Source organism: Sturnus vulgaris, unplaced genomic scaffold (genome assembly GCF_052056855.1).
Source record: "Sturnus vulgaris isolate bStuVul1 unplaced genomic scaffold, bStuVul1.hap1 Scaffold_155, whole genome shotgun sequence".
In the NCBI taxonomy this organism is placed as follows: domain Eukaryota; kingdom Metazoa; phylum Chordata; class Aves; order Passeriformes; family Sturnidae; genus Sturnus; species Sturnus vulgaris.
Window position 1 is genome coordinate 1762851 of NW_028276072.1, and position 143005 is coordinate 1905855.

At 49.3% G+C, this 143005-nt stretch overlaps 4 protein-coding genes and 1 pseudogene across 4 annotated transcripts; 2 read left to right on the top strand and 3 right to left on the bottom strand.

The window, feature by feature from the left end:
- The first annotated feature begins 62409 nt into the window (after positions 1-62409).
- Positions 62410-64114, top strand: LOC148219324 (olfactory receptor 14I1-like). The gene is made up of 2 exons (XM_088157704.1): positions 62410-62703; positions 63812-64114. Exons 1-2 carry the CDS (start codon positions 62410-62412, stop codon positions 63917-63919), a joined length of 402 nt encoding a protein of 133 aa, XP_088013830.1. The 3' UTR covers positions 63920-64114.
- LOC148219325 (olfactory receptor 14J1-like) lies at positions 62755-63472 on the top strand. The gene has a single exon (XM_088157703.1). It carries the CDS (start codon positions 62755-62757, stop codon positions 63394-63396), a length of 642 nt encoding a protein of 213 aa, XP_088013829.1. The 3' UTR covers positions 63397-63472.
- An 8095-nt stretch (positions 64115-72209) lies between the features above and the next one.
- On the bottom strand, positions 72210-96730 carry LOC148219326 (uncharacterized; annotated as a pseudogene).
- Positions 96731-97166: 436 nt separating this feature from the next.
- Positions 97167-103833, bottom strand: LOC148219327 (Fc receptor-like protein 4). The gene is made up of 6 exons (XM_088157727.1): positions 103797-103833; positions 100369-100599; positions 99782-100036; positions 99404-99682; positions 98692-98961; positions 97167-97183 (listed from the first exon to the last, which is right to left on the bottom strand). The coding sequence occupies exons 1-6, from the start codon at positions 103831-103833 to the stop codon at positions 97167-97169; spliced, it is 1089 nt and encodes a 362-aa protein (XP_088013853.1).
- Positions 103834-129757: 25924 nt separating this feature from the next.
- On the bottom strand, positions 129758-130764 carry LOC148219328 (olfactory receptor 14J1-like). The gene has a single exon (XM_088157738.1). It carries the CDS (start codon positions 130762-130764, stop codon positions 129778-129780), a length of 987 nt encoding a protein of 328 aa, XP_088013864.1. The 3' UTR covers positions 129758-129777.
- Between the last annotated feature and the right edge of the window lie 12241 nt (positions 130765-143005).

Sequence of the window (143005 nt, forward strand, 5' to 3'; positions counted from 1 at the left end):
ATTATGAAATCCAACAACTGGATGTGAAAGATTATTTCCCACTCCAAAATCCACAGTGGGACCCAAACAGATCAGCAGAATTGAGAAAGCTATTGGGAGTGGATCAAAAAGGGAATGGAAAAAGCCATTCCCAAAACTATAAATTGATCAGCATTGTATGAAATTAAGCAGGGGCCCTCTGAGCCACCATCTGAATTCCTCGATCCATGAAGGGATGCAATGTGCTGCCACACACCCCTGGAGCCTGGGTCTGACATGGGGACACAGCAGCCAGTCAGTTTATTCCTGGGGCAGTCTATGGATGGCATAACACGAAAACTTCAAAAGCTTTGGGAGCTGGATGGGAGGGACTTAGAGACTCTGTTGGACGAGGTGTGGGGAGTCTTCAGGAATAGGGAAGAAGGATATAAACAAGGAATGAGGAAGTTTGTGGCTGTCCGAAGAGAGAGGGAGAGAGGAAGAAGAGAACAAAGACCACCCAGACAAGGCCCATCCTGGCTGGGCAGAGACCAGTGTGTGATCTGTAAGAAATACGGTCACTGGAAAAATCAATGTCCAAAAAAACAACAAAGTAACCATCAAAAAAAGGGAGAACAAGAAAAAGGAAATGTGATTGCACATGTGAAAAAAACACTAAGGAGGACCAGTAAATCTTACCCCAGGAAAATCACTGATTATAAAATTAAAGCTATGGGAAAAAGCGGGGGGGGAAGTGGAATTTCTAGTGGACACGGGAGCAACATATTCAGCTCTGAAAAAACTTTGGCACCTGTGGGGAAGGATTATGTTACATTAATAGGAGCAACTGACCAACCTGGAAAAGCAAATTTTTACAAACCATTAAAGTATAGGCTTAGAAAATAATGGGGTGTTCATAAATTTCTATATCTGCCCAGATCCCCAAGGCACCTTTTGGGGAGAAACTTGTTAGAACAATTACAAATAACCATTGAACTTAAAACTGGGGAAGTTATTCTGGAGGTAAATGATGAACAGTACATAGAGGCATTAAGTTTAATGTTAACAGCAGTTCAAATTGAGGGAGAAGTTAGTGAAGAAATAATAAATCAAGTATTTCTTGGAGTGTGGACTTCTAATGTAGCAGGGAGGGCGAAAAATGCATCTCCTATAGTAATTAAACTGAAGGAAGGAAAGCAACCAGTTAGAATTAAACACTATCCCTTGAAAAGAGAGAACAGGGAAGGAATTAGCCCAATAGTTGAAAACTTTTTGTAATTAGGTTTGTTAAAAGAATGTCAATCTGAATTCAATACTCCCATCTTACTGGTCCGAACACCTGATGGGTCATATCAGATAGTACAGGGTCTAGGAGCTGTTAACAAAATAACTGAAGATCTGTATCCCATGGTAGCAAATCCATACACTTTGCTAATGTGCCTAACACCAGAGCTAACTTGGTTTACCATTTTAGACTTGAAAGATGCCTTCTTTTGCTTCCCTCTCCATGAAGGTAGACAGAAAATTTTTGCATTTGAATGGGAAAACCCTAAAAGAGGGCTCAGATCCCAGCTCACATGGATGGTGTTTAAAAACTCTCCTACCCTGTTTGGAGAACAACATGCAAAGATCTGGAATGCTGGGAGGCTCCCCCAGAAGAAGGAAAGCTACTGCAGTACATGGAATGATCTCCTCATAGCCACCCGGATGAATGAGGCATGTGCAGCCTGGACAGTAAGCCTCCTAAACTTCCTAGGACTTGAGGGATACAGGGTGTCAAAGAAAAAGGCCCAGGTAATGAAGCAAAAGGTAATTTATCTGGGTTATGAAATTAGTGTGGGACAACGGACTGTAGGGCAAGATTGCAAGGAAGAGATCTGCAAAACCCCAAAACCTCAAACAGTGAAGGAACTGCAAACATCCTTAGGAATGACAGGGTGGTGTAGGCTGTGGATACTCAGCTATGGGCTGCTTGTAAAATCTCTGTATGCCCTCATTGCAAATGGGAACAGAGAACTCCAGGGGACAGAAGAGGCCACTCTGGCCTTTCACCAGCTGAAGATTGCTCGAATGTCAGCTCTGGCTCTCAGACTGCCAGATGTGAGTAAACCATTCTTTCTGTTTTCCCATGAGAAGCAGGGAATTGCCCTGGGGATACTGGCCCAGGACCTGGGTCCGTACCAGAGAGCAGTTGCTTGCTTCTCCAAACAACTAGACACAACAGCCAAGGGATTGCTGGGATGCCTCAGAGCCATTGCAGCAGTGGTGCTGAATATTCAAGAGGCACACAAATTCACCCTGGGCCAGACAATGACTGTATTGGTGTCTTACACAGTGTCTGCAGTCCTGGAAGTAAAAGGCAGGCACTGGGTCTCCTCACAAAGGTTCCTGAAATATCAAGCCATCATGGTAGAACAAGACAATGTAGAGATAATTGTGACTAACATTATCAACCCAGCTTCTTTTCTTAGTGGAAATCAAGAAAAGTGATTTTTTTACACCATGACTGCCTGGAGACTATCGAAGCCTCCTACTCCAGCTGCCCAGATCTGAAGGACACCCCTTTGGATGGCACAGAAACCTGGTTCACTGATGGAAGCAGCTACGTCGTCAGTGGAAAGCGACGTGCTGGGTATGCAGTTACCACCTGCAAAGAGGGAACAGAATCTGGACCCTTGCCAATAGATACCTCTACACAAAAAGCTGAGATAATTGCTCTTACCCACACCTTAGAGATCATGAAAGGAAAGAAAATAAATATTTATAGAGACTCAAGATATGCATTTGGGGTTGTACACACACGCATGGAGCCATCTGGAAAGAAAGGGGACTGTTGAAGTCACAAGGGAAAAACACCAAACATGCGCAGGAAATATTGCGGCTACTGGAAGCAGTTCAGCAAGCTGATTATGCACATTAAGACACACCAGAAGGTGAGCTCAGAACTGGAGGAAGGAAACGAGCTGGCAGACAGAGAGGCAAGAGAAGCAGCAAGAGATGAAATGACGATTGAGGGAGCTTTAATTCCAGATGGACAGGCCTCCCTTGAAGGTAAGCCAGTATATACCAGAAGGGATAGAAAACTAATTAAGGCTCAAGGAGGAACGTATAACCAAGAGGGATGGGCTGTTACTGCAGAAGGGAGAATGGTTATCCCTTCTCATCTCTTATGGTCATTAGTAAGGGAAGAGCACCAGAAAACACACCGGGGAACAGATGCCCTGTATAACTATCTAACTGAAAAGATTACTGCCAGAAATTTATACTCTATTATCGTTCAGGTAAGCCAGCAGTCTGACATTTGGCTCCAGACCAAACCCAAGAATATCCCCAAACCAAAGCTTGGTCAAATTGGAAAAGGCCATGGTCTTGGGCAACAGTGGCAAATAGACTTTTCAGAACTCCCAAGAAAAGGGGGGTATCGATATTTGCTGGTGTTAACAGACACTTCTTAAGGGTGGACAGAGGCTTTTCCCACCAGAACTGACAAAGCCTGAGAGGTAACCAGGGTATTGTTACAAGAGATAATATCACTCTTCAGAGTTCCAGCCACAATATCTTCAGATAGAGGGCCACATTTTACTTAAAAAATAGTACAACAAATCAGTCGTCATTTGGGCATAGACTGGGAGCTCCATACTCCATATCATCCCCAGTCAAGTGGCCAAGTTGAAAAAATGAATCATTTAATTAAGCAGCAAATTGTGAGGCTAGGACAAGAAGCTAATTTACCCTGGCCTCAGTCTCTCCCACTGGCATTGCTGCGGATCCAAACCAAGCCTAGAGCCATAAAAAAACTAAGTTCCTTTGAAATGCCTTATGGGAGACCATATGGAGTGCAAAAGAGATTGTCTACCCAAGTGGGGAAGAGAGGCTGCCTGCCTATACGATAGCCTTAAGTAAGCAACTCAGAGAAATTGAGAAACATGTGGCTGGAACTTGGGGCAGAGGGCTGGATGGACGAGTGCATGACACACAGCCTGGAGATTATGTGTATGTTAAGTCTCTTACACAAAACACTTTGTAGCCACTATGGGAAGGACCGTTCAGGTGCTTCTCACCACCTTCACTGAATTTATGATCAAGGAACAGAGTGCCTGGATTCACCATTCTTGAGTGACAAAGGCTCCAGAAGCCCCTTGGAAAGTAACACTGGGTAACAATGAAATGAAAATGAAATTAAAACTTACTTGAGCAAAATGAGTACATTGTGGTTGGGAATATTCAGTAATTTAGCTTGCAGAAATCTAGTCAATAGAACAGTTTTGTTTGTTTTGCTTGTAGTCATAAGTGTAATCCAAGAATTGGAAAGCACCTCTAGCCAGAATAATGCTGAATGGCCTTGGTCCCAAGCTTTCATTCAGTACACTGGATCCATGGGAAAGTGTTCTGATATAAAATACCCAAGCTGCCATGAAAGACGTCTGGCTGCCCTCGCTTATGGTGGCTGCCTCTCATCTTCTTCCAAAACACTTGGACTTTCTGCTTTTCTTTCATATGGAAAAGCCCATCTATCCTGACATGGTGTCCATGGCCAAAATTTGGATTCCAACTCCCAAATTCCATATATCCAAGGATTTCTCCCAGACAAAAGCTGCCATTCCTGTTAAGACTGGCTGGCTCTACCTCCTGAGGGCCAGCTCTCACCTGCCTTCCAAACACTGGGGCTCCATGCTTTCCTTTTTATGGAAAAGACTCGTCCTGCTTGTCCAGACACAAATGGCCAAAATTGGCATTCCACATTCAAAATTCTCTATATCCAAGTGCTACTCCCAGACAAACCTGCCAGGACAGACAGATGTGGCTGGCCTTGGTCGCTGGTGCTTGTGTCTCATGTGTCTCTGAACCACTGGGACTTGGTGCTTCCCTTCCCATGGAGACCATTGTGACTCTGATACCGAAATAATGAGAAAAAGGACTAATGTAGATATAGTAGTAGTCATGCTAAGGCTTAGAAAACTGCAGTTCTCAGACAGGCCCTGGGAACCAGCCCTGGGAATGAGCTGGGGACTGTGGAAACAATAATTAAAGATAATTAAATAATTTAGTGGAGCATATAAGAACATCTAGAAACTTTCAGGATAAGGCTAAAGTATAATAATAAATAAAGGGTTCTGGTAATGGGAAAACATGCAAGGGGGAATTAAAGGGGGGTAGCCTATAGTTTTGAATAGACAAGCATGCAAAATTTATAACTTTTAGGAATGATATCTACAAGATTTATGTATCTGTATTGTCTTGAAGAATGTGTACCTCTGCACGTGGACTACTTTGTAAAAAGGTATAAAAAACTTGACGAAAAAGGGAACTGTGGGACCCTGACTTTGGACGCTAGTCCGCAGGTTCCCCGGGCCCTGAATAAAGCACCGCATAAACTGACACTCTGTTAGTTTGTGTTCTGTTTGGGGCATCGGGCAGCAGTTTTCTGGCGACCCAGATGGGACTCCGGAGGCGGCAGGGGCGGTTCGCGAGCTGATCCACTCCACGCCGGCACCAGGTGATTTCTGGGGAGGACATCAACCCGTGCCCGACCCCGCGCCTGACGGACGACCAGGAGGTAAAGCCCGAAGGTGCTTTATTCCTTTTATCGAGGGAAAGGGGGGCCTGCCGATTAAGTCGGAACGGCGTTTCCGCACGGGGGTCACAGACGTCTTTAAGGTTGTGGAAAAAGCCTAGGCGCTGACCGTCAGACGCAGCAGTGACTGCGCAGGTTCAGCACTTGCCACTCGCAGAGACGAGAAAGGCAAGATTTGTGGAAAGGGTGTGAGTGTAAAGGGTGTGAGTGTTGTGTGTGGTGTGTATTGGAAAGGGTGTGAGTGTTGTGTGTGGTGTGTATTGTGTTAAAAAAAAAAAAAAAAAAAAAAAGGAGGAAAAAAAAAAGAAAAAAAAAAAAAAAAAAAAAAAAAAAAAAAAAAAGAAAAAAGTGTAATGATGCCTTTAAAAACGTTTAAGACTCTAGCAAGTTCTGGGATGGAAATCCCGGACGATTCACCATTGGGCTGTTTATTACAACACTGGAATGCGGGGAACTTTGGTCAAGAATTAATTAAAAGGAAATTGATTGATTTCTGTAATCATGTATGGCCTTTATATGAACCCGATGGTATGCAATGGCCTAGGAACGGTACACTGAATCCTGACATTATTACACCTTTGATGCATTTCCTGCAAAGTAATGAAAAATGGGATGAAATACCGTACCTAGACCTCTTTTATTATTTGAAAGATAAACCAGAGTGGCAAAAGGAGTGTGGGATCATGGTTTTGAAAACATTAAACCTTTGTGAAGGATGTAAGGGGTGGCAGAAAGAGAAGGAATGCTCATTTAATGGTTCTGCTTCGTGAAGCAGTCGGGCCGCAGGGGGAACGGGTCATAGTGAAAGTTCCCTTTTCTCCGAATGATTTGCTAATTTGGAAACAATCAGCGGGGGCGTATCGGGAGGATCCTGAACGAACTGCGCGGGTGGTAAAAATGGTAATTAAGACTCAGAACCCAGATTGGAATGATTTACAAGTTCTGTTAGACACAATAATGGATTCTACTGAAAAGGAAATGGTGTTTAAAGCCATGACAGAGAAAGCACGGGAAATGATTAGGTTGTGGCTTGCGGATGGTACAGTAAATGACTTAGTGCCTAGGGAAGATCCGGAGTGGGATCCCAACTCGACGGGCGGGTCTCGGAGACTTAAAGCTTATCAGGATTTGTTAACAGAAGGAATACGGAATGGAATACCAAAAACTTTGAATTGGTCTAAGTTATATTCGGTCAGACAGGAAAAGAATGAGTCTCCATCAACCTTTTTAGAGCGGCTTAAGGAGACAGCTCGTAGATACACTAACTTAGAAGTTGAGGGAGAATCGGGAAAATTACAGCTAGCATTAATTTTTATGGGGCAGTCCCAGGAAGATATTAGAAAGAAATTACAAAAATTGGAAGGAGAAGATACTCGGAATTTAGATAAACTATTGGAAGTTGCGTGGAAGGTATATAATAACAGGGAAAAAGAAACGGCCAGGAAACAACAGGCTACTATGTTAGCGGTGTTACAGCAAGTGGCTGGAAATAATATGAGAGGAGGGAGTCGTGGACGTGGACGAGGGAGGGGAAGAGGAATAGCAAAGGGGGAAATGCCAATGGGGGCGGGAGGACTCATGGGACGATTGAATATGGGAAGAGGAAGAATGCAGCTGGGGATAGATCAATGTGCTCTATGTAAAAATAGAGGACATTGGAAAAATGAGTGTCCTCTCAACCAAGGAATGGGTTTTGGGGGAGGAATTATAGCCAGTGGGGATGGAAATCAGGGACTGATGAATAATACAGGTGCTTTCCCGGGAAATCCACAAGGTGCCGCCCAGGCCTTTATGATGGGGAATTACCAGAATCAGAGCTGACTAGACCAGGATTTAAAGGTAATAATGGAAGTAGATGGGGAACCGTTAGAATTTAGAGTAGATACTGGGGCATCATTTTCAGCTGTCAACACTAAGATAGGACCTTTGAGTGATTCTACTATTCAAGTAGTGGGAGTTACGGGACAAGTTGAGGAACGAACATTTTTGCGGCCATTAGATATAAAATTTGGGGGGAAGGAATTTGACCATCGATTTTTATATATGCCAAATAGCCCAGAATCACTATTTGGGAGGGATTTATTGTCAATGTTAGAAGCAAAGATAATATTTGAAAAAGGTAGAGTAAGATTGGAATTTCCCGAGGAGAATATTGCTAAGCTGTTTGTAGTGAAAGAAGTAGAAGCAGTAGAAATACCACAAGAAATAGAGCAAGCTGTAGTACCATGGGTATGGGAAACAGGAGTACCTGGAAAATCAAAAGCGGCACAACCGGTTGTAATAGAACTAAAAGAAGGAGCCTCCCCAGTAAGGGTAAAACAATATCCTTTGAAATTGGAAGCACGAATAGGAATAGCACCTATGATTGAACAATTTCTTAGCTTAGGAATTTTACAGGAATGTGAGTCAGAATTCAATACTCCGATATTCCCAGTTAGAAAGCCAAATGGTAAGTATAGATTAGTTCAAGATTTAAGAGCAATTAATAATATCACTAAAGATATACACCCAGTAGTAGCTAATCCGTATACATTGTTGACAGCTGTGTCGGAAAAGTTTAAGTGGTTCACAGTGATTGATTTGAAAGATGCATTTTTCTGTATCCCCTTGGCACTTGAAAGTAGGAAATACTTTGCTTTTGAGTGGGAGAACCCAGACACGGGACGCAAGAAGCAGCTCACCTGGATGCGTCTACCACAAGGATTCAAAAACTCACCAACTATTTTTGGAAATCAATTGGCTCGAGAGTTAGAAGAATGGAAGATGACTCAGGTAAAAGAATCACCTTTTTTATATGTTCTCCTACAATATGTTGATGATATCTTTATAGCCTCCGCAGAAAAGGATGTTTGCCTTAGACTCACCATTGAATTACTTAATATGCTGGGACAAGCTGGATACCGAGTATCGAGAGAAAAAGCTCAGCTGGTAAGAACCCAAGTGATTTACTTAGGCTGCGAAATTTCACAAGGGGTGCGAAAGTTAGGAATCAATCGAGTACAAGCAATTTGCACCATACCCACACCACGAAATCCACAAGAGTTAAGATCCTTTTTGGGCATGATAGGGTGGTGCCGCTTGTGGATTCCGGAATTTGGACTGAAAGCAAAACCCTTGTATGAAGCAGCCAAAAGCCCTGTGTTTCAGTGGGGACAAATGCAAGAAAAGGCATTTCAGAGTCTGAAACAAGCTTTAAAGGAAGCCCCAGCACTAGGATTGCCAGATCTCACAAAACCTTTTCAACTATACGTAAATGAGAGACAGAGACTGGCAATAGGGGTTCTCACCCAAAAATTGGGCTCATGGAAATGCCCGGTGGGGTACTTCTCAAAGCAGCTAGACTCTGTAAGTGCCGGATGGCCCAGTTGTCTTAGGGCTGTGGCAGCAACAGTGCTCCTAATTCGAGAAGCCAGAAAAATTGACTTTGGGAAAAAGGATGGAAGTATTTGTTCCCCATATGGTCATTGCAGTTTTGGAACAAAAAGGGGGGCATTGGCTCTCGTCGAGTCGCATGTTACAATATCAGGCACTCCTCCGAGAACAGGATGACATTGAATTAAAAATAACCAATCATCTTAATCCAGCAGAATTTCTTAGGAGCAGCAGCCAGGAAGAAGGAGGCGAATTGACACATGATTGCATAGAAATCATTGAACAGGTATATGCCAGCCGGAAGGACCTGAAAGATGAGCCTTTGGAAAATCCGGAATGGGAACTGTTTACAGATGGATCCAGCTTTGTGGAAAACGGAATCAGGTATGCGGGATACGCAGTAGTGACTTTGACACAAATAATAGAAGCTCGAGCTTTAACCCCGGGAACTTCAGCCCAGAAAGCCGAGATACAAGCTCTGGTAAGAGCCTTAGAATTGAGTCAGGGGAAAAGAGTAAACATTTGGACTGATTCAAAATATGCCTTTGGAGTAATACATGTACATGGAGCACTGTGGAAAGAAAGAGGACTGTTGAATTCTCAAGGATCAGAAATTAAGCACAAAGAACAAATATTAGCACTATTGGAAGCAGTGCATAAACCTCAGGCAGTAGCAGTGATGCATGTAAAAGGACATCAAAAGGAAGAGGGAAAAGCGTTCCAAGGAAACCAGCTGGCTGACAGAGTTGCCAAACAGGTTGCTCGAGAGGTATGGACACAATTAGCTTTATTGCCAGTGCGAATTAACCCTGCCACTTCTTTTCTTGAGCAGAAACCATGGTATACACATGAAGATGAGAAGCTTGCTCAATTTGTTCAGGCCCAGAAGAACGAAAAAGGATGGTATGTCACAGCTGAAGGTCAGGTTGTATTGCCAACAAAAGTAATGAAAACAATTTTAGAAATCGAACATAACAAGTGCCATTGGGGAGCAGACGCATTGGTACAGTTTTAAAACGTGAGATAATTTCCAATCGGATGTTAACAATGGCAAAGCGGATTAACGCCATGTGTCCAGTCTGTATTAAAAATAACCCAGTGACACGAAGGCAGATACAACTAGGAAAGTTACAAGTGGGGCCGCAACCAGGAGACTATTGGCAAATAGATTTCTCAGAGCTACCAAAAGCACAAGGGTACCGTTATTTACTGGTGTATGTGTGTACCTTTTCAGGGTGGCCAGAAGCCTTCCCATGCAGGACTAACCAAGCAAAGGAAGTAATTAAAACTTTACTACGGGAAATCATCCCTAGATTTGGAATCCCATTAGGAATGTCCTCAGATAGAGGACCTCACTTTGTAGCTAGAGTAGTCCAAGAGGTAGCCAGAGTGTTAAGGATAGTTTGGAATCTCCATACGCCCTGGAGACCACAATCTAGTGGCCAAGTGGAACGGATGAATCAGACATTAAAAGGGCAGATTAAGAAAATTTGTCAGGAAGCGAAGATACAGTGGCCTCAGGCACTACCTCTAGCCTTGCTAAGAATCAGGATTAAACCCAGAGAAAGGATAGGAGTAAGTCCATACGAAATTTTGTATGGCAAACCATATCATGCTACAACCTACAAAGGGGACCCTCACTTAGTAGGAGATCAAGTATTGTTGAGTTACATTTTGTCTTTAAATAAAGTCCTTACAGCGCTGCGAGGAGCATTGCAGTGGAACCGGCCTCTGCCCTTGGAGAATCCTGTCCATGACATACAGCCAGGAGATCAAGTATATGTGAAAAACTGGAATACGGAACCCTTGAAAGAAGTATGGGACGGTCCTCACCAGGTGATCATGACTACCTACACGGCAGTGAAAGTCCAAGGGATCGAAAACTGGATTCACTACACTCGAATCAAGAAGGTCCCGTCAAGATGGGAAGTACAGCCTCTGTCAGCAACAAAGCTGGTGTTCAGGGCAAGGCCTTAGTTCTTTTAACATTAGTCTGTATAATGCAGGTGGGAGAAGCGTTTGTTAAAATTACAGTTCCGGAGCCAGATGTAATGGTGCCTGAGGGTGCGGGAGTAAATTTAACCTGTTTGTTTTCTGACAACCAGAGAACTGGATTAAAAGAAGTACATGCAGCCTGGAGACAAATCACCACAGACGAGGTATTTACAGAAGGAATTGTGACACTTTGGGATATGGAACAGCAAAGAGGTAACACCACATTGACAATATCTCATATGCAAGCTGATCAGGTAGGACAATTCTCATGCATTGTGCGGATTAGAGAAAGTTTTGATTATGGGAACATAAATGTAGGTATTCTAAAAGAGAATGGGAGAACATGGTAGGTGACAGAAGCTGGAAAAACACAACAAGAATTGGGACAAGAAAATTTAATAGTGGGATTAGTTAGGGATTTTGGACAAGTACAAAATACTACGTCCATCACTGCATGTTTACCTTTACCTAAAGCTGCGGGAGATCCAATACCATGGGGCATCATTCCCGTTGGGGAAATGCCTCCAGTAACTATAAATGGGACAAAAAGATGTAATAAAGAAGTACGGAATCATACTAAGATGATAGAGGAAACCTATACAGTTCGAGGGAAATGGTCAACACCGGGACAAAAGAGTGAGTGCCTAAAATTACTAAATCCAGTTTTTACGAGAATTGGACGGTTCAAGAATGTAGGATGGTGTACTTATGACATAAGACAAAAAAGACAAAAAACCAGTCACAGAATTTTCTTATGAGATAGTATGTCAAGAAGGGAAGGAAGAATGGGAACATTGGAAAACGATTTGGGGTCCTAGTTTGTTAGAACCTTACAGTTACATAGGACCAGTACATTGGTGTGTCGAATGGTCGGGCCAGAGAGAGCAAGGACATCTAGGAGTGTTAGGAACTGAAACAGTAAGACAGGATCGAGTGACCCTCACACCTAGCTGGAATTGTAGCAAAATCATCACCTGTGATACCCCTGAATCCCAAATTGGTTTAGTGCCAGTACGGATACTATTAAAATGGGGCTGTGAATGTCAAAGGTATAATCATACAATAACAGGTGAAATAAAAGGGGCATGGAAAGACTGTCAGACGACTACCATCAGGAGTCCAGGGCATTCAGTGTGGGTAATGGGGCACGGACAGTGGACTACTCATATGCCTATTAATGGCCCGGTCACACAGATTACTTTAGGAGTCCCTACACTTTGCCCTTTTTGGAAACAGTCTAAATTAACGCAGAAAGAGATGCAGTCACGAACAAAGAGAGAAACAAATGAAGTGGCAGAAGAACTAGGATTGGGAAATGAAGATGAATGGCATGAACCCTCATCAGGAGTTAAATTTGGATGGGTATTGGAGTCCTTGTTTGCACCAATTTCTACATATAGAAACCGGGAGATGCTGTACAAATTAGTAGGACAAACTGAGAGGCTAGCCGCAGTTACAAAGAAAGGATTTAGGGATCTAAACTTACAGTTGCAGGCAACGACAAGAATGACAATTCAAAATAGAATGGCATTAGATTTGCTTTTATTAAAAGAACATGGAGTCTGTGGGTACCTCCAAGGAAAGGTTGACCATTGCTGCGTACATATCCCAAATGTCACAGAAGAAGTAGAAAAAGACATAAGTCAATTAGAACAAATTGAAACAAAAGTGCATGAAGTCCAGGAGGAAGCTGAACATAACTGGGTAGGAGCACTGTTTAGCTCCCTAGGAATCCAAGTCTCTGGTTGGATATCATCAATTGTACAATATGTAATAATGATTGTATTGATTATTGTAGTATGCATGATTATGTACAGATGTCTTTTAGGAATGATTGCCAGAGAAGGAACTCATACTCGACGTGTTATGAGAGCACTGACCCGGAAAGAAGTAATCCTGCCAACTCGAAAAGAAGACTCACCATCCTACTTAGAAACCATAACTTGAAGAATTGAGCATCCTTGCAGAAAATCTGAAGAATGCTCAAAAGGGGGGAGTTGATACCGAAATAATGAGAAAAAGGACTAATGTAGATATAGTAGTAGTCATGCTAAGGCTTAGAAAACTGCAGTTCTCAGACAGGCCCTGGGAACCAGCCCTGGGAATGAGCTGGGGACTGTGGAAACAATAATTAAAGATAATTAAATAATTTAGTGGAGCATATAAGAACATCTAGAAACTTTCAGGATAAGGCTAAAGTATAATAATAAATAAAGGGTTCTGGTAATGGGAAAACATGCAAGGGGGAATTAAAGGGGGGTAGCCTATAGTTTTGAATAGACAAGCATGCAAAATTTATAACTTTTAGGAATGATATCTACAAGATTTATGTATCTGTATTGTCTTGAAGAATGTGTACCTCTGCACGTGGACTACTTTGTAAAAAGGTACAAAAAACTTGACGAAAAAGGGAACTGTGGGACCCTGACTTTGGACGCTAGTCCGCAGGTTCCCCGGGCCCTGAATAAAGCACCGCATAAACTGACACTCTGTTAGTTTGTGTTCTGTTTGGGGCATCGGGCAGCAACTCTGCGTGGGCTCATGGAAGCCAGGGGCCATTGTGACACTGCAGGGCTTGTGGAACCACGGGGACCACAGGGATGCTGTGGTGTTCCATGGAACCAAGGGGACACTGTGGCAGTGTTGAGCCCCAGAGAACTGTGAGGCCTTTGTGACACAGCAGGGCCACATGGAACCAAGGGAACATGGAACAGCTCTGGCTGGCATGGGCTCCTGGGGGCTGCCTGAGAAGTTCAGATGACCTGGGCATGGTGAGAGCTTCTTCTCCAATGGACCTGGAGCAATGGGGCTCTGTGCTTTCCTTCCCATGGAACAGAACTGTCCTTCACTTCCAGGCACAAATGGCCAAAACTGGGATCCCTCCTCCAACATTCTGTATATCCAAGGATTGTTCCCATATGAAACTTGCTAGGACAGACAGCTTTGGCTGGACTTGGCCTCTTGGGGGCCACCTCTCATCTGCCTTTGAAACACTTTGGGGCTGTGCTTTTCTTCCCATGGAAAAAAATCTTTCAAGTCCAGGCATCCAAGGGCAAAATTGGGAATTCATCTCCAAAGTTCTAAGTATAGCTCTGACAAAATCTGCCTGGACTGACAAGTATAACTTCCCTTGGCTTCCTGAGGGCCACTCTCAGCTGCATTGAAACACAGGGGCTGTGCTTTCCTTCCTATGGAAAAGAACTAACCTTCTCTTCCAGGTGTCCATGGCAAAAATTAGAATTTGGCCTCAAAAATTCCATCTATCAAAGGATTGCTCCCAGAAAAACACAGCCAAGACAAACAGGTCTGGCTGACCTTGGCATCTGGTGAACACCTTTCATCTTTCACTTCTGGGGTTCTGTGGTTTCCTTCCTACAGAAAAGAACTGTACCTCTTGTCCAGGTGCCCATGGACTCAAGCACTTGACCACTGCATAGGGACAAAGGAGCTCTGTGCTGAGTGGAGTGGAGACTGAGGACAGCAGAGGAGAGCCCTGGGAGGGATTGAAGATCAGTTTCAGAGATGGTGGATCCTTTTGACATAGAGGAAAACAGCCAGAGAAAGAAAGAATTAATGCCAAGTGCAGCTAGGGTGATCCAGAGTTGACAAAAGGATAAAGGAATTTCTCTCGCAGGGCAGGCCTGTGGTGCAACCCATCCCCCAGAAGGAGTCTGTGTGGCCTTGTGTGTGCAGGCAGAGGCAGGCAGGAGGCAGAGCTGTCAGCAAAGGAAGGGGCCAGCGAGGTGGGGCAGCCGGGGGATGACGACAGCCTGCAGGGACAGAGGCGCAGGGCATGGACACCGTAGGACAGCCTGGGCTGCAGAGGGCACAGGGATGGGCAGCAGCTGAAAGGTCCTGACACAGCCAACTCCTGCAGCACTTGGGCCATGCAGGCTGGCCCTGGGCCTGAGGCCAGCAGGGGACAAGTGAGCCTTGCTGTGCTGGGGCCTCATTGCCTCCTTGTCCCTGCTCAGCAGCCTGGCAGGGGCCGCCCCATGGTGCTGCCCTTGGCATTGCACATGCCCAGAGCCCAGTGGCCCGGGAAGAGCCCTGAGCAATGAGGGAGGGACAGGATCTGCCTTGCCAGGGGCTGGGGCTCAGCCCTTGGCCCTTTGCATTCCTGAAACACATCCAGGTGTGCTCAGCATCAGAGACACCTTTCCCTTGTTTGTCCCCACCTGTCATCACTGCCGCCAGTATTGTGCTCTAACTGGAACCTGAGTGCTGAAATTCAAACTGCAAGGAATTCTCAGAATACTGGGTCTGTAAGGCAAAGCTTAGAATTAAGCATAGTTGAGTTGAGATTGTTTTAGCATTAGAATTTAAGATATAGAAAGAAAAAAGTTAGTTACAATGGTAACAAGTTTCAGAGCAGCAATGTATGTTTCTCTGTTATATGATTGGCTAAGAAAGTTCACACTGTAGTATGACTCAATAGGACAAAATATTTTAGTACTGAATTAGAAGCATAAATATCTCTGTTGACAGTGTTTTATTGGTTAATACATCCTGAAAAGGCACTGTAAACATAAGTGTTTTGACTTCTAAGTCATGCTGTGAACATCTGTAAGACCACCTAACCTTTTCTGCCTGTATAGGAAATTTAAAACACAAGCTACACTTTCTAAAGCAAATCAGGAGTCCCATCTCTCTGCTTCATTCAGAAAAAGAAAAAATCCCCACGAAAGCCCACACTTAAAAAAGACATCATAAAAACAATAACCATACACTTTAAAAATATAATGTAAAAAGAATAAACCCACACCTGGGGACATTTTATTTGTCATGTCCCTCACTGGGACCCATTAGAACTTCAGGAAACTTTGAACTTTGAATCTGACTTTGAATTCTTGAGAGGTTTCTTTTCCTCATTTACCCTATTTTTTCCTATCTGAAATAATTGTCATCAATTTTCTGCTCTAATTCAACACTTGGGAAATCTTCTCCTTCATGTTTATCAATGAGACTCACTAAAAGTAGCAGAAACTTTGGAGTTTGAATCTGACTTGGAATTCTTGAGAGGTTTCTTCAACTCTCTCTCAGGGACTGATATTCAGGGACTCAGCCCCAACCCCGAGAGGGTCATTAAAGTCCTTGTGCTGTGTCTGTGCTGCTGAGCTGGGCCGGGCTCCTGGCAAAGGCAGCACTGCAGAGAAAGAGCCAATATTTCCAAAATATTATTTGGAGCTCCTTGGCAGCACCAAATGCACCACGGGGCTCATTGGGATCAAGCAGTCCTGACAAACCATGGCTCTTCCTTGATTTCCATCTGGTCTGGTGCAGTTCATTAAGAAGGTTTTCAACTCCAGATATGGAGAAATATTTCAAAGAGCATCTTAGAAATATCCATTCCTATTATAAAGGGTGCATTTTATTACTGTTCTCTTTAGAGCAGAGGTGATTGCAGCATTCTGTGATTGATGTTGATCCAGGGTCTCTCCTCAGGAACTCTGGCAAAGAGGGGTTTTCTTCTTTATTTTTTTTTTGAGCAATCTAAAACTCCTAATGTTCCCCACTGCAAACAGACACACTCCTCAGGTGTGTGCCAGCCCAAGGTTCCACCAAAACCACTGCAGAGCTGCCCTGGGCCAGCTCTGAGGGTGGATCATCATCCCAACCTGCCCTGGGCCACTGCCAGGGGCTGTGGCCATGGACACTGCACTGACCCCACTGCTGGCTTTGGCTGCCACAGCAACCGGGAGAAGTTCAAGTTTCCTTGGGAACACTGGGGAGCACTGGGACAACCTGGGAAGATGGGAAGTGCTGAGGGGGGATCTGGGTGGACTGGGATGGACTGTGGGCTGCACTTAAAAATACAGGGACATCCTGGGACATCCTGGGATTGACAGAGCCCGACTGGAGCCGGGACTACAACACCTCTCATGCCCCGCGCCCCACAGAACCCCGGTGTCCGTCCCCACACGTCCCTTAAGTGTCCCCCAGACCCTCCAGGATTCAGAAGTGCCTCCTCAGCACCCATTCGGGACCCCCTAAAAGTGTCCCCAGATCCCCTGAATGCTCCCAACCCCACAGATTCCCGTTACAGTCACTTCTGGAATTCATCTCCTGTAATCCCCCACAGCCTCAGAGTCCCTCATAACACAGTTCTGTAACTAAAACTCCTGCCCTGCCCTGTGCCCTAAAGAGCCCGGTTAGAGCTCCCCAAGCTCCCCCCAAGTGCTCCTGAACCGTTCACGTTCCCTCCTGAGGATCTCAAGTCTCGGCTCGGACACAAAAGTGTCCCCCAGGTGCCTTCCCGGACCCCCAAACGCTCTGGCTGAGCCACTTCCGGGACTACAGCTCCCATCATGCTCCGTGGTTCCCATAGAGTGCTATTGCAGCCATGACTTCATCTCCCGTCATGCACCACGCCCCACCAAGAGACATTGTAGCTGCTCCTACAACTCCCATGATGCTCTGCGGCCCTATTGAACCGTATCATACCTGTGCCTACAACTCCCATCATCCCCTGCACCCTAAAGAACCCCGTTAGAGCCCCCCAGGTGCCCGCTTGGACCCTGAATGGCCCCAGAGTCTCCTCCCTGACTCCCTAGTGCCACCCTGGACTCCCAACAGTGTCCTTCAGAATCCTTAAGTGACCACCCGGCTCCTTGAAGTGTCCTCCAGACCCTCAACTTCTCTCTAAATTCTCTCCCCATACCCAAAACTTCCTGAAATGTACCCCAGAAATGTCTTCATGGACCGTAAAGTGGCCCCGTTTTATCCTGTTTGTGAAAATGATTAAAAAGATGAGATTAAAATAGGACTAATTATCATAAACAGGAAGAAATCAAAGGCCAATAGTGGTCAATTAATTAATGAACTGAATTGTGTTACTTAAAACCAATGACCATAAATTTTTCTGGTTGCTAAAAATGTATCGATTTTTAAATATAAAAAATAGGTATAAAAAAAATAATAACAGTATTATAAAAGTAAAAGCTTAATATATTTTTATCATTTAATTAAATTACAATTTAAATAATAAATTTACAGGGGTTTTTTATGTTTTAGGATGTCATTCCCACATAGGCAATGTCAGACACGGTGAGGCTGGGGGTGAGGAGCAGGTTGTCCAAACAGGGTTGGCCTGCAAGGGGCTCATCCTTCTGCATGCCCAGACCTCCTGAGGAAACATTCAGCATCAAGATCACATAAGCAATGCTTCAGTTGGCTGAACTGAAAAATAAAAATAATATGCCCCTGATTAAATCCAAAATTCCTTCCCACTCGCAAGGGAAGCTCTGTCTCCTGCTGTTCACAGAGAAGGGCTGGTGGGAGATGTGGTGCTCAGAGGCTGCCTGGGGTACAGTGACCATGAAATAATGCAGTTTTTAAAAATAATCGGTGAAAGAAGGAGGGGCAGCAACAAAATTTCTACACTGGATTTAGAGAGAGAAGCCTTTGGCCTATTCAGGATGCAGATTTCAGAATAACTGAATCAGATACTGATTTTTTTTTTGTTTTTTTGTTTTTTTTTAAGATAAATAGCCCTTAAAAACAACAGATTCCAGGAAGGATGGACACACCTCAAGAATGTAATCTTAAGGGGGAAGGAGCAGCCTGTCCTTGTGTGCAAAAAGATGAGCCAGTGAGGAAAATGAGTGACCTGGCTGCCCATGGAGCTTTTGTAGGAACACAGAGAAAGTAAAGGGGCTGCATCACCATTAGACAGAAAGTCAGACAGTTCAGGAAATGTTTAAGGATGTAGTTAGGTCATGCAGAAAGGAAATTAGAGGTGAAAGCTAAATTAGGACTTAACTGGCCACTTCTGTGAAAAAATAATATAAAGTATTTCTAAAAATAGATTAATTGAAAACTGTTGGATAAGGAGAACCTCACCTCTTTATTTGATGCAGTGGGGAATATAGTAACTAAAGATGAGGAAAAGGCTGAGGTACTCAACCCCTTCGTTGCCTCAGTTTTCAACAATAGGACAGGGTGTCCCCAGACATGGGGACAGAGAGCAGAACAGACCCCCTGTAATCCAGGAGGAAGCAGCTGGGGACCTGCTGAGCCACTCAGGTGCCCACAGGTGTCTCTGGGAACAGATGGGATCCATCCTAGGGGGATGAGGGAGCTGCTGGATGAGCTCCCCAAGCTGCTCTCCATCATTTCTCATCAGTGCTGGCTCAGCAGGGAGGTGCCAGAGGACTGGAGGTGCCAATGTGAGCCCATCCCCAAGAAGGGCTGGAAGGAGGATGTGGGGAACTGCAGGCCTGTCAGCCTGACCTGGGTGCCTGGTGAGGTGATGGAACAGATCACCTTGAGTGCCATCCCAGGGCACCTCCAGGATGGCTGAGGGATCAGAGGCAGCCAGCGTGGATTTCAATATCTGCATTGATGATCTGGATGAGGGCATTGAATGCACCATCAGCAAATGTGCAGATGACACCAAGCTGGGTGTGAGTGTGGATGTGCTGGAGGGCAGGAGGGCTCTGCAGAGGGACCTTGACAGGCTGGATCCAGGGCCCAAATTCCATCAAGGTGAGGTTTAACAAGACCAAGTGCCATGTCCTGCACTTTGGCCACAACAACCCCTACAGTGCTCCAGGCTGGGGACAGAGTGGCTGGACAGTGGCCAGGCAGAAAGGGACCTGGGGGCATTGATGGACAGCAGGCTGGACAGGAGCCAGCAGTGTGCCCAGGTGGCCAAGAAGGCCAATGGCACCTGGCCTGGATCAGGAATGGTGTGGCCAGCAGGAGCAGGGCAGTGATTCTTCCTCTGTGGTCAGCACTGGTTGGGCAGCACCTCGAGTGCTGTGTCCAGTTCTGGGCCCCCCAATTAGGAATGACATGGAGGCGCTGGAATGTGTCCAGAGAAGGGCAACAAGGCTGGTGAGGGGTCTGGAACAGAAGTCTTGTGAGGAGTGACTGAGGGAGCTGGGGATGTTTATCCTGGAGGAGGACTCGGGGTGACCTTATGACTACAACGCCCTGAAAAGTGGTTGTAGTCAGGTGGGGATTGGTCTCCTTCTTCAGGCAACATCTGACAGAATGAGAGGACACAGTCTTAAGCTGCACCAAGGGAAATATAGGTTGGATATTAGGAAAGCATTTTTTACAGAAAGGATGATAAAGTACTAGAAAGATCTGGCAGTGGTTGGTGGAGACACCATCCCTGGATGTGTTTAAAAACAGACTGGATATGGCACTCAGTGCCATGGTCTAGTTGAGGTGTTAAGGCAGGGATTGGACTTAATGATCTTGAAGGACTCTTCCAACCCAGTGATTTTGTGATTCTGTGATTCTGTGAATTCTCTGAGTCTTTCAGCTGAATCCTCTGTCCCTGTCCCTTCCCTGTGTCTCTGTTGCAGATGGAAGCTGCTGGTGCCTTTCTCACTTTTTTCCCATTTCCTGAATACAGACAGATGTTCCTAGGAGTGTTCAGCAGGTGTTGCTCAATGTTTATGCAAAGCTTTTGTATCCTCATGGAACCAAGGAGACCCTTGTGACACAGTGAAACCCCATGGAACCAAAAATCCATTGTGACATTGGGGCTGGATGGTACCAAGGAGACCATTGGGATACTGTGGATCCAAGGACACCATGGTGACACTGTGGAAACTGATGGAACCATGGGCATTGTGACACAGCAGGGCCTCATGGAACCAAGGAGTGAATTGTGACTCTATCAAACCTCATGGAACCAAGGGGCCTTTGTGACTCTGAGGAACTTCACAGAACCAAGAGTCTATTGTGACATGGGGTACTCATGAAACCATGGAGAGCATTTTGAAACCAAGGCCTGCTGGAATCAAAGGTCCATTGTGGCTCTTCAAGGCCCTGTGGACCAAGGGGAGCACAGTGACACTGTGGGGTCCATGGAACCAAGGGGTCATGGTTACACTGTGGAGCTTTATTGAACCAACAGTCCATGGTGACACTGCAGGGCAGTATGGAATCATGGAGAACATTGTGACACTACACGATGTCATGGAATCAAGGGGCCATTGTGACACTGTGGGGACTTGTGGGACCAAGGGGCAGTGTGGTACCATGGAAATTGTGGCAACTGTGTCACCATGGAACCAAGGAGTCCATTATGACACTACAGGATGCCATGGAACTAAGGATTCATGTCACAGTGTGGGACACATGGAACCGAGGGGCCATTGTGCCACTGTGGGGCCTCATGGAATTACAGAGACCTTTGTGACCCTGCAGGACTTCATGGAATGAAGGGGCTGTTGTGACACTGTGTGCCCTCATGGAACCAAGGAGAGAATTGGGACACTAAGGAACATAATGGAGTTGCTGCAAATGATACAACTTGAAATTTTTTAATGTAACTTCAGTCAGGATTTATGTTCACCTTTGCCCAGGGGGAGGGGATTTGAAGTTTCTCTTCAAAAGACTCTGTTCACCAAGGTTGGGTGAGGCCTGATGAGTTTAACATCTTCAGATTGGGAGTAGCCAGAAGATACAGAGGAGGTAAAGGAACATTAATGAACATCATCCCCAGTGTGCTTGGAGACACCCGGTGTGGAAAAAGATTGGTGAGAGAATCAAAGAATGAGGACATAATTCACATCAAAGACAAAGGGATCAACAGCCAACAGCCAATCAAATACTAAGAATTGTGTAATTTAAGATCAATGAACGTGAATTTCTTTGGGCTTTGTCTGTATAAATATGTGAAAAGCCTAGTAAAGAACCATGTGTGATGGAATGATTTTCACTGCACAAGGCAGGCATTTGTGGGTGGAATGATTTCTATTGCACGTGCTGGCTACAATATTACCTTGGCCAGAAGAAAGTAATGCCTAAATTCTCTACAAATGAGAAGATATTGTTGGGGAGTTTCTGTTTTTCATGCAGTTTCAGTGTCAGTCCTAGTGAGGTCCATCACCAACACAGGCTCCTCCTGGACTCCTTGGAGGAGAGAGTTGGAGGCCATGATTGCACAAAGCTCTCAAGACTCCAAGGCAAAAGCAAAACCCAAAGTCCTCTGAAAAACCTGCAGTGCCTGGGAGCATGAAGGATCCCCCCAGGGCCATTCCTGACCAAGGCTCCCCAGGGACTCTTCCCAGCAGATCCCTGAGGCCACTGGGATGTGGGGGGATGCTGAGGGCAGGACAAGGGGTGACAGTGGCCAGCCTTGCTGAGGCTGTACCAGGAGGCCTCAGTGGCTCAGGACAAGGTGTCTCCTCCCAGCCCTTGGTGGCACAGACCCTGCTGTGACCCAGGACACCAAGACTTGGCTTCTCCTGGGCACTGCCAGCCCTGCCAGGGCCCTTGGCCATGTCCAGCACAGCTTGTCCTGCACTGCCCCACAGCTGCTGCTGTGTCCCTGCAGGCTGCACACTCCCATCTCGCTGCCCCTGCCTCTGCCCTGCCATTGCCAGCCCTGCCCTGACCTCTGCCCACCCTCACCCTCTGTGCCTTGGGACACACACACATGCACTGAGCTCATCCTCCTCCTCCTGGCTGCTTCTCCTGCCACAGCACTGCCCTGGGAGGGTTCATTCCTCACTGGAGCTGCTGTGTTTGTACTGGTGCATTTTATAGCTCTGCTTCTGCTTCTCTGTCAATTCTGCCTTCAAAGAGCTCTCCAAGAAAAAGATTAATTGAATGGTGGAATAACAGAGGTGGGAAGAGCCCCCTGAGCCCTCTTGGCCTGGGTGTGGCTGGGATGGAGTTCCCTTTGCCCAGAGCAGCCCCTGTTCTGCTGTGCTTGGCTCTCTTGGCTGGAGTGGGTTTGGTCCCAGCCCGAGGCTTTGGCTGCTCCTGAGCAGGGCTGGCCCCACATGAGGCATCTCTGCAACTCCCCAACCAATGTCCTGGGGGTGGGCAAGTGTTCCTGGGGACACAGGGATGGGACAGCTGGGCTGGACTGACCCTAGAGATCTTCCATTCCATGGGATGTCCAGATCAGCAGGGAAATGAGGGGGAGAAGACAGTCTCTGGATTTTCTGTATATAATACATTTGTCTTCCAAAATAACCACTACATGTGCTGAATTCTTGTCTCTCCATGATCTTCATTGCTTCTGCATTTGGCCTTTGCTTTTTAGTCCCCCTAACATTAATCTCTTCTTAAGGTAACCTACAATATGTCCACCTTATTTTCCCCTGTTTTCTGAGTGAGGAGGGACAGTGACAGAGACACTTGGCTGTCATTTGATCCCCAGAGGGGTTTAACCACAGTCACCTTGCCCAGCTCTGCTCTTATGGGCACGCCCAGCAATGTCAGGGCTCTGTCAGGTGCCCAGCCCTGAGCTGGGCTCATGCCCTGCTCACAGCCCCAGGGGTGTCCAGGGACACGAGTCCTTCCCTGGCACACACACACACAGTTCATTGCAGCACGGGCAGGGGCTCCCTGGGCTCTGCTGCCACTGCCAGAGCCTGGCAGGGACCTCAGCCCTGCGGGTGTCACCCTGCCCTGCCCCTGCCCGAGGTGCCCCATGGCTGGAGGGATGGACACGGGGAGCTCTGGGCACAGGAGCTCATCCCAGTCCTGCATCCAGGGGTTCCCAGGGGATGTTACTCTCTGGAAACTCCAGGAACAGCTGCAGGTGTTTGTGTCACTGGGTTTATGTCCCCTCACACACACACAGGATGTTCAGGGCTGTGCAATGTCCCTGCACTGCAAACACAGACTCCTGACCCGGTCACTTGATGTCCCTCCACGCAGAGAAGAACAACCTCTGTGCCCTGGGGTGAGAGGCCACTCCTGGAAACAGTGCTGGCTCTGCAAGGGCACTGCTGGGACAGCCCCACCTGAACACTGCCACACTTCTGCTGGTCACTGCAGTTCTCCTCTCCAGGGCGCTGTGTTGGGAACATCCTTGAGAGCAAATTGGGAAGGAGATTGAAGCTTTCAGGCCCTGCACTGGGGAGATGCCTCTGCATGATGGAAATGCTGCTGCAGAGCCCAGCTCTGTCCCAGCAGTGCCCATGGCCTGTCCCTGCCTGCAGTCCCTGGACAGTCACACAGCAGGACAGGAACTGAGCTGAGAGAGCCCTGAGGCCTTAAACCAGCACAGAGGCTCTGAAGGGAAGCGTGGAAATGAAGGACAGGGAGGTTATGGAGCAGAAGCCCTGGGGCTGCCTGGCAGTGAGGAGCACAGGGGTTCCATTTTCAGTCCAGCTCTGCCCAGAGGCACCAACCCTGCAGCTTCAGAGAAGCCAGGGAGGAAAAATGTCAGGGGATCATGGCAATACAGAGTTCTTTATTTCGGTAAGCACATATGCAGTGCAACTCCTTGGTTTATATACTCTGTGGTTCACATGAGAAATCCAAATGGTAAATTTAAAATGGTACAGACAAAGATTATCCTGTGAACAAATTCTCAAAAATATAATACCTATGCCAGCAAAAAAACCACAGGACAGTGTGTGGGCATTAATGACTAACATCTTAAGAGCTATACAGAAGAATGAGAGTTTATTACTTCTGAAAAACATTCATGATCATTTTCCTCAGGCCATCCTTGAGCTCCTGGTTCCTCAGGCTGTAGATGAGCGGATTCAGGGCTGGAGGCACCACTGAGTACAGCACTGACAGGGAGAGATCCAGGGATGGGGAGGACAGGGAGGGGGGCTTCAGGTAGGCAAATATGACAGTGCTGAGGAACAAGGATACTACAGCCAGGTGAGGGAGGCAGGTGGAAAAGGCTTTGTGCCGTCCCTGCTCTGAGGGGATCCTCAGCACAGCCCTGAAGATCTGCACATAGGAGAAAACAATAAACACACAACATCCGAGTCCTAAACAGGAGCTAACAGCAACGAGCCCAAGTTCCCTGAGGTAGGATTTGGAGCAGGAAAGTTTTAGGATGTGTGGGATTTCACAGAAGAACTGGCCCAGGGCATTGCCATGGCACAGGGGCAGGGAAAATGTATTGGCTGTGTGCAGCAGAGCATTGAGAAAGCCACTGGCCCAGGCAGCTGCTGCCATGTGGGCACAAGCTCTGCTGCCCAGGAGGGTCCCGTAGTGCAGGGGTTTGCAGATGGACACGTAGCGGTCGTAGCTCATGATGGTCAGGAGGAAATACTCTGCTGACATGAAGAACACAAAGAAAAATACCTGAGCAGCACATCCAGCGTAGGAGATATTTCTGGTGCCCCAGAGGGAATTGTGCATGGCTTTGGGGACAGTGGTGCAGATGGAGCCCAGGTCAGTGAGGGCCAGGTTGAGCATTAAGAAGAACATGGGGGTGTGCAGGTGGTGGCCGCAGGCTACGGCGCTGATGATGAGGCCGTTGGCCAGGAGGGCAGCCAGGGAGATGGCCAGGAAGAGGCAGAAGTGCAGGAGCTGCAGCTGCCGCGTGTCTGCCAATGGCAGCAGGAGGAAGTGGCTGATGGAGCTGCTGTTGGACATTTGCTGTCTCTGGCCATTGGGATCTGTTCATGGATAAAGGACAGTGACAAGTCAGCTGAGGCTGCTTTGAGCCAAACCTGGGCCATTCCCTATAGACTATCGTGCTGTGACTCACCCACCCTTGTTCCTGGTTTGGGAAAACCTTCACCCAGCTCTCTGACTGAGCTCCAGTTGTGCTGGCTGAGAGTGCCAGGAGCAGCCAGACCTGTGTTTGGGGGGTCTCGAGGAGCCATCCCTGCCTGGCTGACCTGGGTTTGTGGCTGTGTGGCTGTGGGACAAGGCTGGATATTCAGGATTTGTCTCTGGAATAACTCCTAATGCAGAAAGGTTTGGTACAGTCTGCAATCCCAAGTCTAAAGTATGGCAGGACACTGTTTTAGGAATTGTTTTCCTACCCACACATCATTCCTGGCTCTCTGAGGACAGAAATCCACAGCATTTCTGCTGCACTCATAGTTTGCTACTGAGAGGTGTGAGAGGTAAAGTATTCCCTGTGGCTCAGGGCAAGGTGAGGGGCTGGATGGGTTGTTCCCAATTGCCCTGGCTTTGCACCTTTGACTGTAATCAGAGCACAATCACACTCCCGTGTCACTCTGGGATAAACCAGACCCTGCCCAGAGCAGAGGGATCCCTGAATGTCTCACCCTCTCTAAATGTCTCTGAGCAAGGTCTCAGCACCCCGTTCTGCCAAGGACACTCATGGCTCCCTTGGCAAACCCAACAGCATTTCCTCAGCTGTGGCATCTCTGCCCTTCCCCGTGGGACATTCAGTGAACTCTGAGAGGCTCTGGCACAGATTTGCACCCAGGAGGGCAGCTCAGAGCTTGGAAGGACACAGCAAGGAGACCCCCAGGTGTGTCCATGATGGGATCTCAGGGAGGGGGGCTCAGCTCATTCCCCTTTGCCAGGGATTGCTTTGCCCTCAGCCCCACAGGACACAGGGAAACTTGGACACCCCATTCCCATGGACACCCCATTCCCATGGACACCCCAGCCTGGCAGGATTCCCAAGGGCAGTGCCTGACTCAGCTGCTGCAAACCCCAGAGGCTCCCTGAGAGCAGCAGATAACAATGACAATATCAGAGGAGTGCAGAAACAAGAGAAGATGTTGTGGTGCTGTGCCTGGGAGGGCAGGGCAGAGACAGCCGGGCACTCAGGACAGTGTTCCTGTGCCCAGCTGTGCACGGCACCTCCCACACACCAACAGTGCCCTCCTGCCCCCAGCATCGCTCTGTTCAGCCCCCTCTCCTTCCCTGAGCATCCCCCTGGGCCTGGACATTTCCCTCCTGAGAGCTGCCTTGTCCCTGCCAGGCTCACAGAGCCCATCCCACCCTCTGTGCACTCACCTGGCCCTACAGAAACCTGCCTGTCTGCAGGGCCCTGCCTGGGCAGGCTCTGTCTGCAGGTGGGCAAGAGCAGCTCAGGAGAGCCCTGCTGGGCCCTGCAAAGGTGATGCTGGTGCTGCCCAGGGCTGAGGAGTGGCTGAAGGCCCTTTGGGAGGCTCCCAGCAGAGACATTGACCCCCCAAAGTTACAGATCTGGAGTCTCTGTAAATGTTCAAACATTGCTTTGATGATCCAGATGTGTCCCTTTCAACTCAGAATATTTTGTGGTTCTGTGATTACAATTCCTGTTCTGCTTCTCTCATCCTCCTGTTGTCTAAAATCAAAAGAAAAAAATCCCTTGAAACACTGTTAGAACAGTAAAATAAAAAACAGACTTTTATCAGAACCTTCCAGGTGTTCCAGTGTGGATGGGGCACACCTAGCCCCGATTTTAGCACCTTATTAAGGTTGATTAATTAGGATATTTAACAGGAATATCCAATAGGGCATTCAGTTTCCCATGTTACACACCCTTGGGTGAACCCACTGGAAAAGGTCCAAGGCTTCTTGCCCCAATTTTGTTATGACTGCTCACATTCTGATTAGAAAAAAAATTGTTCTTGTAGGTCGTCTTCCTGATAATAAGACTATACAGTATTTCTGGAATGTATTTAGAAGGTCAGCTTATTATTCTAAAACCTAAGAGAAAGGTTAGGAAATGTACTAGAATTAATTAAGGATTATAGTATATAAGTATATAATAGTATTTTAATAGAATTAATTAAGAGTTTAATAGAGTCCATTAAGGATTATAATTTTATAGCTATATAGCAGTAGTTTTCAGAGCTATGAATATACGAAAAATGTACAAAAAGCAAAAATATTTTTGTCATCACCCCAACTTTTCCATCCTTCTCCAAAGAAGAAATTGAAAATACTCTCAGGAAAACCCCTGATCTTTGCACAAATCCCAGGCTTAGCATCTTTTGGGAAGTGTCCTCGGGAGCTGTGCCCAGGCTGGTCTGGAGCTGGGAGCAGCCCTGCCCCACACAGCCCCTCTCAGCAGCAGCACCTGCCCTGCTCAGGGTCTCTCCTTGCCCCCACAGCTTCTCCCCAGTGCTGGGAGCAGCTCCCAGGGCTGGCTGAGAGCTGTCCCTGGCAGGCAGCAGAGTCCCTGCCCCAGCACAGTGCCCTGGGCTGCAGGACCCTGCTCTGCACGACAGCCCTGGGCACCCCTGGCTGTTCTGCACAAGAGATCATCAGAGAATGTACTCACACAGTCTGCAGGCATTGGGATGTTCCAGCTTTAGGAGATCACTGCAGGAGCTGCAGCTGCATTGTCCTGCAGCCAGAGGCTTCCTGTGTCAAGGGCTGGGAGTGATTCTGCTCCAGTCACTTCTGAGCATCTTCCCAGCCCTGACTGATTGAAGCTCTCTGTGCCTCTGTGCTGTGTCCGAGGTGGCTGCAGGCAGAGCCCCAGCCCTGCTCTGCTGGGAAAGGAGCTGCTCATGAAGAGAAATGTGTTTTTGAAGCTCTTCTTGGTTGCCAGGATCGCCTTCTGTGCCAGGAGCCCAGCCCAGCTCAGCAGCACAGACACAGCACAAGGACTTTAATGACCATCCTGGGGTTTGTGCTGAGGCCCTGAATATCAATCTCTGAGAGGGAGATGAAGAAACCTCTCAAGAACTCTAAGTCATAATCCAACTCCAAAGTTTCTTGAAGTTTTAATGGGTCCCACTGAGGGAAACAACTGAGAAAGTGTCCCCAGGTTCCAATTAGAGCAGGAAATTTGAGGCAGTGATGACAAGTGGGGCACAGCAGGGTCTGTGCCACCAAGGGCTGGGAGGAGACACCTTGTTCTGAGCCACTGAGGCCTCCTGGCACAGCCCCAGCAAGGCTGGCCACTGTCACCCCTTGTCCTGCCCTCAGCATCCCCCCACATCCCAGTGGCCTCAGGGATCTGCTGGGACGAGTCCCTGGGGAGCCTTGGTCAGGAATGGCCCTGGGGGGCTCCTTCATGCTCCCAGGGACTGCAGGTTTTTCAGAGCACTTTCGGTTTTGCTTTTGCCTTGGAATCTCTGAAAGCTTTGTGCAATCATGGCCTCCAATTATCTGCTTTAATGAGTCCCTTGAGAGCCTTTGTCAGAAACAACACTCAGTGGGGCTCATTAATGCCTCAAGGTACTCAGGGTTAATTTAAGTTCTACTTTTTGACACTAAGCCTCTGAGAGGTTTGTGCAGTGACAGCTTCCAATTATCTGCTTTAATTAGTCCCTTGAGAGGCTTTGTCACTGATGATACTCAGTGGGGTTCATTAATGTTTCAAGGTACTCTGTTTTTTTAAGGTACTTGGAGGTTCCCTTTTGACACCAACTCTTTTAGTAGTTTATGCAATGATGCCCCCAGTTATCTACTTTAATTAGTCCTTTGAGAAATTTGTATTGACACTCAGTGGGGCTCATTAATACTTTGAGATACTCAAGGTTTTAAAGGTACTTTGGATTTTCCTTTGGATTTCCCTTTCTCTCTGAGTTTCTGAGAGGTTTTTGGGCAATCCTGACGTCCAGTTCTGTCCTCCAAGGAGTCCATGAGGAGCCTGTGTTGGGGATGAACCTCAGTGGGACCCATTAATGCTTTGAGACACTTTGGGTTTTTCTTCTGACTTGGAACTCCTAGAAGGGTTTGTGTAATCTCCTCTCAGGCCCTGAGTTTCAAGGGCTCAGCACCAAATGAACTACGGGGCTGATTGGGATCAAGCAAGTCCTGACAAACCATGGCTCTGCCTTGATTTCCTTCTGCCCTGGTGCCATTCATTAGGAAGAGTTTCAAATCCAGTTATGAGAAATAATACCAAGAGATTCTAAGAAATACACATTCCTGTTTTGAAGGGTGTATTTTATTGCTATTCTCTTTAGAGCAGGAAGTGATTACAGCATTCTGTGATTGATATTGATGCAGTGTCTCTCCTCAGGAGGTCTGGCCTGCTCACAGAAGCTGTGCCTTGAGGTCTGAGCCAGTGTGGACAACCTTGCTCCACATTCCCCAACCCCATCCTGTCTGTCCTCACTCACCTGGGACCTGCTTTGCTTGGACAACTGGCTGCACTCAGAGTAAGAGTGGTTTTCTTCCTTTTCTTTTTCTGAAGCAATCTAAAACTCCTGAGTTTCCCCATTACAAAGAGACACTCTCCTTAATTGTGTGCTAAGCCCAAGCTGCCACCATGGAGGTTTCTCTTCCCAAGGCAGAGCCAAGCAAGAACTTCTTTAGACATTTGGAATCCCTTAGTTCCCTGAGACCTTGATTTGTCACCATGGACTCTTGGTTCTGTGAGGTTCTGTAGTGTCACAATGGATGTTTGGTTCCATGTGCCCCACAGTGTCACAGGGGTTTCCTTTTCCCCGTGGCAACCAGCAGCAAACCCCACTGCTGGGGCCAAATGCCTGGGAAGAAGGAGGAGAAGGGGACATTTGGAGTGATGGTTTTTGTCTTCCCAGGGCACAGTGACGTGGGGTGGGGCCCTGCTGTCCTGGAGATGGCTGAACACCGGCCTGCCCATGGAAGGGCTGAGAGACAACAACCTCTGTGCATGGAACTGCAACAGCAGAGAGCTCAGGCTGAAGGCTGGGTTTAACAGACTGTCACCAGCACAGGAACCATCAATGTGAGAGGAAAGATGTGTGCTCATGTCTTTACAAATCATTTGGTGGGTGAAGGGATGGGTGTTAAGGTCTTTGAAATGGGTTGTAATGTTTCTACTGACTTTGGGCAGCAGGTTTGTTACCGGGCCCAGCCAGCTTGGTTCCTCAAATAGACAAGGGTCTGCACAAAGCTGAACTCCTGAACTTCGAGGGGAATGCCAGGTTCAAGGGGGGATATGGAGCAGGATGTTCAGGAAGGCTTTACCTTCCTAGTGCCTCGGTCAGTGAGGAAAGGAAGAGGGCAACGTGCAGCTGGGAGTTCAGGATAAAAGGAGGCTGTGCCCTCTGAAACCTCGAGAGAGAAAACCCCGTGGGTGTGTGCCCTGGTGAACTCTCTCCCTTTATTCAAATAAAGTTGAAGGACTCCTCTGTCTCTTTTTTGGACATAAACCTCTGACAGTGACAACATGGAATCTCATGGAACCAAGTGTCCACAGTTTCACGGCACAGTCTTATAGCATCAATTGTCACAATGGACATTTGCTTGCATGAGCCTTGGAAATGTCCCATTGGCACCTGGGTTCCATCAGGCCCTGCTCTCTTGAAAATTTACCTGTTGTTCCAGGACATTCCATTGCCTCACAATGGTCTCCTTGGTCCCATGAGGCCTCTCTGTGTCACAATGCAGCCTTGATTCCTTGAGACTCCCTTGTGTCACAATGGTCTCCTGTGTCCCATTATGCCCAGTTGTGTCACAATGGACACGTGGTTCCATGAGCAGTGGCAATGTCCCAGTGGCACCTGTGTTCCATGACACCCTGCTGTGTTACACCTGACAGTTTGTTCCATGAGATTCCACAGAGTCACAATGGTCACTTGGGTTCCATGAGGTCTCGCTGTTCTGACAATTGACACTTGGCTCCATCAGATTCCATTGCCCCACAATGTTCTCCTGGGTTCCAAGAGGCCCTGCTGTGTCTCATGGCCCCTTGTTTCCATGAGCCATGGCACGGTCCCACTTGCCCTGGTTTCCATGAGGACATGCCATGTTCACAACTGATACTTGCTTCCATGAGATTCCATTGTGTCACCATGGTCCCCATGTTTCCACGAGGCTCTGCTGTGTCACAATGGACACTGGATTCCACAAGAGCTGGCAATGTCCAAGTGGCACCTGGCTTCTGTGAGGCCCCACTGTGTTTGCAGCTGACACTTGTGTTCCCCAGACTGCCTTGTGTCCCAGTGCTCTCCTGGGTGCCCTGAGCCCCTGCTGTGTCACAATGGACACTTGCTTCCATGACATCCCATTCTTAATTACAATGCTTTATGTTAGCTTTTTAGTCAATCAAATACTTCTACAAAGTTTGCTAGCATCCTTTTTCACCAATCATTAATTGCTTTGCTTCCCATGGCTTTGCCGCAATGCATCATTTATCAACCAATCCTAGAACACTTCACAAACCTACATTGATATATCTTATACTTCTAATTAACTTTATAAAAGGTTCTATTGCTAAGCTTTACAATCGTTTACTATCTTACTTAACATACTGCTTTGCTTACGTAAGGCATATTTCTGTTTGCTTAAAACATATTTATACTTAAAATAAAAGCTTATATACTTGTTTTATATCTATTCTACTTTTAATGCTCAGATTGCCCAAGATTTCTCCAAGGTCTTAGGTCAAACCTTGTATCTTCTATGAGCTTGTATGCACAAGGCCCTGAGAGCTCTCTGTGCCTGCATTTCCCACACCACCTGTCATCTCTGCCTCCAATTTCCTGCTCACACTGGAACCTGGGGACACTTTCTCAGTCGCAGCCCTCAGCAAGACCCATGAATGGTATCAGAAAATTTAGAGTTCGATTCTGACTGAATTCTTGAGATGTTTCCTAGAAAACAATGGTTCTGCCATGGTTTCCCTCTGGTCTAGTCCAGATTATTTGGAAGTTTTTCAACTCCAGTTATGTAGAAATATGACAAAGACCTTCTTAGAAATATCTATTCCTATTTTCAAGACTGTATTTTATTAATGTTCTCTTTAGAGCAGAGGTGATTGCAGCATTCTGTGATAGAGATTTGTGAGAAATGGATTTGTAAAGGATTCTCAAAGCCTGACTGAAAGCTCACACACTCTTGGACATCTGGATGCAAACTCTGAGATAAGGCGTGCTGACTCAGAATGGCCCTGGAATAGAGAAGACATTGCTGAGAGAGAGATTGAACTAGAAACAAGTTTCAAACGGTGGCCTTGCAAAAATACCAGATATTTTTGAGAATTAGAACTGTGAAAAATGCATTGTGGCCAGACTACGTGCAGCAAATATTTGGTGGTGTTAGAAGTATTAGCACCATTGTGTGGCAAAAGCTAATAGGCTGAAAAACATTTATAAAGTATTGTAACTAGGAAACAAGTTGGCTTCTGATACAATGGCATTGAAATTTATATCTTGTATATTTCACCCTTCAAGGAGACTGATAATGGAATAAAATCTTTTTAAAACCGCTCTCAGTTGCCCCATCTCTGTAGAGATGGGATTTTCCAACAATGCGGAATCCCTGAACATCAGTCCCTGAGAGGGAACTGAAAGAAAACTTCTCAAGAACTCAAGGTCAGACTGAAACTCCAAAGTTTCTTTAACTTTAATGTGTCTCAATGAGGGATATGACTGTGAAAGTGTCCCCAGGTTCCAGTTAGAGCAGAATACTGGAGGCAGTGATGACAGGTGGGGACAAACAAGGGAAAGGTGTCTCTGATGCTGAGCACACCTGGATGTGTTTCAGGAATGCAAAGGGCCAAGGGCTGAGCCCCAGCCCCTGGCAAGGCAGATCCTGTCCCTCCCTCATTGCTCAGGGCTCTTCCCGGGCCACTGGGCTCTGGGCATGTGCAATGCCAAGGGCAGCACCATGGGGCGGCCCCTGCCAGGCTGCTGAGCAGGGACAAGGAGGCAATGAGGCCCCAGCACAGCAAGGCTCACTTGTCCCCTGCTGGCCTCAGGCCCAGGGCCAGCCTGCATGGCCCAAGTGCTGCAGGAGTTGGCTGTGTCAGGGCCTTTCAGCTGCTGCCCATCCCTGTGCCCTCTGCAGCCCAGGCTGTCCTACGGTGTCCATGCCCTGCGCCTCTGTCCCTGCAGGCTGTCGTCATCCCCCGGCTGCCCCACCTCGCTGGCCCCTTCCTTTGCTGACAGCTCTGCCTCCTGCCTGCCTCTGCCTGCACACACAAGGCCACACAGACTCCTTCTGGGGGATGGGTTGCACCACAGGCCTGCCCTGCGAGAGAAATTCCTTTCTCTTCTTGTGTCCAGTCTGGACGTCCCCAGCTTCTCCTGGCATTAATTCTTTTTTTCTTTGGCTGTTTTGTACTATGTCAAAAGTATCCACCATCTCTGAAACCACCTTTCAAACCCTCCCAGGGCACTTCTCTGCTGTCCTCAGTCTCCACTGCCCTGAGCACAGAGTTCCTTTGTCCTTCTATAGTGGTCATGTTCTTGCCGCCTACAAACCCCACCTTGGGAGATTTTTGGGCCCTCTCCAAGTTGTTGGCAAAGAAAAACATTCTGCTTACGGTCTCAGAAAACCATCAGAGAGCAAGGCAGCCAAACCTGGCTGCCCTAGCTGCTTTTCTCTGGGCCCAATATTTGAATAGATACAATTTTAGAAGTAGAATCCCAGTTTTGCCAATGACACCTAGGTGAGAAGGGCAGTTCTTTTCCCCTGGAAGGAAAGCACAGAGCCCTGGTGTTTGGTGGTAGATGAGAGACAACCTGCAGGAGGCCAAGGCCAGCCAGCTGTCTGTGCTGGCAGATTTTGGCTGGGATTTTGGCTCTATATAGAGATTCTTTAATATTTTTTATTTTTTAGGGGGACTACCAATTTCAGCCTTGGGCACCAGGAAGAAGGGAAAGTTCTGTTCTACAGGAAGGAAAGCTCAGAGCCCCATTGCTCCAGATGCAGATGAGAGGCAGCCCTCGACATGCCAGGATCAGGCCAAGCAGACCTGTGACCTATTCCCTTGGTTTCATGAGGCCCAGATGTGTAACCCTGGCCTCTTGTTTCCATGGGGTTCTACAGTGTCACAATGGTCCCTTGTTTCCATGAGGCCTGTCAATGTCACAGGGGTCTCCTTGGTGCCAGAGTATCCCAATGGACCCTTGGTTCCATGGGGACTCACATTGGCAGAAGGGTCTCCTTGGTTCCATGAGGCCCTGCAGAGCCCCTTGATTCAACGAGGCCTGAAAGTGTCATCATGGCCTCCAGGATTCCATAAAGTCCCACAATGTCACAATGGACCTTTGTTTCCATGGGGTCCTGCACTGTTCCATGAATCCTTAGTTCCATGGGGCTCTGTAGTGTCACAATGGACTCCTTGGTTCAACGGGGCTGCAAAGTGTCACAGTGGCCCCTTGGTTCAGTCAGTCCTGTGATGTCTTAAGATTTTAGCCTTTATATTTTTCAAATTCAGTACTGCAATAGTGCATAACTCTAAACTTCATACAAAATGTTAGTTAACTGTATTCACATTTTGGTCAAACAAAACAATTCATCTAGGCCTGAAACTCAAGGACACCCTACAGCCTCAGGCTCTGAAAAGTGTAAACAAAAGTGAATTCAAGGGTGAGTAAACTGAGGTAATATGGCTTTATTACCTGAAGCTGTTATTGGAGGATTAACCTCTGATATGCAAATGGACCAAAATTAAATCTTTCTGAAAAACTCATTATCACAGTCCATCTTAAGTGTAGACCCTGGGAGGCTTTTGACTGCCCAAGGTGAATCTATTGAAGGCCTTTAATAAATACACAGTTTATTCTCTTAACCTTGTCTAGTCTCTGTTCTAGGTAGCCTCTCCAAGGCATTACCTGTAGTGTCACAATAGTCTCCATGATTCCATAAGGCCCTGCAGTGTCAAAACAGACCATTGATTCCATGAGATCCCACGGTGTCACAACAGACCATTGGTTTTACTGAGCCCCACAGTGTCACTATGGTCCCCTTGGCTCCACAAGGCTCTCAAGTGCCACAATGGCCCTTTGGTTTCACAAGGCCTCAAAGTGTCAAAATGGCCTCCATGGTTTCATGAGGCCATGCTGAGTGACAATGGACCTTTGTTTCCATGGTGCCCCATAGTGTCACAATGGTATCCTTGGTTCCATGGTGTCAGAATGGTCCCTTCATCCCATGCAGACCCACAGTGTTCACTGTAGTGCCCTTGATTCCATGAGGCCCTGCCATGCTGAAATGGCCCCTTGGTTCCAGGGGGTCCCAAAGTGTCAGAACAGTCTCCATTGTTCCATGAGGCCCTGCAATGTCACTGTGATCCCCTTGGATCCACAGGGCCCCACAGTGTAACAATGGACTCGTGGTTCCATGAGATTCCTCAGTCACAATGGTCTCCTTGAATCCACAGTGTCACAATGGCCCCTTGGCTCCATGTGGCCATGCTGTGTCACAATGGCTCATGGCTCCATGACACCACACAGTTTAATGACAGACCCTTGGTTCCACAAGGCCTTGGAGTGTCACAATGGACCCACGGTTCCATGAGCTTCCGTAGTCTCACCACGGTCTCCTGGGAATCTGAATTGTCACAATGGACCCACGGTTCCATGGGACCCTGCTGTGTCACAGTAAACCTTTAGTGCCATGGGGTTCTGGAGTGTCACAATTGTTTCCCTTGTTCAACAAGGCCCTGGAGTGTCACAATGGCTGCTTGGTTCCATGAGCTTCCAAGGTGTCACCATGGTCTCCTTGTTTGTGCAGTGTCATAGTGGACCCTTGGTTCTATAAGGTTCTTAAATGTCACAGGTCTCCTTGGTTCCATGTGGCCCTGCTGTGCCACCACAGCCCCTTGGTTCCATGAGTTTCTGGGCTGTCAACAATGGTTCCTTTGTTCCAATGAGGAACTGCTGTGTCACACTGGACCCTGGGTTCCATGAAGTTCTTCAGTGTCATAGTGGACCCTTGGATCCATGAGGTCCCACAGTGTCACCATGGTCTCCTTGGATCTGCATTGTCACAATGGAACATTGATTCCATGTGGCCCGGCTGTGTCATAATGGTTTCCTTGATTCCATAATTCCCCTCAGTGTCACAATGGAGCCTTGTTTCTGTGAGGCTCTGAACTGTCACAATTGTCTCCTTGCTTCCATCAGCCCCTGCTGTGTCACAAGGGTCTCCTTGGTTCCATGAGCAAACCAAAGCTTTGCATAAACATTGAGCAGCACCTGCTTAACACACCTGGGAACATCTGTCTGCATTCAAACGTGGGGTTAAAGGTGAGAATGGCACCAGCAGCTTCCATCTGCAACAGAGATCCAGAGAAAGAACAGAGACATAAAATTCAGCTGAAAGACTCAGAGAATTCTGCTTACAAAGATCATTGTTGCTCACACTGGCCCTTGTAGAAATGTGGCATCATTCCAGGCAGCCTGGACTGAGCATGTGGTTCCTCAGTGGGGTTTGTTGTTCAGGAAACCTGTTCAGGCTTTTCCATTCTGTCCTCACAAACAGGAAAACTTTTCCTGGGCCTGTGTGCAGGCAGAGCCCTGAGGAGAGCAGGTGGGACATGGAGCAATGGGCTGGGACAGCCAGCTGCAGAGCTCAGGGGACAAGGTTCTGGTGCAGGGCACAGGGATGTCAGTCCCAGGTGGGCAATGTCAGACATGGTAAGGTTGGGGGTGAGGAGCAGGTTGTCCAAACAGGGTCAGCCTGCAAGGGGTTCATTCTTCTGCATGCCCAGACCTCCTAAGGAGACATTCAGCATCAAGATCACATGGGAAATCCTTGAAACCCGTCTCCTTCTCTAAACTGAAAAATAAAAACATGCTCGATAACAAAAAGAAAAAGTCATGAGTTGCACATCGAAATCTTCCTCCAAACTGGCTCCAAGCAGATGCACAACGCCTGAAGATATGAAGACAATTGAAGGAAGACAAAGAGCTCCTGAGGGCTTTCTATATTTTAATGAGCCTCTCTGTGGATTTGGGGCTGAGTCCAGGACCTTCAGGCACTGAGAGAAGGTTGAAGAAGCTGCTCCAGGAGTCAGAAGCAAAACTCCAAGTCCCTTGGAGCATCACTGGCCCCACTGAGGGCAGGGACTGCCAAAGGCTCCCCAGGGACTGGTGAGAGCAGGTCCTTGGGGCCAGGATTGCAGGAGCCCGAGGCTGTGAGCAGGGAACTGCAATGCTGAGCAAGGCCTGGGCTGGCTGGAGGAAGCAGAAAGGCCAAGGCCTGAGCCCAGGCCTGGGCCAGCAGGGCCTGTCCCTCACGGGGGGCTCGGGGCTGTTCCTGGGGCAGTGGGATGGCAGGGGCAGCAAGGACAAATGTCATCAAGCTGTGTGACACTCCAGATGCTCATGGAACCAAGGGCCAGTGTGACACAGCAGGGCCTGATGGAAACAAGAGGCCATGGTGAGCCTGCAGGGCTGTAACACCCCAGAACACTGAAATGCTGGGGGTGACCAAAGGTTCTTTTACTTGAGTTTGGTACAAAGGAGGAACCCCAGCCAGATATTCTCAAGAGATCAAATGACATAAAAATTTTGCTGGCAAAGTATAGAAAATGAAGGAACTTTGGAAAAGAATTTAATAAAACATCCTAGTCAACATAAAACACTTATCATAGCAGTAACTTCATTAACTTTTCCCATTTTACCTTAGAAACATTTAAACACTTAAGATGTTGAGGTACCCCAAACTGTTCCATATAAAGAGCATTAGAAGGAGAGGAAAGAGAGAGACAAAAGGACAGAAGCTCTATAGACAGACACACACATGGCTCCCAGCTCCTAGGGTTCCAGTGTGGGTGAGACACAGACCCCAGGAGAAGGAAGGGTATGGACCATGGGTTGAGCTCCTGCTCTGTGTTTTAAGCCCCTGGGCCTTCATGGGCCTCCCCCAGGTGGGACTTGTGATTGCTGGGGCAATCAGAGCCTGGGTCAGCACCACCCCACTGTGTGACTGATTGACAGCTCATCCCCAGGTGTCTGGGACATTGATCTCATCCAGCCTCTGACAGTGACCATGGTGACACTGCAGAACCTCATGGAACCATGGGTCAGTTTTGACAAGGACAGCAGCAGATCCAAAGACACCATGGAGACACTCTGGAACCTCATGGAACCAAAGAGACCATTGTGACACTCTGGTATCTCATGGAATGAGGGGGACCATTGTGAAAATCAAGATCCCTATGGAACCAAGGGTCAAGGATGAAGTTGTGGGGCTCATAGAACCAAGGAGCCATTGTGACACTGAAACAGAGGCAATTAAAATTAAAATTAAAGTGTTAAGGATAAAACTACAGGTGGATGCTTTAACTAGAAGGGCGCTGAAAAGATGCTATGAATGCTTAACATTCACTTTTGCAAGAACAGGAGGACAGAGCAAGGCTACAAGATAAGATAGAGGGCAAGAATGCACAATCAAGATGGAAGAGTGAGGCCCCTTCCAGATAAGGGGGATGTCTTAGACCACTGATCCAGAAAAATCTGGTGTATGATCTGGAAAGTGACCAAAGACTAATATGCATGCTCAAAGAAGGCGAGGTGAAAAGTTCAACTGAGAGGAAGACTCTTTACTTCATCCCAAGGACCCCCAGATGACCACCAGAGTGACCAACAAGGAGCAGTGTGCAGTCTCAAAGAGGCGTGGAGCTAATTTTAATATGAAGCAGGGGTGGTTAGGAAATTAATATGTATTTGGAGTATTGTGCAATCCTAGTTTGTAGAGAATAAAAAGAGAGGTGCAGGTTGCTGAAGGTGTGCAGGTTTTTGGAGGAGCTATCCCCCATGCACCTCAGTGCTGAGTAAAATACATATCTATAACTTACTTTGTGGATTATAAAGATTTTCTGTGCATCATTGGGTGACCTCACTGCCCCCCTGAGAGTTTGGATGCCTCCTTTGCTCTCCCCAGAGCTGGAGCTTGTGCAGAACGCCGTCTTCACCGACCCCACAGACCAAAGTGCTCGGGTGTACCTGTGCTGCATCCTCTCCCAAGGTAACTCAGGGCTCCCCTCCACCCCTGGGGCCCTCACCTGGAGTTTTGGGGTGTGCCCCGAATGTTGGGGTGCCCCACGACAGCCCATCCCCACAGAGGGTCATCTGTGTCCACGTTGACCAAGAGGATCAAGGGTGGCCATCATTTTCTCCCAGCCTGTCAAGTACTCACCTGAGCAACCCCAAAATCATGTGGGTGCCTCAAAAATCAGCTGGGTACACCTGGGTACCCCTGAAAATCACCTGGTTACCACCAAAAATCACCTGGATGCACCTGGATCCTCCCAAAAATCACCTGACTACCCTCACATATCACCTGGATACATATGGATCTCCCTAAAAATCAGCTGGGTACACCTGGGTATCCCTGAAAATCACCTGGTTACCCTCCAGAATCACCTGACTACATCTGGGTACACCCAGAATCACCTGGGTACCAACAAAAATCACCTGAATACACCTGGATCACCCCAAAATCACTTGGATACATCTGGGTACCTCTTGGACACCTTGGTCACCCAAAACCCCTGGGCCCCCCCTCAGACTGGTGTCCCTAAGTCATCATTGCCCTGACAAGGTAGACCTTGTGCCCTTAAATCCACATTGACTCTACAGGGTAGATTTTGTCCCTAAATTCCCATTGACTTCAATAGGGTAGACCTGGTATCCTGTTTATCCATATTCATCTTTACTAATCACTCCTCGTGGTCCCACTTATGCCTCAGTGTTCCCAGTAACCCCATTGCTCCCCCTTAGCCACTCTCAGTGCTCCCAGTTTAACCAGCAACCCCTGCCAATCAAGCCCTGTTAATGGCTAGACCTGGTATCCCTCAATCCCCTTGGACTTCAAAGTGCAGACCTGATGTCCCCAAATTTTTGGTGCTAAAAATCCCAGTTTTGGCCTTGGAATTCCCAGATTTTGGGCTGAACAAGGAGATTTTTGGGTTTACCTGGAGGCACAAGTCCAGCATGAGCCTCAGATGTGGGATCAGGGATTTGGGATTGGCATCCATGAATTCATCCAGGACTTCCAGAGCATCAGCACTGCAATCCTGGAACAGAAATTCCCAGAATTCAGCCCAAGATTTCCCCCAAACCTACCCAAATTTTCCCCATTTTAACCCCAAATTTCTGCAAAATCTCTACTGACTATAATGGGTAGACCTGGTTTCCCTAAATCCGTATTGACTTTAATGTGGTAGACTTGATGTCCCTAAATTCCTATTAATTTTTTATAGAGTATACCTGATTTTGCTATATCCCCATTGATTTCGAGATGTAGACCAGATGTCCAAAAAATCCTCCTTGGAAGATTAATGTTACAAAAGATGGGGCAACCAAGAGACAATAAAAAAGATGGCTTATTGCTTTATTACATCAGTCTCATAAAAGGGTGAGACATTAAAGGTGTTACATCCAACACCATCATATCAGAAGCCACCTCATTCTTAGTTACAATGACTTATGTTAGTTTTTTAACCAATTAAATACTTCAATGAACTTTGCTAGAGTCTTTCTACACCAATCATGAATTGCTTTGCTTCCCATGGCTTTGCCACGATGTGTCATTTTTCAACCAATTATATAACACTTCACAAACCTACAGTGATATATCTTAAGATTCTAGCGTTATAGAAGGTTCTATTGCTAAGCTTTTCACTGCTCTAATTCTCCAAGCCACCTCCAAGGTCTGAGGTCAAACCTTGGATCCATCTCAATCTCTGAGCCTGCACAAGGCCCTGAGAGCTCTCTGTGCCTGCATTTCCCACACCACCTGTCATCTCTGCCTCCAATTTCCTGCTCACACTGGAACCTGGGGACACTTTCTCTGTCATGTCCCTCACTGGGACACATGAATGGCATCAGAAACTGGAGTTTGATTATGACTGAATTCTTGAGAGGTTTCCTAAAAGCCACAGTTCTGCCTTGATTTCCCTCTGGTTCAGTGCAGTTCATTAGGAAGGTTTTCAACTCGAGTTATCGACAAATATGCCAAAGAGCTTCTTAGAAATATCCATTCCTATTTTGAAGTGTTTATTTTATTACTATTCTGTTTAGAGCAGAGGTGATTGCAGAATTCTGTGATTGATATTGATGCAGTGTCTCTCCTCAGGAGGTCTGGCCTGCTCACAGAAGCTGTGCCTTGAGGTCTGACCCAGTGTGCACAACCTTGCTCCACATTGCCCAACCCCATCCTGTCTGTCCTCACTCACCTGGGACCTGCTTTGCTTTGAGAACTGGCTGCACTCAGGCAAGCATGGATTTTCTTCCTTTTCTTTTTCTGTAGCAAGATAAAACTCCTGAGTTTCCCATTACAAACAGACACCGTCCTGAAGTGTGTGCCAAGCCTAAGCTGCCACCCAGGAGGCTTCTCTTCCCAAGGCAGACATATGCAAGGAATGTTTTAGTCCTTTGGACTCTCTTGGTTCTCTGAGGCCTTGTTGTGTCACCATGGACTCTTGGTTCTGTGAGGTTCTGTAGTGTCACAATGGATGTTTGGTTCCATGTGCCCCATAGTGTCACAGGGGTTTCCTTTTCCCTGTGGCACCCAGCAGCAAAACCCAATGCCAGGGCCAAATGCCTGGGAAGAAGGAGGAGAAGGGGACATTTGGAGTGATGGTTTTTGTCTCCCCAGGGCACAGTGACGTGGGCTGGGGCCCTGCTGTCCTGGAGATGGCTGAACACCGGCCTGCCCATGGAAGGGCTGAGAGACAACAACCTCTGTGCATGGAACTGCAACAGCAGAGAGCTCAGGCTGAAGGCTGGGTTTAACAGACTGTCACCAGCACAGGAACCATCAATGTGAGAGGAAAGATGTGTGCTCATGTCTTTCCAAATCACTTGGTGCGTGAAGGGATGGGTGTTGAGGTGTTTGAAATGGGTCGTAACATTTCTACTGACTTTGGGCAGCAGGTTTGTTACCGGGCCCAGCCAGCTTGGCTCCTGACACAGACAAGGGTTTTCACTGGTTTGTACTGGTTTTTACATATTTTCTGGTTTGTAGTGGTACATACTGGTTTTTGCTGGTCTATACTGGTTTGTACTGGTTTACAACTGGTTTGCACTACACTGTTGTTTACTGGTTTTACCACTTACACTGGTCCATACTGGTCCGTATTGGTTTATACAGGTTTCAGGGTGCTGTTGGAGCTGTCGTTTATGGGGCAGTGCCTGGGGGTGAACCCCAAATCCTACGGGGTGTGGCACCACCAGGGCTGGGTGCTGGGCGGCGCTGCAGCGCCCCCTGCTGGCTGGGAGGACCTGGTGGCCAACTGCGAGTTATACTGGGTTATACTGGTTTATATTGGGATGGGGTGCTGGGGGTCACTGGGTTATACTGGGTTTTACAGGGTTATACTGGGTTATAGTGGTTTATACTGGAATGTGGTCCTGGGGGTTATACTGGGTTGTAGTGGTTTATACTGGGATATTCTGGATTTTACTGGGTTAAACTGGGGTTTATTGGGTTATACTGGGAGGGGGCTTGGGGATGCTTGGTTCTCCACTGGGAGCAAATTCTGGGGATGCTGGCCTCATTGATTTATACTGGGATGGGGCCTGGGACCTATTGGGAGTGACTTCAGGTTGTGCTGGCCTTACTGGATTATACTGGGAGCTGCCGCCATGGGCTCAGTGGTGACTCCCAGTGCTTACTGGTTTATACTGGTGCCCTCCCAGTATAAACCTTGGAGCCTCAGGACCACACTAGGAGCCTCCCTAGACTACACTGGGAATGGGTTTGGGTGCATGAGGCCCTACTGGTTTATACTGGGAGCTGCTGTCACAGGCCTCAGGAGCTTGGGAGTGGCTCACAGTGCTTATTGGTTTATACTGGTGCCTTCCCAGTCCACACCTGGGAACTCTATTAGGCCCTTGTGGCCAGGCAGGACCTCAGGGCTGAGCTGGCCTTCACCAGGGCCTTGCTGAGCCACAGCTTCCCCAGATTCTTGGCCTGGCAACACTGCCTGGGGCTGCTGATGCCCACCAGGAACTATGGCAAGGGCACTGCCCTCTGGTAGGCTGAAGGAAGGTGAGGGATTCCCCAGAAAAACCCACACAATTTTGTGGGATCCCCAAAATTTTCCAGGCCCTCCCTCACCTAAAGTGGGAGCTCGTGGTTCTGTTGGGTTGAATGGGTAGATCTGGTGTTCCTAAAACTCCATTGACTTCAATGAGTAGAACTGGTTTCCCTAAATCCCCATTGACTTTAATGGGTAGACCTGAACTCCTGGATACCTGGGTGCCCCCACTGAGATATTGGGGTTTCCTCCACTTCCCCCCCTGAGATTTTGAGGTGCCTCCTTTGCCCACCCCAGAGCTGGAGCTGCTGCAGAATACCATCTTCACCAACCCCATGCACCAAAGCACCTGGCTGTACCTGATCTGTATCCTCTCCTGAGGTAACTCAGGGCTCCCTCTCATCCCTGATGTCCTCACCTGGAGTGTTGGGGTACCCCCTGAATGTTGGGGTGCCCTGTGACAGCCCCGCAGCTGCCAAGGGTCATCTGTGTCCATGTTGACTGGGAGGACAGTGGCCATCATCTTCTCCTGGCCTGTCAGGGTGACTCAGGGCACTTGGATGCACCAAAAACAACCTGGATATCCCTGAAAATTATCTGGGTACACGTGGATATTTCCCAAAATCAGCTGGATCCCCCCCAGCAATCACCTGGGTACCCCCAAAAATCACCTGGGTACACCTGGGTACCCCTTGGATACCTGGATTACCAAAAATCCCTGGGGCCTCCCAAAACGAGTGTCCCAAACATCCTCATTCCTTTGATTGGGTAGACCTGGTGCCCCTTAACCCCATTGCCTTTAAAGGGTAGACCTGCTGTCCCTAAATTCCTATTGATTTCAAAGTGTTAGACCTGGAGTTCTGTTTATCTCCATTTGTCTCTACAAATCCCTCCCAGTGATCCCACTTTTGCTTCAGTGCTCCCAGTCACCCCTTAACCCTTCCCAGTGGTTCCAGTTTAAACAGTAACTCTTCCCAATCAAGCCCTATCAATGGGTAGACCTGGTGTCCCTAAAAATCCCTATTGATTTCACTGGGGTAGATCTGGTGTTCTTTAATCCCCTTTGACTTCAATGGGCAGAGCTGACGTCCCAAAATTTTGGTGCTAAAGATCCCAGTTTTGGGCTCAAAATTCCCAGATTTAGGACTGAAAATGGACATTTTTAGGCTTGTCTGGAGGCACAGCTCAAGCATGGACCGCAGGTGAGGGATTAGGGATTCCGGATTGGCCTCCAGGAATTCATCCAGGACATCCAGAGCATCAGCACTATTATCCTGAAGTAGAAATTCCCAGAATTCAGCACATAATTTCCCCCAAATTTACCCAAATTTCCCCCTTTTAGGACCAAATTTCATCAAAATCCCCACTGACTTTAATGGATTTGCCAAGTGTCCCTAAATCCCTATTGACTTTAATGGGATAGACCTGGTGTCCATAAGCCCCTATTGATTCCATTAGTCATGTCTGATGTCAAAAAATGTGCATTGGAACATTGATATAGTAAGGGAGTGGGCAACTGAGAGACGTTGTAAAAGATGGTTTATGGCCTCATGGTGTCAGTCTCATAGAAGGGTGAGACATTAAAGGTGTTACATCCAACACCATAATATCAGAAGCTGCCTCATTCTTAGTTACAATGCTTTATGTTAGCTTTTTATCCAATCAAATACTTCTGTGAAGTTTGCCAGCATCCTTTTACACCAATCATTAATTGCTTTCCTTCTCATGGCTTTTCAGAAATGCATCATTTTTCAACCAATCCTATAACACTTCACAAACCTACATTGATATATCTTAAACTTCTAATTAACTTTATTACAAGTTCTATTGCTAAACTTTACAATCTTTTACTATCTTACTTAACATACTGCTTTGCTTACATAATGCATATTTCTGTTTGCTTAAAACATATTTCTACTTGAACTAAAACTTATATTCTTGTTTTATACCTATTTTACTTTTCATGCTCTGATTGTCCAAGATTTCTCCAAGGTCTTAGGTCAAACCTTGCATCCATCTCAGTCTCTGAGCCTGTATGCACAAGGCCCTGAGAACTCTCCGTGCCTGCATTTCCCACACCACCTGTCATCTCTGCCTCCAATTTCCTGCTCTCACTGGAACCTGGGGACACTTTCTCAGTCGTGTCCCTCAGTGGGACCCATGAACAGTATTAGAAAATTTAGAGTTTGATTATGACTGAATTCTGGAAATTCAAACCACGGTTCTGCCTTGATTTCCCTCTGGTTTGGTGCCATTCATTCAGAAGTTTTTCAACTCCAGTTATGGAGAAATATGACAAAGACCTTCTTAGAAATATCCATTCCAATTTTCAAGAATGTATTTTACTAATGTTCTCTTTAGAGCAGAGGTGATTGCAGCACTCTGTGATTGATATTTGTGAGAAATGGATTTGTAAAGGATTCTCAAAGCCTGACTGAAAGCTCACACACTCTTGGACATCTGGATGCAAACTCTGAGATAAGGTGTGCTGACTCAGAATGGCCCTGGAATAGAGAAGACATTGCTGAGAGACAGATTGAACTAGAAACAAGTTTCAAACGGTGGCCTTGCAAAAATACCAGATATTTTTGAGAATTAGAACTGTGAAAGATGCATTGTGGCAAGACCGTGTGTTGTAAAATAATAGGATATTGTTTTTAGAATTATTAGCACCATTGTGTGGAAAAAGCTAATATGCTGAAAAACATTTCTAAGGTTTTATAACAAGGAAATAACTTGGCTTCTGGTAGAATGGCATTGAGTTTTACATCTCTGATGTTTCACCCTCCAAGGAGACTGATAATGGAAGAGAATATTTTAAAACCCCTCTCAGTTGCCCCATCTCTGTAGAACTGGGATTTTCTGACAGTGCTGAGTCCCTGGACATCAGTCCCTGAAAAGGAGCTGAAGGAAAATTCCTCAAGAACTCAGAGGCAGATTCAGACTCCAAAGTTTCTTGAAGTTTTAATGGATTCCACTGAGGGATATGATTGTGAAAGTGTCCCCAGGTTCCAGTTAAAGCAGAACACTGGAGGCACTGATGACAGGTGGGGACAAACAAGGGAAAGTTGTCTCTGATGCTGAGCAAACCTGGATGTGTTTCAGGAATGCAAAGGGCCAAGGGCTGAGCCCCAGCCCCTGGCAAGGCAGATCCTGTCCCTCCCTCATTGCTCAGGGCTCTTCCCGGGCCACTGGGCTCTGGGCATGTGCAATGCCAAGGGCAGCACCATGGGGCGGCCCCTGCCAGGCTGCTGAGCAGGGACAAGGAGGCAGTGAGGCCCCAGCACAGCAAGGCTCACTTGTCCCCTGCTGGCCTCAGGCCCAGGGCCAGCCTGCATGGCCCAAGTGCTGCAGGAGTTGGCTGTGTCAGGGCCTTTCAGCTGCTGCCCATCCCTGTGCCCTCTGCAGCCCAGGCTGTCCTACGGTGTCCATGCCCTGCGCCTCTGTCCCTGCAGGCTGTCGTCATCCCCCGGCTGCCCCACCTCGCTGGCCCCTTCCTTTGCTGACAGCTCTGCCTCCTGCCTGCCTCTGCCTGCACACACAAAGCCTTGGGCTGCTCCAGACTCCTTCTGGGGGATGTGTTGCACCACAGGCCTGCCCTGCAAGAGAAATTCCTTTATCCTTTTGTCAACTCTGGACCACCCTAGCTGCACTTGGCATTAATTCTTTCTTTCTCTGGCTGTTTTTCTCTATGTCCAAGGTTTCCCCATCTCTGAAACTGATCTTCAATCCCTCCCAGGGCTCTCTTCTGCTGTCATCAGTCTCCACTCCACTCAGCACAGAGCTCCTTTGTCCCTACGCAGTGGTCAAGTGCTTGAGTCCATGGGCACCTGGACAAGAGGTACACTAGAGGCCAAGGCAAGCCAGACCTGTCTGTCCTTGCAGCTTTTGTCTGAAAGCAACTTTTGGATATTTGTAGAGTTTTCGAAGTGGAATTCCATTTCACCTGTGAGTCCCTGGATTGCAATGACAGTTCTTCTCCATGGGAAGGGAAGAGCCCCAGTGTTTCAAAGGCAGATGAGAGCTTGCCCTAAGGAAGCCAAAGAAACTTAGACATTTCTTGCAGCTTTTTTCTTGGAGCTGTCCTTAGATATAATGTGTTTTGGAGGCAGATTTCCAATTTAGGCCATGAACGCCTGAACATGAAAGATGTTTTTTTCCATGGAAACAAAAGCATGGCCCCTCACTGTTTTAAAGGCAGATGCAAGGTGGCCCCTAAGAGTTGCCTGTCCTGGCAGGTTTCATATGGGAGCCATCCAAGAATATAATCACATTTGGTGGAGGTATCCCAATTTTGTCCATTGGGCACCTGGAGGAGAAGGAAAGTTCTTTCCCACAGGAAGGAAAGCATGGAACTCCAAGGTTTCAGGGGCAGATGAGAAGCAACCCTCAACATGGCAAGGCCAGCTGGAACAGTTAGGCCATCCCCAGAAGACCAAGCCAGCCAGACCTGTTCCATGCTTTTGTGTCCTTGGGGCCCTGCAGCATCACAATTGCCCCTTGGTTCCATGTGGCCCCATAGTATCACTACAGATTTTTGTTTCCATGAGGCCCAGCAGTGTCACAATGGTCTCCTTGGCTCTGCAGTGGCACAATGGCCCCTTGCTTCCATGAGGCCTTGCAGTGTCAAAATGGTTTCCTTGGTTCCACGGGACTGCACAATGCCAGAATGTCTCTTTGGTTCCACGAGGCCTGGCTGTGTCACACTGGCCCCTTGCTTCCATGGAGACCCAGAGTGTCACACTGGGCCCTTGTGCCCATGAGACCCTGCAGTGTCACAATGGTTGCCTTGGTTCCATGAGGCCCTGTGGTGTCACAATGGCGTCTTGGTTCTGTGGGGACCCAGAGTGTCAGAATGGTCTCCAGGATTCCATGAGGCCTCACAGTGTCACAATGGTCTCTTTTGGTTCCACAGTATCACAATGGCACCTTGGTTCCATGAAGCCCTGAAGTATGGAATGGCACCTTGATTCCATTGGGCCCCTCTCTGTTACATGAGTTCTTAGTTCCATGGAGCCCTGTACTGTCACAATGGCCCCTTGGTTCCATGGAGCCCTGTACTGTCACAATGGCCCCTTGGTTCCGTGAGGCCCTGCAATGTCACATTGGTCTCATTGGTTCCACGAGGTCCTGCAGTTCACAATGGCCCTTTGGTGTCACAATGTGTAACAATGGTATCCTTGGTTCCACAGAGTCAGAATGTCCCCATGGTCTCATGGAGCCCCACAGTGTCACTACGATCCCCTTGATTCCATGAGGCCCTGCCATGCTACAATGACCCCTGGGTTATACAAGGCCCTGGAATGTCACAATGGCCCCTTGGTTCCAGTGGGTCATGAAGTGCCATAATGGTCTCCATGGTTCCCTGAGGCCCTGCAATGTCACAATGAACTTTTGGTTCCGTTACCTTTTGTACTGACAACAACGATCTCCTTGGTTCCACAGTGTCACAATGGACCCCTTGTTCCATGAGGTGCCTGGCCTCCCACAGTCCCTCACAGCCCCTCACAGCCCCTCATGGCTCCTCCCAAAGGAGAAGGGGTCGGGCCCTGCTTGTTCCCCTTTTATTTCGGTCCCTTCACAGCAATGAGTCAAGAAAGGCTGAAATGGAGCCTTTCCCCAGCACAAATTCCAGCTCTGAGGAGGCTTCCCCACACAGGCCTCAGGTTCCTGTTTCAGCCTGAGTGTCCCTGCAGAGGAACAGGGCATCCTTCAGGCACTTCCACAAGCTCAGGGTTCTCATTTCATGGGGAATCTGGGATGCAAATAGCCTTGCTATGAAGGACAAAAGCAGAGGGAATGAATTGGAAATTATTAGGAAAAGATTCCCCTTCTTACACACAAAGTTCATTCCCTGCATTTCTCCTTTTCAGATTCTTTCAGTCATCTACTCAGAGAGGTCCAGCTTGTTCTGGTGCTTGTCATGAACTGATGGTACTCTTGATTTATACCAGTGCAAGAGATGTAGAATCAGCTAAACTGAACACAGAAACCAACTCCCTCTGTCAGCCCATTTTCATCTTCTAGATCACTTTCAAGATGTGCATGGGGGTGTTGGAATGATTATGACACAACTCTCCACTTCTGGCTGCAGGCTCTGGAGATTCTTTCTCTGCATTCAGTCAGGGTTGCATTCCCTAACAATTCCTGGTACCACTTCCTGTTTCCCTAGATTAGAACAATAACAATGAAAACCTTACCCCCAGCACAATTTCCCAGCCCACAAGGAAAAGAAAGAACAAGTTGTCAAGTTCTCAAAACACTTATCCTGCTTTGCTGCAAAAATCGTGCTGCCCTCACAGTGTGGAAAGCCAAGAGAAGCTGCAGTTGGTGGCACATCTTGTGACAGGAGCTCGACCTCGTTCTCCAGGAAAGGTTCTCGGAAAGAGCAAACATCACCGTGGAGAAGATTCTCAAGAAGCAGGAGAGCTTTCCAGAAGTGAAATGAAAATGGAAAGAAACAACCCAAGATGTTCACATATACTATTAATTCCTTTCCTTATATGCTCCCTTTTTCTGGTTCTACATCACAGTAATTCCAAACTGATCGTATCTTGAATACCTAGGACTCAGGAAGTTTTATGCACTGTACAGTATCATTAGCTACACACATTTTGCCTTCTCCCTGTTTGGCTTTGAAAGCAATGCTGGACACACCAGAAACCTGCAAATGCCAGATTTTAGAGCACAGTGCTTTGGTCGGCTGTGAGTTCTAGAGACAGGGCACGTGCTCCCACAGTATTTCACCCTCAGCAGGGACAATACACAGCAGCAACAAAGGTCATTCCTAGGACATTGTGCAGGGGTCAAGGCTCTGTGTCTTGACTTAACATGGCAAAGCTCACGTGTCTTGACAGACTCAGGATCCAAACTAGTTTGCTTTTCTAGCTGTGCCGATGAACAGCAGGAGAAATAAAGCAGCCAGCACTTTCTCTGCAGAGAGGGCCTTTGCTCCAGGCTGAAAGTGCTGGATTGGCAGGGAGGAGGCAGGCAGCTGAGAACTGAGCTGCTATATCGGATTGGCACCAAACTGGGCAAAAATAGCAGTTTCATTCTTTTATTTTAATCCTCCTTTCGGCAGTCTCCGATTTTCTCCTGGAACTGGACAAGAAAACAGGAACAGCCCTGGGGACGAGGGCACCGAGCCGGGTGTGGCCCCTCTGCTGCCGCTGCCCACCCGGAGCGGCCGGGGAGCAGCGCTGCCCTGCAGGGGCTGCATTTCTCACTCCTCATGTGCTGCTCTGCCCTCCCACGGGGCTGGCTCTGCCTGGCGCTGCCAGGCTCCTCATTCAGCACTTTCCTCTGCTCCAGGGGAGAGTCCGGACAGCGCTTTGCTTGCTTGTGAGGAACAGACCGCAGAGAGGGGCGGGCGGGCGGGATGGGGCCCGGGGCATGCGAGCACGAGGTGCAAATTGCAAGATTGCCAGAAATAGAAGTTCGAATCTAGTGAAGAAGAAGCTAAACAAGACGGTGGTTTTGGTGTGGGTGCAGGAAGAAGAGATGCTCCGTGACTCTGCTTCGGCCCTGGAGCGGAGCGGCCCGTGCTGCCCCGAGGGGAGCGGGGCTTGGCTGTGGGGCACAAGGGGCGGAACTGGGAATGGATACACGGGGAATGGACACACGGGGAATGGACACACGGGGAACGGACACACGGGGAAGGGACACACGGACACGCGGACAAACGCTTCCGGCACTTCGGCAGCGGCAGAAGAGCAGCGATTCCACAGACCCGCTGTGTCTCTTCTCTTGGTCCTCATCTCATTCTCCCACTGTCCCACAGCCTCTTGCACTCTTCGTTTGGTGCTCTACCCCTGCCACCTCCCACCTCCCACCTCCCACCTCCCACCTCCCCGGCGTCCATCTCCTTATTCCGGGCCGGGCCATGCTCCCGGCCTTGGGAGGGGCTGCCCCGTCCCTTCCCCCCTCCCCCTCCCCGGCCCCGGCCCCGTCCCCGGCTCCTCCCGGGGCCCGCGGAGGACACACGCGGCGCGGCCGCTCCCGCTGCCTGCGCTGCGGCTCCCCCGGCCCGAGCTCCGCCGCTCGGCAGCGCGGCCGCCGGCCCCGAGCCGCCGCTGTCCCGTTCCAAAGAGCGAACGCCTGGGGCTGCCCGGCCCGGGGCGGCTGAGGGGCGCTCGGGGGCCTTTCCTGGCCCCGGGCCGAGCGCTGACAGCCGCGTCTCGCCGGCAGGGAAGGCGCAGCAGGGCCTGAAGGAGCGGTACCGGGTGGGTTCGCTGCTGGGAGAGCGGGCGTAGGGTGAGCGCTGCATCCCTGATGCAGAGCATCCCGGGCTGGGTGAGGGGTCCCAGAGCCCTGGCAGGGCCCAAGCCCCACTGAGATCCTGCCCCTGGAGATCGTGCGGCTGGCCAATGTGTCCGCCGGGTGTGCTGGGTGTGCTGGGGTCATTCAGCTCCTGGAGTGGGTTGGGTTGAGCTGCCCAACAGTTTCTTGTTGGTGCTGGAGCGTCCGGAGTGGTGCCAGGACCTCTCAGGTTTGCAGGCGGAGCAGAGATTCCTGCTTGAGCAGGAGGTGTGGGAGCTGTTCCAGCAGGTGCTGGAGGCTGTGCAGCACTGTACCAGCTGCGGGGTCCTGCTCAGGGACATCAAAGCAGAGAACATCCTCTCGACCTGGCCACTGGGGAGCTGAAACTGATCGACTTTGGCTGTGGCACCTTCCTCCAGGACAACTTACACCCAGTTTGCAGATGAGCCCTCCCAGAGGATGCTCCTGGGCATCTCATGGCCCAGCCTGGCTGTAGCACCGGGGCTTCCCCCTATTGCAGCCGGGATGGGGTCAATGCTTGAGCCAAGTTCATTTGGCTGGGGGTGTGAGTGGTGCCCGTTCCCAGCCCTGCTGACAGCCTTCATCACCCACTCTGCCCTGGGCTGGGCTGGAGCTGGGGCAGCCAGGCCGATAAAAACCCCATGGGGGTAGCAGAGAGGGGGATCAGACCTGTGCACCGCTCAGTTTGGTGTGCAGGCAAGGAAGGGCTTGAACTGCTCTGCTCCCCTTGTTTGCCTTGGCTTATCAACATTTTTGGGGGCCATGCAGGTGGGGAGAAGAGTGGATGTTCTCCACCACTGGGTAGGGTTTTCTTTTGCATGTCATGACTGGGCCTCCATGGGGCTTCTGCTGCACTCTTCCAGTGAGTTCTTTTCCAACCCCGAGTTTGTACACAAGTCCCAGGTGCTGCCAAGAGGACAGTGGGTCACACCAAGTGCCACTGGAGCAGCCCCCACATGCCCAGGGATGCTGGGGCCAGGCTCTGGGAGCAGCAGCATCCCCCTGATGAACTCCATCTGTATTCCATAGGAGCCCTGTCCTGCAGCCCAACAGAGTGGATCCACCACCAACGCTACCACGGCGAGGCAGCAATGATCTGGTCCCTGGGCCTTCTGCTGTACCACCTGGTCATGGGGAAGCAGCCGTTCAGGAGGGGCCAGGAGATCATCTGGGGATGGATCTTGTTCCCACGACGGCTCTCTCAAGGTGGATCCTCATCCCTGGGCACGGGGGGAGTACCAGTGCTGGGAGACAGCAGCAGGCTCGTGAACATCCTGTTCTGGCAGCTGCTGAGGAGGTGGCACATGTCCTGCTCTCCTGCTCTCCTCCAAATAGAGAATCCATAGGGAAGTTTAGGCACAGTCCTGGGCACACCCAGCATGGCCTGGGTACAGGAACAGGGAGACAATGTCTCCAGCTGACTGGTGATTTCTGGTTTCTCTCTTCAGAGTGCCAAGATTTTATTAAGAGGTGTTTGTCCATACAACCCTTGGACAGGCTGTCCTTAGAAGACCTTTTCTGTGATCCTTGGCTGCAGGGTGTTCATCTGCCCCAGAAGATAGGAGAGATCCACGGGCACAGTTGGATCCAGGAGCCTGGCAGGCAACAGCTGCACACATCTCTTGGCAATCAGTGGCAAAGCAAACCAGACTGGTTTTGTCCTGATGTAGCTCTGAGCAGGGATCATCAGAAGGGAACACACAGGTGTTGGGCTGGAGCTGAGCTGGAGACCTGGTGTGGCAAGCACTGGTGGCCACCATCCAACCTGGGTTTCCTTGTCTGGTTCATTGATGGCTGGGGCCCTGGGCAGAACACTGACAGCCTGGTCTGGCCCCCAGGGAAGGAGAAGGAGCCCCTGGAGAAGCTGTACCAGGTGGGGCTGCTGCTGGAGACACCAAGGACAACCTCAATGATGACAGTCTGTTCCTCGACCTGGCCAGCTGAAGATGATGGACTTGGATTCTGGCACCTTCTGCACAGATCCACACCCAAGTTGTGGGTGAGTCCACAGCCAGGGGGATGCTCCCAGATCTGGGCACAGCGTGGCCTGGCCGGGCACCAAAGGTTCCCCGCTTTGCTGGGGCAGATGCAATGAATTCTTCAGTGGCTGCCAAGCTGCTTTTTGGCTCTGGGCAGTTTCTGAGGGGCTGGATGTGCCATGGCTGGCTGCAGGCTGGGCACAGTCCTGCCCTCCTGCTCTGTGCCCAAGGCAGCAATGATGGGCAGCTTTGGGCACCGCTCTGGGCACGGCCAGCATGGCCTGGGCACGGCGGGAGCTGGGACAAGGGGGACAGGAGCCTTCAGCTGACGGGCGGTTTCTGGTTTCTCTCCTTGCAGCCGGGCTCTGTGGATGCTGAGGCTGCTCTGGGCTCTGCCAGGGCTCTGCTGGGCTCAGCCCTGGGCATGGCTGGGCCCGCTCTGCCCTCACATGGCTCTGACAGCTTTGCATCAGATGAGCCCGTTCTGAGCACAGCACCTGAGCTTTGTGCTTCTGCAGGTGAGTGAGACTCTCCTGCAGGCCAAGACACTGCAGTTAGAGACACACATCCAGTTGGCAAGAGCCCAAACTCTCCACAGTCCCAGCTGAACACCTGGATCTCCACAGGATGTTTTATTAGTTCCACTCTTCATTTCTTCTTGTCTGGAATTGTGCAATTGCACTTTCTTCTTCCTCTAGAAGTGTCATGACTGTACAAAATCTGGCGATTGGGCCATGCTCCTAAGGCAGTGCAGTCTGGAGCTGAGGATGGAGAATTGTCCTTCTGCACTTCCAAACCAAGCAAAAAGCCATAAGTGAGACTCTCTTTAAGAAACCCCTGATAATTTCAAAGGGAATGTGCAGCTCATTCACAGGGTGAGAAGGAAGGGCATCTTCTAAAGGATTTGGGCTGTGACAGAATTTAGATTCCCAGTCCTGCTTGGAGCTGGCAGGGCACAAAGGAATTTCTTCTTGCTTTCCACCAGTTTCACCACAATTTAAAATAATAATATTGGAAACAAACCCCAAAATCTTTTTTAAAAAGGTTACTGAGACCAGTAAGATGCATCAATGCCATCAGCTCATTTACAAAGTAAATAACTGAGTTTTCTGTTTCAAAAGACCAGTTACCTCTTAATTGAAAGTTCAAACAGAAGGTTTTTCACTGCAAACTTGGGTGTTTTTATCTTCCAAATTTTATAGAGGCTTTTTTTCTTTTCTTTTTCCTTTTTCTTTTCTTTAAAACAGAAAACATGCCATAAAAAAGGCGTGTCCTCTGCTGCTGGTTCCCGTGTGGAGCAGCTCCTTCCTTCTGGCTGAGCTGCTCAGGCAGAGCCCGGCAGCTCCTGGCCCTGCAGGGCTGAGGCTTTTCCCCATTGCTGGGCACAGACTGGTGGAGCAGCACTGCAGAGCACGGGGACACACAGAGGGGCCAGGAGCAGCTGCCTTTGTCCACCTGGAGCTGCAAGGGCCAAACTCTGAGCAGACAGGGCTGGCAGAGACTCACAGGCTCCTGTTTGCTGTGCTGCCCCACTTGTGCCCAGCCCAGCTCTGTGTGGGGCAGAGGGAGAACAAGGGGCAGCTCCCTCCCAGCCCCCAGCCCAGGGACCCCTCTGGCCCCGGGGCTTGGGGCACTGTCAGCACCCACTGCTGCAGCCACCGCCTCTGCTGGCACTGACAGCAACACCCAAATTGTGTCTGATCCCGAGGGAGCAGCAGCAGGGCCTGGATCTGATCCCTGACTCTGGGGCATGGCTGGGCAAACGACCCCCACAGCAGCAGCAGCAGCAGCAGCAGCAGCAGCAGCAGCAGCAGCAGCAGCAGCAGCAGCAGCACATGGACCTGACTTTCAGCACAGCCCCTGCCACTCTTCCCTCCCGAGTGCAGTGGTGTCACAGCAGCCTGGGCCACCTGGGAGCCCCCAGGGCCAGCAGGGACTGGAGATGGCAGCCCTGGGCTCCTGGAGGTTGTGCAGGGAACAGAGGTGGGGACTCCCTGTCCATGTGGAGCTTCCAGATGGAAAAGGCTGCTGTGAGCAGGCAGCTCCAAGGGCACAGAAAGGAGGGACTGGAGCCCCTGATCTGTGCCAGTCCCACAGTCCTGGGCAGCAGCCACCGAGCACAGGGGGAACAGAGGGCACAGCAAGAGGGACAAAACCAGTCAAGGTCAGAGAGTGGGAAGAGCCAGAGCTGGGAGCAGGAGCAGCTGCTTCACTGCACCCTTGGAGAAAGCTCTTGGCTGCTTCAAAGTGCTGAAAGGTGTGAAGGGCAGGGAGGAGAGCACAGCAAACAATGCTCCAGTTTCCACAGCCTCCCCTCTCAGTGTCCCAGGAGGAATTGGATGAACTGTATTCTTCTCTCTGAGCCATCTCGTTCAGCATGAGCAGCTCAGCACCAGGAGCTAAAGGAGCTGAAGCCTTAGGCCACAAGAGCTGACCAAGAGGGAACTTTTGACCAAAGTAATGCTGCCAACAGGGGCCTAGCTGAATGCAGCAGATGGAATCCTGGAATTATAGAATCCTTTGTGTTGCAAAAGACCTCTGAGCACATGGAGTCCAGCTGTTCACCCAGTACTGTCAAGTGTGGAGAGTTTTGTGGAGGACTGGCTACGTGAGAAGGGACATGATGAGATTCCGCTAGTCAGGAAATAAGGCCTTGGGCAAGAACATTGTGCCTTTGAGCAAGGAGCAAGGAAATCACGGGATGTCAAAATAAGAATTAGCTTTTGTCAAAACAAGAACTAGCTGTTGTGGTGGAGCCAGCACAGCCATCCGGAGTATGTAGCAATATGTGCAGGGATGACGTTTAACAAGGTGAGAGCACAGAACCCATGATGAGCTTAGCTTTTGCAATATGTATGAGCCTTATTATTGTGTCTATATAACTGCAGCCTTCTGATCAATAAATTGAGACTTGCTGATCATCATCTGGTGTGCTTGTCTCCCATCGTTCCCAGCAGTCAAGCCCAGCACTAAACCCAGTCCCTGAAGTGCCAAGGCTTGGACAACAGGCCCTGAGCCAAAGGTGACCTCTGGATGAACCTTCCAACCAAAGGTTATCTTTATATTAGCAAATATACATGGTCATTAGTGCTGTGATAGATGTATCCACTCATGAGTGAAACATGGATTGACCTTTCTGTATCTAGAAACCAGACAAGGCCATGAAATCTGACATCTGTCCTTGTTTGGGGCTGTATGGTCAAAGGCACCTGCCTTGGTTCCTCCTTGAGGCCTGGCCAGGCTTTGGGAGGAGCCCAAGAGGAGAATGAAAGCAGCTGTTCCTGCACTAGAAGTGCTGTCAGTTTGTTTATTCAGCACTATCAGAGCTGGGCCCTCTCACAGCGGGGTTGGAAGCCTCCCCTGTGGCTGGAGGCACCTGCAGGAATTCCCAGTGTCCAGGAGTGGCTCTGCAGTCCTTGGCTGTGACAGCTTCCCCAGCTGATGTGTGCACCTGGCTGATGGCAAAGTCTGAGGGTGACTGCTGCTGTCTCTTAATCCCTGCAGGCAATCTTTGGTGCTGATGGTTGGCTGCACTGCTGAGCTTCTCCTTTTGTGATGCTTTGCTGCTTTGAACTACAGTAAATGACACTGATTGCTGAACTTGGTGTCTGTGTCTCTGCTGCTGACCCTGCCCACTGCTAAAACAAAGTTGGTGTAGTCTGGCTAGGTCACCACAAAATGTTGCTTTTTAAATGTAAATGTAAGGAATCAGTCTTGTCTGAAATTCCCAGGTATGGGGAAAACCTTCCCTAGAGTTTGCTGGCTCTAAAGGGGGCTGAGGTTGGAGCACTGTGTGAGCAATGGGGAAGGCAGCTGAAAGAAGCTGAAGCACAGGATGTATTAAAATGCATCCAAAAATTGCACTTGGAAAAAGGAAAAGAACTTATGGGTATAGGAAGATGAGGGTGAATTTTGTAAACAGAATCCAGAAACAGCACCAACAGAAGGATCAATTGTTGTTGGTACTCTCCCACATGGAGGAACAGAAAATGTTCTTAATCTTGAGCTTGGATTTGTTTGTGCAAGAGAAATAATAGTAATATAATAAATAATTATATACATATGTAAAAAAAATATTTTAAATGTATCTATTTATATGTATATAATAACATTGTAGAATAATGTTCCAAATACTGATTTTTTTAGTTTTGGCTACTCAGGGATTTAACACTGAATACTCTAAAGAAATGATTGGCCAGGACCCAAATATCACTGGTAAACTGTGAGATTGTATACAATGAATGAAAGAGGAAAGGATGAAATTGGCAGTTTTTACAGGGTTTGCTGACACTAGGATGTGCAAGGCTTTATTTCTGTGAAAAATGCAGTTTGTAAGACTACTGGGTTTTTCATATACCAGACTACACAAGCTGCAGCATTGATTGAACAGATGAAGCAGTTGTTAAAAGAGCAGTTGAAAAAACGAGGAGATGGGAACCTGTCCCGATGGAGAACCCATCTCCCAGATGTGCTCCCTACCCTTAACAATGGCCCCACTGGGAAATGGGAACCCCCTGGATGTGCATGGCTGCACCCAGTTTGCAAATACAGCCAAGGACAGTGACACTGTGACTGCCTGGGAAATTATTCCGGGTGTGATGGCCCCTGACAGGGCCACCCCAGAGGCTGCAGGGCTGGACCTTCATGCATAGGAATTAATCAGGATAAATCAGGATCAAATGAGAGTCATCAGTACTGGAATAGTGATTCAGATTCCTCCAGGATACTTTGGTTTGATGATTGCTCACTCAAGCTTGGCCTTGAAAAGTGTTCATGTCATGGGAGGAGTAATTAGTTCAGATTATCAAGGATAAATTAATTAATTCTGTTAAACAGAAGTGAACAGTTGGATTATTCAACCCCATATTCAGTTGTGGAAGGGTAGCACAATTATTGATGCTGCAGTTTTAAAAGAACTGTGCAAAAAGGACACCCACCTCAAATCACTGCTGTTCATGGAGATAAAGGGTTTGGATGCACCAGTCCTAATAATGGAGCCAGAGTGTGGGTGCAGAGGCCAAATGGCCCTCCCAGGCCAGCTGAAGGAACAGCTCTGGGGAAAGACAACACTGTTTGACTCCTGAAACCTGGCTGAGAACAATGGGAATGTGTCCCTGCAGCCAAGTGTTCTGTGCCAGAACAAGTGAATGTTATGGGATATTGTTTTAGAGATCCTGCCAGACCAAATCTCCCTGTTTGCCCCAACAGCTCTTTGGAAAATGCTCTGATCCACGGGGCTCCATGTGAAGGCTGATGTGACACTGAGGATGTGGAATTCCACACAAATTCCATCCAGGAACCTGGGTGCCCACAGGGACTGGGACCTGGCACCTCTCCAGCCAGAGGGGAAAGGACCCCACCAAGCCTTGTCACCCACAGACAGCACAGTAGAGCTGAACAGCAAAGGACCTTGGGGACATTATTCTGGAATTAAAAAGGCATCAGCTCCATGGACAACACAATTATTGTTCCCAACGCAAATGAGACTGAGGAAAAATAATGAAGAACCGTGTCACTAAAGAACTACTGGTGTTTGTAAGTTGTATCTTGATAGCAGCCACAATCTTTGTTTGCCAGAAACACCTCTAGAGTTTTACCAAGGATTAGTCATGAAAATTGTGATGAAAATGTAAATATCAAAGTAGCTGAAATACTCAGTGTAACTAATTGCTGGATATGTTCTTGACCAGAGGGAAATCAAGGCAGAGCCATGGTTTGTCAGGACTTGCTTGACCCCAATCAGCCCCGTGGTGCATTTGGTGCTGAGCCCTTGAACCTCAGGGCCTGAGAGGAGATTGCACAAACCTTTCCAGGAGTCCAAGTCAGAAGAAAAACCCAAAGTGTCTTGAGGCATTAATGGGTCCCACTGAGGTCCATCCCCAACACAGGCTCGTCATGGACTCCTTGAAGGAGAGAACTGGAGGCCAGAATTGCCCAAAAACCACTCAGAGAGTAAGAGAGGAAAGGAAAAAGGAAAGTACCTTAAAAAACGGAAGTAACTTGAAGCATTAAGGAGCCCCACTGAGTGTCAGTACAAGGCTCTCAAGGGACTCGTTAAAGCAGATAATTGGAGCCATGATTGCATAAACTACTAAAAGAGTTGGTGTCAAAAGGGAAACTCCAAGTACCTTAGAAAAACTGAATACCTTGAAGCATTAATGAGCCCCACTGAGTATCATTACTGACAAAGCCTCTCAAGGGACTCATTAAAGCAGATAATTGGAGGCCATCACTGCACAAACCTCTCAGAGACTCAGTGTCAAAAAGTAGAACTTAAATTAACCCTGAGTGCCTTGAAGCATTAATGAGCCCCACTGAGTGTTGTTACTGAAAAAGGCTCTCAAGGGACTCATTAAAGCAGATAATTGGAGGCCATGATTGCACAAAGTTCTCAGAGACTCGAAGGCAAAAGCAAAACCCAAACCTTGAGTATCTCAAAGTATTAATGAGCCCCACTGAATGTCAATACAAAACTCTCAAGGGACTAATTAAAGCACATAACTGGGACATGATTCTATAAACTACTAAAAGAGTTGGTGTCAAAAGGGAAAGACTTGACATTTCTATGTCCTCATCTGTCATCTCTGCCTCGAATTTCCTGCTCTAACTGGAACCTGGGGACATTTTCTCAGTTGTGTCCCTCAGTGGGACCCATTAAAACTTCAAGAAACTTCAGCATTTTCATTTGAGTTCTTGAGAAGTTTTTGGAACACTCTCTCAGGGAATGATTATAATGTAAATATTTAATGAACCAAGAGGATTCATTAAAGTCCTTGTGCTGTGTCTGTGCTGCTGAGCTGGGCCGGGCTCCTGGCACAGAGGCAGCTCCCAAGGTAAACCAAGAGAAGCTTCAAAAAGACATTTCTGCTGAGGAGCAGCTCCTCTGCCAGCCCAGCAGGGCTGAGGGCACTGCCTGCAGGCACTGAGGGCACAGGAGCCAGGCACAGACAGGCTCAAGGCACTCAGGACTGGGAAGACATTGAGCTGAGACTGCACTTGGGGAAACATCTTCACAGCCCTGGACATGGTGAGTGTGTGGGTGCAGGGCAATGTCCCCTGTGCTCCTGGAGGGATCTCCTGGAGCCAGCACAGCCCACGGCCGGGGGATGTGTCAGGAGGACTCTCCCAGTTTCTCTGAGGCACAGGAGGAGGAGGAGGAGGAGGAGGAGGAGGAGGAGGAGGAGGAGGAGGAGGAGGAGGAGGAGGATGATGATGATGATGTTCTGCAGAGCGGGGCTGCCCTGGGCACCGTCAGAGGGACAGGGCAGGACGGCTCCTGCTGCCAGGGACGGCTGCAGGGGCTGAAGCTGGGGCTGCAGCCAGGGCTGCCCAGGGCTGTCCTGCAGAGCAGCTCCTGCAGCCCTCAGGGCTCTTGGCCAGCCCAGGCCATGTGCCACCTGCCAGGGACAGCTCTCAGCCTGCCTGGCAGCTCCCCATGGACTGTGGGGAGAAGTTGGAGGTGGAAGGAGCCACCCCCATCAGGGCAGATTCCTCCTGCTGTGGAGATGGTGCTGCATGGCCAGGGCTGCTCTCAGCTTTCTCCTCAAGGCAAGGCAAAGGGGCTGTCAGGTGTGTCTGTGTCACTGACACTCCTGCACTGTCCCACTGGGCATCAGCAGATGTGCCTCCCATCTCCCTCACAAAGTGCCTCCTCTCCCTCCTGTGCCTACAGACAGCAGCAGCAGCACCTTGGCTTGCAGCATCTCAGTTTGTGTGAGCTGCCCTTAAGGCCCTGCTGGCAGGGAGATGGCCCTGGGCAGTGCCCTGTGCTGGGAGGGGTGTGCAGGGCAGAGCTGAGCCCCCAGGGCTGGGCTGGGCTCTGGCACCAACGGCAGGGACAAGGCTTGGATAGAGAGAAACAGCTCCTAGAAGCCACAACTCTAGGCAGCAGAGAGCCACATGAACACTGGATACCCTCCTGCCCAGCTGCACAAGGAAAGAGAGGGTTTACAGTAACTTACTTAAAAACCCGACCATTCAAAGGAGTCAACTTTGTAGGAATCGCTGCCTTGGGACGGTTGGGACAAACTCAGGCACTCTCTTTATTCCAGTCTTGAAGTTTGCAGTTTATTTCGTTGGGCGTGGGTTTATATAAGCCCCTGCTGGGAACTGCAGCCGCAGCTCAGAGCAGGGCAGAGAGAGGGATAGAGTGAGAGTAAAAGAAGAGAGCTTAAGAAAGTAAGAACGAAGAGAGTAAGGGCATAAGAGAGTGATTTTCCCGCTTACAATACATTAAATCTTCTATGTTGAATATTCTAATTTCCACTAACCAATCTAATACAAGATACAAATTCTCTAACATTTGCATGCAACCTATAGGAATCACTATATTACCATGTTTTTCTGCTTTTCTTATCTCTAAATTTTATCTGGGACCCTTCCTGCCATGCCTAGGGAGGATGTCGTTTTCTTCTTGGTATTTGCAGCATCTAACATTATCTAAACAAAGGGGCCTTCAGGCATTCAGTTGCTTTCAGCCACACAGTCGAAAATTGCTATCATTTCTATTTCACTTATATTTTCCATATTCTCAAAGTCTTTTGCTAGGCACTTGTATTTATAAGGTTTTCCTAATTCATCCTTCCCAACACAACTTTATCTTTCCAGTCAGTTTTAAGTATGATTTTCCAGAAATACAGGGAGGTGAAATGAGCAATAGATGCTTGTGTAAGACCAGGAGGTCTGACTGCACTGGGGCACAGGGAGCCCTGTTTTCCCTCTGGACTCCTCAGAGTTCAGGTGGAGAGCAATGCTGCAGATGAGGCATTAACTCAGCAGCAGCAGAAATCCGAACTCAAGAATGAAATTTTTACTCAGGTTCACTAACAGGAAGAGAAATAGTTTTGAGAGGATTTCTAATTTAATTGCACAGGATTGACTCAAAGAAATCTGTCCCAGCTTGTCAATGTTTTCTTTTAACAGTCCACAATACACAGAATGAAGAAATGTCCAACAGCAGCTCCATCAGCCACTTCCTCCTGCTGCCATTGGCAGACACGCGGCAGCTGCAGCTCCTGCACTTCTGCCTCTTCCTGGCCATCTCCCTGGCTGCCCTCCTGGCCAACGGCCTCATCATCAGCGCCGTAGCCTGCGGCCACCACCTGCACACCCCCATGTTCTTCTTCCTGCTCAACCTGGCCCTCACTGACCTGGGCTCCATCTGCACCACTGTCCCCAAAGCCATGCACAATTCCCTCTGGGACACCAGACACATCTCCTACGCTGGATGTGCTGCTCAGGTATTTTTCTTTGCCTTTTTCATTGCAGCAGAATTTTCATTTCTCACCATCATGTGCTACGACCGCTACGTGTCCATCTGCAAACCCCTGCACTACGGGACCCTCCTGGGCAGCAGAGCTTGTGCCCACATGGCAGCAGCTGCCTGGGCCAGTGGCTTTCTCAATGCTCTGCTGCACACAGCCAATACATTTTCCCTGCCCCTGTGCAAGGGCAATGCCCTGGGCCAGTTCTTCTGTGAAGTGCCACACATCCTCAAACTCTCCTGCTCACACTCCAACCTCAGGGAAGTTGGCCTTCTTGTGGTCACTTTCTGTTTAGGATTTGGCTGCTTCGTGTTTATTGTTTTCTCCTATGTGCAGATCTTCAGGGCTGTGCTGAGGATCCCCTCAGAGCAGGGACGGCACAAAGCCTTTTCCACCTGCCTCCCTCACCTGGCTGTGCTCTCCCTGTTCCTCAGCACTGACACATTTGTCTACCTGAAGCCCCTCTCCATCTCATCCTCAGCAACAGACCTTGTAGTTTCAGTTTTGTACTCACTGGTGCCTCCAGTCCTGAACCCTCTCATTTATAGCTTGAGGAACCAGGAGCTCAAAGAAGCTCTCAGGAAAGCCATGACTGGATGCTTTTCAGCCCTTTCATTTTCCCATAACAACCCTCACATTGCTTTGCATTGGGAAGCAGAAAGGAGATAGAAACAAACCCCTGGTTTGGCTCCTGCTGTGTAGAGCTGGCACAGCATCAGCGCTGTCTTGCAGCATTCTCTCTCCATCAAGCAGCTGAGAGAGGGTCAGATCCTGGGAAGGGACACCAGCCCAGTGACCCTAATTAACCAAAACAATATTCCAGAGTGTATAAATCTAAGGAAAGGAGGGTGAACTGGGGGCATTCCCTATTTTACAGTGTTTTCCTTCCCGATCAACCTCTGCCTGTTGAATTCCTGCTTCCTGGAAAGTGGCTGAACATAAATTGCTGAGGGGAAGTAGAGAATAAAATTTTATTTTTTTTGTTTCTTTTTGCTGATGCATGTAAAAACTTCTTTTGCTATAGAAAACTGTCTTATCTCAACGTATGAGTTGTATTCTGTATTATTTTCTCTCCCCTGTCCAGCCAAGGAGGGGAGTGATTGAGTGGCTTGGTGGGCACATGGAATCCAGTGGAGGTATCCCACCAGCAGAAGCCACAGAAGGCCTTCTTTCCTCTGTCAGCAGCTCCTAATGCACATCATGAGAGGCCATGTCTGCTTTTATATATATTTTTTTTCGGTTTCTGATTCTGTTATATTAAAAGAAATGCTATTATTCACCCCCATCTAGTTACTTACTTACAACCCTTCTTGTGTGACCCAGAGACATTGTGTAAGAAGGGGGTCTCACATTGCATTAAGGTGAAATAAATGACCGTGCAACCACATTTTAAAAATGTTTTACTATCCTCATGAGAGAAGGAAGGATCAGAAATGGGCACAGCTTTGTGGCTGCCCCAGCTCTGGGATGGGCCCTGGGCGTGGAGCAGGAGCAGCTCTGGAGGGCCCCAAGGCCAGGGCTGTTGTGCTGGCCTGGGCAGATGGGATGGCAGGAGGGGCTGCAGAGCTCTCAGGAGCTCAGGGAGAGGGGAGCAGGGCACCCAGGGAGCCTCCTTTTGCCTTGGCCAAGCACCTTCCCCATGGCTGGGGCTGAGTCCACTCGGAGCTGCAGCTGCTGCTGTGCCCTTGGCAGGGGCTGAGGCCGTGGGGCCACGGCCCAGAGCCCCCTGGCCTGAGCAGAGCTGTGGGGCCAGAGCCGGCTGGGCTGTGCTGGGGAGAGGCCCTTGGTGCTGCACAGAGCTCAGGGCAGCTGGCACAGCTTGCAGGGAGCTGGGCTGGCCTGAGAGAGCCTGCCAGAGAAAGCAGCAGTGTCCATGTCAGCCTGGCTGAGCGTGCAGGGGCAGGACTCAGCCCAGGCCTTGTGGGGCAGGGCCAGCACCTGGGGAAGGCATTGCAAACAGACAAGTGGCCCAGAGAGGAGGCTGCTCTGTGCCCTTGGTGGCATGCACAGAGCAGGGAGGGGGCCCAGGACATTTGTCAGCGCCAGCCTCTGTCCCCAGCCCTTGCCAGCCCTGGCTGCTGAGCCCAGCTTTGCCCTGGGCTGAGTTTGGCTGTGGCCCAGCTCCATCCTCCTGCGGGGCTCAGGGCCTGTTCTGGCCCATGGCCAGCCCTGCCCGGCCTCTGTGCTGGCCCAGAGCCCGGCAGAGCCCGGGGCAGGGCTGTCAGTGCAGGCCCACAGGTGCCACGGGCTGGGCAGGAGCTGGCAGAGGCTGCCCAGCAGGGAGGCCATGGGGCACAGAGCCCCAGGGCTGCTTTGGGCACCATGGCTGCACCTCCAGCTCTACAGGAGATGTGAGACATGGGAGCAGAGACAAATAATTCCTGCTGGATTCTTTAGTGTGTTTGCTTATACAGGTGATGTCCATCCACATGTAGAGGAGGTGTTTTGTGTCAGGTAACACTGGCAGAGTGATAAGAATAATATTATTCAGCTGAAAAATTGTTCATGCATAATACACAATGAGGAAAATAAAGACACATATAATCAGAAGAGCACCTGAGTTTTGCAGATGATGAGAGCCTCATTGATGTTCCAGCAGACAAACCTGTTTAAATACTTTCTCCAAAGTTTCCTTCAGATGAGAGGTGACCACCAGAGGCCATGGGAAGCCAGAGCTCTATGTCCTGGCAGCCTTTGACTGGGAGTAAGCCTTGCATGTAGGGAATTGTTCAGGGGGAGTATCAATTTTGGAAGTGGCACCTGGAAAGAGGGATGGTTCTTTTCCACAGGAAGGAAAGCATAAAGCCCCAGTGGTCCGGGGACTGATGAGAGGCCGACCTCAACATTCCAAGGTTAGCTGGATCTTTCAGGTGGCCCCTGGGAGGCCAAACCAGCCATATCTGTTTCATCTCGCCTTGGTTCAATGAGGCCCCACAGTGTCACAATGGTCTCCAAAGGAAGGAAACCACAGAGCCCCAGTGTTTCAGGGGCAGATGAGCAGCAGGCACCAGATGCCAAGGCCTGGCAGACCTGTCTGTCCTGGCAGGTTTGTCTGGGAGCAGCCCTTGGATATAAAGAATTTTAAATGTGGAATCCTAATTTCAGTCATTTGTGCCTGGAGGAGAAGGCCAGTTCTTTTCCACAGAAAGGAAAGCTCATAGCCCCTGTGTTTGGAAGGCAGGGGAGAGCCAGCCCTCAGGAGGCCAAGGCCAGTTAGACCTGTCTGTAATGGCAGCTTTTGTGTAGGAGCAATCTTTGGATCTAGGACTTTTGGAGGTGGAATCCCAATTTCGGCCATGGGCACTCGGAGAAAGGAAGGATGATTCTTCTCCACTGGAAGGGAAGTATAGGGCCCTGGTGTTTCAGAGGCAGATGAGCAGTAGCCACCAGAGGCAGCCAGACCCATCTGTCCTGGTATCTTTTGTCTTAGAACAATCCTTGATTACATAGAATTTTGGAGGCAGAATCCCAATTTCAGCCATGAGCACATGGAGAAGGATGGTTCTTTTCTGTAGGAAGGAAAGCAAGGAGCCCCAATGTCTCAGGGCAGAATAGAGGCAACCACCAGAGGCCAAGGGCAGCCAGGCCTGTCTGTCCTGGCAGCTTTTGTTTGGGAGAAACCCTTGCACATAGGGAATTTTGGAGGAGAAATACCAATTTTGGCCTTGGGTGTCTGTTCAAGAGAGACAGTTCTTTTCCATAGGAAGGAAAGCTCTGAGCCCCAGGGTTTGAAGGCAGGTGAGAGCTGGCTCTCAGGAATACAGGGACAGCCACACTTGCTGGTAAAGACTGCTTTTGTCTGAGAGCAATCCCTGGATAATGGAAATTTGGGAGAGGGAATCCCATTTTGACCTTGGATGCTTGAGTGAGAAGGACAGTTCTTTTCATTCTGAAGGAAAGCCCAAAGCCCCAGTATTTCAGGGACACATGAGAAGAGACCCTTGATCTGCCAAGGGCACTGAACCAGTCAGGCCAAGCTAACAAGATCTGTTACCTGTTCCCTTGGATCCATGGGACCCTGCAGTGTCACAATGGTCCCTTTCTTCCATGATCCCTTGCAGTATCAAAATGGTTTCCTTGGTTCCATGGGACTGCACATTGACACAATAGCTCCTTGGTTCCATGAGGCCACAGAGTGTCACTGTGATTCCATACAGTCCTGCAGTGTCACAAGGGTCCCTTGGTTCCATTGGGCTCCTCAGGATCACAATGGCCCCATGGCTGCACAAGGCACAGCTGTGTCACACTGGCCCCTGGCTTCCATGGGGCCCCACAGTGTGACAACTGTCCCTTGCTTCCATGGGGCCTTGCAGTGTCACAATGCTCTCCTTGCTTCCACAAGGTCCTGCAGAGCCCCTTCATTCAACGAGACCTTGAAGTGTCACAGTGGTCTCCAGTATTCCATGAAGCCCCACAATGTCACATCCAACCTTTGGTTCCTGCACTGTCACATGAACCCTTAGTTCCACGGGCCCTGCAGTGTCACAATGGTCTCCTTGGTTCTGTGGGGCCACAAAGTGTCACAATGGCCCCTTTGTTGAATGAGGCCTGTTGTGTCACAGTAGTCTCCATGACTCCATAAGGCTCTGTAATGTCACAAAAGACCATTGGTTCCATGAGACCCCACATGTCACAGTGGACACTTGGTCCCACTGAGTCCTACAGTGTCTCTTGGGCCCCCTTCATTTCACAAGGTCCTGAAGTGCCACAATGGTCCTCAGGCTAGAGGAGGCTTCACAGTGTCATCATGGTCTCCATGAGGCCCAACTGCTTCAAAATGGCCTCCATGGTTCCATGGACCCTTTAGTGTAGTAGTGGTCTTCTTGATTTCATGGTGTCAGAATGTCCCCATGGTCTCATGGAGCCCCACAGTGTCACTGTGGTCCCCTTGATTCCATGAGGCCCTGCTGTGCTACAATGACCCCTTGGTTATACAAGGCCCTGCAGTGTCACAATGGCCCCTTGGATCCAGTGGGTCCCAAAGAGTCACAATAGTCTCCATTGTTCCATGAGGCCCTGCAATGCCACAATGGACCTCTGGTTCTATAAAGCCCCACCGTGTCTCAAATGGCCCCATGGTTCCATGAGGCTTGGCACTCTCAGAATGGCCCCTTTTCTTCATGGAGCACCACAGTATCAGAATGGTCTCCATGGTTCCATGGCGTCCCCCAGTGTAACAATGGACCTTTGTTCCATGAGGTTCCTCAGTGTCACAATGGCCCCTTGGGTCCACATGACCCCACAAAGACTTGTGGTTCCATGAACTGTCATGTTGTCCACAACAGCCTCCTTGGTTCTGCAGTGTCACCATGGATCCTTTATTCCATGAGGTTCTCCAGTGTCACCATGGACTCCTTGGTTCTGTCAGGCCCTGCTGTGTCACAATGGCCCCTTATCTCCATGAGGCCTTTCTCTGTCACAATGACCTTTTGGTTTTAGGAGTTTCCATGGTGTCACAATGGTCTCCTTGGATCTGCAGTATCACAATGGACCATCAGTTCCATGTGGCCCTGCAGTTTCATAATGGACTTAGGTTCCATGCAGCCCCACAATGTCATAATGTTCCTTAGTTCCGTGGCATTGTGTTGTGCCACAATGGACACTTTGTACCATGAGATTCCAGAGTGTCACAATTGACTCCTTGGGTCTGTGAGGCCATGCTGTGACCAAATCCAAAAATACCTGAATAAGACTCCTTAACACTAATTTGATGATAAAGAGGGCATAATTTATTGAGGCCTGAGGTCCAGGAGCAGATAACACCTAACCTGACCTGGACAAATGACTGAAAATGCATGTTGCTCATATGCAGTTGTTATGTATGTATTACAATTTACCCATTTCCATGAAACCTACCCCATGTTCCCAGATTCAGTCCTTGCTTTTTCTGTCACTGCACCCTTGAGACAGATGTCGTCTTCTTCTCTTCCAACCATCCTTGCAGGGAAAGCAGCCCCTCAGTACCTTGTTTATCTGCTAAATTGCGCAGGCAAAGTAAAACTTGAATTAAACCCTTTTGGTGTCAAGGCCAAGGCTTTGTGTGTGCAGGCAGAGGCAGGCAGGAGGCAGAGCTGTCAGCAAAGGAAGGGGCCAGCGAGGTGGGGCAGCCGGGGGATGACGACAGCCTGCAGGGACAGAGGCGCAGGGCATGGACACCGTAGGACAGCCTGGGCTGCAGAGGGCACAGGGATGGGCAGCAGCTGAAAGGCCCTGACACAGCCAACTCCTGCAGCACTTGGGCCATGCAGGCTGGCCCTGGGCCTGAGGCCAGCAGGGGACAAGTGAGCCTTGCTGTGCTGGGGCCTCATTGCCTCCTTGTCCCTGCTCAGCAGCCTGGCAGGGGCCGCCCCATGGTGCTGCCCTTGGCATTGCACATGCCCAGAGCCCAGTGGCCCGGGAAGAGCCCTGAGCAATGAGGGAGGGACAGGATCTGCCTTGCCAGGGGCTGGGGCTCAGCCCTTGGCCCTTTGCATTTCTGAAACACATCCAGGTTTGCTCAACATCACAGACACCTTTCCCTTGTTTGTCCCCATCTGTCATCAGTGCCTCCAGTGTTCTACTCTAACTGGAACCCAAGCGTTGAAATTCAAAATGCAAGGAATTCTCAGAACATTGGGTTTGTAAGGTAAAGTTTAGAACTAAGCACAGTTAAGTAGAGATAGGTAAATACTAAAATATTTTGTCCTATTGAGTCATACTACAGTGTGAACTTAGCCAATCATATAACAGAGAAACATACATTGCTGCACTCTGAAACTTGTTACCATTGTAACTAACTTTTTTCTTTATCTTAAATTCTAATGCTAAACCAATCTTAACTCAACTATGCTTAATTCTAGGCTTTGCCTTACAGACCCAGTGTCCTGAGAATTCCTTGCAGTTTGAATTCCAACACCCAGGTTCCAGTTAGAGCAGAACACTGGAGGCACTGATGACAGGTGGGGACAAACAAGGGAAAGGTGTCTGTGATGCTGAGCAAACCTGGATGTGTTTCAGGAATGCAGAGGGCCAAGGGCTGAGCCCCAGCCCCTGGCAAGGCAGATCCTGTCCCTCCCTCATTGCTCAGGGCTCTTCCCGGGCCACTGGGCTCTGGGCATGTGCAATGCCAAGGGCAGCACCATGGGGCGGCCCCTGCCAGGCTGCTGAGCAGGGACAAGGAGGCAATGAGGCCCCAGCACAGCAAGGCTCACTTGTCCCCTGCTGGCCTCAGGCCCAGGGCCAGCCTGCATGGCCCAAGTGCTGCAGGAGTTGGCTGTGTCAGGGCCTTTCAGCTGCTGCCCATCCCTGTGCCCTCTGCAGCCCAGGCTGTCCTACGGTGTCCATGCCCTGCACCAAATTAGTGTTAAGGAGTCTTATTCTGATATTTTGAAGATTTGGTGACTGCAGGGCTTCACAGTACGAAAGTGTCAACTGTGACACTATGGAATCTGAAGGTACAAAGGGGACTTTTGGTACTGTGGGAACTCATGTAACTAAAATTTATTGTGGCAGAGGGGTCCCATGGAACCAAGGGGCCATAGTTACACTGTGGGTCTCATAGAGCCAAAGATCCATTGTGATACTGCAGGGCCTCATGGAACAATGGAGACTATTATGAAATGGAATCACAGAATGAATGAGGTAGGAAAAGATCTTTGAGATCATCAAGTCCAACCTATGACGGAACATCACCTCAAAAACTGAACCATGACTCTGAGTGCCACGTCTTTTTTTTAATGCTTCCAGGGATGGTGACTCCACCACCTCCCTGGGCAGAAGATTCCAGTGCCCAATCACTCTTTCAGTGAAGAATTTTTCTCCTGATGTCAAACCTATCCTACCCCTAGCTCATCTTCAGATTGTGTCCTCTCGTTCTGTCAGTGGTTGCCTGGGAGAAGAGACCGACCCCCACCTGACTGCAACCTCTGTTCAGGTGGTTGTAGAGAGTCTCCCTGTAGACCATTGTAGCCATTGGGGCCATTGTAGCACGGCAGGGCCTCATGGAATCAAGGGGATCACAGTGACAGTGTGGGGCTCCATGGGACAAAGGGGCCATTCTGACACCATGGAATCAAGGAGAACTTTGTTACAGTACTGGGCATCATGGAACAAAGGAGGCCGTTGTGACACAGCAGGGCCTCATGGAACCATGGAGACCATGATGACACTTTGAGGCCTCGTGGAACCAAAGGACCACTGTGGCACTGCAGGGACTCATGGAATCATGGAGACTGTTGTGACACTTTGCGGCCCCATGGAACCAAGGAGTCCATTGTGACACTACAGGGCCCCATGGATCTAAGGATTCATGGAATAATGCAGTATCCCATGGAAGCAAAGGTTAAATGTGACATTGCAGGGCCTCATGGAATCCTTGTGACACTTTGAGGCCGTGTTGGATCAAGGGGCTCTGCAGTACCTTGTGGAACCAAGGAGACCCTTCTGCCATTGTGAGTCTCCATGGAACCAAGGGTCCATTGGGATACTGCAGCACCAAGGAGATCCCTGTGACACTGCAAGGGCTCATGGAAACAAGAGACCATTGTGACACTGTGGAACCCCTTGGAAACAAGGGGCCCATGTGACACAGCTGGGCCTCATGGAACCAAGGATCCAATTTGACACAACCACTGTGACACTGCAGGGCGCCATGGATCCAAGGGAACAGGTAACAGGTCTGGTTGGCTTGGCCTGACTGCTCCAACTGCCCTTGGCCTTTCAGGAGTCTCTTCTAATGTGTCCCTGAAACACTGAGGCTCTGGGCTTGCCTTCCAATGGAAAAGAACCATCCTTCTCATTCAAGCATCCATGGCCAAAATTGGGATTCCACCTCCAAAAGTCCTAGATCCAAAGATTGCTCCTACACAAAAGCTGCCATTACAGACAGGTCTAACTGGCCTTGGCCTCCTGAGGGCCGGCTCTCACCTGCCTTCCAAACACAGGGGCTGCATGCTTTCCTTTCTATGGAAAAGAACTGGCCTTCTCCTCCAGGCACAAATGGCTGAAATTGGGATTCAATATTCAAAACTCTGTATATCCAAGGGTTGCTGCCAGAAAAACCTTCCAGGACAGAGAGGTCTGTCTGACCTTGGCCTCTGGTGGCTGCAGTTCATCAGCCCCTGAAACACTGGGGCTCTGTGGTTTCCTTCCTGTGGACATCATGGTGACACTGTGGGGCTCTATGGAACCAAGGGGCCATTGCAACACTGCAAGGCACCATCGATCCAAGGGACCATTGTGACACTGTGGGGACTCCGTGGCACCAAGGACATCACTGTGGCCCTGCTGGGCCGCATGGTGCCAAGGGGCTGGTGTGAAGCAGCAGGGCTTTGTGGAGCCAAGAGGCCATTGTTGCATTCCAGGGCCTGGTGCAGCCCAAGGGCCGTTGTGATCCTGCAGGGCACCGTGGATCCATGGAGACCATTGTGGCATTGCAAGGCCCCATGGAATCATGGAGACCATTGTGACACTGTAGGGCCCATGGAACCAAAGGGCCGTTTTGATTATGCAGGGCACTGTGGAAGCAAGGAGAGTGTCACTGGTGGGGTTCGGGGTCCCTTTGGGATCCCTGAGGCTGTTTTTATAGCCCTCAGCGACGGAGCAAATTCCTGAGCCTTGCCCAGATAGAATTGTGACTCACGGTGAGCTCTCAGACCAGCGGGGAAAAGAGACCAGCATATGCAGAGAGGCACAAATCCATAGTTTATTCTGTGAAGGCATCCTATCTAGCATATACCAACAGCTATTGTTTTACAGGGGTTTTTAATAACTTTTGAGGGTTTTACAATTTGCACCAATTACCAAGGGAATTCTACTTTCTGACCAATCCCTGAGGGATTTTGCATTCAAAGCTGGCCTATGGATACTAAAAGAAAATGAACCACTAATATTGAAGATAGATAAGAGGGTCTTCCAAAGGGGGGAAGCTAAATTCCTTTTGTATTCGTCATTTCACAAGCCATTTCTTATCTCTAAGCTATGATTTTCCAAGGAGTTTGTTCTGAGGATTCAGAGAAACTTTCTTTTGTGTTTTCTGCTCCCTCCACAACTCCTCTCTCTGTATGTACTAAAAAGGCACTTCCAGGAACTTTCTTGAAACATTGAACAAAGCATGCAAACATAACTAATACAATGACAACTATGATTAAAATCCATAAAAGTCCCTTGACCAGAGATGCGGCCCACCCCGTCAGTCCCCATTGTCCAAAAAGGTTGTTGAACGAGTCTGGGGTGGTTTGTACTTTCAAATCCTTCACGAGGTCCTTCAGCTTCTGGATGTTTGCTTGGATGGATGTTGAACGTGAGGAGAGATTGAAGCAGCACATCCCTTCAAAGTCTTCACAGCTGTGTCCGTGGGCGAGCAGCAGGAAGTCAATTGCAGCTTGGTTTTGCAGGGATGCATGTCTCATGGTTTCTTCATCCTTTAAAAGATCACTCAAAGCAGCAGATGTGACTGTTGCTTACTGAGCCAACACCCTAAGTGAGTAATTTCACCAAGGGCTTTTGCTGCAGCCACCCATGGAAAGAACAGGGAGACAGCAGCTTTTGTGGGTCTGTTCCAAATATACAATTTAGGGTCACAACTTTCATCAAATTCAGTGTAAGATCTTTTTTCACATTTTCATTCACTCTCCCTTTTCCAATTATGTAATAAGGTAATGTTGGGGGTGAGGGTAGAAAGCTTGCCAAGGCTGCAGGGTCCCCCGTGAAGGCGAGAGGGGATTCCAGCCCAAACCTGATCACCACAGATAAGAAACATTCCACGGGGTAACGTTTTGAGGTGGAGGGAGGATTCAGAGAGAGCATGAGTTGTGTAATTGCACCAATCTGGATAATTGTAGGCTTTGTTGATAGGTGATATGTCTTTTCTGTATATGTTTCGAATTTGACTCATTTCAGGCCAATTTTGCTTTGGACTTTTGTAATAAAATTTGATGCAGTATGTTGCTTTGGAGGACCCCAGCAAATCTAATTCTTGGGGTTCCTCGGGGGCATTTGGCAGTATTTTTGTCCAATGGTCCCAAGTGTCAACGGGATTGGGTCTCTTACCAGTGGTGTGGAGGAGCTCTGAGTTCTGGATGGGCCATTCGTCTGCTACAAAGGGAATTCCTACCAAGCATGTGGAAAGTGGGTTATCAAGGTTGCCCATGGACAGGCACATGTTATCTTGTTTCAATGTCTTTGCTAAAGTCACCCAGACATTGTGTTTGGGTTGTGGACTGATCCAGCTGAAGGCATGCAGCACGGTGAAGAGGATCCAGGCAGCAGTGAGGACAGCATCAACGGAGAAAATTTTCATCTTTGGACAAGGATGGGCCTTCTGATAGGGAATATAAGTAAAGTCAATTATTTTTATGATGGGGGGAGAGAGACAGTTAGGGTTATCTCCTTCACCTCCTTCCTTTGTCCCTTCCCCTTCTGTGTTTTCTGCTCCCTCCACAATTCCTGATCCAGCCCAGGTGCCATTGGCCTTCTTGGCCACCTGGGCACTCTGCTGGCTCATGTCCAGCCTGCTGTCCATCTGTGCCCCCAGATCCCTTTCTGCCTGGCTGCTGTCCAGCCACTCTGTCCCCAGCCTGGAGCACTGCAGGGGCTGTTGTGGCAAAAGTGCAGGACATAGCAATTGGTCTTGCTAAACGTCACCTCGTTGGATTTGGGCCCTGGATCCAGCCTGTCAAGGTCCCTCTGCAGAGCCCTCCTGCCCTCCAGCACATCCACACTCACACCCAGCTTGGTGCCATCTGCACATTTGCTGATGGTGCACTCCATGCCCTCATCCAGATCATCAATGCAGATATTGAAATCCACGCTGGCTGCCTCTGATCCCTCAGCCATCCTGTAGGTGCCCTGTGATGGCACTCAAGGTGATCTGTTCCATCACCTCACCAGGCACCCAGGTCAGGCTGACAGGCCTGCAGTTCCCCACATCCTCCTTCCAGCCCTTCTTGGGGATGGGCTCACATTGGCACCTCCAGTCCTCTGGCACCTCCCTGCTGAGCCAGCACTGATGAGAAATGATGGAGAGCAGCTTGGGGAGCTCATCCAGCAGCTCCCTCATCCCCCTAGGATGGATCCCATCTGTTCCCAGAGACACCTGTGAGCATCTGAGTGTCTCAGCAGGTCCCCAGCTGCTTCCTCCTGGATTACAGGGGGTCTGTTCTGCTCCCTGTCCCCATCTACCAGCTCAGGAGAACACTTGTCCTGGGGACAACTTGTCCTATTGTTGAAAACTGAGGCAATGAATGGGTTAAGTGTCTCAGCCTTTTCCTCATCTTTGGTAACCATATCCCCCCTAATAAACAATAGAGCTTCTCCTTTTGCTTTCTTTTGCCATTAATGAATTTCTAAAATATTTTTTGTTATCCTTCACAGAAGCAGCCAGGTTAAATCCTAATTTAGCTTTCACCTCTCTGGTTTTCTTTCTGCATTACTTAGCGACATCCTGAAACACTTCCTGGGCTGCCTGTCCTCTGTCCAAAGGTGATGCACCTTCTTTTAACCCTGAGTTCCTGGAAAAGCTCCATGCCCTATCAGGCCAGTCATTTCCCTTTCTATCTGACTTTTTTGCACAGAGAGACAGGCAGCTCCTACAAGATTTCTTTCTTGAATCATCTCCATCGTTCCTGGGAAACCTTGCTTTTTAAAGGCTGTTTCCCTTAAAAAAATTAGTGCCTGATTTGGTATTCTCCAAAACTGCATCCTGAATAGGCCAAATCCTGCTCTCTCTAAGTCCAATGTAGAAGTTTTGTAGATGCCCCTCCTTTCACAGAGTATTTAAAAACTCAATAATTTCGTTGTCAGTGTACCCCAAACAACCTCTGACCACCACATCTCCCACCAGCCCTTCTCTGTGAACAGCTGGAGACAGAGCTTCCCTGGGCAGTGCGAGTGTTACCAAAAATTCAGTAAAATTAAAAACTCCTGAACACCAATATAGCATTAAAAAGCAGCATTCTTTATTTGGCTGGATACACAGGGGGACAGCTCCTCCCAAAGCCGTGCATGCTGAGTACAGGAAAGTTTCTGTTTATATTTTTTATTTTGCATACATATTCATTGACTGTCCTGGACTGAACACACATATGATAATCATTTGCCCACAGTCATTAACATATTTCCCCTCCCCTTTACCCATGGGTTCTTCTGTCCTGGGGGTTTCTCTGGTGGTCCCTGGTGGTCGTGGACCCCAATGTTCCAGTTCAGCCTGGCTGAATTGGCAGGACACTGAGGCTGGGGAACTTCCAGTTCCCCTTCTCACACAACGGGCATTGTGCTGGTTCCAAAGGCCAGTGGTTTTGGAGAACAGGAATTGTGTTAGCTCAGCTAGGGTGGGCAATTTATCATCTGGTAACATGAGGTCACAGAGTGGGCTATGACATCACACAGTGGGTATGTGAGGTCATTGAGCATCACAGGCTGTCTCTGTGACATCACAGAGCTGACTGTGACATCACAGGGCAGAGGTCTGACATCACAGGGCAGGCTGTGACATCACAGGAGGGGCTGTGTGACATCCCAGCAGGGCTGTGTGAGGTCACTGCGTTGGTCACTCTGCCCCAGCCCCCCCTCACAGTTTCCCCAGACAAGTCCAATGCTGTTCATGCCCAGCAGGGTCCCCTGTCCCCCGGGATCCCCCTGGTCCACCTGGAGCCACAGCCTCCCCCAAGGATGTTCCACAAATCAACCCCAGAGCCTGACACGGGGACAAGGGGCCAGGGCTGTGTGACCAGGACATCAAGGACGTGGATTATCCAGGTCACTGGGGCCTGGTTTGGGTTCCCCAGGGCAGGAAAGATGTCTGGGGCTGGAGCAGGGTGAGGGAAGGGCCTCCAAGGTGGGACTGGAGCCCTTTGGCTGTGAGGAGAGGCTGAGAGAGCTGGGCTTGTCCAGCCCAGAGCAGGGAAGGCTGAGGGGCTCCTCATCCCAGCAAGAACAGGATGAGTTTAAATGACTCAGGCTGGTTTCAGCATTTCCTCAACACCAAAAGCAGCTTGGCTTCCTTTTGTCCATCCATCACTGAAAGCTTTGCAAATAGAACAATCTTCAAGCTGTTTCAACTGCACTCCAGGCAGAGCAGGCTGGTACAACACCTTGACTGTGTTTATATCTATCATAGCATCATCTTTGCCTAAAATTAATTTTGTACAGAAATCCCTTCTGAATGATGGATGTGTCAGATGCTGCTGGGATGTCTCACATTGTTGAGGGAGGAGGTTCAATGTTCAATAAATTCTGTGATTTTACATTTATATTTTAGCACTGAAGAGAATCCTTCTCTTGCCTCTTAAGTCTTACCAGTTCCTGACCCCAAAGGACACAAACCTGATGAGGCAGTGGGGATCCGGGGCAGGGCACAGGCAGGGATTTGGGGTGGCTGTGAGCCCAGGGCAGGTCCCAGCCCTTGGCCTTGGTGAACCTCATCCAATTGTCCTGGGCCCATGGCTCCAGCCTGTCCAGATCCCTCTGCAGAGCTTCCTGCCCTGCAGCACAGCCACACTCCCACCCAGCTTGGCCTCACCTGGACACTGACTGAGGGTGCCCTCCATGCCCTCGTCCAGATCAGCAATAAAGAGATTTCACTGCCCTGGCCCCAATCCTGAGCCCTGGGGACACCCCTGGATGTGGCTCCATTGCCCAGCACTCCTTGGGCCTGGCTTATCCAGTCAGATTTCTGCCCAGGGAACAGATGCTGCAGAGGCTGTTGGATCACGTTCCTGTGAGCCCAGAAGATTGGCATTAGTGCAGCTGTAGCTGTGCACAAGAGAGCTCTTCAGCCACTTTCTCTCCTTTCCTCCCTCTGGGCATGGAGGGAGCTCCTGACTTCAGTGTGTGACTCGTGTGTGCAAAGAGCAAATCTGGGCAGAATCAGGGCAGGGAGGGTTTGGGGCATCTTGGGATCTGTGCTGGGCACAGAACGTGTTTTCAATTGGTCTGAGACTGTCTGCTGTGGAAAGGGACTTAATATCCGGCTGAGGAATTACCTTTCTTTTTATGGAGCTGTGCCTTCCTTTGGTTTTGTTTGCTGACAATAAATGATCATCCCTCTGTGTCTCAGGCAGCTCCTTCTCCAAGGAAAGCAGGTGGGAGTTGGTGCCAAGGAGCTGAAAGCTGCAGGCACAGCCTGGGGGGTAGGGAGCTTGGATTTGCACAAGGCTGCTCTGAGTGCCAGGGCTAGGATGGAGAAATGGTGGGGTGGGGGTAGGGACAGAGTGTGACTGATTGTCAGCCATAAAGGGTCTTGATTTTCATTTCTATTCAGATTGCATGATGAGGGGTTGGGGTTCAATATCAATTCGAGATTGCTGATATCAGTGTATAAACAGGAAAATATAAACAAGGCTCAACAAAGAATTCTTTTCTCCTTGTACTGGTAACATAGTTTATTCACTTTGAATATACTTCTGAAATCAATTTAATTAACCATAGAAGAGTAAAAGACATAAATTATTCCCGGAGGCTTGGCTTATTAAGGTTTTCTGAATGTTAATGAGCCCTGGGGCACTGAATTCCTGAACTGAAGAGCTGAAGGCTGAACAAGCCTCTGGAGAAGTCAAATTCAGCAGCAGCCTCGGAGTTGCTGAGGATGTCAGCAGCCCCCACTGGGGCCATCCCTGCCCAGAGACCGTGGGGGAATGGGCAGACAAGGAGAGTGTCCCTGGGGCTGGGGAAGCAGAACTCAGAGGCACCAGCGGGTCCAGGTGGAAATGGAATGTGGAATGTGGCTGTGAAAGCCCTGCCTGGGCTGTGCCAAGCAGGACAGAGAAGCCCTGAGTCCCATCCCCCAAAAACCTCTCACAACAAGACATTTAAGAGGAATTATTATTTGTGTACTCTGAGTTAGAAGCACTGGAGAAATACCAACAAGAGATTCTCAGGAGCTCGAAGCAACAGAATAGCCTTTGTTAGCAACTTTAGAAAATCAGAGAAACTTGGACAAAAGGTTTAATATGATATTCAGTCAACAAAACAAACCACTTCTCAAAGCCTTAACTTTGAGAATTTTACTTCACAAACTCTAGGCCTCTTTAATTTTAAGTTACTCAAACGTTGCAAGAGGCCAAAAATAGGAAGGAAGGAAGGAAGGAAGGAAGGAAGGAAGGAAGGAAGGAAGGAAGGAAGGAAGGAAGGAAGGAAGGAAGGAAGGAAGGAAGGAAGGAAGGAAGGAAGGAAGGAAGGAAGGAAGGAAGGAAGGAAGGAAGGAAGGAAGGAAGGAAGGAAGGAAAGAAAGAAGAAAGAAAGAAAGGAAAGAAAGAAAGAAAGAAAGAAAGAAAGAAAGGAAAGAAAGAAAGAAAGAAAGAAAGAAAGAAAGAAAGAAAGAAAGAAAGAAAGAAAGAAAGAAAGAAAGAAAGAAAGAAAGAAAGAAAGAAAGAAAGAAAGAAAGAAAGAAAGAAAGAAAGAAAGAAAGAAAGAAAGAAAGAAAGAAAGAAAGAAAGAAAGAAAGAAAGAAAGAAAGAAAGAAAGAAAGAAAGAAAGAAAGAAAGAAAGAAAGAAAGAAAGAAAGAAAGAAAGAAAGAAAGAAAGAAAGAAAGAAAGAAAGAAAGAAAGAAAGAAAGAAAGAAAGAAAGAAAGAAAGAAAGAAAGAAAGAAAGAAAGACAAAAATGACACAGAGAAGCACATATACAGGTATCAACTCCTGGATTCCAGCAGTGTTCAGGCAGAAATTCCAAGAGGAGGTAGGGTCAACCTGTGTCCTTGACCTGTGTTCAGCCTTAAATACATCCTTGGTCTTCCTGGGCCCTTCCCCCAGGTGGGACTTTCAGTCATTTGGTCCCTCAGGAGCTGGGCTGGGGCTCCAGGGGTGGGTGTGGAGCATTGCCTTTGGTGTACCAGGGACTGGCAGACATTGCTGGGCTGGAATAGAGGCTCAGGGGTTACAGGGCAGTGCAGTGCTGGGGTTACAGGGCAGGGCAAGGCTGCCCCTGCCCCTGCCCCTTCCTCCCCCATACATGGAATATTGTGAGCCAACAATCTTTTTCACGACAGGCAATGTTGGAGGTGGAATCCCAATTCTGGTCATGGGCCGCTGGCCAAGAAAGACAGCTCTTTTTCATAGGAAGGAAAGCACAGAGCCTCAGTGTTTGGAAAGCAGGTGAGAGCCTCACTAGGCCAAGACCAGCCAGACTTGTCAATAATGGCAGATTTTGTCTGGGAGCAGTCTTTGAATGTAGGGAATTTTAGAGGTGAAATCCCAATCTCGGCCATGGGTGGCTGGAGAAGAAGGACAGTTCATTCCCATAGGAAGGGAAGCACAGAGACTTCCCCAGGGTTTTGGAGACAGATGAGAGGTGACCCTTGTGAAACCATGGCCAGCCAGACTTGTCCTGGCAATATTCTTATGGGAACAATCCCTGGATATAAGGAAATTTGGCAGTGAAATCCCAATTCTGGCCATGGGTGCCTGGAGGAGAAAGGCAGTTCTTTTCCATAGGAAGGAAAGCAGGAAGCCCTGGTATTTCAGTAGCAGATGAGAAGAGACCCTCAACATGCCAAGGTCAGCTGGACCAGTCATGTGACTCCCTGGAGGCCAAACCAGCCAGAGCTGTTCTGTGTTCCCTTGGTTTTATGGAGCCCTGCAGTGTCGCAATGGCGCCTTGATTACAAGAAGACCTTCATTATCACCATGGACCTTTGGACCATGAGGTTTGCATTGTCAAAATGGTCTCCTTTGGCTCCACAGTGTCACAATGGACCACTGATGACATGAGGCCCCCAATGTCTCAATGGACCTTTGTTTCCATGTAGCCCTGCAGTGTCACAAAGGCCTCTTGGTTTCACGAGGCCACACAGTATCACAATGGTCCTCTTGCATCTGTGAGGACCATCAGGTCACAATGGTCTCTCCATGGTTCCATGAGGTCTCACAGTGTCACAGTGCTTTGCTTATTCCATGGGGCTTCCTGGTGTCACAATGGACTCCATGATTCCATGGGACCCCTCAGGGTCACAATGGTCTCTCCACGGTTCCAGGAGGCTGTGAAGTGTCTGAATGGTCTCTCCATGGTTCTATGAGGCCTTGCAATGTCACAGTGGACATTTGGCTCCATGGGGTCTCACAGTGTCACAATGTCATCCTTTGGTTCCATGACACCCCAAAGTGTCATAATGCTCTCCAGGGTTCCAGGAGGCCCCGTGGTGTCACAATGGACCCTTGGTTTGATGGGATCTCAATGTCACAATGATCCAAACATTCCATGGAGCCACACTGCATCATAAAGGTCCCCTTGGCTCCATGAGGCCCAGGAATGTCACAGTGGTCTCCAAGACTCCATGAGACCCCTCAGTGTCACAATGGTTCCATGGTCCCTGTGCTGCTGCATTCCCCCCTGCCCTTCTCAGCCCACCCTGCCAGCTGAGAAATGCTTGCTGGGGCTTGGCCGTGGCCAACAGCCCCTGGGCTCAGCTCCTCTGGAGCTCAGCACAAACACTGTCTGCTCCCAGGCACTGCTGCTGCCCAGTGAGCTCCTGGTTCCTTTAGGAGCAGCCCTGGAACTGTTCTTGTTCCCTCAGGCACAACATCCCTGTTCTCACCCTTCCAAAGAAAGCTGTGGATGCCAAGTGTGGCCAGGATGAAACATTGTTGTGCCCAAAGCCCCTCTCTTGGGGCCCTACAAACAGAGCTCCACAAGGAGCCCCTTGGAGCTCTCCTGGGCCAGCACCTCCCTCTGAGCGGGGCCTCTCCAAGCCGGGAACTCTCCTGTGTGCTGCACTCGGGGCATCCCCGAACAACCACGGAGCCTGGGCTGATCCCCCACTCCTCCAGGCTCAGCCCTTCACCGCTGGGGAGATGCCAAAGCATCCACAGGGAGCATTTCCCTGCCCTCCAGGGGAATTCCTAACAGCTCCCTGGCACTGACTCTCTCTGTCTGTGTGCACACACTGTTACCGTATGGACTAGAAATCTTGAATATTAGAATATAAAGTGTATAAACCATAATAGTAGTAGTAACGCTAAGGCTTGAAGACTGCAGTCCCCAGAGTAGGCCCTGGGAAACTAACTTAGGAATGTGCTGTGCTGAGAGCATGCAGAACCGTTAGTGATAAGGTTAAAGTATAAACATAAATAAAGTACTGGTGGTGGGCAGTGGCGTAAGAGAGAGATTGAGTAGGAGAACACTATAATCCTAAGGCAGTGGCGCCAGAGAGAGATTGAGGAGGAGAACACTATAGTCCTAAGATAAGCAACCATGTAAGATTTATGACGCCAAAATGCTGTCTTCAAGGTGAATGTATCTATAGAAGAATGTGTACTTCTGTACATAAACCATTTGTAAAAAGGGTATAAAAAACCCTCTAAAAAGGGAACCGGTGGGATCCTGACTTGGGACGCGAGTCCGCAGGTCCCCGGGCCCTGAATAAAGCACCGCATAAACTGACACTCTGTTAGTTTGTGTTTTACTTGGGGTTTCGGGCAGCAGTTTTGGCGACCGCGGCAGGACTCCGGGGGCGGCAGGGGCGGTTCGCGAGCTGATCTACTCCACGCCGGCACCAGGTGATTTCTGGGGAGACATCAACCCGTGCCTGACCCCGCGCCTGACGGACGACTGTGAGGTAAGCCCGCAAGGTGCTTTATTCTTTATTGAAAGGGAAAGCCCGCCGATTAAGACGGGACGGTGATCCCGCACTGGGGGCAAAGGACGTCTTAAAGGTTGTGGAAAAGGAAGCCTAGGCGCTGGTCGTCAGACGCAACAGTGATTGCGCAGATCCAGCACTTGCCACTCACGGCGACGAGAAAGGCAAGAATTGTGGTAAAGGGTGTGTGAGTGTGGAAATAATAGTAAAGTGTGTGAGTGTGAGTGTTATGATGCCTTTTAAAACCTTTAAAGCTCTGGCTAGTTCGGGGATGGAAATTCCGAATGATTCACCCTTGGGCTGTTTGTTGCAACATTGGAAGGTGGGGAATTTTGGTCAAGAACTGAGTAAAAAGAAATTGATTGATTTTTATAATCATGTGTGGCCCCAATAGGAACCTGAGGGTATGCAATGGCCCCGAAATGGTACTCTAAATCCTGATATTATAACTTCTCTTATGCATTTCTTACAAAATAATGAGAAATGGGAAGAAATCCCATATCTTGATTTGTTTTATTGTTTGAAAAATAAGCCAGAATGGCAGAAGGAGTGTGGCATTATGGTCTTAAAAACAGCAACAGATGGTTGTGCGGGCTGCAAAGGGTGGCAAAAAGGGAAGGAGTATTCTGTTAAGTTGTCAGACCCTGAGGAGGATGTTTCTCTGTTGGTAGCACCTAGTGCCCCTCCCCTGGAGGAGAGTGAATCAAGTGAGTCGGATGAAGAGGTGAATGGGGAAGAAAAGGGAGGGGATTTAAAGAAAGGAAAAGTCGTTGATAAGCCGCGTACTCCTCTATGTGAAAGGACCCGTAGCGGGTGGGAGAAGAAGGGAAAAAGGGGTGCACAATTGATGGCTCCGTTGCGGGAAGCGGTTGGACCCCACGGGGAATGAGTAATGGTGAAAGTTCCTTTTTCTCCTAATGATTTGTTAATTTGGAAGCAGTCTGTGGGGGCTTATCGGGAGGATCCTGAACGGGCAGCAAGGGTAGTGAAAATGGTGATTAAAACACAGAATCCAGACTGGAATGATTTACAGGTCTTACTGGATACAATAATGGACTCTACTGAGAAAGAGATGGTATTTAAAGGTATGAGGGAAAAGGCACGAGAAATGATTAGGTTGCAAATAGCGGACGGTACATTAAATGATTTAGTGCCGCGGGAGGATCCAGAGTGGAATGTTAATTCAACAGGGGGTTACCGTAGACTTAAGGCTTATCAAGAACTGTTGGTAGAAGGAATACGGAGTGGGATATCTAAGACGTTAAACTGGTCCAAGTTGTATTCAGTAAGGCAGGAGAAAAATGAGTCCCCGTCAGCTTTCTTAGAAAGGCTTAAGGAAACTGCTCGAAAATATACCAGTTTAGAAATTGAAGGGGAATCAGGGAAATTGCAGCTAGCTTTAGTTTTTATGGGACAATCCCAAGAGGATATTCGGAAAAAGTTGCAGAAATTAGAAGGGGAAGATACACGGAATTTGGATAAACTTTTAGAAGTTGCGTGGAAGGTGTATAATAATAGGGAAAAAGAGACTGCTAAGAAACAACAAGCTAGTATGTTGGCAGTACTACAGCAGATAACGGGGAATGGTATGTGGGGAGGTGGCCGGGGGCGCGGACGGGGGCGAGCAATGGCTAGGGGAGGAATTTTGATGGGTGGAAGGGGATTCCCAAACCAATTACAAGTGGGACAAGGAAAAATGAGATTGGGATTGGATCAGTGTGCCTTGTGCAAGAACAGAGGACAATGGAAAAACGAATGTCCACTTAATCAAGGTATGGGATTCGGGCTGAATAGCGGGGAGGGGTTGATAAATAATTCAAGTGCAGTTCAGGGAGGGTCACAAGGTGTCGCCCAAGCCTTTATGATGGGAAGCTACCAGACTCAAAGCTGACTAGATCGGGATCTGAAGGTAGTTTTAGAAGTAGATGGGGAACCATTGGAATTTAGAGTAGATACGGGGGCTACATATTCTGCAATTAACACCAAATTAGGACCTCTAAGTGATTCTACCATTCGGGTGGTAGGGGTTACAGGACAGGTGGAAGAAAGGGCATTTTTACGTCCGTTGGATATAAAGTTTGGGGGGAAAGAATTTGATCATCAATTTTTATACATGCCAAATAGCCCAGAATCATTAATGGGGAGGGATTTGTTATCAATGTTAGAGGCAAAAATAATCTTTGAAAAAGGAAGAGTAAAATTAGAAATTCCAGAAGATAATATAGCCAAATTATTTACAGTGAAAGAAGTAGAGGCAACAGAAATCCCCACAGAAATAGAACAGGCTGTGGTACCATGGGTATGGGAAACAGGGATTCCCGGAAAATCAAAAGCAGCACAACCGGTAGTTGTGGAATTGAAGGAAGGAGCACAACCCGTACGGATAAGGCAGTACCCTCTGAAACTAGAGGCTCAGAAAGGAGTAGCACCCTTAATAGATCAGTTTGTTAGTTTAGGAATATTACAGGAATGTGAATCAGAATTCAATACCCCCATATTTCCGGTAAAGAAGTCCAATGGTAAGTACAGGTTAGTTCAAGATCTGAGGGCAATCAATAATATAACAAAGGATATTCATCCAGTAGTAGCAAATCCATATACATTGCTAACAGCTGTCTCGGAGAAATTTAAATGGTTCACAGTAATTGACTTGAAAGATGCATTCTTCTGTATCCCTTTGGCATTTGAAAGTAGGAAAATTTTTGCTTTCGAATGGGAAAAACCTGCTACAGGATGGAAAAGACAGCTCACCTGGACACGTTTACCACAAGGATTCAAGAATTCTCCAACCATCTTCAGAAACCAACTAGCCCGGGAACTGGAAGAATGGAGACTAACCCAGGTAAAGGAGTCACCTTTCTCATTTATTCTTCTACAGTACGTAGATGATATTTTTCTAGCCTCAACAGAAGAAGATATCTGTCGAAGACTTAGCATTGAACTCCTCAATATGCTCGGACAAGCTGGATACCGAGTGTCAAAAGAAAAGGCCCAGCTGGTAAGAACACAAGTCATTTATTTGGGATGCGAGATATCACAAGGAGTTCGGAAATTAGGGGTGAACCGGATTCAGGCAATATGTGCTATACCGACACCTCGAAATCCACAAGAGTTAAGGTCCTTTTTAGGAATGGCGGGTGGTGCCGGTTGTGGATTCCAGAATTTGGACTAAAAGCAAAACCTCTGTATGAGGCAGTCAAAAATCCTGAATTTAAATGGAATAAAATACAAGAAAAGGCATTTCAGAACTTGAAGCAAGCTCTAAAAGAGGCACCTGCATTAGGGTTGCCAGATCTCACAAAACCCTTTCAACTATATGTAAATGAGAGGCAAAGACTGGGGATTGGGGTGTTGACACAAAAATTGGGAACATGGAAGCGCCCGGTGGGATACTTCTCAAAACAACTGGATTCAGTAAGCGCTGGATGGCCTGGCTGCCTTAGAGCTGTTGCTGCAACAATGCTTCTGATACAAGAAGCTAGAAAGCTAACTATGGGGCAGAAAATGGAAGTGTTTGTGCCACATATGGTAATAGCAGTTTTGGAACAAAAAGGGGGGCATTGGCTCTCCTCCAGCCGTATGCTGCAATACCAGGCAATCCTTAGAGAACATGATGATGTTGAAATGAAGGTAACTAACCATCTCAATCCAGCCGAATTTCTTAGAGCCACCCAAGAAGAAGGCAACCTGGTACACGACTGTGTGGAGACCATCAAACAGGTATACGCTACCTGCAAGGATCTAAAGGATGAGCCCTTAGATGAACCTGAATGGGAGCTGTATACCGATGGATCTAGTTTCGTGGAAAATGGAACCAGGTACGCCAGGTATGCAGTGGTAACTCTAAGACAGGTTATAGAAGCCAGAGCCTTGGCTCCCGAAACATCAGCACAAAAAGCTGAAATCTAAGCCCTCATCCGAGCCTTGGAATTGAGTCAAGGGAAAAGAGTAAATATTTGGACTGACTCTAAATATGCATTTGGGGTAATACATGTACATGGGGCATTATGGAAGGAGAGAGAACTATTAAATTCACAAGGTTCGTCAATTAAACACCGAGAACAAATTGTGCAACTACTGGAAGCAGTACATAAGCCCCAGGCGGTGGCAGTAATGCATGTAAAAGGACACCAGCAGGGAGAAGAAAGAGCATTCCAGGGAAATCGTCTGGCTGACAGAGCAGCCAGACAGGCTGCTCGCGAGGTATGGACCCAAATGGCGTTGCTACCAGCACGTACCAACCCTGCAGAAGTTTTTATGGATGAAGTACCAGTATACCTACCAGAAGACGAAAAATTAGCACGGCTAGTACAAGCTAAGAAGAATGCGGCCGGATGGTATGTAACTGCCGTAGGACAAGTGATATTGCCGACAAAAATAATGAGAATGATATTAGAAATTGAACATAACAAATGCCATTGGGGAGCAGAAGCTTTAGTGCAATTTCTAAAACAAGAAATAATCTCCAATCAGATGTTAACAATGGCCAAAAGGATCAATGCAATGTGTCCAGTTTGTATTAAGAACAACCCAGTGACACGTAGGCAACTGCAAATGGGAAAATTGCAAATAGGCCCACAGCCAGGAGATTATTGGCAGATAGATTTTTCAGAATTACCAAAAGCACAGGGGTATAAGTATGTTTTAGTCTATGTATGTACCTTCTCAGGCTGGCCAGAGGCATTCCCATGTAGAACAAACCAAGCAAAAGAAGTGATTAAAACTTTACTTCGAGAAATCATCCCTAGGTTTGGAATCCCACTAGGGATGTCCTCAGATAGGGGACCTCATTTTGTGGCAGGAATAGTGCAAGAAGTGGCTAAGGTACTTGGGATAACATGGAATCTCCATACACCTTGGAGACCTCAGTCTAGTGGACAAGTAGAAAAGATGAATCAGACACCAAAAGGCCAGATTAAGAAAATCTGCCAAGAAGCAAAGATACAATGGCCTCAAGCATTACCTTTAGCTCTGTTAAGGGTCAGGATCAAACCTAGAGACAAGGTAGGAGTAAGTCCGTATGAAATTTTATACGGCAAACCCTATCATGCTGCAACTTACAAAGGGGAGCCGAATGTGGTGGGAGATCAGGTACTGGTAAATTACATTTTGTCTCTCAATAAGACTCTTACAGCACTACGGGGGGCGTTGCAGTGGAATCGACCTTTGCCTCTGGAGAATCCCGTCCACGATATACAGCCTGGAGACCAAGTCTACATAAAGAACTGGAATGTGGAACCACTAAAAGAAACATGGGACGGTCCCTGACAAGTGATTATGACTACATACACAGCCGTAAAGGTCCAAGGGATCGACAATTGGATACACTACACCCGAATCAAGAAAGTCCCGTCACGATGGGAAGTCCAGCCTTTAACCGACACAAAACTGGTGTTCAGGGCAAGGCCTTGATTGTGATGTTAATGTTAAGCATTGCTCGTATCGGAGATGCCTTTGTTAAAGTTACTGTTCCTAAACCAACAGTGATTGTACCACAAGGGGCAAATGTAAATCTAACCTGTTTGTTTTCTGATGACCAGGGAGCTGGATTCGATGAAGTAAATGCAAGATGGAAATTGATCACTACAAATAAGGTATTTTCAGAAGGAATTGTGACAATTTGGGATATGAAACAACAGAAAGGTAATACTATCCTAATGATCTCACACCTGCAAAAAGCTCAGGTTGGTCAATTTTCATGCATAGTATGGATCAGGGAAAGCTTCGATTATGGGAACTTAGATGTAAAAATTTTGGCGGAGGGTTTTAAGACAAAAGGGCATTCTTATCCAATACAAGTAACACCCACAAGTATGAGAGTTGACATGTGGGATGGTCCTTCACTGAGAATCAATTGCACTCTCAAATTAGGGAATCTTTGCAGGATGAGAGAAACTAGAACGGTCCAACAAGCAAAAGAAATGGAAAATGTGAAACAGGAATTGGGGCAAGAGAATTTGGTAGTGGGATTAGTTAGGGATTTTGGGAAAATGCAAAATGTAACAGCGATAACAGCGTGTTTGCCCTTGCCAAAGGCAGCAGGTGACCCTATACCGTGGGGAATCATCCCATTAGGAGAAATGCCCCCAAAAATAGCAAATGGAACGAGGAAATGCAACAAAGAGCTACGAAATCGCACTAGAATAGTAGAAGAGGTTTATACCTATGGAAGACGGTGGTCAACCCCGGGGCAAAGTTCGGAATGTTTAAAATTACCAAATTCTGTATTCACTAAAATAGGTCGATACAAAAATGTTGGGTGGTACACATTTGAAGTAAATCAGAAAAGGAGAAAACCTGTAGTAGATTATTATTATGAAATAGTGTGTCAAGAAGGAAAAGAAGAGTGGGAACAATGGAAAGCAATTTGGGGTCCTAGCCTACTGGAACCGTATAGTTATATCGGATCAATACACTGGTGTGTCGAATGGATTGGGTCAAAAAAAGCCAGGAACATCCAGGGGTCCTCGAAGCTGAAACAGTGCACCACAACAGACTAGCCCAAACATCAGGTTGGAACTGTAGTAAAGTCATAACCTGTGATACCCCAGAATCCCAAATTGGATTAGTACCCGTTCGGGTGTTGTTGAAATGGGGATGTGAATGTCAGAGATACAACCATACAATAACGGGAGAATTAAAAGGAGCTCGGAAAGATTGTCAATCAACCACAGTACGAAGCCCCGGAAATTCAGTCTGGGTAATGGGACATGGCCAATGGACTACACATTTACCGATAGGTGGTCCGATTACTCAAATAACGTTAGGGATACCAACCTTATGTCCATTTTGGAAACAGTCCAAATTAACCAAGGAAGACCAAGAGAAAAGGACGAAAAGGGGATTAAGCCCTGAGACAGACGAGGCAGTAAATCTGAAGAATGAATGGCACGAGCCAGGGGAAAGTGTAAAATTCGGTTGGATGCTTGAATCTTTATTTGCACCTGTATCTACATATAGAAACCGGGAAATGTTATATAAATTACTAGAGCAGACAGAAAGATTGGCAGCAGTAACAAAAAGGGATTTAGAGATCTTAATCTACAATTACAAGCCACAACCAGGATGACAATCCAGAATAGAATGGCATTAGATCTGCTCTTATTAAAGGAACATGGAGTTTGTGGATATTTACAAGGAAGGGATGATCACTGTTGTGTACATATCCCAAATGTCACGAAGGAAGTAGAAAAGGATATAGGTCAATTGGAACGAATTGAATCAAAAATACATGAAGTACAAAAGGATGCAGAACATAATTGGGTTGGAGCTTTATTCAGTTCTTTGGGAATCCAGGTCTCTGGTTGGTTATCCTCAATTATTCAAAATGGAATAATGATTGTAATAATCATTGTAGTAATTGTGATTATGTATAGATGTCTTTTAGGAATAATTGCTAAAGAAGGAACACACACACGGCAAATCATGAAGGCCCTGACTCGAAAAGAAGTGATTCAACCAACTTCCTGAAACAACCCTCCACCATCATATCTAGAAACTATCACTTGGAAGAATTGAGCATCCTTGCAGAAGACTCTGAAGAATGCTCAAAAGGGGGGAATTGTTACCATATGGACTAGAAATCCTGAATATTAGAATATAAAGTGTATAAACCATAATAGTAGTAGTAATGCTAAGGCTTGAAGACTGCAGTTCCCAGAGTAGGCCCTGGGAAACTAACTTAGGAATGTGCTGTGCTAAGAGCATGCAGAACCATTAGTGATAAGGTTAAAGTATAAACATAAATAAAGTACTGGTGGTGGGCAGTGGCATAAGAAAGAGATTGAGGGGGAGAACACTATAGTCCTAAGATAAGCAACCATGTAAGATTTATGACGCCAAAATGCTATCTTCAAGGTGAATGTATCTACAGAAGAATGTGTACTTCTGCACATAAACCATTTGTAAAAAGGGTATAAAAAACCCTCTAAAAAGGGAACCGGTGGGATCCTGACTTAGGACGCGAGTCCGCAGGTCCCCGGGCCCTGAATAAAGCACCGCATAAACTGACACTCTGTTAGTTTGTGTTTTACTTGGGGTTTCGGGCAGCAATGCTATAAAACCAAGTGTGTTTCTGAAGAAACTTGCCTCTTTCTTCCTGTCATGGAAGATGACCATGTAGCTGTGCATCTTATTTCTGCTGCACTTAAAGGGTTAAAACCCCTTTCCACGGCTACAGGGCAGGTTTTATCTAAATAGGTAAATTGTAATACACATGTAGTTACTGACTATAAGCAACACACTTGTAGAATCACATGTCCGTCTAAGGTTAGGAGTTCTCTAACATTGGACCTGAGGCCTGAATAAAATGATGCCCTCTTCAACACCAAATTAGTTTTAAGGAGTCTTATTTTGATATTTTGGAGATTTGGTGACAGAGGGTCCTCACAGAACCAAGGTGTCAACTGTGACACTATGGAACCTCAAGGAACAAAGGGGCCTTTTGACACTGTGGGAGCTCATGGAACCAAAATCCATTTTGAAAGAGTGGGGCCACATGGAACCTATGGTCCCTTGTGACACTGCAGGTCCAAGGAGACCATTGTGGCACTGAGAAACCTCATGGAACCAAAAGTCCATTGTGACAGAGAAAAGCTTTATCAAGCCAAAGAGCAATTGTGACACTGTGGGGCCACATGGAACCAATGGTCCATTGTTCTACTGCAGATCCAAGGAGGCCATGGTGACAGTGTGGAACCTCCTGCAACCCTGGGTGCATTGTGACACTGCAGGGCCCCCCAGAACCAAGGAGTTCATTGTGACACTGCAGAACCTCACAGAACCCAGGTGACCATGTTGTACTACAGAACCTCGTGGAACAAGGGGGTCCCTGGTGACATTGCAGAACTGTTGCTGAGAGTATGAAAGCTCATGGAACCAGGAGTCCATTGTGACCAAGGGGCCACTTGGACACTGAGGATCCAAGGAGACCATTGTGACACTGAGGACCCTCATGGAACCAAGGGTCCACTGTTACACTGTGGGGACTCATGGAACCAAAGGCCTATTATGACATTGCAGGACCTCATGGAACAATGGAGACAGCTATGAAACAGAACCCCAGAATGAGCGAGGTTGGAAAGGACCTGTGAGATCATCTAGCCCAACCTATGACCTAACATCACCTCACCAACTAAACCATGGCTCTGAGTGCCACGTCCAGTCTTTTTTTAAATGCCTCCATGGGTAGTGACTCCACCACTTCCCTGGGCAGGAGATTCCAGTGTCCAATCACACTTTTAGTGAAGAATTTTTTTCCTGATGTCAAACATATCCTATCCTTGGCTCATCTTCAGACTTCAGACTCTCTTTGTGTCAGTGGTTGCCTGGGAGAGGAAACAGACCCTCATCTCACTACACCCTCTGTTCAGGTGGTTGTAGAGAGTCCCACTGGAGACCACTGTAGCCATTGGGGCCATTGTAGCAAGGCAGGGCCTCATGGAATCAAGGGGACCACAGTGACAGTGTGGGGCTCTGTGGGACAAAGGTGCCATTCTGACACCATGGAAACAAGGAGAATTTTGTTACAGTACTGGGCATCATGAAACCAAGGATGTCATTGTGACACAGCAGGGCCTAATGGAACCAAGGAGACCATGATGAGGCCACGTGGAACCAAAGGACCATTGTGGCACAGCAGGGACTCATAGAATCAAGGGCACAAGAGTGACACTGTGCTCCAGGGAACCAAGAGGGCATCCTTACATTGAAGAACCAAGGATACCATAGTGACACTGTGGGGCTCCATGGAATGAAGGGGTCATTGTGATACTGTGGAGTCTCATGGAATCATGTAGGGACACATATTGAGAAATCAAGAAAATTACAGCCTGAAAAATATTCCAGGCTGCAGCTTCTCAGCTCTGTTCCCAGCCAATAAGCTGGTCCAGCTCAACGCAAGGGAGAATTTCTCCCAGGGTGATAATTTGGTCAAAATAAAAAGGAATTAATAACAAGATAGAACACCTGTTGTGGTACATGACCTGGGAATGGGGTGTCTTCTCTCTAAACCAATCACCTTTTCTCTACTCTTGGAATTGCGAGTCATGCTATAAAACCAAGTGTGTTTCTGAAGAAACTTGTCTCTTTCTTTCTATCATGAAAGACGACCGTGTAACTGTGCATCTTATTTCTGCTGCACTTAAAGAGTTAAAACCCCTTTCCACAGCTGCAGGGAGGTGCTGAAGGGTCGTGCAGGGACGTTGGGGATCCTATCAGGAATTTTTGGGGAATTCAGAGGGTACCCCTCCCTGCCAAACCTGGCAATCTAGGGGCTCAGTGTGTTGGGGAATTGGGGTCGTTCAGGGTTTCTAGGGGGCATCAGGGATACTGGGGGGACCTGGAGGGAATTGAGGGTCTGGTGGAGGTTCAGGATTCCCAGAGGTGGATGGGGAATCAAAGTCACTCCTACATTTTTCTTTTGCAGATGGCAGGAAACACCAGGAAAGGTGAGTGCAGGCTTTGACCATGATTTGTGTTTTCCCCAAACCTCCAGGACCTCCCATCCTCTTCCACACATCCCCTTATTCCCACGGAGCCCCCATGGTGGAGGATCCTCAGGTGACCTACGTGGAGCTGCGGGGCCACATGGGCAACCATGGGAACGCCGTGACATCTGTGACATTCTACAACAAAAGTTGTGACCCTCGGGGAAGTGGGAGGCACTGGAGTGATGGGAAGGCCCCATAGTGGGGGCAGAGATTGGGCAGCACCCAGGGCCCCTGGGCTGGGGGAGACTGAGCCTGCAGTGACCTCGGCTGGGGGTACTGAGAGCTGTGGGGAGAATTTGGAGGGTCTTGGTTGGGCTCCAGGGGGATCACTGGGTGGGTTTTCAGGAATATTGGTGTGGCACTGGGAGATCCTGGAGGGTTTTGGGAACTCTTGGAGGGTCATGCAGGGATGTTGGGGGATCTTTCTGGGGTCCTGGGGGAGTTTGAGGGGTGCCCCTACCTGCCAGGCTTGGAGTTTTGTTGCTCAGAGGGTCGGGAGCACGGGGGGCAATGGGGGCACTGTGGTGCTGCAGAAGTTCTGAGGGATTCAGGGGTGATTGAAGCATCCAGGGGCAATCAGGGGTGCAGTGGGAATCGGGGGTGCAGTGGGAATTTTTGTATCCCATGTGTTGTTGGAGCTGCCAAAGTCCCAGGAAGGGTCAGGGGTCCCAGGGTCCCCATGGTCACTCCCTCCCCTTGTCCTTGCAGCTGCCAGGAAGCCCCAGGACAGGTGAGTGGGAGGCTCTGGCCAGGACTCCCCTTTCCCCCCCTGCCCCAGACGCCACCCAGAACCCCAGTTATCCCCATAGGACCCCCTGGAGGAGGGGGCAGTGATGGACCCCAATGCTGTGGGCACTGAGTGGGTAGGGGGTGAGTATGGGGGGGTACATGGGCACGTCACCCACGGGTGTCACCCCCACCCAGGTCTCCAACCCTGGAGTCCTTCTCAGGTCCCCGCCCAGCACATCCCCCAGGTGACCCACACAGAGCTGCTGGGACCCCAAGGACGACAGCAGGACCCTGGTGACATCTACGAGAACGTGCTGTGACACTGGGGGCACTGGAGGTTCCTTTCCTAGGGCACCCCCCCTTTGGCACCCCCCAGGCTCCCATGGGTGCCCACCCTGACCAGGAGGTGGCCACGAGTGGTGGGTCCCATCTGGGGCTGCACAGAGCTCCACGTTCCAGTGCTCCCAGTGCTCCCAGTATCCCCAGGGGCTCCCCATTCCCTCCCCCAGTGCCAGGGGGCACAGGACCCTTGTCCCTCTCATTGGACAAAAAAAGCATCTTTAGGATTAAACTGGGAGAAATGGTTTTGGTTTGTTCAGCTCTGCCTGCTCAGCTCGGCCCGAGGAGGGTCCCGGTCAGGCTGAGCAGATCCTTGTGGGATTTGCAGCAGTTTTGGGGCTCTCTCAGTGCCTTGGGCACAGGGACCAAATGATCAATTGCTGCATTTCCGGACTGGTTCCCTCGCAGCTGCCCCCGCAGGGGGGGTTTCCAGCCAGCCCTGCTCTGAAAACCATCAAAGGCCCTGGCAGAGCCACTGCTGGGGCTCACACCGGGTTTTGTGCTTCTTGCAGGGCTGAGCAAACCACAGCCACGCCTTTTTCCCCCACAGAATTCTCACCTTTGCAGCAGCTCGAGAGCTGCGAGAATCAAAGCCAAGGGGGCAGGGGGAGCCTCAGGTCCTGGCTGCCACCTGGGGATGGCCAGAGCAGGACTGGGACAATGCCCATCCCTGTGCAGTGGCGAAGGTGAGAAGCTCCAGGAAACCTTCCGGGCAGCCACAAAATCTCCTTGTGGGCAGAGCTGGGGGCATCTGACCCCCAAAATATGTCCAATGCCGCCATAGTATCCCAAAATCCCAGGGAGAGGCAGCAGCGCTGTGTGTTTGTGCACAGGGATGGTTTAGCAGCACAGCTGAATTTTGGGAACCCTGGTGGTAATTTCAGCATCTCCTTAAGTATCTGCAACACCCAGAGCAGATCAGGGGCATTGGTCCAAGCAGCTCCACTTTTACCCCATTCATCCCTCCGAAGCCACTGCTCCTATCCCTGGCTGTCCCTGGAGCTGCAACTGAAGCTGCAGAGCCCTCGGGTCTGCGGTTCTGCTCTCAGACTCCTCCTCCTTCTCCTCCTCCTCCCCCCCGTGGCTGGAGCCCCCTGAGGAGGCCTGGCACTGTCAGCAAGGAGCACCTGCTTTCCTCAACATCGCAGGGGAATTTAACATTCCCAAAGATGATGTGCCTGGGCTGCAGGAGAAAAAGGAGTGAAAGGCTGAGGGTTTTCAGGAAGTGTGGTGTAAAGCCAGGAGAGGTGCTGTTGAGCACCTGAGACCTACCTGGGGTTGGGTGCTGCCTTCTTTCTGTTCGGCATCAGGGAGAGCAATCACAGGAGTTTAGCAGGGTGTGTGCCTGGCCCCGGGACACTGCTACGCTGCCACTGGGCACTAGGAGCCAAGCTGCTGCCTTCGTCTGTCCTGCCCGGGCACTGCCGGGGATGGTGCCGGGACCGATTGGTGCCCCTGAGTTTGCAAAAGGAGCGATTTCCTCTCGTCCCTCCCGACGAGGCCGCCATGGCCCTGAGGGGTTCGAGCGGCACCGGGGCGCCCCCTGCTGGCTGTGAGCGCTCCCTGCAGCGCCCCCTGCTGGCCGGGAGTGCTCCCTGCAGCGCCCCCTGCTGGCTGTGAGTGCTCCCTGCAGCGCCCCCTGCTGGCCGTGGTCATAACTGCACAAAGATGAACAAACTGCCCTGAGCGGGTTGGAAATTTCTTTTCTTGTGTTGCTGTTTGTTCTGTTCTGTTCTAGAACTTTCCTAGCAATGAACTGTTATTCATTTTCCTACATTTTTGCCTGGAAGCCCCATAAACTTCACACTTAAAAAAATTTGGAGGCATAGGTCCTCTTTCCAATCCAGGAGAGTTCCTGCTTTCTATGGCAGGTGTTTCTCTTTTAAATCATGACAGTTTCCAACTCCTGGGTTCCAGCGTGAATGGGGCAGGCACTTCAAGAGCAGACAAAGTCAGACACTTGGCCACCTCTTGCTCTGCTTTTTAAGCCCTTGGGCCACCAAGGGCCCTCTGCCAAGGTGGGACTCCTGGTCCCTCAGGTAATCAGGAGCTGGGTTTGGCAGAGCGTCACACTGTCCCCAGTGTGCTATGGCTGACAGACTGAATGACACACGGGGCCCTGTGCCACCAAAAGCAAGGCCTGACCCAGCCTTGCCACACACAGGTGTTCCAAAATATTTTGAGACATCAAACTTTTCCTATCCCTGACACCCCACCCAGTGCCATGGCCTGATCCCAGCTTCTCTGGAAAAGGGGGACGGTCCAGAATCCCCCCAGGCCCTTTGGGACATCATCATGTGGGGAACACAGCACAGGAGGGGTTTGAGACAGGGCATAAGGGAATCCATAGCACTGGTTTTGAGTGGCAGCCCAAAATTGGAGAATCCCATTCCTAAAGCCCAACAGAGCTGAACAAAGAAACACCATCTCTGCCAGTTGAACCAAAAAGCTGCATTTTGGTGCCAGTAAGAGGGAAACGAGTCCTGTGTTCGCGTGGCACTGGGAGGAGAGATGTTGAGCCGTGGGTGTCCTGGGAGTGCTGAGAGGGGCATTGCAGAGGCACTGGGAGTACAGGGGTACTGGGAGAGAGAATGGGAACCACCTGGATCGACTGGGAGCAATGGAGAGGCACTGGGAGGGGAAAGAGGGAGCCCTTGGGGGTACTGGCAGCACAGTTTGGAGGGAATGGAGAAGTCTCTGAGGGTACTGGGGGCACTTGGATGTGGAATGGGGAGCCACTGGTGATACTGGAAGGGGGAGTGGGGAAATCCTTGTGGGTTCTGGGGTCATGTGGAGCTCTGGATGCCCTGTGCTGCCTCACACTTGTGCCCACCTACCCGTGAATGTTGGGCACCCACGGGAACAGTGCAGGGGACACACATGTGTGGCTGCCCATGGGTGAGGTCCCCCAGTGCCCCCAGTGCCCCCAGAGCCCCCCAGTGCCCAGCCATGCCCCGAGTGTCACAGCACATTCCCGTAGATGTCCCCTCATTCCCACAGTCGCCCATGGGTTGCTGGCAGCTCCACATAGGTCACCTGGGGATCCTGGAGTGTGGTGGGACAGGGGGACGCTGCAAGAGACACAGGCTGTGGCATCTGGGCGGGGGGACACTCAGGGGTGACGTGTCCCTCTGCATGTGCCCCAGCCCAGACTCACCCCCCGTCTGCTTGGTGATCATGACGTGGGTGTACAGCACCTTCCCCTCCTCTGGGAGGGCCGGGGGCTCCGGGGGCGCCCTGAGGGAATCAAGGGGATGTGTGGGAGGGAATGGGAAGTCTTGGGGGTTGGGGTCAAAGACGAGAGTGTGGTTTGAGCCCCCTACTCACCTTTCCTACTGCTTCCTGGCAGCTGCAAAGGAAAGAGGGGAGGGATAACTGTGGGGTCCCCAGGGTCCTGACCCTTCTCAGCAATCCTGAAATCCGACTACACCCTCAATATCCTCCAGGACCCCTGAGCATCCCTGATGCCCTCCAGAACCCCTGCTCTGTTCTCTGGACCCCCAGAGCCCCCTGAAGCTCAAGCCTGCCAGGTATGGGGTAGCCTCCACATTCCCCCAGGATCACTGAAAGAACCCCCAAAATCCCTGCAAGTCCCTCCAACACCACCCCAAATCCTTCAGGACCCTGACCAAAGGTCCTGAGCCATCATTGCCAAGTCAGAGGCTCTGGGTGCCACCCCATCACCCCAACAGGCAGGTGGTCCCCCAGCTCCCCAGGGTCCCCATGGTCCCCATTGTCACCCACCCATGTTGTTCCACCGATGCCAGCGCACAGCTACACCCACGAGCAGGACCAGGAAGAGGAGGGACCCGCCAATGCCTGCGGCCACTGCTGGGGACAGAAGGGACACATCAGGGTCACCTGTCACTCCAGGGGTCCTGCAATCCCAATGACCCCGTGTGATCCTGCACCAGGCTCTCTACATGATCCCACCTCTGTTCCAGTGTCCAGTGGTTCCCTGTGGTGTCACCTCCAGGGCCAGCTCTGGACTGAGTGCCTGGAACACGCGGTGCCCGTCCTGTCCCAGCTGGTTGGTGGCCATGCACTGGTAGGTGCCCGAATGTCCCACATCGATGTCCCCAAGATCCAGGAGGGGACCCCGGCCCACTTCCTGCCCATCGTGCAGCCAGGTGAAGGTGACAGGGGCTGAGCCCACCTGCACCGAGCAGTTCAGGGTCACAGAGTCACCTGCATGCACCTGGAGTGCCGGGGGACCAGGGGCGATGGTGGCATTGGCCACGGGCACTGCGGGGACACAGACAGGGCTGAGGCCGGGGACAGGTTCTGGCACCTGGTGAGGAGGGATGAGGGAGTCTGCATGGTGACTCCTGGATACAGAGGGTCTCCTTCACCCAGGACAGTGACCCCATGGTGCTGGGGGTCATCATGAGGTGTGGGAGGAGAGCATGTGATGGATGAGGAGTGGGGGATGAAGATGAGATGAGGGTGAGGGGAAGGTGGGATGAGGGATGCCGTGTCCAAGGGTGGGGATGGCTGTCACCTGGTGGGGGGCACAGAATGGCGTGGGTGGGATGTGATGGGTGCCATGAGGAACATCAACGGGGGCATCACCCCAATGCCAAGGGTCTCAGTGCCCTGGGAGGGTCACGCTCAGTAGGGTGAATGTGACATGATGTGCAGTGGGGAATGTGACAGCTGGGCTTAGGGATGCATGGCTTGGATGTCCTGGGTGGGGATCCCTGGAGCCAGAGGGTCCCTGTTCGCTGGTCTGTGACACCAGGGCTGGCACTGTGAGCTGGGCTGGGGCTGGTGTGGGGGGGATGAGGTGGAATTGGGGATGTGTGGAATTGGGGATGCTGTGGGTGGGGTCACCCCCAGCCCAAGGGTTCCACTCACCCACGACAGTGACGTTCAGAGTGGGGCTCTCAGCCACGCTGTCCCTGTTGCTGGCCCGGCACTGGTAGTGGCCGCTGTCATTGTCCCCAACGTGCCGCAGCTCCAGGCGGGGACCGGTGCCCAGTGGTGTCTGCGAACCCTCCCGGAGCCAGGAGAAGGACAGGGGACCTGTCCCCATGGCCACTGCGCAGCTCAGCACCAGGTGGTCCCCCAGTGCCACCTGTCCCCCGGGGGGCTGCACCGACAGGGACACACCAGAGAGCGGGACCCCTGTGGGGAGGACACAGGAGGGACTGGGGACATGGGACGAGTGGGGGACAGCAGGGAGCAGTGAGGGACTCATGGAGAGGGAGGATCAGAGAGGGCTGGGGGGATCCCAGTGAGGAAGAAGGGGGCACAGAGACGGAGTGAGGCTTGGAAAGGGGTGGAAGGATGGGAGATTCAGCGAGGGGACACATGGAGAGGGTTGAAGGGAACCACAGGGAACGGTTTAGGGACCCAGACAGGGATGGAGGGACCTGTGGACAATTGAAGGGCCTCAGAGAGGGAGAGAGGAACCCAGGGATGGGTAAGGGGATCTGGGAGGGATGCAATGGGCAATGGGGGGACCCAGGGAGAGAGCTGGGAAGGAGGGGGGGCTCGCAGAGGATTGAGCAGGGATGGGAGATCTGGGAGGGCGGTGGGGGCTCCCCGTGCCCATCCCCGCACTCACTGCGCACCGTGACGCCGAGCCGGGCGCTGCTCTTCCGCACGGCCCCCCCCTCGGAGAGCACCTCGCACCTGTAATTCCCCGAGTGGGAGACCCCCACGGCGGGCACCAGGAGCTGCGGGGAGCCCTGCGGGCCCTGCAGCATCTGCCCGTCCCGGTAAAAGCTGTACAGGAGGGGGGCTCGGGGCCGCAGGGGGCTGGGGGTGCTGAGGCAGCTGAGATTGAGGGGGGACCCCTCGGTGAGCTCGGGGGGACCCTCCAGCACCGGCACCGGGAAGAGCTCTGGGAAGGAGATGGGGGTGGCGACTGTGACTCTGATTGCACTGAGAAGTGGCTTTGGGGGTGTCAGGATATTGGAGTTCCAGCCGTGGGAGTGCTCACCGTGCACTGTCACTGTCACCGGTGCTGACAGTGTCATTCTTGAGGCCACCAAGACCTCGCAGCCGTAGCGGCCGCTGTTGTGCAGCTTCAGGGGGGGCAGGGACAGCTTGGCGCCCCTGAGGGACCCCCCTAGATCCTTCCCGTCCTTGTAAAATCGCACCCTGGTGACACGGTTGTCCTGCCAGCCCCGGCAGCGCAGTGTCACCGTGTCCCCCTCCAGCAGCGCCCGTGCTGGCACCTGCAGCACCAGCGGGTCTGTGGGACAGGAGGGTCCCGTGTCACTGAGGAGCCCGAGACAGGTCCAAAGTGGGTGCCCACGGCACCGGGGACATCTGGCTGGAGTGTCCACTGCGCAGGAGGGTCCCAGGGACACCAGGAGCAGCCCCGTGGCACAGCTGTCACCACGGGAGTCCCACCACACTGGGGTGCACTGGGATGCACTGGGATGCACTGGGATGCACTGGGATGTCCCTGTGTGCAGGGGACAGGCTCTCGCCTGTCACACGAGGGTTGTGAGGCCATGCACGGAGTGGAGCCCACCCAGAGTTATCAGGGAGCCACCCTGAGCATTTCAGATCCCCCCTCACCATTTGACACCATGACGGGGGGGCTGAGCCCACTGCCGGGTCTCTGACACTGGTAGGTGCCACTCTCGGTGACAGGGAAGCGGTCACGTCCCTCCTGCCCCCAGCGCCACCCGTCCTTGTACCAGGTGGTGGCACGGGCGGTCCCCGAGGCCTGGCAGGTCAGTGTCACCCGGTCCCTCAGCACCGCCGGCGTCCAGGGGGGCTCCACCAGGAGCTGGGGGGTCTGGGCACCTGCGGGGGACAGGGGACACCAGCCTGCCAGGGCCACCAAGGGGCTGGGGACAGCGGGGTGGGGGAATGGCATCCCCCGAGGACTCACCAGCGAGGCTGAGGGTCTGGGCTGGAAGGGAGAAGGGACAGGGCAAGGTGGAATTGGCTCCGTGGGGACAGGGTGTGAGGCTGTCCCCGAGCTGTCCCCGTGGGGACACGGCTTCTTGTGGGAAAATGCCCGGGCACGGTCCCCAACAGGTCTGGAGAGGCTCCCAGGGGACAGCTCTGTGTCACACGTTCGGGTGGCACGGACGCCTCGGGGACAGGGACACCACGGCCAGCCCGTGCTGGCACAGCTCACCCCCGCCAGCCCCACGGCCACATCCCCGTGGTGCTTCTCCCCTTGTCCCTGTCGCCACAGCTGCCCCAGCCCCGTGGAGCCAAACCTGACATCCCTGTCCCCAAAACTCTGTCCCCCATCCCTGTCTCCACATCCCTCTCCCACATCCCAGTTCCCCTTTTCCTGTTCCCAGGGCCACCCCAAAACCCCGGTCACACTGAGGAGCCACTGGCTCTGTCCCCCACTGGCTGTGCTGGCCTTGGGGACCTCAGGGGACCCCGCAGCCCCCCTGTGCCCCCTCCCCACCCCTCTCTGCCTCACCAGGGCCCGTCCCCAGGGTCATCAGGCCCGTGCCCGGGGCACTCACCCCACAGGAGCAGAGCCACCTTCCCGGCCATCCCGGTGTCCCCGGCCATGGGCACTGGCTGTCACTCACTGCTGTGGCTGTCCCCTGTCCCCTGGCTGGCGGCTCTTCGGATGAAGGGACAGGAAGCGAGGTCAGCTCTCGTCCCCATGTGTAGGTGGCCCTCGGTGGGGGCAGGGTGGGACAGGATGGGGGCAGGGTGGGGACCTTGTAGGACATGGAGGTGATGGTGGGACATGGTGGGACAGGATGTTGCCGGAATTTGGAGGCTGAGGCGGTGCAGGGAGCCAAGGATGGGTGTCCAGGGGACTGGAGTTCCAGGGATGGGAATGGGGGTCCCAAGGGTTGGGTGGATTCAAACTCAGGGATGAGAATCCCAGAACAATGTGGCCTTCGGGGATTTGTGATCATGGGATGGACCCCAGGGATTGGGGTGTCAGGGGAATGGGAGTCCTGGGGGAATCTTGGTCCCCAAGGGAAGGGAGGGGTCCCAGGGGCTGGAACTACCAGGATGAGGGTCCTTGGGAATGGAGATCCTGGGGAGTGGAGGTCATGGCATGGGGGTCCCAGGGAAGAGGGGACAGAAGGAATGGTTGTCCCATGGTTGGGTTCCCAGGGGAATGGGGGTGCCAGGGATGGGCAGTGCCTGGGTAGGCCCCATGGGTCACCACTCCTACCCTGGGTGCCTCAGATTTTGGGGTGACCCAGGGCCCAACGTTGCTCCCCTGGAGTGTTTCCTGGGCAGGCATCACATGGGGGTCCTGAGCAGCTCTGCTTCTGTGCCCTCCCCACGCTTGACTTTTTCCTCTCTTTATTTCTCTGGTTTCCTTATTTTCTTCACTCTTGTGCCATTCCCCACCACTCCCAGTTCTTGGCTCAGAAATCCTGGGGAGCAGCTGGGCAGAGAATGGGTTGGGGGGGAATCCAGGCAGGGAGAAAAGGGGGTGAGGGGTCTCCAGGGAGGGGTGGGGAGGCTGTGGGAGATGGGGGTGTCCAGCTGTGCCCCCCAACACTTTCACTTTCTCTCTCCTGCAGCAGAAGGAAGAGGCTGTTTGTGCTGAGAGTCACACAGGGGGGAGTTCTGTCCTGGGGGGGCACATCCAGGGGTTCCTGTCCTGAGGGGATCTTGTTCTGGGGGTGACACGTTCTGGGCAGATTTTGTTCCAGTGGTGACACATCCCAGCAGGGGAGATCCTGTCCTGGGGGATGGTGGTTCTGGGCAGGGTTCCTGGACACATTCCCTGAGGAAGTCCCTGTCCAGGGTAGGGCACGGGGGGCCCTGCCAGCCCCCTCTGTCCTCAGTGGGGCACTGTGACCTCTGTGACCTCTGGGGTGCCCCAATTTGGGGTGTAACCCGGCCACTCTACACCCCCTCATTGGCTGCCCCCACCCATCTGGGAGCCCTCAATCCCCATTTGGGAATCCTCACAGGTGCAGCACCTCGGCCCCATCCCACAGCCCACCAAGATCATTCTGTGGGGGAAAAACCCCAGCAGGGATGAGTGGGGAGGGAAGGACATGGGCTGGTGCCAGTCAGGAAGGGCACAGACACCCCAAAAACACCCAAAGCCCACCCTCATACCCAAAACCCCTGCAGGGTCTCAGTGCTGGCAACCAGGAGATGGATGAGACCCTGCACATGGAACACTTGTGATGCTCTTGGGGGGCTTCCCCCTCCCTCTCCTGCTCCCCAAAATCCCCTGCATGACATTTCTGTCCTGAGGGCTTAGGAACTTTGGGTTTATTGGGTTTTGGGAGAAAACCTGTTCCAGACTTCTCCATTTTCACTTGACCCCCGCAGGATCTGAGCCAGCAAGAGCAGCTTGGGAATGGAGCCCCAGGCAGGAAGGAGCTCCCAAACTGCTCCTCCTTGAAGCCAGTGGCCATCCAAGTGTGGGGCCCAGCCTTGGCCCAGCCCAGGGCACAGGGATGGGCATTGGCCAGCCCTGCTCTGGCCAGCCCCAGGTGGCAGCCAGGACCTGAGGCTCCCCCTGCCCCCTTGGCTTTGATTCTCGCAGCTCTCGAGCTGCTGCAAAGGTGAGAATTCTGTGGGGGAAAAAGGCGTGGCTGTGGTTTGCTCAGCCCTGCAAGAAGCACAAAACCCGGTGTGAGCCCCAGCAGTGGCTCTGCCAGGGCCTTTGATGGTTTTCAGAGCAGGGCTGGCTGGAAACCCCCCCTGCGGGGGCAGCTGCGAGGGAACCAGTCCGGAAATGCAGCAATTGATCATTTGGTCCCTGTGCCCAAGGCACTGAGAGAGCCCCAAAACTGCTGCAAATCCCACAAGGATCTGCTCAACCTGACCGGGACCCTCCTCGGTCCGAGCTGAGCAGGCAGAGCTGAACAAACCAAAACCATTTCTCCCAGTTTAATCCCAAAGCTGCATTTTGTGTCCAATGAGAGGGACAAGGGTCCTGTGCCCCCTGGCACTGGGGGAGGGAATGGGGAGCCCCTGGGGATATGGGAGCACTGGGAGCACTGGAACGTGGAGCTCTGGCAGCCCCAGATGGGACCCACCACTCGTGGCCATCTCCCAGTCAGGGTGGGCACCCATGGGAGCCTGGGGGGTGCCAAAGGGGGGGTGCCCTAGGAAAGGAACCCCCAGTGCCCCCAGTGTCACAGCACGTTCTCGTAGATGTCACCGGGGTCCTGCTGTCGTCCTTGGGGTCCCAGCAGCTCTGTGTGGGTCACCTGGGGGATGTGCTGGGCGGGGACCTGAGAGAGACTCCAGGGTTGGAGACCTGGGTGGGGGTGACACCCGTGGGTGACGTGTCCCCCCCATACTCACCCCCTACCCACTCAGTGCCCACAACATGGGAGTCCATCACTGCCCCCTCCTCCAGGGGGTCCTATGGGGATAACTGGGGCTCTGGGTGGAGTCTGGGACGGGGGGGGAAAAGGGGAGTCCTGGCCAGAGCCTCCCACTCACCTGTGCTGGGGCTTCCTGGCAGCTGCAAGGAAAAGGGGAGGGAGTGACCATGGGGTCCCTGGGACCCCTGACCCTTCCTGGGACTTTGGCAGCTCCAACAACACATGGGATACAAAAATTCCCACTGCACCCCGATTCCCACTGTACCACTGATTGCCCCTGGACACTTCAATCACCCCTGAATCCCTCAGAACTTCTGCAGCACCACAGTGCCCCCATTGCCCCCCGTGCTCCCGACCCTCTGAGCAACAAAACTCCAAGCCTGGCAGGTAGGGGCACCCCTCAAACTCCCCCAGGACCCCAGAAAGATCCCCCAACATCCCTGCATGACCCTCCAAGAGTTCCCCAAACCCTCCAGGAGCTCCTAGTGCCACACCAATATTCCTGAAAACCCACCCAGTGATCCCCCTGGAGCCCAACCAAGACCCTCCAAATTCTCCCCACAGCTCTCAGTAGCCCCAGCCGAGGTCACTGCGGGCTCAGTTTCCCCCAGCCCAGGGGCCCTGGGTGCTGCCCAATCTCTGCCCCCACTATGGGGCCTTCCCATCACTCCAGTGCCTCCCACTTCCCCGAGGGTCACAACTTTTGTTGTAGAATGTCACAGATGTCACTGGGTTCCCATGGTTGCCCATGTAGCCCAAGCAGCTCCACGGAGGTCACCTGAGGATCCTCCACCATGGGGGCTCCGTGGGAATAAGGGGATGTGTGGAAGAGGATGGGAGGTCCTGGAGGTTTGGGGAAAACACAAATCATGGTCAAAGCCTGCACTCACCTTTCCTGGTGTTTCCTGGCATCTGCAAAGGAAAAATGGAGGGGTGACTTTGATTCCCCATCCACCTCCGGGAATCCTGAACCTCCACCAGACCCTCAATTCCCTCCATTCCACCCATGTGGATCCACCAGTGAAAGGCCACAATGATACCCATGAGCAGCACCAGGAACAAGAGGGACCCAACCACCCATGCAGCCTCTGCAGGAAATAGAGAGGGACACACTGGGGTCCCCGGGGTCACCCCAGAGGTTCTGCAATCCCAGTGACCTCATGAGCTCCCCTCCTGTTTCCTGTTCCATTTGTGTCACTGCCAAGGACACAGCAGGGGGTGAACCTGGGTCATCTATGATCAAGGGATTGCAGACCCACATAGGAACCCCGAGTGACCCCACCTGTGCCTCCATGTCCCCAGGGTGTCACCTCCAGGGCCAGCTCTGGGCTGAGTGCCCGGAACACGCCGTGCCCGTCCTGTCCCAGCTGGTTGGTGGCCACGCACTGGTAGGTGCCTGAATGTCCCACATCGACATCCCCAAGATCCAGGAGGGGACCCCGGGCCACTTCCTGCCCATCGTGCAGCCAGGTGAAGGTGACAGGGGCTGAGCCCACCTGCACTGAGCAGCGCAGGGTCACAGAGTCACCTGCATGCACCTGGAGTGCCGGGGGACCAGGGGTGATGGTGGCATTGGCCACGGGCACTGTGGGGACACAGATAGGGCTGGCACCTGGCGTGGGGGAACGGGGGGACAGGAGGTATGGGTTTGATGGGGAAATGTCGTGGATGGGGTGACCCCATGGAGAGTCTACAGAGAGTGATGAGGAGACACAGGCCAGAGGCTGGGGAACTCAAGAAAGATGTCTGGGGGTGTTTGTGGTTGAATTGTTCCCTTTTCTTTCTGTGGAATTTTTCCCATTGTTATGCTAAGTATTTGTGGCTACACCTTAGTAGCAATAGTTTTCTCTCGAAGGGGGTGGGGAATAGGGGGACACCGGAAAAGGAAAGGTGGGACAGGGGTCTGGGGGGGCTCTCGCTCTCTCGCTTGGCTCGTGGAGTGGGAGGACGGCCCGGGCTCTGATCTGGCATCTCCCCTGCCATCCCAGCGCTGAGATCCACGCTCCCTGCTATCAAACACCGCTCTGCTCCTCTCCCACCTCATCCTCCTACCTCCGGACCCTCTGCCGAGCACCACGACCGACACCGTGAGGGGGAGTCGCCTCCCCATCCCTCTCACCCCTGGGCCCCCGCCATCACCCAGCCCTCTTCAACTGTGCGGGACCTGCCCTGCCCCCAGCACCGGGAACTGAGCGCAGGGAGACGGCCTGTGGCCAAAAGGGACTGGAGCTGAGCTAGACTGTTCTGTTCTGTTGTCAGTTTTTATAGCTGTTGTTGTTTTCTGCCTTGTTAGATATCAGTAAAGAACTGTTATTCCTATCCCCACATGTCCTGCCTGAAGGCCTCTGATTTAAAACTGAAATAATTAAAAGGGAGGGGGTTGCATTCTGCATCTCAGGAAAGGGGTTCTCGCCTTTGCTTAGCAAATACCTGTCTTTCAAACCGTGACATCAATAAATACCTCTGCACAAAAAGCTGAAATAATTGCTTTAACTCGCGCCCTAAAGATCACAAGAAATACATATATATTTATAGAGACTCAAGATACACATTTAGAGTTATACATGCACATGGAGCCATCTGGAAAAAGAAAAGACTGTTAAACTCACAGAAGAAAAGTATCAAACACGTGCAAGAAATATTGTGGCTACTAAAAGCAGTTCAGCTCCCTGAGCAAATAGCAATTATGCACATTAAAGCACACCAAAAAATGAGCTCAAAATTGGAAAAAAGAAACGAGCTAGCAAACAAAGAGGCAAAAGATGCAGCAAAAAGTGAAATAACGATTAAGGAAGCTTTAATTCCAAATAAACAAATCTCCCTTGAAAGTAAGCCAGTATATACCAAAAAGAATAGAAAACGAATTAAAAATCAAGAAAGAACATATAACCAAAAGAGATGAGCTGTTACTGCAGAAGGAACAATGGCCATCCCTTCTCACCTGTTATAGTCATTAGTAAAGAAAGAGCACCAAAAAACACACTGGGGAATAGATACCCTGGTTCAGGTTCAGGTAACCCGACAGTGTGACATTTGCCTCCAAGCCAAACCCAGAAATATTCCCAAACCAATTTTTCCTGAAAAGTTTTTTGTTCCAAGAAAATAGAAGAGGCATTCATTCAAAAAAAGGAGAAAAGGAAAATAAAATAAAACAAAACAAAATAAAATAAATTAAAATAAAATAAAATAAAATGAAATAAAATAAAATAAAATCGAAATAAAATTTAAAAAAACTTGTCAAAAATATTTATTGGTCTTGAAATTGGGTTCACCGGGTGGGACAGGGCTGCTAGAGGCATTCAACTCCTGGGCGTTTCGGAGCTGTGGGGTTCCCCTGGCTCCAGGGTGTTACGAGTGTGATAATTGATAAAAGATTCGTGTTAATCATAGAAGTTCTGGAGTTTATATAAACCAGAATACTTAGATAGAAACATGGACCTAGATAAAGGGAAATATATCATTAAAACCATTCTGTTTAAATCCAGCTGTTATGAATATTGTGTTTTCTAAATAAATTGTATTTGATACCAGTTTGTAAAACAAGATTTCCACAGCTTGAAAGATTTTGCAAAATCAGATTTCCTGCCTTTGTGCAATCAATTGCAACCTATCTGCTAAGACCAGACTTCCCACTTCTGCTGTTCTTTATCGACCAAGGCCAGATGGTTATGTGATAAATGTGATTCGTGCTAATTAAATTGTAACTATATTAGCAAAATTCTATTTAGATCAATAGAAGACAATTGTTACCGAGTGAAAGGGGGGGAGATGGGTGAGACAGGATAAAAGACATCTTCCAGATGTTGGGAGTCGAAGAAGGAGGTTAGAAGAAAGTCAGATAAGAATAGTAGAAGGACGGAGGTCTGATAAGCAGCATCTAGAAATACAGCTTCAACCTTGAAGCTGTCAAAAATGGAATGATTCCAAGCATGGGACTTAATTAGAGTCATGTTATGGAAAACATCTGCTCAGTCACACAGGGCGCCTGCGCTACCTGCAGGTCACACCTCGGTCACTGATGAAGATGATGAGCCTTCATCGGAAATAAGACCCTCAAAAGGATGAGAGACCCCCTAACCCATTAGTAGAGCATGCGCCGTGCAGTATAGTTACGTAGATCTTAGGAATAGAAACTAGGAGGAGCTTTCTAGAAACTTCTGTAGCCTACAGTATATAAGTGGGATTGTTAGCCTGGATGCTTTGGTACGTGAGGAATGGGAGCCACTCCCCGAACCCCCGGTCAGAGGGGGAGCCCCTCCCCGGTCGGTTTTGCTTATGCTTTATACGAACCTCAATTATACTAAATTACTTACTGCCAAATTTTGTATATTCTTAAATATATGCACTTTGATTGTATTAATCTCCAATACTTCAATTGTCATCTCCAATACTTTGATTGTATTCATTTTGTTACTATTAAAAATTTACTATTAAATTTAATCTTGTTGCTTGATAAATTGGAAAAATAGAACATCATTCATAACAATTTGGTGCCGAAACCCGGGAACTCCAGTCCCAGTGAAGAGTGGCTGGTTTTGGGAAGGAGTTCCCCACCAGTTGTTAAGGTGGTCCCAAGGCTAGACCAGGCTCTCTTGGAGAAGGAGTTCCAAATTAAAATAAAGCATAAGCCAAAGAAGCTCGCTACAAGGAGCTGTGCCAGAAGAAGGCTCCTGTGGGAATGCCGGCAGAAAGGGAAAGGTGCCCGTAAAACGTCTTGTGCACAAGAGCCCTGTGTGAAAACGGGGCTGTGTGAGCACCACGGGGTTGGGTAAAGGGGGCGGCTGTGTGCTTGTGTGTGAGTGAGGAAGGTCTGAAAGGGGAGAGCGAGTGAATACCCCGGGAGGGAGCGGGAGGGAAAGTCCCAGCCCGAGAACTCACGAGAAAAGTCTTTGAGAAGGGAGCTGATGCTCAGAAGAAGTGATTTAAGAAGGGAGTGAATGAGTCAGGTTCAACTATCTGTTGGGAGGATAATAGATGGAAGTTTCAGTACGTAATTAAGAAAGGATTGTGGAAAATAGTCAGAAAGAGAGGTTGGGGAGAGAATAAAAGGAAAAGAAGGAATTAGGTGGGAAACAAGTGGTTGGTAAAAGAAGTGAGATAGTGTATATTAAGCGAAGGAGTTGAACCGCAGAACGAATAAGAGAGAGCAAGGGAGATGTTGCCGCCAGAGATGGGTCAGAGGAAAAGTAAAATCTCTGACCCAGGGGTTGTGAATTATGAGAATAGTTCACGAGAACCCGGTGTGCCTGGGAACCGAGAGGGGGTTTCCCAGAAGGGGAGCGAGATTCCTCAGGACAGCCCCCTGGGGATAGTGTTACAATACTAAAGTACAAGGAATCCCAAAGAGAAAAAGTAAGCAGAAAATTATACAGTACTGTATGTTTGAGTGGACAAAAGAATAGATTTGTGCAAATAATTTGTACTGGCCAGAGTTTAAATCATTTGAGGATTAGATTTGTCAGGTTTTAAATCTATATATGAGTTCAAACCAACGTTTTAATTAAGAAAAAAAGTGAATATGCTGCTTTGTGGCTTCCAAAAAGTGTGTGGGGGGGTAAATTTATAGTTCAAAGGCAAGAAAAAGAAGGTTATTCGTTATACCCTTTGCAAACTAAAGGACAGGCAGCAAGAAGGGACCAGATAAAGCCATGGGACCCGTTAGATCACCTCCCACCCCCATACAGACAGCCTGGCCAGCCTGTCCAGCCCCTGGTCCCCGATGCACCCCCTATTCAAGACGAGCCAGTAGCACACAGAACTAGAGGCAAAAGGGAACAAGAGGAAGAAAGTGACAAAGAGAGTGAGGAAGTAGGAAGGGAAGATAGATTATACCCTCTTAGAGAGGTTCCAATGGCAAATCTGGCCCCAGGACAGGGACCTATTGGTTATGAGTGTTCCCCAGAATACTAGGGACTTTAGGAAATTTAAGAAAGAGATGGGCAGAATGCCAGAAGATCATATTGAGGTAGCAAAGAAACTAGATCAGTTATTAGGACTGAATATTTACACCTGAGTGGAATTGCAGTCTATTTTAGAAATCTTGTTTACAGTGGAAGAGAGAAATGATTAGATAGTCAGGAATACAGGCTTAAAATAGAGATCATTAGAAGCCAAACCAAAGAGATCAGAAATGGCCTATAGCAGATCCAAATTGTAATAATCAGGAGGTAGAACATAGGCAAAATATGAGAGATTTCAAGTAAATGATTATCCAAAGTATTCAAGAAGCAATGCCCAGAGGACAAAATATAGGGAAATCTCTGAGTGAGCACCAAGGGAAAGATGAATGCCTGGCAGAATGGTTAAAGAGACTAAAAAAAAAAGGATTTGCAGTTATACTCAAGCATAGACCCCGATACACCAGCAGGGCAGGTCCTTTTGAAAACACAATTTGTAGCTAAGTCTTAGGGGGGGACATCAGGAAAAAGTTAGAAAAATTAGAAAATTAGCAGGATAGGAGCTTCAGGAGTTGTTAAAGGAAGCACAAGAAGCGTATGTTCGGAGAGATGAGGAAAAGAAAATTAAAGCCAGGATTCTAATGACAGCAATCCAAGAAATACAAACAGCCACAAACACAAAGAATTTATCAGGAAAGAATAAAAAGAAGAAAGAAAAATCAGGTCCTGCTTCTGAGGACACAAGACCTATGTGCTTTTCTTGTCAAAAAAAAAAAAAAAGGACATACACACACAAAAAAAAAAAAAAAATTCAAGAAAACTAAGGGGGGGTCAGGGGCTCATTTATTTAATATGAACCAAAATACCAGAAGACCCCTTGATAAAGCTGAAAGTATATTCTCAAAATGAAGAAATCATATTTCTAGTAGACACAAGGACTTTGTTTTAGTTTAAGGTAAATTTAGAAAAAAACTTTTGAATAGAATTTTTCTGGGAAACAAATTTAAGCAATCTTTTTTTAATTAGTTAGAGAAAAAAAATATTTCCTCAGAGAGAAGTGGGAAAAATAACTATTTATTTAACAGGCAAAACACTTTTCAGTATAAAAATGAACAATATTAAACAACAAAACTTCTTATTGTTTCAAAAAGATGACAGATTCAAAAGAAGGTTTTTTTGTAAGTTGCAGCTTAACTTACTTAGTCTGGTATCAGTTCCTTCAGTGCTGGGAAATGCCTTGGCCCAGGCCAGGCTAGGTGAGCTACAGTGTGAGCTTCCAGTGCTTTCTTGGGTTTTCAGTCCAGAGCAAAATTGAATAATTCAAGAAAAAAAAGAAGAAAAACACACTCCAGGGAATTTTTTACTTTAATTGGTTAAGAAGAAAAAAAAAAAAAAACCTAACCAAAAAGCAAAAGAGAGTTCTCTCTCGCTGTCCACTGCAGACAACTAGGTCTGTGAGCAGGAATGCGGGGGAGTCAGTGTAGTTTCTGATAACTAATTCTGCACTTTTTCTCTCCTCTTTCACTCCTGGAATCAGTCTTAAAGCTGCAGAATTCAATAGTCAACACCAACTGAACAGACTATTTAAGGATACAAGCATCATAAAATAAAAAGAAACAATTTAGCTGATAATAAAGCAGGGGGGGAGCCCTAGGAGAAAACGGCAGTGTGAGTGTGGCTTTTCGGGAAGCAAAAGCACAGGGTGGGGCAACATGCTTTTCCTTGGCAGAAGTGGAGGCTGTGAAGAAGCTGGGGGTAACCCTGAAAAAAGGATGAATTCTTCTGCCCAATAGTAAAAGAGCGGTGCCAGGACTTTTGGCCCAACAGATCCCAGACAGCTCACATGGGGGGATTCACTGGGGCACGAGAGCACTTTGTGACCATTTTGTAAAATTTTATTAAAAAACAAATTACTCAAATTGTAATAAATCGAATGAAGCTAAGGAGGGTACTGGGTGCCAAAAGCTACAGTCCATATAGAGTTAGCATAGAACCACTGTACTTTGGGACCAAGGGAGAATGTGATTTTTGTATGTGCAGTAAAAAAAATATTATTTTATTGCTGTTTGAAATACCAGTTTAAGGTTGTTTTAAAAAGTGCATTATCAAAGTCTGGACATCCTGAATTAGCTGCCAGCTGCAACCTCATTGAACCTGAAGGCAGAGCAGCGCTGATGGGAAAGAATCAGACACCTCGTTGATCAATGAAAACAGCCCAGGAGGATTGAAAAATTTCTCCAAGAGCCTCCACCAGTCAACATTAACTGATTTATTTGAAGAACTACAACTCCAGAAAAAAAGACTGGTAACACCTGTTATTAAGAGGGTCAAAAACATAATTAACACACTGGGAAAGTACTAACCATGGCTTAAAGTGTTGTCCATAAATTTGTGTTATTTGTACCTATTGTTTTAATTTGTAGTAAAGAGTAACTAGAGTGAAAAAAAAAAAAAAAAAGATAATTGGTTTGTTTAAGTTGTGTATGTAAACAGCTAACTTTAAAAAAAAAAAAATTTTTAGTAATTTTTTTGGAATGCTATTGGGACAAGTTATGTGAAAACAAATCTTGTAGTTGGCATATCTCCGGAGCTTTAGTGGATTAGGAAAAATAGCTGATCAATCTAAGGAGAAAGATAAGGCAGTGCTGCAGAACTACGAATACTTTGTGCCATCTTGGAACAAAAAAAAAAAAAAGTTAAAATAGTTCATACGAACCTTATGAGGCCAAGGGTATCAAAAAGAAACAAATTCCAGGATAAAAACTTTGCTGCAAAGAAGACTGACATCTCGGCCCTTGGCTGCAACCCAAGGGGCCTTGAGACAGGTAGAAAGTTAAAATTCCTGAGGATTATTTTCATTGTGCTTACTATAATACCCCTGGCAACTGGCTAAAACCATAAGACAGCATGGAGCAAAAAAGAACAGGCCATGCAGGAACAAATTACAAGAAGACAAGCAATGCAAGAGCCAGCAGTAAAGAAACAAACTATTCCTGATCCCTGTGGGTCAAGGATAAGATGGAATCAGTTTTTGTGGCACATTAACATGTTACTGCTGCCTGTTATGACTGTAACAGCTTTTTAGAAAATTGTGTGAAAAGTCCAAAATTCTATTGAGTAAGAAGAAATTTAGGATTCAATGGGTGAACTCCTTATCCTAACAATAATCAACTTTGTCCTAGATATAAAATTTTCTTTTGTTTTGAAAAATATAATAATGGAAGTTGAAAAACAAAAAGAAACAAAAACAAAAGATAGGAAAAGATCAAAAGGAAAGAGTTAAGGAAATTGAATGAGCTGTATAAACAATTAAAACAGCACTATAGCGACTGGGATTTGCCAACTTCAAACAAAAATTTGTTTGTAGATCTAATGCAAGAAATTGCCACAGAATTGGGATTATCTAAATGTTTTGTTTGTGGAGGACTTAGAATGGCTAAAAGATGGCCATGGAGAGGTGAGGGTTTGGCTCCAGAACAATTTTTAAAATGGAATCATACTCAAATTTCTAAGACATTAAACCAGCCTGAAGGCTGGGTCCTGAGTCATCAAATCATTGGAACAGTTTGTATAACTCGGGAAGGGAGAAAATACACTGAAGTGGTGGGATATACTCCTTGCCTATCTACTTTAGTAGTAAATTCAGACAATAACACAAAGACCTGGCGACCCAAGAGTCCTACTGGATATTGGGGAATAGCAAAAGAAATGAATTGCAAGTGGAATAATCAAACTGATTTGTGCTGGCATAACAGTTCTGGAGCTAACCCCTACCAATCCATAAAAGACTTGAAATCTTATTGGGAACAACCAGAAAATACAAAAAAGAAAGATGGAAAGCCCCTGATGGAATATATTGGGTTTGTGGGCAACGAGCATACAGTGAACTACCCTGAAAATGGGAAAGAACTTGTACCTTAGGGATTATACGACCCTCCTTCTTTGTCATACCAAGGTCTAAGAGCGATGTACTAGGAACACCACTTTATGAAACCTTAGAAAGAAAAAAAAAAGAGAATTAAATCTCGACTTTCCGATGGCGGGAGGAAACCAAAAATGGAAAGATGAAGAATGGCCTGCAGAAAAAATTATAGCATACTATGAACCTGCTACTTGGGCTCAGGATGAGTCTTGGGAATATAGAACTCCAATTTACCTATTAAACCGGTTGATAAGGCTCCAGGCCGTAGTGGAAGTCGTCTCAAACCATAGGGCAGACGCTTTAAAGTTGTTGGCCAAACAGCATTCACAAATGCGAGCATTTGTATATCAAAACAGAATTGCCCTAGATTATCTGTTGGCAGAAGAAGGAGAAGTTTGTGAGAGGTTTAATGAATCTGAGTGCTGTGTGGAAATAGATGACCACGGAGAAGCCATCACCAAACTTGCTGACGAAAAAGTAGCACATGTACCAGTTCAAAAATAGAATTCTATCCTGAAAGCTGACTGGTGGGATAATCTTTTTGGGGGTGTGTAGTGGAAAAATTGGGATTCATGCTATTGTGTTCAGTTTTAGGTCTATTGTTTCTGCCTTGCATAATATCCTGTCTAATCAAACTAATCCACTCAGTAATTCAAGAAACGCAACTTACAGCCATGACCATGAATCTAAAATCAACAGCAAAAGAGAAATTAAATTCCTTGATGGTACTGAAAGCACAATCCACTTGCACTCGAAGGAGAAAAATCAAGAAAATAGTGACTGAATGAAAAAAAAAATACCCTGGCATGAGAAATGTTAACCAAATTTAAGAAAGAGTGTGAAAAGCTGGATACCACATGAAAAATGTTAGAAAAATTAGAAGCTAGTATAAAGAAACATAGACAATACGAAGTAGCAACTTTTTAGAGCACGAATCAATATAATCGAAAAGAGAAATGGGGGAATTGTGATAAATGTGATTCGTGCTAATTAAGTTGTAACTATATTAACAAAATTGTATTTAGATCAATAGAAGACAATTGTTACAGAGTGAGAAGGGGGAGATGGGTGAGACAGGATAAAAGACATCTCCCAGATGTTGGGAGTCAAAGAAGGAGGTTAGAAGAAAGTCAGATAAGAATAGTCGAAGGACGAAGGTCTGATAAGCGGCATCTAGAAACACAGCTTCAACCTTGAAGCTGTCAAAAATGGAATGATCACAAGCATGGGACTTAATTAAAGTCATGTTATGGAAAACATCTGCTCAGTCACACAGGGCGCCTGCGCTACCTGCAGGTCACACCTCGGTCACTGATGAAGATGATGAGCCTTCACCGGAAATAAGACCCTCAAAAGGATGAGAGACCCCCTCACCCATTAGTAGAACATGCGCCGTGCAGTATAGTTACGTAGATTTTAGGAATAGAAACTAGGAGGAGCTTTCTAGAAACTTCTGTAGCCTACAGTATATAAGTGGGATTGTTAGCCTGGATGCTTTGGTACGTGAGGAATGGGAGCCACTCCCCGTACCCCCGGTCGGAGGGGGGCCCCTCCCCGGTCGGTTTTGCTTATGCTTTATATGAACCTCAATTATACTAAATTACTTACTGCCAAATTTTGTATATTCTTAAATATATGCACTTTGATTGTTTCATCTCCAATACTTTAATTGTCATCTCCAATACTTTGATTGTATTCATTTTGTTACTATTAAAAACTTACTATTAAATTTAATCTTGTTGCTTGATAAATTGGGAAAAATAGAACATCATTCATAACAGGTGGGACAGGGCTGCTAGAGGCATGCAACTCCTGGGCGTTTTGGAGCTGTGGGGTTCCCCTGGCTCCAGGGTGTTACGAGTGTGATAATTGATAAAAGATTCGTGTTAATCATAGAAGTTTTGGAGTTTACATAAACCAGAATACTTAGATAAAAACATGGACCTAGATAAAGGGAAATATATGATTAAAACCATTCTGTTTAAATCCACCTGTTATGAATATTGTGTTTTCTAAATAAATTGTATTTGATACCAGTTTGTAAAACAAGATTTCCACGGCTTGAAAGATTTTGCAAAATCAGATTTCCTGTCTTTGTGCAATCAATTGCAACCTATCTGCTAAGACCAGACTTCCCACTTCTGCTGTTCTTTATCGACCAAAGCCAGATGGTTACTTGACAAACCATCTGGACAGCGGTCCCATGGATGTTTCTTTGACCACTACTGCTTACTTAGCAGAATTATGACAGCAAAAAAAATAACAACTATTGATTACTACAAGGAAAACCATACTATAAAAAGGAGCTGCAAACCAAGGTTCAGTGGAGCGTAGTGTGGGCGGTGTCCCCTCACGTTCCCCAGCGCGCTGCTTGCTCTGTCTATATCAAATAAAGCAATCTAAATTTTGCTGAATATCGAGACTTTTGTTTCTCATTTATAACACGAGGATACTTCGTCTACCCGGCCCTTTAGCGGCTGCGGGAGGCCAGGTCTACCCGGCTCCGGGGCCGGAGGCGTCCTGGATCGGACAGGTCTGCCCCGTTCCGGCGGGACGGGCGAATTTGGGCAGGGCTGGGTAGACCTGTTGTCCCCACCGGGCTCCGATGTTCACCAGGGGCTCGCTGTTTGTGGCTGCCTCCAGCTGTGCCACGCGGGCGGTCACCGGCGCAAGGAAAGTGCAGCCCACGAGGGGAAGAGTGGCGTGGCTTTGTCCGGGTTCCCGTCCCACCCAGCTTCCTGGGACAGGCGAGCCGAGAGGTGATGCCAGAGCCGCTCCCCGGCCGAGGCGAGGCGAGGCGGGGACAGAGAGAAGCCGCGAGCGTGTCCCGCTCGGGCCCGGCTGCCGCCGGCTTCGTGAAGGGGGGCGGGCGCCCGCTCGCTCCTCCGGGGATGGCGGCGGGCGAGGCGGCGGCGCCTCGTACCTTTTCTGCCTGGCCTCAAGCCGGGGCCCGCCCGCTCGCCGGGGGCGGCGTTTTCGGCTCTCGGCCTGGTGCCGTGGCCGGCAGCCGGGGCTGGACTGTGGCCAGGGTTGTGTTGAGCCCGCCGAGGCTTTCCCCGGCCCCTTCCCCGAGAGCCCCGAGCATGGCTCGCTCGGCCGAGGTGGCTGCGCCTCCTTTCCCTCTCCCGACCTGTTTGCCGGAGTGTCCGTGTCGGAAGGGCCGCGGGGACGTGCAGTGGGGCGTGTGGCCTCGCCTCGGCCTCGCCCGCTTGCCTGAGGGGCTCGGTGACGGGAGTCGCCCGATGAAGTTTGCGGGCCGGGGTGGTGGCACCCTGTCCCCGCCGTGTGTTGTTGAAGTCGTCCCCCTTCCTCGGCCCTAAGCCGGGGACCCGCTTAGCGGGCGGAATTTTTCAGGGTGGGCGGCGGTGGCGGTGGCCGGAACCCGGCAGAGCCCCCGGGAATGTCGTGGGTGAGGCTGGAGAGCGAGAGATGTCGATGGAGGGGTTGGGGGGAGTGAGAGGCGCGGGCCTCGCCCCCAGCCCTGGCCCGTGACCCCGTGGCTAACACGGGTTGTATGATGCACCCTGTGCTTTTTATTTGTTTTTTATTTTTGGTCACTGTTTGCCATCCCCTGGCCTTTCCGGAGGGAATCCGATCGCTGTGGGGTGGACAAAAGCCGCTGGCCCGTGGCATGGTCGGTGGCAGCTTCTCCCACACTTGGTGGATGGGTTCCCTGGGGGCGGTGAAACGTGGCCTGCCACGGCTGCCCCTGCCCGTTGTGCACTTTTCTCACTAGGCAAACATCCTTCCATGTCGGCTCTCCCAATCATTGTGAAGCAGAATTCACCAGACCTTGGATTGTTCACCCACTGATAGTGAACGTGAGCTGGGTTTACACCATTGTGAGACAGGTTAGTTTTACTCTACTGATGATGTGTTGTTGCAACAGGCTGCTCCTGCTCCTTCTAAATTTCTTTCTTGAAGTGTGTCCATCCTTCCTGGAACCCTTTGTTCAGAAGGACTGTTCCCCTTAAAATATCAGTACCTGATTTGGTACTCTCCAAAACTGTATCCTGGATAGACCAAAGTGTGCCCTCCATAATTCCAGTGTAGAAGTTTTATTGATGCCTCTCCTTGTTTCACAGAATATTGAAAAGTGGATTATTTCATGGTCACTGTACCCGAGGCAGCCTCCGACCACCACATCTCCCATCAGCCCTTCTCTGTTTGTGAACAGCAGGAGACAGAGCTTTCCTTGGGAGTGAGAGTGTTACCAAAAATTTGTTCAAATTAAAAACTCCTTAACACCAGCGCAGCATTAAAAAGCAGCATTCTTTATTTGGCTGAATACACAGGGGGACAGCTCCTCCCAAAGCCGTGCATGCTGAGTACAGGGAAGTTTCTGTTTATATTCTGTACTCTGCAAACATATTCATTGATTGTCCTGGACTACACACACATATGATAATAATTTCCCCAAAATCATGAACATATTTTCCTTCCCCTTTTCCCATGGCTTATTCTGTCCTGGGGGTCTCTCTGGTGGTCCCTGGTGGTCATTAACCCCAATGTTCCAGTTCAGCCTGGCTGAGTTGGCAGGACACTGAGGCTGGGGAACTTCCAGTTCCCCTTCTCACACAACGGGCATTGTGCAGGTTCCAGAGGCCAGTGGTTTTGGAGAACAAACATTGTGTTAGCTCACCTGGGGTGGGCAATTTATCATCTGGTAACATGAGGTCACAGAGTGGGCTATGACATCACAGAGTGGGTTATGTGAGGTCATTGAGCATCACAGGCTGTCTCTGTGACATCATAGAGCTGACTGTGACATCACAGGGCAGGCTGTGACAGCACAGGAGGGGCTGTGTGACATCCCAGCAGGGCTGTGTGAGGTCACTGCGTTGGTCACTCTGCCCCAGCCCCCCCTCACAGTTGCCCCAGACAAGTCCAATGCTGTTCATGCCCAGCAGGGTCCCCTGTCCCCCGGGATCCCCCTGGTCCACCTGGAGCCACAGCCTCCCCCAAGGATGTTCCACAAATCAACCCCAGAGCCTGACACGGGGACAAGGGGCCAGGGCTGTGTGACCAGGACATCAAGGACGTGGATTATCCAGGTCACTGGGGCCTGGTTTGGGTTCCCCAGGGCAGGAAAGATGTCTGGGGCTGGAGCAGGGTGAGGGAAGGGCCTCCAAGGTGGGGCTGGAGCCCTTTGGCTGTGAGGAGAGGCTGAGGGAGCTGGGCTTGTCCAGCCCAGAGCAGGGAAGGCTGAGGGGCTCCTCATGCCAGCCTGGCAGAGCCACCCAGGAGCTGATGGAGAACACAGAGCCAGGCTCTGCACTGGGGGGGCTGGGGGGGACAAAAGTCAATGGGTGGAAGGAGAGTGAGGGCAGATCAGACATGTGGAAAACCTTTGTTCCCATGGGCTCAGAGAGGTTCTGAGATGCTGCCCCATCCCTGGCCTTTGGGATTTTCCAATCCACACCAAATCAAGCCTTGAACCACTTGGTCTGACCCAGTTTCTGACAGGTTTGGCTGCAGACTTGCTGAGGTCCCTTCCAACCTCAGCTCCTGGATGATCCCTGGACGATGCTGCTCCCGATTTTGGAATGGGCTGGAGCAGATGTTTATGGGACAGGAGCCCTCTGGGGCTGTAGGGGACCTGCAGCTTGGAAGGTGCACGAGCACATCTCATTAGCTGGGGCATTTGAGGACTTCACAAAATATCAAAAATTTCCCACCAGAAGAGAATAGAAATTTCCAGGATGTGTACTGATGGCAGGACAAGAAATACTGATCTTCCCCTGTACCTGTGTTACCACTACGCTGTCTATTATTTCATGGCCCTCTTCATTTGGGTGTTTCCACCTCTCCTGTTTAAATGGCCATGTCTAAGGACATTTCTTCCTTAGACCAGCTCCTATGGCTGTGCCATTGCTCCCAGATTTCTTCCTCCAGTTGTTCTCTGGTCATTCCACATTCAACATCTTAATTGTGTCTACATCTATCACAGAATCACCCTTTCTAATGCCTGTGTCTAAAACTGTTCCTGTATGGAAATATCTTGTTCGTGGTGGATACATCAGATACTGCTTTGACATTGCACAGAGCTGAGGAAAGAATTTTGAAGTTTATTGAATTTTATCGTGGGTACTTTGTTTTATGTTGGCCACGAAGAGAAACCTTCTGTGCCTCTGAGTCTCACCAGTTGCTGACCCCCAAAGGACACAAACCTGATGAGTTGTGGTTCCCACTGCAGTGGTGGCACTTGCACCTCTCTCCATCCCCACAGCAGAGCTCCCTTGTCACACGAAGTCCCTGGCAATGCAGGGATGAAGGAAACAGGACAGGCTGTGGGGATCAGGGGCAGGGCACAGCCAGGGATTTGGGGTGGCTGTGAGCCCCGGGCAGGTCCCAGCCCTTGGCCTTGGTGAACCTCATCCAATTGTCCTGGGCCCATGGCTCCAGCCTGTCCAGATCCCTCTGCAGAGCTTCCTGCCCTGCAGCACAGCCACACTCCCACCCAGCTTGGGCTCACCTGGACACTGACTGAGGGTGCCCTCCATGGCCTCGTCCAGGTCAGCAATAAAGAGATTTCACTGCCCTGGCCCCAATCCTGAGCCCTGGGGACACCCCTGGATGTGGCTCCATTGCCCAGCACTCCTTGGGCTGGACTTGTGTTTTTTATGGAGCTGTGCCTGCCTTTGGTTTTGTTTGCTGGCAATAAATGAGCATCCCTCTGTGTCTCAGGCAGCTCCTTCTCCAAGGAAAGCAGGTGGGAGTTGGTGCCAAGGAGCTGAAAGCTGCAGGCACAGCCTGGAGGGGAGGGAGCTCAGATTTGCACAAGGCTGCTCTGAGTGCCAGGGCTTGGATGGGGGAAATGGTGGGGTGGGGGTAGGGACAGAGTGTGATTGATTGTCAGCCATAAAGAGTCTTGATTTTCATCTCTATTCAGACTGCATTAGGAGGTGCTTGGGATCAATATCAACTGGAGATTGCTGATACCAATCTATAAACAGAAAAAAAATAAATAGGAAAGAAGTGCTTCTCTCTTTTTATTTTTAATTGAAATATGTTTTGAATGGAGTGAAAGCTTAGACAAGTCCTGCCTTATGCTCACGTTTCTGGCAGTAGCTCTTTTTCAGGTGACCTGAATTCCAAATTGCTCTTGCTCTCAAGTTCCTTAGAATGCCTGCTTAGATATAATATAAAATAAATTATTTACTGGAACGACTCAAAATTCTTCAAGAGACTTTAAACGGACTACTGACTGCACAGGATAAACAAAAGAAGTCCAGGTAGATACAAACACAGTGCACAATAAAGTTTCCTATATTACAGATAGTGAACAAATAGCAGAGATCAGGAGTCAATGTAACTTACCACCAAACTGATGAGGGAGTACACAGGGAGCCCTTTCACTCAGCTTCCAGAAAAGGAACCACAAAGTTGCATCCAGACGTGGGGGAGAAGCCCTACCTGTTTGCAGGGACTATGAAGAAGATTTCTGCTTGGTGAAAGTTTTGTGTGACTTTTACAGTTTGTAAAGTGAAGTGTGTGTCACTCAGAAATTCAAGGCTCATCTCCCTTCAGCTGCTCTCAAGGCAAGATGTTCATGGTCAGCTGGGAATTCCACCTCCCTGGCACCAGAGAGAACTCAGGAGAGGACAGATGTCGGGCCTGGGTTATCTCAGCAATTCCTGAGAGGGGGAAGATGCCCTGAGTGATGGCCCCAGCTGATGGACAGAACAGATGAGCTCTGCTGGGCCATAGGGGAAGTCCTGCTGCAGGATCCTCATGGAACCAAGGGTCTGTTGTGACATTGTGATGGCTCCTGGAACCAAGGAGACCATGGGGACACCAATGAACCTCATGGAACCAAGGGCCTGTGTGGTACTGCACTAGAGAGAGAGAAAAAGAGAGTAAGAACAGCAACACACGTGGACTTCTTTAGGGAAAAAAGGTCAATTTTATTGAACAGATAGCCCATATTTAAAGCATGTTACAGAGAGCTAAGATAGGACAGTAACTCATTGGATAATTGGGAAAAACATCTGTGAGACCATACCTTAGAATGTGTCTCACAGAAAAACACCAGGTCTAATCTTTATTGTGAATTCCATTCTGTTTTTCACCAGATTTCATGTTGTTTTGACCGGATTATCATCCTGGGAGAGATTCTCCTCAGCTGAAGCTAGAACCAGCTTATCAGCCTGGGAATGAAACTGAAAAGCTCCAGCCTGAAATATTTTTCAGGATGTAATTTTTCTAGCTTTCTAACAATGTGTCCACAGGTTTGTGGTGAGACTTTAGAACTACAGAGACCATTGTTGAGCACAGAACCTCATGGAACCAAAAGTCCATTGTGACACAGCAAGGCCTCCTGGAACCTAAAAGAGCATTGTGACACCGTGGGACTCCATGGACCCAAATCTCCATTGTGACAGTGCAGAACCTCATGGAACCAAGTGTTTATGATGACAACAGCAAGGCCTTGTGGAACGAGGGAGTCCAGAGGTTTAAAACATTCCTTGTATGGTTCTGCCTTGGGGAAGGAGAACCTCCATGGTGGCACCTAGGGCTGGCACACGCTAAGGGAAGGTGTCTGTAATGTGGAAATTCAGGAGTTTTAGATTGCTTCAAAAAAAGAAAAGGAAGAAAACCCCTGTTTGCCTGAGTGCAGGCAGTTCTCCAAGCAAAGCAGGTGCCAGGTGAGTGAGGACAGACAGGATGGGCTTGGGCATGTGGAGCAAGGTTGTCCACACTGGGTCAGACCTCAAGGCACAGCTTCTGTGAGCAGACCAGACCTCCTGAGGAGAAAGCCTGGATCAATATCAACCACAAAATGCTGTAATCATCTCATCTGTAAAGAGAAGAGAAATAAAATACACCCTTTAAAATAGAAATATGTACTTCTAAGAAGCTCTTTGAAATATTCCTCCATAACTGGAGCTGAAAGCCATTGTTATGAACTGCACTGGACGAGAGGGAAATCAAGGCAGAGCCATGGTTTGTCAGGACTTGCTTGATCCCAATGAGCCCCGTGGTTCATTTGGTGCTTCCAAGGAGCTCCAAATAAGATTTTGGAAATATTGGCTCATTCTCTGCAGTGCTGCCTTTGCCAGGAGCCCGGCCCAGCTCAGCAGCACAGACACAGCACAAGGACTTTAATGACCCTCTCGGGGTTGGGGCTGAGTCCCTGAACATCAGTCCCTGAGAGGAAGCTGAAGAAACCTTTCAAGAATTCAAAGTCAGATTCAAACTCCAAAGTTTCTGCTACTTTTAGTGAGTCCCACTGATAAACATGAAGGAGAAAGTTTCCCATGGGTTGAATTAGAACAGAAATTGATGAAAATGACATCAGGTAGGAAAAAACAGGTTAAGGAGGAAAAGAAACATCTCCAGAATTCAAAGTCAGATTCCAAATCCAAAGTTTCCTGAAGTTCTAATGGGTCCCACTGAGGGACATGCCTGAAAAAGTGTCCCCAGGTGCGGGTTTATCGTTTTTATGACATATTTTTTAAGTGTGGGCTTATTGTTTTCAGGTTACAATTTTGGTGGGGATTTTTCTTTTTCTGAATGAAGCAGAGAGATGGGACTTCTGAGTTGCTTTAGAAAGTGTAGCTTATTTTTTTTATTTTCTATAAAGGTAGAAAGGGTAAGGTGGCTTCACAGATGTTCACAGCATGGCTTAGAAGTCACAGGACTTATGTTTACAATGGCTTTTCAGGATATATTAAGAAATAAAACAATGTCAAAAGAGATATTTATGCTTCTAATTCAATACTAAAATATTTTGTCTTATTGAGACATTCTACAGTGTAAAATTTCTTAGCCAATTATAACACAGAAACGTACATTGCTACACTCTAAAACTTGTTGTTACCTTTGTAACTGTCTTTATTTTTTCTATATCTTAAATTCTAAATTTAAACCTATCTCTACTTAACTGTGCTTAATTCTAAACTTTACCTTACAAACCCAATGTTCTGAGAATTCCTTGCATTTTGAATTTCAACGCTTGGGTTCCAGTTAGAGCAGAAGACTGGAGGCACTGATGACAGGTGGGGACAAACAAAGGAAAGGTGTCTCTGATGCTGAGCAAACCTGGATGTGTTTCAGGAATGCAAAGGGCCAAGGGCTGAGCCCCAGCCCCTGGCAAGGCAGATCCTGTCCCTCCCTCATTGCTCAGGGCTCTTCCCGGGCCACTGGGCTCTGGGCATGTGCAATGCCAAGGGCAGCACCATGGGGCGGCCCCTGCCAGGCTGCTGAGCAGGGACAAGGAGGCAATGAGGCCCCAGCACAGCAAGGCTCACTTGTCCCCTGCTGGCCTCAGGCCCAGGGCCAGCCTGCATGGCCCAAGTGCTGCAGGAGTTGGCTGTGTCAGGGCCTTTCAGCTGCTGCCCATCCCTGTGCCCTCTGCAGCCCAGGCTGTCCTACGGTGTCCATGCCCTGCGCCTCTGTCCCTGCAGGCTGTCGTCATCCCCCGGCTGCCCCACCTCGCTGGCCCCTTCCTTTGCTGACAGCTCTGCCTCCTGCCTGCCTCTGCCTGGACACACAGAGTTTGGGCTTCATACCAAAAGGGTTTAATTCAAGTTTTACTTTGCCTGCGCAATTTAGCAGATAAACAAGGTACTGAGGGGCTGCTTTCCCTGCAAGGATGGTTGGAAGGGAAGAAGACGACATCTGTCTCAAGGGTGCAGTGACAGAAAAAGCAAGGACTGAATCTGGGAACATGGGGTAGGTTTCATGGAAATGGGTAAATTCTAATACATACATAACAACTGCATATGAGCAACATGCATTTTCAGTCATTTGGCCAGGTCAGGTTAGGTGTTACCCGCTCCTGGACCTCAGGCCTCAATAAATTATGCCCTCTTTATCATCAAATTAGTGTTAAGGAGTCTTATTCAGGTATTTTTGGATTTGGTCACAGCATGGCCTCACAGACGCAAGGAGTCAATTGTGACACTCTGGAATCTCATGGTACAAAGTGTCCATTGTGGCACAACACAGTGCCACGGAACTAAGGAACATTATGACATTGTGGGGCTGCATGGAACCTAAGTCCATTATGAAACTGCAGGGCCACATGGAACTGATGGTCCATTGTTATACTGCAGATCCAAGGAGATCATTGTGACACCATGGAAACTCCTAAAACCAAAAGGTCATTGTGACAGAGAAAGGCCTCATGGAGATAAGGGGCCACTGTGACACAGCAGGGCCTGACAGAACCAAGGAGTCCATGGTGACACTGGAGAACCTCATGGAATAAAGGATCCATGGTGACACTGCAGAACCAAGGAGGCTGTTGTGGACATGACAGTTCATGGAACCACAAGTCTTTGTGGGGTCATGTGGACCCAAGGGGCCATTGTGACACTGAGGAACCTCATGGAACAAAGGGTCCATTGTTACACTGGGGGACTCTAGTGGAACCATGGAGACCATTCTGATACTGTGGTGCTCCATGAAACAAAGGGGCCATTCTGAGTGTGCCAAGCCTCATGGAACCAAGGGGCCATTTGAGACACGGTGGGGCTTTATAGAACCAGAGGTCCATTGTGGCATTGCAGGGCCTCATGGAACAATGGAGACTATTGTGACTCTTTGGGACCCACTGGATCCAAGGGGCCATTGTGACACTGCAGGGCCTTGTATAACCAAGGGGTCATTGTAGCACGGCAGGGCCTCATGGAATCAAGGGGACCACAGTGACACTGTGGGGCTCCATGAGACCATGGGGACATTCTGACACCATGAAATCAAGGAGACCACTGCTACCCTAAAGGGTCCATGGAACCATGGAGGCCATTTTGAAGCAGTTGGGCCTCATGGAGACCATGATGACACTGTGAAGCCTCCTCTAACCTGAGGACCATTGTGGCACTTCGGGGCCTTGTGAAATGAAGGGGGCCCAAGAGACACTGTAGGACTCTGGGACCAAGTGTCCACTATGACACTGTGGGGTCTCATGGAACCAATGGTCTGTTGTGACATTACAGAGCCTTATGGAGTCATGGAGACTACTGTGACACAACAGGCCTCATTCAACAAAGGGGCCATTGTGACACTTTGTGGCCCCACAGAACCAAGGAGACCATTGTGACACTGCAGGGCCCATGGAACTAAGGGTTCATGTGACAGTGCAGGAACCAAAGGTTGGATGTGACATCGTGGGGCTTCATGGAATACTGGAGACCACTGTGACACTTCAAGGTCTTGTTGAATGAAGCGGCTCTGCAGGACCTTGTGGAAGCAAGGAGAGCATTGTGACACTGCAAGGCCCCATGGAAGCAAGGGACAGTTGTTACACTGTGGGGCCCCATGGAAGCCTGGGGCCAGTGTGACACAGCTGTGCCTTGTGCAGCCAGGGGGCCATTGTGATCCTGAGGAGCCCAATGGAACCAAGGGACCCTTGTGACACTGCAGGACTGTATGGAATCACAGAGACCATTGTGACACTCTGGCCTCATGGAACCAAGGAGCTATTGTGTCAATGTGCAGTCCCATGGAACCAAGGAAACCATTTTGATACTGCAAAGGATCATGGAAGAAAGGGACCATTGTGGCACTGCAGGGTCCCATGGATCCAAGGGAACAGGTAACAGATCTGGTTAGCTTGGCCTGACTGGTTCAGTGCCCTTGGCAGGTCAAGGGTCTCTTCTCATGTGTCCCTGAAACACTGGGGCTTTGGGCTTTCCTTCAGATGGAAAAGAACTGTCCTTCTCACTCAAGCATCCAAGGTCAAAATGGGATTCCCTCTCCCAAATTTCCAATATCCAGGGATTGCTCTCAGACAAAAGCAGTCTTTACCAGCAAGTGTGGCTGTCCCTGTATTCCTGAGAGCCAGCTCTCACCTGCCTTCAAACCCTGGGGCTCAGTGCTTTCCTTCCTATGGAAAAGAACTGTCTCTCCTGAACAGACACCCAAGGCCAAAATTGGTATTTCCCCTCCAAAATTCCCTATGCGCAAGGGTTTCTCCCAAACAAAAGCTGCCAGGACAGACAGGTCAGGCTGGCCTTGGCCTCTGGTGGTTGCCTCTATTCTGCCCTGAGACACTGGGGCTCCTTGCTTTCCTTCCTACAGAAAAGAACCATCCTTCTCCAGGTGCTCATGGCTGAAATTGGGATTCTGCCTCCAAAATTCTATGTAATCAAGGATTGTTCTAAGACAAAAGATACCAGGACAGATGGGTCTGGCTGCCTCTGGTGGCTACTGCTCATCTGCCTCTGAAACACCAGGGCCCTATACTTCCCTTCCAGTGGAGAAGAATCATCCTTCCTTTCTCCGAGTGCCCATGGCCGAAATTGGGATTCCACCTCCAAAAGTCCTAGATCCAAAGATTGCTCCTACACAAAAGCTGCCATTACAGACAGGTCTAACTGGCCTTGGCCTCCTGAGGGCTGGCTCTCCCCTGCCTTCCAAACACAGGGGCTATGAGCTTTCCTTTCTGTGGAAAAGAACTGGCCTTCTCCTCCAGGCACAAATGACTGAAATTAGGATTCCACATTCAAAATTCTTTATATTCCAAGTGCTGCTCCCAGACAAACCTGCCAGGACAGACAGGTCTGCCAGGCCTTGGCATCTGGTGCCTGCTGCTCATCTGCCCCTGAAACACTGGGGCTCTGTGGTTTCCTTCCTTTGGAGACCATTGTGACACTGTGGGGCCTCATTGAACCAAGGTGAGATGAAACAGATATGGCTGGTTTGGCCTCCCAGGGGCCACCTGAAAGATCCAGCTAACCTTGGAATGTTGAGGTCGGCCTCTCATCAGTCCCCGGACCACTGGGGCTTTATGCTTTCCTTCCAGTGGAAAAGAACCATCCCTCTTTCCAGGTGCCACTTCCAAAATTGATACTCCCGCAGAAAAATTCCCTACATGCAAGGCTTACTCCCAGTCAAAGGCTGCCAGGACATAGACCTCTGGCTTCCCATGGCCTCTGGTGGTCACCTCTCATCTCAAGGAAGCCCTGGAGAAAGTATTTAAACAGGTTTGTCTGCTGGAATATCAATGAGGCTCTCATCATCTGCAAAACTCAGGTGCTCTTCTGATTATATGTGTCTTTATTTTCCTCATTGTGTATTATGCATGAACAATTTTTCAGCTGAATAATATTATTCTTATCACTCTGCCAGTGTTACCTGACACAAAACACCTCCTCTACATGTGGATGGACATCACCTGTATAAGCAAACACACTAAAGAATCCAGCAGGAATTATTTGTCTCTGCTCCCATGTCTCACATCTCCTGTAGAGCTGGAGGTGCAGCCATGGTGCCCAAAGCAGCCCTGGGGCTCTGTGCCCCATGGCCTCCCTGCTGGGCAGCCTCTGCCAGCTCCTGCCCAGCCCGTGGCACCTGTGGCCCTGCACTGACAGCCCTGCCCCGGGCTCTGCCGGGCTCTGGGCCAGCACAGAGGCCAGGCAGGGCTGGCCATGGCTGGGAACAGGCCCTGAGCCCCGCAGGAGGATGGAGCTGGGCCACAGCCAAACTCAGCCCAGGGCAAACCTGGGCTCAGCAGCCAGGGCTGGCAAGGGCTGGGGACAGAGGCTGGCGCTGACAAATGTCCTGTGCCCCCTCCCTGCTCTGTGCATGCCACCAAGGGCACAGAGCAGCCTCCTCTCTGGGCCACTTGCCTGTTTGCAATGCCTTCCCCAGGCGCTGACCCTGCCCCACAAGGCCTGGGCTGAGTCGTGCCCCTGCACGCTCAGCCAGGCTGAGATGGACACTGCTGCTTTCTCTGGCAGGCTCTCTCAGGCCAGCCCAGCTCCCTGCAAGCTGTGCCAGCTGCCCTGAGCTCTGTGCAGCACCAAGGGCCTCTCCCCAGCACAGCCCAGCCGGCTCTGGCCCCACAGCTCTGCTCAGGCCAGGGGGCTCTGGGCAGTGGCCCCACGGCCTCAGCCCCTGCCAAGGGCACAGCAGCAGCTGCAGCTCAGAGAGGACTCAGCCCCAGCCATGGGGAAGGTGCTTGGCCAAGGCAAAAGGAGGCTCCCTGTGTGCCCTGCTCCCCTCTCCCTGAGCTCCTGAGAGCTCTGCAGCCCCTCCTGCCATCCCATCTGCCCAGGCCAGCACAACAGCCCCGGCCTTGGGGCCCTCCAGAGCTGCTCCTGCTCCAGGCCCAGGGCCCATCCCAGAGCTGGGGCAGCCACAAAGCTGTGCCCATTTCTGTTCATTCCTGCTCTGATGAGGATAGTAAAACATTTTTAAAATGTGATTGCATGTCCATTTATTTCACCTAAATACTATGTGAGACTCCCTGCTTACACAATGTCTCTGGGTCACACAAGAAGGGAGGCTAAGTAAGTTGAAGGGGGTGAATAATTGCATTTCTGTTAATATTAACAGAATCAGAAAAAAATATATGTATATAAAAGAACACTTGGCCTCTCATGACGTGAATTAGGAGCTCCTGACAGAGGAAAGAAGGCCTTCTGTGGCTTCTGCTAATGGGATACATCCACTGGATTCCATGTGCCCACCAAGCCACTCAATCACTCCCCTCCTTGGCTGCACAGGGGAGAGAAAATAATACAGAACACCACTCATAGGTTGAGATAAGGCAGTTTTCTATAGCAAAAGAGGAAGTTTTTACATGCACCAGCAAAAAGAAACAAACAAAAAATTTTATTCTCTATTTCCCATCAGCAATTTATGTTTGGCCACTTTCCAGGAAGCAGGACTTCAACAGGCAGAGAGGTTGGTCAGGAAGGAAAACACTGTAAAATAGGGAATGCCCCCAATTCACCCTCCTTTCCTTAGCTTTTATACACTCTGGAATATTGCTTTGGTTAATTAGGGTCACTGGGTTGGTGTCCCTTCCCAGGATCTGACCCTCTCTCAGCCACTTGATGGAGAGAGAATGCTGCAAGACAGCGCTGATGCTGTGCCAGCTCTGCACAGCAGGAGCCAAACCAGGGGTTTGTTTCTATCTCCTTTCTGCCTCCCAATGCAAAGCAATGTGAGGGCTGTTATGGGAAAATGAAAGGGCTGAAAAGCATCCAGTCATGGCTTTCCTGAGAGCTTCTTTGAGCTCCTGGTTCCTCAAGCTATAAATGAGGGGGTTGAGGACTGGAGGCACCACTGAGTACAAAACTGAAACCACAAGGTCTGTTGCTGAGGATGAGATGGAGGGGGACTTCAGGTAGACAAATGTGTCAGTGCTGAGGAACAGGGAGAGCACAGCCAGGTGAGGGAGGCAGGTGGAAAAGGCTTTGTGCCGTCCTTGCTCAGAGGGGATCCTCAGCACAGCCCTGAAGATCTGCACATAGGAGAAAACCATGAACACAAAACAGCCAAGTGCTAAACAGAAAGTGACCACAAGAAGCCCAACTTCCCTGAGGCTGGACTGTGAGCAGGAGAGTTTGAGGATGTGTGGGATTTCACAGAAGAACTGGCCCAGGGCATTGCCATGGCATAGGGGCAGGGAAAATGTATTGGCTGTGTGCAGCAGAGCATTGAGAAAGCCACTGGCCCAGGCAGCTGCTGCCATGTGGGCACAAGCTCTGCTGCCCAGGAGGGTCCCGTAGTGCAGGGGTTTGCAGATGGACACGTAGCGGTCGTAGCACATGATGGTGAGAAATGCAAATTCTGCTGCAATGAACAAGGCAAAGAAAAATACCTGAGCAACACATCCTGCATAGGAGATGTGTCTGGTGTCCCAGAGGGAATTGTGCATGGCTTTGGGGACAGTGGTGCAGATGAAGCCCAGGTCAGTGAGGGCCAGGTTGAGCAGGAAGAAGAACATGGGGGTGTGCAGGTGGTGGCCGCAGGCTACGGCGCTGATGATGAGGCCGTTGGCCAGGAGGGCAGCCAGGGAGATGGCCAGGAAGAGGCAGAAGTGCAGGAGCTGCAGCTGCCGCGTGTCTGCCAATGGCAGCAGGAGGAAGTGGCTGATGGAGCTGCTGTTGGACATTTCTTCAATATGGCCATGGTGGGCTGTTGAAAGAACACGTTTTACAAACGGAAAATATTTTCTTGAGTCAATCCTGGGCAATTTTATAATGAATTCCCTCAAAACGAGTTCTCTTCCCTTGTGGGAATTTCACTAAAAACTTTTTTATATTCGAGTTCAGGTAAGTGCTCCTGCTGAGTTCTTGCTTCATCTTCAGCATTGCTCTCAGCCTGAACACTAGGGAGCCCAGAGGGAAAACAGGGATCCCTGCGGCCCAGTACAGTAAGATGTGCTGGCTGTACAGAGGTGCCCTTTGCTCATTACTCCTCCCAATATTTCAGGGTGATCACAATTACTAAGTGCTGGAAAAATAAAGTGGACTCTTTGAAGGCTCCAGTTTCAAAGTCAGTCTCCCTAAACCCTTCTCTGTCTCCATAGTCACCTGAAGATGGAGGATATCCAGGGTTGCTTTGGCTTTCTGCTGCCTGCAGCTGTACCTACTGGGAGCTGTTTCTCTCTATCCAAGGCTTGTCCCTGCCAGTGCTCCCAGAGCCCAGCCCAGCCCTGGGGGCTCAGCTCTGCCCTGCACACCCCTCCCAGCACAGGGCACTGCCCAGGGCCATCTCCCTGCCAGCAGGGCCTTAAGGGCAGCTCACACAAACTGAGATGCTGCAAGCCAAGGTGCTGCTGCTGCTGTCTGTAGGCAGAGGAGGATGAGGAGGCACTTTGTGAGGGAGATGTGAAGCACATCTGCTGATGCCCAGTGGGACAGTGCAGGAGTGTCAGTGACACAGACACACCTGACAGCCCCTTTGCCTTGCCTTGAGGAGAAAGCTGAGAGCAGCCCTGGCCATGCAGCACCACCTCCACAGCAGGAGGAATCTGCCCTGATGGGGGTGGCTCCTTCCACCTCCAACTTCTCCCCACAGTCCATGGGGAGCTGCCAGGCAGGCTGAGAGCTGTCCCTGGCAGGTGGCACATGGCCTGGGCTGGCCAAGAGCCCTGAGGGCTGCAGGAGCTGCTCTGCAGGACAGCCCTGGGCAGCCCTGGCTGCATCCCCAGCTTCAGCCCCTGCAGCCGTCCCTGGCAGCAGGAGCCGTCCTGCCCTGTCCCTCTGACGGTGCCCAGGGCAGCCCCGCTCTGCAGAACATCATCATCATCCTCCGCCTCCTCCTCCTCCTCCTGTGCCTCAGAGAAACTGGGAGAGTCCTCCTGACACATCCCCCAGGCCGTGGGCTGTGCTGGCTCCAGGAGATCCCTCCAGGAGCACAGGGGACATTGCCCTGCACCCACACACTCACCATGTCCAGGGCTGTGAAGATGTTTCCCCAAGTGCAGTCTCAGCTCAATGTCTTCCCAGTCCCGATTGCCTTGAGCCTGTCTGTGCCTGGCTCCTGTGCCCTCAGTGCCTGCAGGCAGTGCCCTCAGCCCTGCTGGGTTGGGAGAGGAGCTGCTCCTCAGCAGAAATGTCTTTTTGAAGCTTCTCTTGGTTTACCTTGGGAGCTGCCTCTGTGCCAGGAGCCCGGCCCAGCTCAGCAGCACAGACACAGCACAAGGACTTTAATGAATCTCTCGGGGCCTTTGGTTCTGTTTACTTCATAATCATTCCCAGAGAGTGTGTTCCAAAAACTTTTCAAGAACTGGAACTTAAATTAAAATACTGAAATTTCTTGAAGTTTTAATGGGTCCCACTGTGGGACATGACTGAGGAAGTGTTCCCTATTTCCAGTTAGAGAAGGTAATTTGAGGCAGAGATGGCAGCTGGGGACAAAGAGAAGCCAAGTCTTGGTGCTCTGGGGCACAGCAGGGTCTGGGCCACCAAGGGCTCTGAGGACACACCTTGTCCTGAGCCACTGGGGCCTCCTGGCACAGCCCCAGCAAGGCTGGCCACTGTCACCCCTTGTCCTGCCCTCAGCATCCCCCCACATCCCAGTGGCCTCAGGGATCTGCTGGGACGAGTCCCTGGGGAGCCTTGGTCAGGAATGGCCCTGGGGGGCTCCTTCATGCTCCCAGGGACTGCAGGTTTTTCAGAGGACTTTGGGTTTTGCTTTTGCCTTGGAGTCTCTGAGAACTTTGTGCAATCATGGCCTCCAATTATCTGCTTTAATGAGTCCCTTGAGAGCCTTTGTCAGTAAGAACACTCAGTGGGGCTCATTAATGCTTCAAGACACTCAGGGTTAATTTAAGTTCTACTTTTTGACACTGAATCTCTGAGAGGTTTGTGCAATGTCTACTTCCAATTATCTGCTTTAATTAGTCCCTTGAGAGGCTTTGTTAGTAATGATACTCAGTGGGGCTCATTAATCTTTCAAGTTACTTCCTTTTTTTAAGGTACTTGGAGTTTCCTTTTGACACCAACTCTTTTAGTAGTTTATGCAATGATGCCCCCAATTGTCTACTTTAATTAGTCCCTTGAGAGCTTTGTATTCAAACTCAGTGGGGCTCATTAATACTTTGAGATATTCAAGGTTTTACAGGTAGCTTGGATTTTCCTTTCTCTCTGAGTCTCTGAGTGGTTTTTGGGCAATCCTGGTGTCCAGTTTTCTCCTCCAAGCAGTCCATGAGGAGCCTGTGTTGGGGATGGACCTCAGTGGGACCCATTAATGCTTTGATACACTTTGGGTTTTTCTTCTGACTTGGACTCCTGGAAAGATTTGTGCAATCTCCTCTCAGGCCCTGATGGTCAAGGGCTCAGCACCAAATGCACCACGGGGCTCATTGGGATCAAGCTCGTCCTGACAAACCATGGCTCTGCCTTGATTTCCCTCGGGTCTGGGGCAGTTCACTATGATGGTTTTCAACTCCAGATATAGAGAATAATTCAAAGAGCTTCTAAGAAATACTAATTCATATTGCAAAGGATGTATTTTATTACAGTTCTCTTTACAGCAGAGGTGATTGCAGCATTCTATGGTTGATATTGATGCAGGGTTTCTCCTCATGAGGTCTGACCTGCTCAGAGAAGCTGTGCCTTGAGGTCTGACCCAGTGTGGACAACCTTGCTCCACATTGCCCAACCCCATCCTGTCTGTCCTCACTCACCTGGGACCTGCTTTGCTTGGAGAGCTGGCTGCACTCAGGCCAAAAGGAGTTGTTCCCCTTTTTTTTTTTTTTTTTTTTTTTTTTTTTTCTGTTGTTGTTGTTGTTTTGGTTTGGTTTGGTTTGGTTTTGTTTTGAAGCAATCTAAAACTCCTGAATTTCCTCATTGAAAGCAGACACCTTTGATTAGTGTGTGCCAGCTCAAGCTTCCACCATTGAAGTTCCCCTTCCCCAAGGCAGAACCGTGCAAGAACTGTTTTAGACCTTTGGACTCTTTGGTTCTACGAGGCCTTGCTGTGCCACCATGCAGTCTTGGTTCTGTGAGGTTCTGTACTGTCACATGGACTGTTGGTTCCTCGAGGTTCCATACTCTCAGCAATGGTCTCTGTAGTTCCAGAGTGTCACAAAGGACTCTTGGTTCCATGGGCCCCACAGTGTCACCGTGGTCTCCTTGGTTCCACAAGGCCGTGCAGTGTCACAATGGCTCACAGGTTCCATGAGGCCCCACAGTGTCACAGTGGCCCCTTTGTGCCATGAGTTTCCCCAGTGTCACAATGGTTCCTTGGCTCCACGTGGCCCAGGTGTCTCACAATGGACTCTTGGTTCCGTGGGGCCCCGCAGTGTCACAGGGGTTTCCTTGGTTCTGTAGGGTCACAATGGACACTGCAGCGCCCCCTGCTGGCCGGGAGGACCTGGCACTGTGTGAGCACCTCCTGGTGGCCGACCCCTGAAACTGTGAGTGGGCTGGATGGTTTGTACTGGTTTGTACTGATTTGTGCTGGGATGGGGTCCAGGGGGTGCTGGGACGGGGCTGGGTTTACTGGGTTGTATTGGGTTATACTGGGTTATACTGGGAGAGGGTGTGTGAGTGTCCGGGAGGACCTAGCACTGTGTGTATTGGCTGTACTGGGTTATAGTGATTTGTACTGGGATGGGGTGCTCGGATGTTACTGGTTTATACTGGGTTATACTGCCATAGTGTGCTGGGGGTTACTTGGTTATACTGGTTTGCATTGGGATGAGGTGCTGAGGTGTTAATAATTTGTACTGGGTTCTACTGGGAAAGGGAGCAGGGGTGTGTGAGTGCCCCCTGCTGGCTGGGAGGACCTGGTGGCCGACAGTGAGTTATACTGGGTTATACTGGTTTATACTGGGATGAGGTGCTGGGGGCCACTGGGTTATACTGGGATGTGTTCCTGGGGGTGACTGGGTTGTAGTGGTTTATACTGGATTATAGAGGGATATTCTGGATTTTACTGGGTTATACTGGGGTGTACAGGGTTATACTGGGATGGAGCTTGGGGATGCTTGGCACTCCACATGGAGCAACTTCTGGGGATGCTGGCCTTACTGATTTATACTGGGATGGGACCTGGGACCTACTGGGAGTGACTTCAGGTTGTGGTGGGCTTACTTTTATACTGGGAGCTGCTGCCATGGGCTCAGGGGCTCAGGAGTGGCTCCAAGTGCTTACTGGTTTATACTGGTACCTTCCAAGTCCCCACCTGGGAACACTGGTGGGCACTTGCAGCCAGGCAGGACCTCAAGGCTGAGCTGGCCTTCACCAGGGCCTTGCTGAGCTGCAACTTCTCCAAGTTCTCGGCCTGGCAACACTGCCTGTGGCTGCTGATGCCCACCAGGAACTACGGCAAGGGCACTGCCCCCTGGAAGGCTGAAGGAAGGTGAGGGATTCCTCAAAAAAACTCCTCCAATTTTGCAGGATCCCCAAAATTTTCCAGCCCCTCCATCACATAAAGTGGGAGCTGGTGGGTTCTGTCGGGTTGAATGGGTAGACCTGGTGCTCCTAAATCCCCTTTGACTTCAGTGGGTAGACCTGAACTCCTGGATACCTGGGTGTCCTTACTGAGATATTGAGGTTTCCCCTGCTGTCCCCCTGAGATTTTGGGGTGCCTCCTTTGCCCACCCCAGAGCTGAAGCTGCTGCAGAATACCATCTGCACCAACTCCATGGACCAAAGCACCTGGCTGTACCCGCCCTGCATCCTCTTCCGAGGAAACTCAGGGCTCCCTCCTACCCCTGATGTCCTCACCTGGAGGTTTGGGGTACCCTCTGAATGTTGGGGTACCCCCTGACAGCCCCACAACTGCCAAGGGTCATCTGTGTCCACGTCGACTGGGAGGATGGTGGCCATCATCTTCACCTGGCCTGTCAGGGTGAGTCAGGGCACTTGGGTGCCCCGAAAATGACCTGGATATCTCCAAAGATTATCTGGGTACACCTGGATACTGCCCAAAAATCACCTGGATACCCCCAGAAACCACCTGGATACACCTGGGTACTCCTTGGACACCTGGATCACCAAAAACCCCAAAACTAGTGTCTCAAACATCCTCATTGCTTTGATTGGGTAGACCTGGTGCCCCTAAACCCCATTGCCTTTAAAGGGTAGACCTGCTGTTTCTAAATTCCTATTGACTTCAATGGGTTAGACCTGGAGTCCTGTTTATCTCCATTTATCTCTACAAATCCCTCCCAGTGTTCCCACTTTTGCTTCAGTGCTCCCAGTCACCCCAGTGTCCCCCCTTAGCCCTTTCCAGTGCTCCCAGTTTAAACAGTAACTCTTCCCAATCAAACCCTATCAGTGGGTAGACCTGGTGTCCCTAAATCCCCTTTGACTTCAGTGGGCAGAGCTGATGTCCCAACATTTTTGGCGCAAAAAATCCCAATTTTGGGCTTGGAATCTCCAGATTTCGGGTTGAAAATGGACATTTTTGGGCTTAACTGGAGGCACAGATCCAGCATGGACAGCAGGTGAAAGATCAGGGATTCGGGATTGGCCTCCAGGAATTCATCCAGGACATCCACAGCATGGGCACTGTGATCCTGGAGCTGAAATTCCCAGAATTCAGCCCAAGATTTCCTCCAAATTTACTCACATTTCCCTATTTTAGGGCCAAATTTCCTCAAAATCCCTTTGATTTTAATGGATAGGCCAGGTGTTCCTAAATCCATATTGACTTTAATGGGATAGACCTGGTGTCCATAAGTCCCTATTGATTTCATTAGTCATGTCTGATATAAAAAAAAATGTGTATTGGGAGATTGACATTACAAGAGATGGGGCAACTGAGAGACATTGTAAAAGATGGTTTATGGCCTCATGGTGTCAGTCTCATAGAAGGGTGAGACATTAAAGGTGTTACATCCAACACCATAATATCAGAAGCCACCTCATTCTTAGTTACAATGCTTTATGTTCGTTTTTTAGCCAATCAAATACTTCTGGGAAGTTTGCCAGCATCCTTTTACACCAATCATTAATTGCTTTCCTTCTCATGGCTTTGCCACAATGCATCATTTTTCAACCAATCCTATAATACTTCACCAACCTACACTGATATATCTTAAACTTCTAACTAACTTTATAACAGGTTCCATTGCTAAGCTTTAAAATCTTTTACTATCTTACTTAACATACTGCTTTGCTTACATAATACTCATTTCTGTTTCCTAAAAATATATTTCTAATTAAACTAAAAACTTATATTCTTGTTTTATATCAATTTTACTTTTAATGCTCTGATTGTCCAAGATTTCTCCAAGGACTTAGGTCAAACCTTGCATCCATCTCAGTCTCTGAGCCTGTATGCACAAGGCCCTGAGAGCTCTCCATGCCTGCATTTCCCACACCACCTGTCATCTCTGCCTCCAATTTCCTGCTCACACTGGAACCTGGGGACACTTTCTCAGTCGTGGCCCTCAGCGAGACCCATGAACAGTATCAGAAACATTGGAGCTTGATTATGACTGAATTCTTGAGAGGTTTCCTATAAAACAACGGTTCTGCTTTGATTTCCCTCTGCTCTGGTCCAGTTCATTAGGAAGTTTTTCAACTCCAGTTATGGAGAAATATGACAAAGACCTTCTTAGAAATACCCATTCCTATTTTCAAGACAGTATTTTATTAATGTTCTCTTCAGGGCAGAGATCATTGCAGCACTCTGTGATTGATATTTGTGAGAAACGGATTTGTAAAGGATTCTCAAAGCCTGACTGAAAGCTCACACAGTCTTGTACATCTGGATGCAAACTCTGAGATAAGGTGTGCTGAATCAGAATGGCCCTGGAATAGAGAAGACATTGCTGAGAGAGAGATTGAGCTAGAAACAAGTTTCAAATGATGGCCTTACAAAAGGTCAGATATTTTGGAGAATTAGAACTGTGAAAAATGTATTGTGGCAAGACTACATGGAGTAAAACACTAGGTGATTAGTGTTAGAATTATTAACATCATTGTGTGGCAAAAGCTAAGAGGCTGAAAAACATTTATAAAATATTGTAACCAGGAAAGAAGTTGGCTTCAGATAGAATGGCATGGAGTTTTACATCTCTTATGCTTCATCCTTCAAGGAGTCTGACAAGAGAATAAAATTTTTTAAAACTCCTCTCAGTTTCCCCCTCTCTGCAGAGCTGGGATTTTCCAGCAGTGATGAGTACCTGGACATCAGTCCCTGAGAGGGAGCTGAAGGAAAACTTCTCAAGAACCCCAAGTCAGACTCCAATTCCAAAGTTTGTTTAACTTTAATGGGTCTCAATGAGGGATATGACTCAGAAAATGTCCCCAGGTTCCAGTTAGAGCAGAACACTGGAGGCACTGATGACAGATGGGGACAAACAAGGGAAAGGTGTCTCTGATGCTGAGCAAACCTGGATGTGTTTCAGGAATGCAAAGGGCCAAGGGCTGAGCCCCAGCCCCTGGCAAGGCAGATCCTGTCCCTCCCTCATTGCTCAGGGCTCTTCCCGGGCCACTGGGCTCTGGGCATGTGCAATGCCAAGGGCAGCACCATGGGGCGGCCCCTGCCAGGCTGCTGAGCAGGGACAAGGAGGCAATGAGGCCCCAGCACAGCAAGGCTCACTTGTCCCCTGCTGGCCTCAGGCCCAGGGCCAGCCTGCATGGCCCAAGTGCTGCAGGAGTTGGCTGTGTCAGGGCCTTTCAGCTGCTGCCCATCCCTGTGCCCTCTGCAGCCCAGGCTGTCCTACGGTGTCCATGCCCTGCGCCTCTGTCCCTGCAGGCTGTCGTCATCCCCCGGCTGCCCCACCTCGCTGGCCCCTTCCTTTGCTGACAGCTCTGCCTCCTGCCTGCCTCTGCCTGCACACACAGAGCCTTGGCCTTGATACCAAAAAAGTTTTCAAGTTTTACTGTGCCTATGTTCCTGTGAACTTCATGTGCCTATGAACTTTCAGCAGAGAAACAAGGCATTGTGGGGCTGCTTTGCCAGCTGGGACAGTTAGAAGAAATGAAGAAGACATCTGGCTCAAGGCTGCAGTGATAGAAAAATCACGGACTATAACTGGGAAATAGGCATGACTTCTATGGAAATGGGTAAATTGTAATGCACATGTAGTGACTAAAGTTAAGCCACACGCTTTTAGAATCACATGTCCGCATGAGGTTAGGTGTTATCTTTTTCTGGACCTCAGGCCTGAATAAATTATGCCCTTTTTAACACCAGATTAGTTTCAAAGAGTCTTATTCTTATATATTGGAGATTTGGTAACGTCGTGGCCTCAGGGACCCAAGGAGTCCACTGTGACACTGTGGAACCTCATGGCACAAAGGCTCCATTGTGACACAATAGAATCCCATGGAACCAAGGGCCCTTTTTAACCCTGTGGGGCTGCATGAAACCAAAATCCATTTGGACACAGCGGGCCCCAATGGCACTGATGGTCCATTGTGATAGTGCAGATCCATGGAGACCATTGTGACACCACAGAAACGCCTGGAACCAAAATTCCATTGTGACAGAGAAAGGTCTCATGGAACCAAGGGGCCATTGTGACACAGCAGAGCCAGACAGAACCAAGGAGTCCATGGTGACACTGTGGAGCCTCATGGAACAAAGGGTCTGTTGTTACCCTGGGGGCCCTGTGGAAGCATGGAGACCATTCTGATACTGTGGTGCTCCATGAAACAAAGGGGCCATTCTGACAGTGCCACCCCTCACGGAACCAAGGGCCCAATTGTGTCACAGTGGGGCTTTATGGAACCAAAGGTCCATTGTGACACTGCAGGGCCTTGTTTAACCAAGGGGCCATTTTAGCACAGCAGGGCCTCATGGAATCAAGGGGACCACAGTGACAGTGTGGGGCTCCATGGGATGAAGGGTCCATTCTGACATCATGGAACCAAGGAGGCCATTTTGAAGCAGTGGGGCCTCATGGAACCATGGAGACCATGATGACACTTTGAGGTCTCATCTAACCTAAAGACCATTGTGGCACTGCAGGAACTCATGGAACCAAGGGCACAATAGTGACACTGTGAGGCTCCAAAGGACCAAGGGGGCATTCTGACACTGCAGAACCAAGGGTCCGTTGTGACACAGCAGGACCTCATGAAAGCATGGAGGCCATTTTAAAAGTTTGAGGCTTTTTTAAACTAAAGGGCCATCGTGACACTTCAGAGCCCTGTGAAACCAAGGGGACCCTAGTGACACTGTGGGGCTCAATGGGACCAAGCGGCCACTGTGACACTCTGGGGTGTCACAGAACCAATCGTCTGTTGTGACATTGCAGAGCCTTATGGAATCATGGAGACTACTGTGACACAACAGATCTCATTGAACAAAGGGGCCATTGTGACACTTTGCAGCCCCATGGAACTGAGGAGTCCATTGTGACACTACAGGGGCTTGCCAGGCCAAGGGGCAATTGTGGCACTGTGTGGCACGGTTACGGGGGGCAATTGTGGGGGTTTAGATAAGTCCCTGCCCTTTGCCCAGGCCTCTGGCAGCAGGCAGTGTCTTTATTGTGGTGGTCAGCACGCAAAAACTCACTCTCATTTGCAATATCTTTAATAATGGCTAATTTGGTCTATTATAGCATGAATTCTTTATTTAATAGACAGAAAACTAACAGACATAAGACTTAAACCAATACTACACAGGAATAACGACAAAAAGAGACTTCAACCAGGTATATACAGCACGAGGTTAAAGGTACCTCTTAATATTACAGCTAGCAAAGATATAATATAACTTAGGATTCAATGTATCTTACCATCCAATTGTTGGTGGAGTCTCACATCGAGATCCTTTCCCTCAATCCCCAGGGAAGCACCCGTGGAATCTGTGTGCAAACTACAAGAAGAAGCCCTTTACACCTTCAGGGTGTGTATGTGGTGGCTTCTGCCTCTCTGATAAGTCATATGTCTTTTAGTTTGTAAAACAGTGTCTCTCAGTCAAGAATATTTCTTTTTTCTCTTCCCACATCTGCTCTCCAGACTAAGATGTTGATTCTGAGCTGAGGCCTGAGCCCTTTTGGCCCCAGAGATGATCCCTTGCTGGGTCTCTCAGCCCGGATTATCTCTTTATGCACCGACTGTCTGTGGTAGGGGTGGGTGGACGTCCTGCCACAGGCACCCCTGAACCAAGGAGACCCTTGTGACCCTGCAGGGCCCATGGAGCTAAGGGTTCATGTGACAGTGCAGGACCCCATGGAACCACTTTCTATATGCCTTTACTGTAATCATTATATGTACAGCTTCTATCTCTCAGCTAAGCTCTTAACCATTTGATTTTTGCTTCAAAGCGTGGAGCAGAGAAAGCTCAGATTTGCACAAGGCTGCTCTGAGTCCTGGGAATTGGATGGGGGAAATGGTGGCGTATGGGCAAGGACAAAGTGTGATTGATTGTCAGCCAAAAAGGGTCTTGATTTTCATATCTGTTCAGACTGCATTAGGAGGTGCTGGGGATCAATATAACTGGAGATTGCTGATATAAATCCATAAACTGGAAAAGAATAAATGGTAAAAAAAGATCTTCACTCTTTTTGCTTTTAAATAAAATATGTTTTGAATGGAGTGGAAGTCCTACTTTATGCTCAGGTTTCTGGCAGTAGCTCTGTTTCAGGTGACCTGCACCTCAAATTGCTCTTGCTCTCATGTTCTTTAGAATGGCTGATTAGGTCTATTATAAAAAGAATTATTTACTGAATGGACTCAAGATTAACAGACAGGAGACTTTAAATAGACTACTTACTGCAAAAGATAAACAAAACAAGAACAGGTAGATACAAACACAGTGCACAATAAAGTTTCCTATATTATGGGTAGTGAAGAAACAGCAGAGATGAGAAGTCAATGTAACTTATCACCAAACTGATGAGGGAGTACACAGGGAGCCCTTTCACTCAGCTTCCAGAAAAGGAACCATGAAGATGCATCCACACTTGGGGGAGGAGCCCTACTCATTTGCAGGGACTATGCAGAAGATTTCTGCTTGGTGAAAGTTCTGTGTGGTTTTTATGGTTTGTAAAGTGAAGTGTGTGTCACTCAGAAATTCAAGGCTCATCTCCCTTCAGTCTGCTCTCAAGGCCAGATGTTCATGGTCAGCTGGGAATTCCACCTCCCTGGCACCAGAGAGAACTCAGGACAGGACAGATGTCTGGCCTGGGTTATCTCAGCAATTCCTGAGAGGGGGAAGATGCCCTGAGTGATGGCCCCAGCTGATGGACAGAACAGATGAGCTCTGCTGGGCCATAGGGGAAGTCCTGCTGCAGGATCCTCATGGAACCAAGGGTCTGTTGTGACAGATCAAGTCACAAAAAATGGGGCTTCTTGGAACCCAGGAGAACATTGTGGGGCAATGGAATCTGATGGAGCCAAGTGTCAATTGTCAGAACAGAGAGGCCTCATGGAACCCAAGTGACCCTTGGGACTCCATGGAATCTCATGGAACAAACTGTCAGGTGTAACACAGCAGGGTGTCATGGAACACAGGTGCCACTGGGACACTGCCACTGCTCATGCAACCAAGTGTCCATTGTGACACAACTGGGCATAATGGAACACAGGAGACCACTGTGACACAAGGGAGTCTCAAGAAACCAAGACTGCATTGTGAGACAGCAGGGTGTCAGGGAACCAAGGGAACTATTGTGAGGCAATGGAATGTCCTGGAAGAACAGGTAGATTTTCAAGAGAGCAGGACCTGATGGAACCCAGGAGCCAATGGGACATTTCCAAGGCTCATGCAAGCAAGCATCCATTGTGACAGAGCCAGGCCTAATGGAGCAAAGAAGAACATGGTTACCCAATGGAATCTGATGGAACCAAGTGTCCACAATTTCACAGTGCTGCCTTATAGAGTGGTGGAGACCATTGTGTTGCAATTGAATATGCTGGAACTGTTGTGTCAAATGTGGGCTTTATGAAACCAAGGAGACCACTATGATGCAATCAAATCTCAAGGAAACAAGG

Bases quoted from the DNA above. Each gene is read 5' to 3' on its own strand.
- LOC148219328 (XM_088157738.1), bottom strand. From the start codon at position 130,764: ATGTCCAACAGCAGCTCCATCAGCCACTTCCTCCTGCTGCCATTGGCA.
- LOC148219327 (XM_088157727.1), bottom strand. From the start codon at position 103,833: ATGGGTGCCCACCCTGACTGGGAGATGGCCACGAGTG. The intron at 100,600-103,796 runs GTGGGTCCCATC...TGTCCCCCGCAG, and splicing joins CTGGGAGATGGCCACGAGTG to GTGCCCAGACCCCCCAGCTC. The intron at 99,683-99,781 runs GTGAGCACTCCC...TCTCCTTCCCAG, and splicing joins GGTGACAGTGACAGTGCACG to AGCTCTTCCCGGTGCCGGTG.
- LOC148219325 (XM_088157703.1), top strand. From the start codon at position 62,755: ATGTGCTACGACCGCTACGTGTCCATCTGCAAACCCCTGCACTACGGG.
- LOC148219324 (XM_088157704.1), top strand. From the start codon at position 62,410: ATGTCCAACAGCAGCTCCATCAGCCACTTCCTCCTGCTGCCATTGGCA. The intron at 62,704-63,811 runs GTATTTTTCTTT...TCCCCTGTCCAG, and splicing joins ACGCTGGATGTGCTGCTCAG to CCAAGGAGGGGAGTGATTGA.